Raw genomic sequence first — 144,179 nt, forward strand, 5'->3', positions numbered from 1 at the left:
CACAGTGGTATGGCTTCTCTCCTGTATGAACACGCTGGTGTTTCTTAAAATTTCCTGAGTTAGTGAAGTTCTTCCCACACTGGTCACAGTGGTATGGCTTCTCTCCTGTATGAAAGCGCTGGTGTCTCTTTAAGTCTTGTGATGTAGTGAAGTTCTTTCCACACTGGTCACAGTGGTATGGCTTCTCTCCTGTATGAACACGCTTGTGTCTTTAAACTTCCTGAGACAGTGAAGTTCTTCCAACACTGGTCACAGTGGTATGGCTTTTCTCCTGTATGAAAACGCTGGTGTATCTTTAACTTTCCTGAGTCAGTGAAGTTCTTCCCACACTGGTCACAGTGGTATGGCTTCTCTCCGGTATGAACACGCTGGTGTATCTTTAAGTCTCCTGACGTAGTGAAGTTCTTTCCACACAGGTCACAGTGGTATGGCTTCTCTCCTGTATGAACACGCTGGTGTATCTTTAAATGTTCTGACCTAGTGAAGTTCTTTCCACACTGGTCACAGTGGTATGGCTTCTCTCCTGTGTGAACACGTTGGTGTTTCTTTAAATGTTCTGACGTAGTGAAGTTCTTCCCACACTGTTCACAGTGGTACGGTCTTGGCTTGTCTGTGTCTCTCTGTCTCTGGGCGGGAGCTGGGGTGAGGGGGGTGTTGGAGGTGGTGATAGGGAGTGATTGAGAGGAGGAGGAGGAGAGAATCTCTGGTCTGATCTGTCTGCTCGAGAGACGAGAGAGAGAGACGTAGAGGTTGTCATGGCTCCTCTTGAGGTGCTTGTTGAGGTAGATCTGGGAGGTGTAGGTGATTGGGCACACAGAGCACGAGAACACCTGAGTCTGGGACAAGTCTGACATCACTCCTGGGAGAGTGAAAGAGAAAGAGACAAACATTAAAAAGGATTCTCACACCTGTATTACAAGTGCAAATACTGTATAGAGTGTTTATACGTATGTAACTAGTGGGGGGCGAAACACGACAACAGCACAACTTCAGATTGAGGACAGGAGAGAAAAAGATATGTAAGAGGTTCCTCTGGCTGAGCTCGAGTGAAGGAGAGCGACAGAGGAGAGAGAGGAGTGAGAAAAAGAAAATAGGAGAGAAAACAAGCATGAATACATTGAAGCCCACGGCAATAGCTACCTTAGATAGCTAGAGTAAGCTAGCACTCCTAAAGATAAGTCAGGCTACCATGTTCCATGGCAACTAACAGCATTCCATTATGTTCTGAGCAAGTGTGCCTGCCTAATATTGGCAATTTGCGTGCCTCACAACAGCGATTTGCACAGGCACCATTGCAGTTAATGACATAGTGCCCTCTGTATCGTTGCATCCATGAGTGTCCTGAATTTCACGCTGTATGCCCATGTCTTGCCTGCTGGCTGGCACCATGGGAAAAAGACAGAGGAGAGGAAGGACGGTAGAGGAGAGCTACTTGGACAGCGGTTATTATTATGACCAGCAGACCTCTGGTTCTTTCAGCTTTAAGGAAAGAGGTGGATGAGAGAGAGATGGAGAAGACAGAGGGAAGAAGAGTTGAGGACAGATACCTCTAGCCATGCTCTTTTCTTCCCAGACGTAGTTGAAGGAGATGCTCTTGTATCTGTACTCCTGTCCGTACCAGACCAGCAGCTCCTTCCCGACAGCCAGCAGCCGACAGCAGCGAAACAGGATCCCTCCACGGTACTGAAACGATACCAGGTTCTGCTCTTCCTCAGTACGGGCACAGTTCACATACCTGGGGGAGAGTGGGGGGTGGTTTCATAAAAAAACAAACAGGTGAGGGAGGGAGAGACGGGAGGAAGGAAAGATGAAGGAATAGAGGGAGGGAGAAAACCAAGTGGGTGAGATGTAGGGACTGACTGTATGGAGGGAGGAAGGGAGGAAGGGAAACTTTCAAGACTGGAGAGATGGTTTATTTTGAGTGAGAGCAGCAGAATAGATTCTGGAAATATGAGAAATGAGCATGTGTTCATATTTCTTCACCTGATTGTAATGCCTAATTATTCTACAGTTTACACATGCAAAGATGGGTCCATCCCTGACATGATCTACAGACCGCACCAACATGACCATACCTCTGACACTTATAACAACGCAAGGGAGGGCGCTGGTAGGGCTTGACCAAATAGGACACAAACCCCAGGCTAACCCGCTCCGGTAAAGCCTCCTCCGCAAAGGAGACCAACACGGCCGTGCTAGCCTGCCTTACCCCCCCACGCACAGTCCCAAACCTCCGAACCCCTACAACCTCCGCCCCCTTGAGATACTGCATGATCTCGTCGTCAGTTACCTCCACATCCACCCCATATATCACCCCCTGCAACCCACGGCCAGATACATTACCCGGAACCATGCACTCCACCTGTCTCCCGAGCAGCGTTGACATCACCAATCCTTTCTTCCTCTGGGCCTCCGTTTTACAGAAAACCAACAGATCGCCATCGGACAAAGACCTGGCGTGCAGGATCAAACCGATTTTTTGGGTAAGATCCTTGGACACCTTCAACGGGTTCACGGACCCACCCGATCCATCCTTGAACCTGATAATCAGCCGCCACCCTTCCCCATCCACCGACTCTCGTCTAAGCAGTTTCACCTCGGGCGGACCTCCACTTCCCGGTCCCCTACCCTCCGACGATCTACCCCTCTTCCCCGAACTACCCCCCGCCACCCCGAGAGGACATGCCTCAAGGACACCCAACCTACAAACCCTCCCCCCCAACAATCACTAAACAGGCAAGCAGTTCCAAGCCGTTCAAACAACCAGCGCAACGCAGCTCGACTAGCCGCTCTGACAAGTGGAGTAGGCTTGTCTTGCGCCGCCTTATATTCAAGCAATACACAGGTATGACGCTTCCAGGGATGTGATTGGCTAACCCATTTGTACACGTCATAAGAAATGGCGGACATCATCAACAGTGGTCGAGAATACAGACACTTGACATGAGAAAAGGCGGTAAATCTGTCAGGGACAATGGGACAAAGGATGGTTATTCTGGAGCAGACAACGTCTAGGTGTATCAACCTCTTGGAGAGGTCATCCTGTCATAAATTAGATTAGCACAGCTATGTGAAAGGTTGAGGGAGGTGGTGAGGTGGTGAAACTACAATTTCTATGACACGGTGTGCAGGGATACTGATTGAAGAGTTTCAATCGTGGAACACAGGCCAACCAACTATCTGATCTATCGTGACCACAAGTCCGTATGGTAGAAGCCACAGCGCGTCGCAGAATCAAATAAGGGACCATTCCAAATTTACTAGAGCACTTTAATTCGGGAATAAAAATGCGTGAACCTCCCCCTGACGGAAATATATCCACCAAATCGACAATAATCATTTTAATAAGGTGGAAGAAAATAACGCCTTCCGTTTTCGAGTCAGCACAGGTAGTGACCCCTAGTTTTGCTTATTGATGACGTCATATGGTCATGCTTGTTTGTGTGACAATAACGAGGCTGGAGACAAGAGCATAGTCTACTGTGTGTGGGACATACCATTACAACGTAACTCTAGTGGGGGGTTCTAACACAACAGTCCCATAACAATGCTCCCCATTTAATGTCACCAGAGAATAAAAGAAGTGAACGCACGCAGCAACGACCAGCAACAGAGAAATTCACTGAAAACAGACCGCATGTCGGTATGTTCGCTTCACACGCTTCCCTCTCAACATGGTCATACAAAACAGCTTGCTGAATTCCGAAAAGATGAATAAACTATTCTGTTTTCGATTCAAATGTGTAGCTATATGACCCTCCCCTGGACTCAAATTAAAAAGAACAGTAACCCTCTCCTGGACTCAAATTAAAAAGAACAGTAACCCTCTCCTGGACTCAAATTCAAAAACAGTCGTCTAACCCTCCCTTGGACATTCGAAGTTCACTTCCTAAACCGAAGCCCCAAACGGCTGCGCTCTAATCTTTCAAAAATAAAAAATAACATACAACTTACCGAATTGAGGATTGTCGTAGCCTACAGTGAAAGGCTAGTGAGTAGGTTGTGATGGAAACGTTTGTTTACTCAAAAAGAATAAAGAGCTTGTCTCTTGTTTTCTTCAGATGGATAAAAAAATCCTTGCAATGGGGAATCTTTACAGGCGTGACAAACAATGTTCAACTGTGAAAAGTTTCCAAGGTAGAGAGAGACACAAATTACGAAAACAATTTATATACACTTTTGGTCGTGACTGCTAGTCTTTTCAATGCTCTTAACCAATCGGTGAAAGCCGGGAACAATGACGCGTTTCACTGTTCAGACCTGGTCTAGGGCCCGCCTCCGGAGACCGGAAACTTTCGGTTTTCTGGATATGTAATTGTAATATCTTGTACTATATTACATAATCAAGGTCGGACAGCGGCGTAACCATTTACTGACGTTCACTGATATACTTTGGAGAAGTGCATTACAGGGCATGGCCATCACTGACATACTGACACTGCACTGCTATATCTACCTAGGTGATTAACAAGTAGTAGTGCTTAGGTGAACCTCTGTTGCCACCTACTGGACATTGTTAAGAACACATAACCCAACCATAGCATATAGTACAGTAATGGTAGTGACCAGTTCTGACATTACTATGACATTATTATTCTGACATGCATTATGCGTGACCTCTTCATTTATGTGAGGTCTTATATTGAATGTCCAGTGCTGACCATGTTCCTCCTTGTTTTCCACAGATAAAAAGGTGCAGTCTCTTCTTGTTCTTTAGTCCTGGACCTGGATCAGGGCTACTTCTTTACATTCATTTGAATATAACTCAATCTTATTTGGGTCCCTAAATTGGGCCTCAGTCATCAAAACTTTGATTATAGCTTTAGGAGAGCATAATCAATCTTGCTAGAGATAAAAGCAATTAATTAAAATGGATTTAATAAGGATTTGTGCCTATTATTATTTCTCTCAGACTCAATCCTTGCAGCCCATAGATGAGATGTTCTATAGGGTGTGTTAGGGTACTTTCCAAAGTATGGTACAATGAGGACTTGGGGCAGGTAAAGGGATCCATGATCCGTTTTCATTTGCGTTTATGGCCTTCTAGCATTAGACTAGTCAAGATCCTGCTGTAGTCTATTCATATCTGCCTGGTTAGATTTATATCTGGTGTTGGCTAGTTGGTGTTAACTGGTGGTGTTATTAGCAAGCTGGCTGGATTTGGACCTGATCCAGGGCTCTTGTTCTTGTGCATTCCATTCATTTCAATATGAGAGGTGTGAACGGCCTATTGGTGGTATTTGGCGCAGCTTCACTGCGTCATGAGTTCATTTTCATTGATGAAGCTGGATTCAATCTATCTAAAACCAGGCGTCAGGGCCCAGATGTTACAGGACAAAGAGCTGTTGTGAATGTCCCTGGGCAGCGTGGGGGAAATATCACCTTGTGTTCCTGGAAGAAGAATCAGTGTTTTGTGGTGTGTGGGAGCTGGTCTGTGAGCTTCAAGAATGTTAAGTTGGGGGAGGGGAGAGCCCTTTCCACTAGCCCAGAGAGATAAGGAGGAGGAGGTCTTAAGATGAGGTCATTTTGGCTGAAGTATGAGACTCATTCTTTTTTGACCACACATTTGTACTCTGATATCCCTGCTCTGGAGATCAGACATACCTTGTGAGCTCACAATAAAATCATTTAAACATGCCTCAGTTTACGGAATATAATTACTAGATTTATTATCTTTGTTGTTGGACTTCTGTGCTAGTCACGGTTTGTCCATAACCATGTTCGAACACAAGGATGCCCACAAGTACACCTGGCATCAGAACACCTTAGGCCGAAGGTCGATGATCGATTTCGTTATCGTATCATCTGATCTGAGGCCATGTGCCATGTATGTAGACTATGATTGGTTTGTCAAATAAAGGGAATTATTCGTTTTGTAAATTTTTCTAGCGCTGCCACGACTCAGAGCCGTGTCGGGGGGGGGGGCTGGCGTTTCGGAGGGGAGACAGAGGCGTGTCGAGGGGGGGGGGGGGCGTTTCGGGGGGTAGACAGAGCCATCTCTGGGGGGGGCTCGCAATGCCTATTTCGCACAGGGCCTCTCATATATCCCAGACGGCCCTGCACCCCGATGCACCTTCTCAATTCTTGTCAAATGACTTGATGATAATGAGAGTTTGTCTGTTTATTAAGGTTGAAGGAAGAGATCAATGTCCAACAAAAACAGGGGAGAGAGGCAGAGCGCCTGGAATCATTCAGACTGAGGGAGGAGAGACGGCCTGAAAGAAAGTCTGTTACACACAGAGATCCAGAACAGCAACCTGCAGAGCTCACTTGTCTCCACAGAGAGAGAGATACTTGGATAATGGCAAATGTGGATGCATCTTCTCAATTCTTGTCAAATGATTTGATGGTAATGAGAGTTTCTGTCTGTTTATTAAGGTTGAAGGAAGAGATTAATGCCCATCAAAAACAGGGGAGAGAGGCAGAACGCCTGGACACATTCAGACTGAGGGAGAGAGACGGTCTTAAGAAGAGGCTAATACAGACAGAGCTCAAAAACAGCACCTTGGAGCGCTTACTCACCTCCACAGAGAGAGACATACTTGGGTAGGAGCAAATGCATCTGGATGCACTTTCTCAATTCTTGCCAAATGATGTGATGGTAATGAGAGTTTCTGTGTGTTTATTAAGGTTGAAGGAAGAGATCAATGCTCAAAAACAGCTCATTGGCCACCAAGAACTCACAGGAAAGTGAACAAGAGAAAAACAAGTAGGGGATAACCACAGAGATCTAATGTTCAAATGCATTTAATTTGGGAAGTAAACATTATATTACTTTACATTACACTCACTTAGCTGACACTTTTCTAAAAAACGACTTACAATAATTTCATTTAACGTAGGAAAAGCCAATGTACTACTGAAGGCAAAGTGCAGAATAGCAAACTAAAAATATAATAGGCGCCTAAGAGGGAGGATCGTGGTACTACTGTATCTCTTGAAGAAGTGAGTTTTGAGCCTGCGGCAAAAGATGGGCAGCGACTCTGCTGTCCTGATGTCAGTGGGCAGTTCATTACATCACTGCAGGGCCAGGACAGTTAAGAGCCGTGACCGTGTCGATCGACCGCTGGAGCCTCGGAGTGAGAAGGCAACCACTCACCCCAAGGTAACACAGCATAGTGGTTGGGAGGGAGTGTAGGGTTTGACTATGGCCTGGAGGTAGGAGAGAGCTGTTTAATTCATTGCCCTATAGGATAGTCCCAGAGTCTGGATGCAAGCTGCTACAGGGAGCCAGTGTAGAGAACAGAGAAGGGAAGTTTGTGGGAGAACTTGGGTGGTTGAACACCAGGCGAGCAGCAGCTTTCTGGACAAGTTCCAGGGGTTTAATGGCCGAGGCAGGGCTGCCCCAGCAAGGAGGGAGTTGCACTAGTCCAAACGCGAGATGACAAGGGCCTAGATGAGCACCTCGGTACATGCATTTTCCCTTTACTACTCCTTTAATATAGTGATAGTATACATCTTATAGTTGAAGAATGAGGAAAAAACAAAAAATTGATGAGTGGAAGAAAAACTGTTATTTTGTAGTGTCTCCACTTTTGTAAAGCCTAGTTTTTATTTTTATTTCAGTCAAAAAGTAAAAAAAATAAATCGTTTTAAAACAAAAAAATTGTATATTTGTTACGTATTGTGTCTGTCCTGTGCTTTGTTACTGTTCATGTTTGTCTCCCCCAGGTGTCTGTCCATGCTGTGTGCACCCTCCCTTGTCATTCGTCCTGTCAATCATTGTCTCCTGCCATCCTCCTGGCTGCCACTGCTACCACCTGGCTGCCATCAGCAATCAACTCCCCAATCATCTCCTGCCCAATCAGCAGGCGGCCTTCCCCCTATATATGTGTGTCTGTGTTCCCTGTTTGTTAGAGGGAGACAGAGGGGTATGTTGTATGTGATTGTGATGTTGATTGACCTTAGTTTTCTTATAGCCTACTGTTTGTGTACTTCTGTTTGACAACCTACCTACCTTAGTTCTAGTTGTGTTTGGGTTTACTGTGACCTTGTTATCTCCCTTTGTGTTCTTCCGCTCCTGGGAGAAGGGCTTTAGGTAAGATACCCTGGGGTATACATTTTCACCACGTAGGTAACCCTCTGTTAAAAACACTAGGTAAGAGTGAGCGGCTGCCATGTCTTTTTGTAGCAGGTAGGTAAGGTTCCGGTTTAGGCTTAGATAGATGGCTAGTTAGGGCCTCTAGTTCTGTTTTCAGTTAGATATTGTTAGGGTCTATAGGGTAGAGGTGTAGGGAAGGTAGGGCTGTGCTTCTTAGTGGCACCGTTCACAGTCCTTCTCCCTAGGTCCCTTATCTCCTGCCCTCTGTTAATTCATTTATTTCCCCCTTTGTGGTTTTGTCGTCTTGTGGTGTTTCTGTTCATTGTCATTTGTTTTGGGTGGTAATAAATCATTTTTTAGTGACGAACGTTATATTTGGTTTTCCCTGCCTGGTTCCATACAGCACTCCATCACCTAGTACTGTCTTGTTACATCGGCCCGGTGGGTCTAGACACAGGCTGTTGCGTTCCCCTCTCCCCCCCTAGTTATTACACCTTTACACCTTTATTATTACATCTGAGTAGGGGACGTAACAATATTGTCACACCTAGTTTTCATTTTTTCGTTTTTTGTTAACTATAATAACCTTGATCCAGGCCCTTCTCATCTCCCGCCTGGATTACTGCAACTCCCTCCTTGCTGGGGCCATGGCGTTAGCCATTAAACCTGTGGAATTTGTCCAGAAAGCTGCTCTGTGCCTGGACTTCAACCACCCCAAGTTTTTTCACACAACCTCCCTTCTCTGTTCTCTACACTGACTCCCTGTAGCAGCTTACATCCAGTTTAAAACTCTGGTACTAGCCTGCTGGGCAATGAAAGGAACAGCTCCCTCCTACCTCCAGGCCATGATCAAACCCTACACTCCCGCCTGACCACTACACTCTGCTACCTCGGGAGGACTGGTTGCCCGTCACTGCGAGGCCCCTGTAGTCAAATGACGCGGTCACGGCTCTTCTCTGTCCAGGCCCCACAGTGGTGGAATGAACTACCCACTGACGTCAGAACAGTAGAGTCGCAGCCCATCTTTCGCTGCAGGCTCAAAACAGACCTCTTCAAGAGGTACAGTACTACCAGGAGTAGTACTGTACCAAGCACCTATTCTATTTTTAGTTTGCTATGCATCACTTTGCCTTCAGCACTAGATTATGCTCTTAGTCACTTGTTTTAGAAAGGTGATGCACTTGTGAGTTCTGGCAACTTCTTTAAATGCAGTTATTGTAAGTATCTTTGGATAAGTGTCAGCTAAATGACTGTAATATATTGTAATGTAGCTAGCTAGCTAGGTTTTAAGTGGATTAATTGGAAGGCTACAACATATTGACATGTTCATACAAATCAAAACATTCACTGATTTTGTGTTTTGTGGATGGGTGTATTGCTGTTTTGAAATAAATCATTTTCATCTGGATATGTTTCACTAATAGGATAAAGATGATCACTTAGAATAACTTTGTATTGACTGGTAATGGCTCTACGCTTTCAGTATCCAAGTGGTTTCACACTATGGACGTGTGGGGGAGTATGTGGTGTACACTAAGAGAATGGTATTGACCTGAATGCTTCAGGTGGTTCACATTCATTTGGGGATTTATGGGTTTTGTGTTCATATAAGAGCAGTTAAAACAGATCAGTCAATTTTGGCCTTGAACACTATAAAACGGGGGCTCATTTTAGACCTAGAACCCGGGTAACCCAGGTGAGTTGTGGCTGTGGGTGTGTATGGGGATGTTTTCCATCTGCTGGATGAACATAATATTGTCTTACCCATTCAATTCCTATGTCGGGTCATTTTACCCATTCAATTCCTATGGCGGGTCATTTTAAACCCAGAACAGCACCCTGATCAGCTTGGTCTCACACTACAACAGATTAAACTTCATCAAGGTGATCAATATTTCATCTGCAACATGCATTTTCAAGTTGCCCATATAGAACTGCTAAACTAAAAAAGAACTGTACATGCTGACGAAATGCATCACAGGCAGAGGTCTGTGCTCCCTGAGCGCTATTCTAGTTATTGTCATGTTTCTGTAACACTACAGTATTTAACTGGCCACCCGGAGACCTTCATCAACATGCAATGATAGCAGTCAACCACATAGTGGCGTTGTTGCACAGAGCTCAGCTAGGAGACCTCAAACTGCAAGCAGAGGATGCAGATTATCAGATTATAAACACTATGAAGAGTGAAGATGTTCTTCTGAAACTCACACAGACCTAGGCCTGGTCTCCTACTGGTACACTGGGCTCCTCCAGATACACTGGTCTCTACTGGTACACTGCACTCACAGAAATAAGCCTAACTTTTAAGATTTATGTAATTTTATTGCATGACAAATTTCCATGAATTTGCTTTAGGTAGTTTTAACATAAATGTACCTAATAAACTTTACATGATGCATATTTGTCAGTGTAATAAAACCTATTTATTTGAAATGCATAATCACCAGGTTTATGTATTCAGTATAAATAAAGTTTATTTGCTTTAAATGCATAATAATCAGATTATGTATTCAAAATACATAACACGTATTTGTTTGAAATGCATAATAATCAGGTTATCTATTCAAGATTAATAATATATTTGTTTGAAATACACAATAATGAGGCTCATGCAATAAACCTAGTTAAATCAAAATGCATCACATTTATGTAATGTTTTGATTAACACCCAATGGATTTAACATTCTTTTCCATTCACTTCATATCTAACAATTTTAGTTACATCAGTAGAATTTCCCCCAGTCTCTCACATACGTTTCTGTTATCGTGAGGTGAACCATAACCCTTACTGTACATATTTTGTTGTGTTTTGAATCTGTGACTTCCTGTACACAGCAGCTCAATGTAAATCAGGCTTTATACCATATTTCCATATAGCAAATGTGCTTGTTATGGTCTGTGGGCACAGCTTCAGAACTATGTAGCCAGGTGACCGTTAGGACGGCAGGCCAGTGAAGAACTGGCTACTCAGACAGGGACGCAAACCCCAACAAGATCCCCACTATGATGTCATCGGCCATGGAGAGGAAGCCATGAGGATGGAGGAGCATGTCTGTGAGACAGAGAGAGAGAGAGAGAGAGAGACAGAGAGAGAGACGTTACAGACTTGCTAGGGACATACTAGATGTTTCAATCACACACACAGACACAAACAAACACACACACACACACAAACACACATACACACACATGCACATCATTGATTGATTGATAATTTCCTTAATAAGTCTGTACAGAAGTCTAGTGTTCACCTGTTTGTAGACCTCCTTGCCAACCCCATAACTGAGCATGTACTGAGATAGAAGAGAAATGAGGGGGGTGGGTTTAATCAACGGAAGATAAAAGATGGTGCCCCTTTCTTTGTCACCATAGGGAACTCTCCTTTATACTGTTTATTGAGAGAGAGAAAGAGACAGACAGAGAGAGACAGAGATGATGCTGCCAGCTAAGGTTGCTGCTCCTACAGTATGTGTGTGTGTGAGTGTGTATCAGTCTATGTGTGTGTGTGCATGTGTGTGTGTCTGTCTGTGTGTGTGTGTGTGTGTGTGTGTGTGTGTGTGTGTATTGATAGATGGCTCACTGTGAAGCTCATCCCCTGACAGCGTCCCTGCTGCTTGGCCTTTCCGGGCAGAAGCAGGAGTTTGGGATGATTCCCCCAGTCCTCATAGCTGAACAGGCTGCAGAACTTGAACTGTGGAAGAGAAAACAAGGCACACACACACAGCGGCTTGTCACACAGCCAATCAGAACACACATACCTGCTGATGCATGTTTGTGATAAGAACCCTGTTAGACGACTGGTGTCTGGTGACTAGTGAGCCAGTCTTGTCTTGTTATTGTTCTGTTTGGTGCGCCAGACCTCAGATAATTTGAGGCCCTAATATTAGGTAGACAAATATTTGTCAAAGAATCATGTTATTGACATGTCACACAGCAAAATACATGATTATATCTGATGAAGGGCCAAAAAGCCTTGTATGTACGGCACTACAATATCATATAAATTCAACAAATTAATCAGAGACTATGAATCGTGTCAACATTAATATTCCTGCTACATTGGCGAAGCACTTAATTGTACCCTAACTTACGCCTGATGTAATTTGCACACACAAACATACACAGACTGGACGTTCACACCGATTTGGTGGGGGGGGGACGGGGGGGGAAATTCCATCAGGTGTAAGTGGGGGGCTCTGGGGAAGAAAGGTTGGGAACCCCTGCTCTAATCCATATTGTGACACTGTTCAACAGTGTATAGCAGGCCACCATGGAAATGGAGAAAAGTTAAATCTGGTGTTGTGATCTGAGGTTGTTTGTGGTTGTTTCTGGCACACAATACATTTCACACTACATCTACCATGTCATGAAAATGTCATTTTTTAAATCATGAACATTAGAGATTTATTGAGCAATAATGTGCAGTGAATATGAGGAGAGCATGGCTGGCTTCAGATAGCTCTAAGTAAAAAATGATCAATGTTGCAGCTTATTTACACTGTAGCAATCCTGGATGAACATATTAGTAGGCCTACATACTGTGATGGGAATGAGTTGTGGGACTCTGGACTGAGCATGGATTCACTGATTGACTGAATTGAACACAGGTGGGACTGATTGAGATGTAAGCAGACAACAGGCTGGTCAGATGAAGAGATGTAAACAAAATGAAGAAACAGTAACAGCTACAAATAAATACATAAATACGTTTAAAAAAATAATGTCACAGCACAATGCCTGAGTATGTACTGTACATGTATTAGCATTTTTATTCTGCATCCCCCCTGGGCTTGAACTCTTGTTGAGTTACCTGCCATGTGAGAAGCCATAGATGGTTTCATACTGACTTAAGCAATCACAAGGGCTGCATGTAACTGTCACAGGTGCACTGAGGTTTCAGCAGTTTTCACAAAACCAAAGACTAAACAATAAAACCACGGTATACAGTCGACAAGTGAAGAAGAAAAGACAGAGCGTATAAACTTACAGACTTACAAGATGGCACCGGAAACACCAGGGACTATGCACAGCTACAGCAAATGGAACAGACAAAGAACAAGATGGGAGCTACTGTACATGTAGGCTAGAAATACTGTACACATACTAACGAGGCAGATGGAAACCAATCAAACAATCAGTGGCACAGGTCTCTCAATCAGAGCCAATTTAGCCAGTTGTAGTCCTAGGTCCGCTATAGGGGCGGGGTTGCCAACAACAAGTACTGTACACATGTAAACATGTTGTCCCCCACCCATTATGCATGTTCCCTTGTGGTATCAAGCCCCCTGCTTCTCATTAGGCGTTTTTATACAGAGATCCCACTTTATTGCCCTGTAGAAGACCCCTCAATTTTCCAAGTGTGTATCTCTGCAGGCCCAGAGACTTCCAGGGGGCGGGTCAACTGTCAATCAATTTCTACTTTGGCCAATCAGAGACTGACAATCGTCTTGTCAATCAAAAACTCATTTTGCCTGAAACGGTTGTCAATCACTTTTTAATTTGCCGAATTGCCTTTCTCTTAGGAGAAGGGGCATGGTGGAAATGACGCTAGCTAGTTAGCTAGCTGTCTACATTGACTTTGTTTGCTAGCTTGCTAGTTACGTAGGCCTAATGCAATTTGTTATGGAGTTAGATTGACTGGATTACATGACTGTGTGTGAGAAAGAGATTATATTTTTAATGCAAATCATGTAGCTTGAAAGACGTAATCCATCAATCTCCCTGATAAAAGCCTTACCAAAACTCCCCTTGGTATTCTCTTAGTAGGCCTATGATCAATGTAATGGCTTGTGGGTAGAGGCTAGCAATGGTCTACACTAGCCCAGGGGCAGGGGAGCATCACTAGCCTACTGATCCATAGCCAGGACTGGGATGCCCTCAGTGGAGGTCCCAAGTCAGTCTTCCAGTCATTCAGCCAGCCTGTCAGTAGATGTGCTCTACTTGTATTGATTTGTTCATACAATAGTATTCCAGCACGGGTTATGTTCTTGAATGCTTCTGGTGACTAGCAGTTCTCTTAGCAACCTAATTTAATCCCTATCAATGTTTTCAGATCCACATAGGGGAAACATATGGCTGAGAGAGGAGTGTGGAGGAAAATCAACAGTACCACACACACACACTTGCATAACCAACCAAGCAAGTTCTACATTTCAATACCACAAATATATGTTTGAGAACATTTTTAGAACCGCCTAAGGGGGTTCTAATTTACCGACCTCCCGGCACAGGCTTGACCCTGCTGGCAAGCTGCCTTGGTCCTAGCCAAGGAACAAGCGTTTCAGCCTCTGCTCACCTGTATGCAGCTTATACCATGCTGACTGGCCTGGACTAGTCACCACATCCACAGTCTAGCCAAGTTAGAGATACCCTTGTGCATTTTACAAAACAAGTGTCATACAATTAAGGTCATCATTTGTGCAGCATGTGTGCTGTAAGTGTAAAGACAAGATACAGATCATTTTCTCCAGGTTTTATTGAATAGCTTGTAGACCACACTGAAACACTGGGCTGACAGTTCAGTTGTACAAGGCGGACCTGGGAGACCATTCAGGACACCTTGTTTGGGTCGAGGCTCTGCTTAGTCTGCTGGCCCAGGTGAACTATCAAACTGGATGTACTGACACTGAGAATGGAGACACACACACATGACACAGCTGGCCGACACCTCCTGCACTCTAAGAGGTTAGGGCTAGACTGAATGTAGGTTGGCATAAAATAATACATATTTATTTTTAAATGGATGGAAAGATGCTGCCCATGCCTAGATCTTTATGGCTATTCAGCATGTCTGTTCTCACCCACTGAGGTCCCATCACCAAACGTGAAGCCTCGGATACAATAATAAAACACAGGGCAGACAATGAAAGATAGAGAGAGACAGACAGACAGATAGATATGTAGACAGATAGGTTAAAAATTCGAACAGTTAGTGTTGTGATCAGACGGTACAACCAAAATGTCACCTCAGTGTAGTGATGCAGACAGAATTATGAACACCTGCTCCTTGCTTAGAAGGAGGTTATCATCTGCCCTCTGAAACATTCAGGACCAGGGCCGTACGCAGGATTTTTGTAATACCGAGGTCATTTAGTTGTGGTGCTTCAATCTGGTGCACTTTGAGAGCAGAATTAAGAGGCTAGATCTATAAAGAACAACACATCATATTGGATTAATATCATCTTTAACTGAGAGCAGTGGAGGTCATCCAGAGAGGACACAACTTAAGTGAATGTTGATGAGAACACACCATCTATTAGAAACATGAGACTAGCTCCTCCTGTCACCTCTCTCCCAGCCTGGCCTCCTCCACTCTGATGTCCATGCTGGTCTCCTCCTGTCACCTCTCCTCCTGTCTTTTGTCCATGTTGGTCTCCTCCCGTCACCTCTCCTCCACTGTGGTGTCCATTTTCATCTCCTGTCCACAAATTAACAAAACATAAACATAAGCTATAAACACACACACACCCACCCACCCACCCATCCATCCATCCATCCATCCATCCATCCATCCACATTATTTTTCAAACTTGCCAGGATCTAACTTAATGTAGCGTCTCTTTGGCTAACATCAGGTATCTCACCTCTCATCTCTATGTCCTCTCCTCCTGTCCCCTCTCTTCCACTCTCTTGTACCTCTTGGTTTCCTGTCAACAGATTATATATTTTTAACCGAACATTATCATGCATACTGTGTATATTTATACACACCTACGTACCTGTCTATTTGTTTATCTATATACAGACATACAATTTATCCCCAGAAATAAAGAGAAAAGAGGGGGCTTCATTTCAACATGAATTTCAACCATTTACACGTCATTGACGATTTATCAGTCACAGACATGCAACGTGCCAGCAGTTGACTTGTGTGATTTACACTGGCGCAGCTGCACAGCGTCATGACCTCATTTTCATTGATGAAGCTGGATTCAATCTATCTAAAACCAGGCGTCGGGGCCCAGATGTTACAGGACAAAGAGCTGTTGTGAATGTCCCTGGGCAGCGTGGGGGAAATATCACCTTGTGTTCCTGGAAGAAGAAACAGTGTTTTGTGGTGTGTGGGAGCAGGTCTGTGAGCTTCAAGAATGTTAAGTTGGGGGAGGGGGAGAGCCCTTTCCACTAGCCCAGAGAGATAAGGAGGAGGAGGTCTTAAGATGAGGTCATTTTGGCTGAAGTATGAGACTCATTGTTTTCTGACCACACATTTGTACTCTGATATCCCTGCTCAGACATACCTTGTGAGCTCACGATAAAATCATTTAAACATGCCTTAGTTTACGGAATATAATTACTAGATTGATTATCAACCTGCAAAAACCTAGATATGGCCTTTGAGGGCTGAAAACATTTTCAAGAGGTTCCTACATCTGCAAGGAGTTCTCCATCACCATGCCACCCTAGGTCCATCCAGTACTGCACACATGATCACGTTCTGAGGGGGCAGCAGCAGCTCAGGAGGTAGAGTAGCCATCTGGGAGCCTCCAGTTCAATTCCAGCTATCTCCTCTGCTTCGTTGACGTGTTCTTGAGTAAGACACTAATTTATCCCAAAGAGCAGGCTAACACCAGCTGGCCACCATTGGTGAGTGAATGAGAGAAGATATTGTAAAGCGCTCTATGCTTTAGAAGTGCACTCCACTCACAATGACATATCTGGTGCTCTATATAATGCAGTTGTACAAGAGCAGAGCAGCCCAGGTTTGTTGTCATGTGGGATCATGTTAGTTTCCACCGGGCTGCTCTGGTCTGGGACTGGTTCACCAACCACCATACATAACTTCACAGGTGGATACACCGTTACCCCCTTACTCCCCATTCCTCAGTCCCATTGAGGAATTATTTTCACTTTGGTGTTGGAAGGTGTTTAATATTGGTTGATTTTCAGAGAAATATTTGTTTAATCTGATCCTGTTAGCTGTTCCTAATTATAATGATTGACCTCTGAGTATGGCTGTAGCTGGAGCTTTCTGTAAGAGATGGTGTCCCTCTTCCATAGACTTATGAGATAAAGATGACATTCCATGGCTGGTACACTTGTGCCAAACAGCAATTGTTGTGGTTAGCGCCAAGGCGGCGTAGGTTGACTTGACAAAACAAGGCCACAGAATAGACCAGAAAGACAGTCTTATCGGAGAAGAGACGAGGGGGGGGTGGGGGCACTCAAACCACATAAGAACCGTGCTCGAGCTCAGATGATTTGATTTAAGTCCAGACAGCATACAGACAGGTCAGCTGTACATTAGACTATATGCCATCGTCTTTTGTATGTTAAACCTTCTGTAATAAACAGCTTTTGATGTCGCTCAAATCCTGTGTTGGAGAGATTCATTTGGAATACACCTAAAGAAGGGACACTGGACTGTGTGGTATTGTGTGAGATCTGGGGCCGTCTTTTATTGTAATCAAAACACAACGCAGAGCTTAATAAGGACAATAATAAAAGACAACGAAAGTCAACAAAGGTCTATGAACACCAACCAGACACCTGCATGACTCTCCCTGGGAGCAATGGAAGAGGCATGCAGAGACACTGAGGTGGGGTCAGTCCAGGGTCGGATACTGAGGAGGGGTCAGTCCAGGGTTGGATACTGAGGAGGGGTCAGTCCAGGGTTGGATACTGAGGAGGGGTCAGTCCAGGGTTGGATACTGAGGGGGGGTCAGTCCAGGGTTGGATACTGAGGCAGGGTCAGTCCAGGGTTGGATACTGAGGAGGGGTCAGTCCAGGGTTGGATACTGAGGCAGGAACACAAATGAACACACTCTACAGTACCTCTCTCAGGTTACACAATGTTTATTAAAAAGGCTAATGAAAAAAAAAAAAAAAAACATTCTGAAAAGTTTAAGTTTAAAATACCATCCAACCAACGCCAACAGTCACCAACAAATACATTTCCATCCCAGTTTGTATTCCATGTGTGGAGCGCATCCCCTGCTTTTAAAATAATCTCAAATAAAAAAAGATACTCTACTTATTCCAATCTCTAATTGTAATCTTCACTGCTGTGATAACAATATTATAGCCTACCATTACTACTGTTCATCTGATAATCTATTGATGTATATTGTAAGAGATGAATGGTTGTAAACCATGAACTCAACCAGGTATATTGGAATTAATTTAAACAGTTCCCTATGCAATCACCATTTCATCTACTTCCGTGTTGCAGTACCTTTTGGTTTTATTCTTTCATATTTTTTTAAAGCAATTGACTTTTACCCAGAGGACAAAATTAAATCCATTCATTCACTCAACTTCCTGAACAGCATTCCATAGGCCTATAGGATAAGGCCTGCCGTATTATTCAGTTCACCAAGGATCTTCCTCATGTTCCTCTTTTCATTTTCTCCAGTAATCCAAACTCCATATCCAATTCCTATTTAGATTTTTATCACTGACTACGTTTACATGCACTCAATATTCGGTTTATTGTCCATATTCCGGTTATTGAAACATTAGGAATAAGGAGTTTACATGCGCAAGCAAAAAGGAATATTCCTGTATGGTAATTGTAATCATTCGGTATATTCCGAATTTAAACCAGCGACGCACGGAGAACGTCATCGCAATGAAAGTTTTTCGGCGCGTTTCTTCTTCCCGTTTAGCCCATCTCCCCAGACAGCAAAGAATGGAAACGATAGCAATATGTTTGTGGTGCGCTATAGTGCTTGCTCTCATCCAGCAACACCACTTCACACTCCTCCTCATTCACTTCCTTACTGAAAGGAAAAAACGAGAGGAAATGTTAAACGCCGGTGCTGTGGCTCTCTTTCATATGCCACTCGTTCACACCAGAGCCCCCCGGGCCCTTTGGATGAAGATTCGCAGCTAGGATTGGTGGGAAATACATAAATACAATCACAGAACAGGAGAGAACAGAACAAGCAGAAATACAATCAAAACAGCAGCAACAAATAGAATAGTCAGTACAAAACTAGTTTGTTTAGACATAACAGAATTGATTTTGCTGAATAAAATAAACTGTAGGCCTACCTATGAAATATACTATAGATTTGTGTTGTATTGCATTTTGAGAATGGCTAACGTTAGTTCAGCAATCTAGAACCAAGATTCCTTGCGAATAAAACATGCGCAGAGCACAAATTAATGTTCCTTTTGGTGGGAATAAACCGATAAGCGTATACATGACTCAATATTCGGTTTGGAAAAGGAATAAACCAGGGGACTTATTCTTTTTTTTAATATTCGGAATATGCCAATATTCCGTTTATTCAAACGGTTTATTGATGTTTACATGGCCATTGTCAATATTCCGTTCAAGCAAGGTTTATTGAGTGCATGTAAACGCACTCATTGGTTCACCCGAATAAACCAATTGCTTGTAGAATGATTACAGATCTGACTTCAGAATATTATTCCAGATTAAACTGTACAACATATTTGAGTGATTCTTTTGCAAAAGCAAACATCTGCTTTTAATGGCCTATTAGGTAACCTAAATCATGTTTGCTCATATCTGTGGTGCGTTTTAAAATAGTAGGTTTATTCATCTCTTGATGGTGATGTTTTAGAACGAAACCATGCGGGACAGACAGTTGGCATATTCGTAAAAACATATTACGTCATAATATGGGAGCTATATCGTGAGGGAATGGATGAAGGACTTAAAACAAACTGATTGTACACAATGATTGTGAACAATACATTGGAACATTTGGACTGAATTTGAGTATTGAATAGAGATATTATTGAAAAAGAAAAGGGCAGGAGTGCTCGGAAGTTCAGACAGCTGTGATCAAGTTGCTGTTTGTCGGGAACACAAAAGACTGAGCTAGGGACCCTACCCACACGTGTAGCGGCATATCTCAATATATATCTTATATAGCGATATATAGTATACAGTAAGATACTATGTAGCTCAAACTCGTAAATCATCTGTTTGATTGTTAAAAGGTGAAGTGAATACAGCGTTACAGTGTAGCCCTATTCCTATAGTTTTTTTCCAAAGACCTCCAGATCCGCCTATTACACTAGAATGCATCGCCGGATTTCAAGCACCAAAACGTGGCCCCGGACATATCGATCTGCCTCCGGGTTCGAGCTTCATTTTGGCCTCGGTATTGTAATTGCTAGGCGCAAAGGCAGGCAAAAACTCAGAAAAACGCAGTAGTGTAATCCAGGCCTAAGGCTATGGCTATGACTTCTCTCCTGTATGAACACACTGGTGTGTCTTTAACTCTCCTGACCTAGTGAAGTTCTTTCCACACTGGTCACAGTGGTATGGCTTCTCTCCTGTATGAACACGCTGGTGTGTCTTTAAATTTCCTGACATAGTGAAGTTCTTTCCACACTGGTCACAGTGGTATGGCTTCTCTCCTGTATGAACACGCTGATGTGTCTTTAAATCTCCTGACGTAGTGAAGTTCTTTCTACACTGGACACAGTGGTATGGCTTCTCTCCTGTATGAACACGCTGGTGTGTCTTTAACTCTCCTGACGTAGTGAAGTTCTTCCCACACTGGTCACAGTGGTATGGTTTCTCTCCTGTATGAACACGCTGGTGTGTCTTTAAGTTTGTTGAATGAGTGAAGTTCTTCCCACACTGGTCACAGTGGTATGGCTTCTCTCCTGTATGAACACGCTGGTGTTTCTTTAAATGTTCTGACCTAGTGAAGTTCTTTTCACACTGGTCACAGTGGTATGGCTTTTCTCCTGTATGAACACGCTGGTGTATCTTTAACATTCCTGAGTCAGTGAAGTTCTTCCCACACTGGTCACAGTGGTATGGCTTCTCTCCTGTATGAACACGCTGGTGTTTCTTTAAATTTCCTGACATAGTGAAGTTCTTTTCACACTGGTCACAGTGGTATGGCTTTTCTCCTGTATGAACACGCTGGTGTATCTTTAACTTTCCTGAGTCATTGAAGTTCTTCCCACACTGGTCACAGTGGTATGGCTTCTCTCCTGTATGAACACGCTGGTGTGTCTTTAACTCTCCTGACGTAGTGAAGTTCGCTCCACACTGGTCACAGTGGTATGGCTTCTCTCCTGTATGAACACGCTGGTGTGTCTTTAACTCTCCTGACGTAGTGAAGTTCTTCCCACACTGGTCACAGTGGTATGGCTTCTCTCCTGTATGAACACGCTGGTGTATCTTTAACTTTCCTGAGTCAGTGAAGTTCTTCCCACACTGGTCACAGTGGTATGGCTTCTCTCCTGTATGAACACGCTGGTGTATCTTTAACTTTCCTGAGTCAGTGAAGTTCTTCCCACACTGGTCACAGTGGTATGGCTTCTCTCCTGTATGAACACGCTGGTGTTTCTTTAAATTTCCTGACATAGTGAAGTTCTTCCCACACTGTTCACAGTGGTACGGTCTTGGCTTGTCTGTGTCTCTCTGTCTCTGGGCAGTAGCTGGGGTGAGGGGGGTGTTGGAGGTGGTGATAGGGAGTGATTGAGAGGAGGAGGAGGAGAGAATCTCTGGTCTGATCTGTCTGCTCGAGAGACGAGAGAGAGAGACATAGAGGTTGTCATGGCTCCTCTTGAGGTGCTTGTTGAGGTAGATCTGGGAGGTGTAGGTGAATGGGCACACAGAGCAGGAGAACAACTGAGTCTGGGACAAGTCTGACATCACTCCTGGGAGAGTGAAAGAGAAAGAGACAAACATTAAAAAGGATTCTCACACCTGTATTACAAGTGCAAATTCTGTATAGAGTGTTTATACGTATGTAACTAGTGGGGGGCGAAACACGACGACACCACAACTTCAGATTGAGGACAGGAGAGAGAAAGATATGTAAGAGGTTCCTCTGGCTGAGCTCGAGTGAAGGAGAGCGACAGAGGAGAGAGAGGAGTGAGAAAAAGAAAAGAGGAGAAAGGAGAAAAAACAAGCATGAATACATTGAAGCCCACGGCAATAGCTACCTTAGATAGCTGGAGTAAGCTAGCACTCCTAAAGATAAGTCAAGCTACCATGTTCCATGGCAACTAACAGCATTACAATTTGTTCTGAGCAAGTGTGCCTGCCTAATATTGGCAATTTGCGTGCCTCACAACAGCGATTTGCACAGGCACCATTGCAGTTCATGACATAGTGCCCTCTGTATCGTTGCATCCATGAGTGTCCTGAATTTCTCGCTGTATGCCCATGTCTTGCCTGCTGGCTGGCACCATGGGAAAAGAGAGAGGAGAGGAAGGACGGTAGAGGAGAGCTACTTGGACAGCGGTTATTATTATGACCAGCAGACCTCTTGTTCTTTCAGCTTTAAGGAAAGAGGTGGATGAGAGAGAGATGGAGAAGACAGAGGGAAGAAGAGTTGAGGACAGATACCTCTAGCGGTGCCCTTTTCTTCCCAGACGTAGTTGAAGGAGATGCTCTTGTATCTGTACTCCTGTCCGTACCAGACCAGCAGCTCCTTCCCGACAGCCAGCAGCCGACAGCAGCGAAACAGGATCCCTCCACGGTTCTGAAACGCTACCAGGTTCTGCTCTTCCTCAGTACGGGCACAGTTCACATACCTGGGGGAGAGAGGGGGTGGTTTCATAAAAAACAAACAGGTGAGGGAGGGAGAGACGGGAGGAAGGAAAGATGAAGGAAGAGAGGGAGGGAGAAAACCAAGTGGGTGAGATGTAGGGACTGACTGTATGGAGGGAGGATGGGAGGGAGGGAAACTTTCAAGACTGGAGAGATGGTTTATTTTGAGTGAGAGCAGCAGAATAGATTCTGGAAATCTGAGAAATGAGCATGTGTTCATATTTCTTAACCTGATTGTAATGCCTAATTATTCTACAGTTTACACATGCAAAGATGGGTCCATCCCTGACACGATCTCTGAAAAGCCTGCCTATTGTTGTCCTGTTTAAATGTTCATGAAGTCTTTCCCTTAACATAGCCTTTTTATTTGCATCTCATTGTTTATAGGCCTCTGGATTCATTTCTAGTTGCTTCTCTATGAACTTCCTTCTGTTAGTTCTATCACAGTCCCTTACCATCTCTGGATCCTGCTGTTTCTGTCTCTCTAGTGACATGATGTTCATATGCGCCGTTTGACTTTTTGATCAGGGGGGCAGTCAGTCCCAGCCTACTTCTAACAATATAGATTAGGCCTACTTGTAACAATATAGCCTAGGCCTACTTCTATCAATATAGCGTGAGCGCAGCCAAATAGATTCTGGAAATCTGATAAATGAGCATGTGTTCATATTTCTTCACCTGATTGTAATGCCTAATTATTCTACAGTTTACACGCGCAAAGTGGAGTCCATCTATTTGTAGGCATCTGGCATGACTTGCACATAGTCCTCCATAGGAGCAGTGAAAACAAGTGCCAGGGGAATGCTCAAGTCCAAGCCATGCCAAACATGTACAAATATTGGGATTGCGATACATTTCACATGGATCATATTGAGACTGGTAAGATTACACACTGTGCTTCCCGTCTCAGTAAAGCACATTTTCACTAACACAAATCCCTATCCATCTATCCATCCATCCAAGTATGAATGGATAACTATCTGTATGTCTTCTATATTTTACTTTAATTCAAACGGCTTTATTGGCATGGGAAACATACATTTACAATGCCAAAGCAAACATCCCAAAAGGTCACAGAAATGTTATGGTTGAATTGAATGAATAAGTAAGTGTTATCTTTACAAATTTATTTAAATGGTAACTTTAAAGTTTGTATGTACAGTGTGTATATGTATAGTGATCAGTGCGCTGTGCAGGGATACTGATTGAAGATTTTCAATCGTGGAACCAAGCCAACCAGCTATCTGATCAATCGTGACCACAAGTCCGTATGGTAGAAGCCATAGCGCGCCACAGACTGGAAGAAGAGGAAGAGGAGTATGCCCACATGATTTACAATATCGATGATGAAAAAAGAGTAGAGCCATACAGAGAGCAGATGGCAGTGAATGGATGCAACATTGAGTTTGAAGTAGACACTGGGGCAAGCCTGACTATAGTGAATGAGAAACATACAGGAAGATGGGAGGGGGGAAACTCCACCATACAAGAACAAAGCTGTATATGTACACCAGAGATAGTGTAGGGGTGCTAGGCAAGATGTACACACAAGTCAGTTACAAGGGGCAGACCAGACAGTTGCCATTGATAGTGGTAAGAGGGGAGGGGCCAAATCTCTTGGGGATAAATTGGCTAGAGGCCATTAGGCTAGACTGGAGGGCCATTTTCAGACTACATACAGGTCAGCAGCAGGAGTTGAGTGAGCTACTCTCACAACACGGAGAGGTGTTTAAGGTGAGCTGGGCAGTTTAGTGGGAGCTACAGCAAAGATCTCTGTTGACCCCAGGGCCAAGCCAAGGTATTTCAAAGCCAGGCCTCTGCCATATGCCCTCAAGGACAAAGTTGAGACAGAGTTGGTTAGATTAGAGAAGGAAGGCATCATAGAGCCTGTGAGTTTCCGAGTGGGCAGCTCCCATAGTTCCTATACTTAAACCAGACAAAACAACTAGAATATGTGGGGACTATAAAGTTACCGTGAATCCAGTGTCTACCCAATTCCAAAAACTGAGGACTTGTTGGCAGTACTGGGGGGGGACAGAAATTCACCAAACTAGACATGTCTCAGGCATACTAGCAACTCCCACGGGATGAAGAATGTAAGAAGTTCACAACAATTATCACCCATCGCGGTTTATACCAGTACACCAGGCTACCCTATGGGGTGTCATCAGCCCCAGGCATAGGAGAGAGAAATGTGTCTTCATGGCACCAGAGGTGGTGTACCTGGGATACAGGATCAACGAAAACGGAATTCATTCCGTAGCAGATAAGTGTTGAATCTGGCTGATTTTCAAAGAAATATTGATTTAATCTGATCCTGTTAGCTATTTCTAAATTATTATGATCGACCTCTTGAGTATGGCTGTAGCTGGTGTGTTCTGTAAGAAAACGGTGTCCCTCTTCCATAGACTCATGAGATAAAGATGACATTCTTAGGGCTGGTACATTGTGCTAAACAGCAATTGTTGTGGTTAGCGCCGAGGCGGCGTAGCTTATCTTGACCAAACAAGGCCACAGAAGAGACGAGAAAGACAGTCTTATCGGAGAAGAGACGAGGGGGGGGGACACCCGAACCATAAGAACCTTGCAACGAGACCAATGCTTTAATTTGAGTTCAGACAGCATACAGAGGTCAAGTGTACATTAGACTTTATGCCATCGTCTTTTGTATGTTAACCCTTCTGGAATAAACAGCTTTTGATGTCGCTCAAATCCTGTGTTGGAGAGATTAATTTGGAATACATCAGAACAAGGAGACACTGGACTGTGTGGTATTGTGTGAGATTGGGGGCCGTCTTTTATTGTAATCAAAACACAACGCAGAGCTTAATAAGGACAATGATAAAAGACAACGAAAGTCAACACAAGGTACAGGCCATTGCAAGCGCTCCACAGCCAACTGACCAGACACAGTTGAAGTACTTCTTGGGCTTCATGCTTAACTACAGTAGGACCCCACTAATCCCAACTTCAGAGATCCCAACCTCCCAGTCTACCGGACAGGCTTAAAACTTTTCTTTTTTTAGCCTGCTATCTGGTTACTTGTGGGATTTTCATTACAGTACTGTACTTAAATCTGTCATAGTAAACATGTACTGTATCCTACTGTGAATAAAAACTGAACTGTATGTAGACCTACATGTTGCCTGTAGGCTGTAGCCTATTGTCAGGTTTCATTTCTTTGTTACTCTAAAGCGGGAAAATGTCGAGCACAAAACGCAAACGAGTCGTACAAAGTACTGTATTTGATCAAAGCACGCATTCAAGTGGAAATTCGTGTATTTTATTATAGGCTAGGCTATATGAGTTTAGTTGGCTATTTGATTGCAATTTTGATGCATTTTTACAAGTAATTAAGGGTATTTATCGGTGTATTATGAGTCTATATGAAACAAGTATACCACTTATTGAATTTGGTGCATGTTAACATACGTTTCAGTCATCCGGACATTTCAGAGATACGAACGACCTTCGGTCCCGTTGGGTTCGGATAAGTGGGGTCCTACTGTACTACTTCCTTGTAGTCTAATAAACATGATGAATCACTTGAATGTCTTTCCTACCTTGTAATTTCTTCGGAAAATGATATTTAGCTAATGTTTTGAAAACAAAAAAGATGTGTGAAACGTCACTATTATGTGCTCCACGTATTGACGCAATGACGTAGTACCCGATTTTCGGGGACCACCTCAAATTTGCTCTAGAGCGCATACTAATGGTCAAAAACTACATTGGGTAACTTTAAAGGAGTAGTAAACGGAAAAATCATGTTTAGCCCTGTTTTAAGGTTACTTATGATCATATACAAGAGTTTAACATCTTTTTTGAATGATTTTCCACAGTGCTCACCCACATCCATTATATGACCAAAACGGTGGTAGAGCAATTATCACACTTTCTCAAAAGTGCTAGTTTTGCCAACTTTTTGATCTGAACCATTGTATATTATCATAAGTAACCTTAAAACAGGGCTAAACATGATTTTTCCCTTTACTACTCCTTTAAGAAATTCCACCAGTATCTGTTTGGGAGACACTGCACCATTGTGACAGACCAAAAACCGCTGCTGGACCTCCTGGGAGAGTAAAGGCATCCCACACCTCGCCGCAGCCAGAATGCAAGGATGGGCACTGATTTTGGCAGCTTATGAGTACACCTTGGAGTATAAGGAGGGCTCAAAACACGGGAACGCGGATGCACTGAGCAGGCTCCCCCTGCCGATCACGTCCGCTGCCACACCACGGGAAGAAAAGGTGGTAATGCTCATGGAGCACATGAATGGCACACCATTACAGGTAACGCAGATATGGGAGGGGACCCGGCGAGACCCCATTCTGTCCAGAGTACATCAGGCTCTGCTGCAGGACTCCCGGCCCTCAGAGTACTGCAACAACCCAGAAATGCAGCCATACAAAAGAAAAAAGGAAGTGAGCGTGGAGGAGGGATGCATACTGTGGGGAAGTAGAGTGATAATCCTACCTCAAGGAAGACGAATCATGATTGAGGAGCTTCATGAAGCTCATCCGGGGGTCCGGGGGTCTCACCAATGAAGTCTTTGGCCCGCAGCTACGTATGGTGGACAAACATGGACGCGGATTTAGAGTCCGCTTTGCGGGAATGTCATGCATGTCAGTCCTACCAAGCCACCCCTGCAACAGCACCGCTACACCCGTGGGAGTGGCCAGACCAACCATGGATGAGGCTGCCTCTGGACTTCTGTGGGCCTGTATTGGGGAAGATGCTCCTCATCGTCGTAGATGCCTATTCAAAATGGATCGAGGCTCACCCAATGTCGTTTATTACTTCATCCATGACTATCGAGAGACTGAGAAGCATTTTTGCCACCCCTGCAGTGATTGTCAGTGATAATGGGCCTAGTCTGGTCAGTGCAGAGTTCAAGAACTTCCTACAAAAGAATGGCATACAGCATGTCACAACAGCACCATACCACCCGTCCTCAAATGGCTGTGAAGAGCGGGTGGTGCGGGTGGTCAAGGAGGGACTCAAGAAGATGGGGGAAGGTAGTCTGGAGACAAAGCTATCCAGGTTCCTGTTCAAGTACAGATCAACCCCCCAGACCACCACGGGAGCCACGCCAGCTGAGCTGCTCATGAACCGCAGGATCAGGACTCGGCTAGATCAGGCGTGTCCCTCGCTATTTACAAGTGTCTGATTCAGTCTATGTGAGGGGATACTCAGGCCAGAAGTGGATTCCGGCAACTTATAGAGAGGACCGGTCCAGTCTCTTGGAGAGTGAAAACACTGGATGGGAAACTGGTGAGACGACATCAGGATCAGATACGGCCATGTTATGATCACAACCTGGCTGACCCCTGTCTCTAAGAGGAGAGTGTTCCTGTGGACACAGCAGAGCAAGAACTAGAAAATCAGGCACACGAGGTAGTATGGGCACTGCCACAAGAAGCAGAGGATCCAGGCATACTGGTGCCGCCAGCAGAACTAGAGAATCCAGCACCAGATGCAGTGGCACCGGGGCCTCCAGACATTGGGGTTTTGGGAAATTGTTACCCAGTGAGAGCTAGACAGGCACCCACGTATCTCAAGGACTAAGTGGTAGCAGGGGCAGAATAATCCCCTCGTAGAATCAGACTAGGTTTAAGTGAATTTGTTCAGCACATAAAAGAAGGATTTTTGTAGACTATGGGGGGAGGAATGTTGTAATGTTCTGATTCATGTTGTATGTTATATTCAGTCAGGCAGTCAGGTGATATAAGGAGAGGGGCTTAATGTAGAGGGGGACCGGAAGTAACGTTCAGCAAGGAGATAACCACCAGAATGCGAATGCGTAGTAATGTTGAAGTGCAGAATGCAATAAGAGTAAATAACTTTGAGAGTGTATCATCCTTGACTTTATTACAGTAATTGTATAGCAACATGTAAACCTCAGTTGCTGGCGGTCCATCTGATGCCTGACCAGCCTCAGTGCAAATGTATAACTATGTGTGTTTATTCTATCCAGAATAAATCAGCCTTCAGCAGCAAGAAGTGGTCCAGCTATTTAATACACAATGCAGAAACACATGCGTACAAGACCAGACCGGTCACATCAGCAATTTTTTTTGAGTCAGCACAGGTGGTGGCCTCTAGATTTGCTTATGAATTACGTTATACAGCCATGCTCTCCACTTAATGTCACCAGCGAATAAAAGAAGTGAACGCACGCAGCAATGACCAGCAACAGCGAAATTCACTGAAAACAGACCGCATGTCGGTATGTTCGCTTCACGCGCTTCCCTCTCAACATGGTCATACAAAACAGCTTGCTGAATTCCGAAAAGATGAATAAACTATTCTGTTTTTGATTCAAATGTGTAGCTATATGACCCTCCCCTGGACTCAAATTAAAAAGAACAGTAACCCTCTCCTGGACTCAAATTCAAAAACAGTCGTCTGAAGCCCCCCGCAGACCGCATCCGCCATGATGTCGTACGACGGCGCACGGCGCTGTGTCCAGCTAGCCCCGCACACAGACTGCGACATTCGACGCATTTTCTAGTGCACTTTAAAAAAACAAATCCCAATTGATCAGTAAATGACAAATGGCCAACAACCTCGCAATGGGTAAGTTAATCTTACAATTTCTTCAATAAAATAATGGTGATAGTAGCTAAGCTATAGCCTTACAAGTGATTTAGTATCTTTCAGAAACAATTACTTTGATGCTGTCTGTATCAGTCACATAACCGTTTTTGTGTCTGTTTCAGTAGGCAACATTGTGGCAAAACATTGTAGCTAGCCTATCTGGCACTCGCAACATTGTGCTAACGTTAGCCTAGATAACATAGTTAACAGACCTTATGTATGTATGTTATGTAACATAACGTCGTTAACAGACGTTAGTATAGGCTATGTAGCGTTGTGTTATGCACCAACCGCAGTGTTTGAGTGCGTTTTCAAGCAGGCAACAGTTTATGGCAAAACATTGTATCTGGCACTCATAACGTAGCTAGTGCTACATAGTTAACAGACTTTAGTAGGCTAATATGTAGCCTAACGTTTGGCTATGCATCAACCGCAGCGTTTGAGTGTCTGTTTTCAAGTAGGAAAAACATTGTAGCTAACAAGAACATCTGGTGAACAGATTAGTAATATGCACCAACCGCAGTTGGTGTGTTTGTTTTCAAGTTGGCAACAGTAAGAACATAGTTAACAAATGTTAGTAGGCAAATAAGGCTATGTATAAGATATGCAAGTATCAATGAGTATGCCACATAATGCCATATACCTACAACATTTTAGCAGTGTAGCCTATATGCAGGTAATATTTTTCTTGATTTTATTAAGACACATACAACCTTTCTCCCACACAAGCTAAATATTTACTATATTGTTTTGTCCCTTTTCCTTGAGCAAAACAGATACTTGGGTGTAACAGAGGACCCAGGGATGCCTACATTCTCTGTGACAAGCTGGCTGCATACTTCAGCTCCCCAGAGGGCAGTTTGGCCTGGCAGGCTGGGTGTAGGCAAACCAAGCCCTCCTCTCCAGCCTACACCACCTGGCAGTCCCTCACCAGCCTGGCAGTCCTCCTCACCAGCCTATACCACCTGGCAGTCCTCCTCACCAGCCTATACCACCTGGCAGTCCCTCTCACCAGCCTATACCACCTGGCAGTCCTCCTCACCAGTCTATACCACCTGGCAGTCCTCCTTCAGTATATACCACCTGGCAGTCCTCCTCACCAGCCTATACCACCTGGCAGTCCTCCTTCAGTCTATACCACCTGGCAGTCCTTCTCACCAGCCTATACCACCTGGATGTCCTCCTCACCAGCCTATTCATGGGTTTCAAATGTAGTCCTAGACCTGCCATATTGGGGACCAACGCAGGTGTTTCAATTTATCCGATTGGCTCGACTGCATAGAATCCTATGCAGTAGAACTAATTCATTCATTTGAAACACCCGTGTTGGGTCCCCAACATGGCAGGTCTAGGACTACATTTGAAACCCATTAATACTATCTGGCTCTCCTCACCAGCCTATACCACCAGGCAGTGGAGACACGCATAGCTCGGACTGGATGACGACACATCACCTCAAGCTCAATCTGGACAAGACTGAGCTGCTGTTCCTTCCGGGGAAGGGCTGCCCGCACCGGTACCTGGCCATCACCATTGAAGACACAGTGGTGACCCCGACTCGGACTGCGAGGAATCTGGTTGTGACCCTAGATAACCAACTGTCATCTTCCGCACATGTAGCATCCATCACACGCTCCTGCAGATTCATGCTCTACAACATCAGGAGGATTCGCCCTTTCCTCACTGATGAAACGGTGCAGGTACTCATCCAGGCCCTGGTCATCTCCCGCCTGGACTACTGCAACTGCCTCCTCGCTGGGGCCCCAGCGTCAGCCATTAAACCTCTGGAACTTGTCCAGAAAGCTGCTGCTCGCCTGGTGTTCAACCACCCCAAGTTCTCCCACACAACTTCCCTCCTCCATTCCCTACACTGGCTCCCTGTAGCGGCTCCCATCAGTTTAAAACGCTGGCGCTCCCCTACAGGGCAATGAAAGGAACAGCCCCCTCCTACCTCCAGGCCTGGTCAAACCCTACACCCCCTCCCGACCGCTACGCTCTGCTACCTCGGGGCGACTGGTTTCCCCGTCACTCCGAGGCCCCTGCGGTCGATCAACACGGTCATGGCTCTTCTCTGTCCTGGCCCCGCAGTGGTGGAATGAACTGCCCACTGATGTCAGGACAGCAGAGTCGCTGCCCATCTTTCGTCGCAGGCTCAAAACTCATCTCTTCAAGAAGTACTACAACAATCCTCCCTCCTAAGCACTTATTGTATTTTATTGTATTGCACTGTACTTTAGATTGCTATTCTTGAACTTTGCCTTCAGCACTAGATTATGCTCTTAGTCACTTGTTTTGGAGAGAAGATGCACTTGTGAGTTCTGGCAAGTAGTAGAACATTGGCTTTTCCTACGTTAAATGCAATTATTGTTAGTCGCTTTGGATAAAAGTGTCTGCTAAATGATTGTAATGTAAATGTAATGCAGTCCTCACCAGACTATACCACCTGGCACCTCTGTGACAAGCTGACTGCTTTCTTCAGCTCCCCAGAGGGCAGTCTGTACTGGGGGATGGAAGGGTGTAGCCAAACCAATCCCCCCTCACCCCTCCCTCACCACTACAGACTCTCTCTCTCACACACACACACACACACACACACACACACACACACACACACACACACACACACACACACACACACACACACACACACACACACACACACACACACACACACACACACACACACACACACACACACCAGTAGTAGTAGTAGTAGTATTATTATTAAACAATAAATTCATTATATAAATACATGCACTCATGCCATTTTTTATTCAAAATGAACATGACTACAGTTATGCTACTATGGAAGGAGTATTGATTTAGCAGTTTAGTTTTTTGGTCATAGTTCAACCCCAGGATTATTTATTCTAGCTATGTACATAACACACCCATGTTATTTAATTGCACTGACTATGTCATGGACACAAACAGTCATCGGATGGGATAAGTAGGGAAGGGATGGGGTAAGTAGATGAGGATGATACTGATAGACTGCTAGATTAGTAGCAGATAATAATGTAAATTGTCCGCTTGGGAACCTTTACATCTAGTGGAGTACCTAGGACTGGACTGAGGAACTGGTTTGTACTGACACTAAGGACAAGCGATTACAAGAATTCCAATGTACCTGTAGGCTACTCATACTTATTTTATACATAGCAAATATTATAATAGTTATAACGTTATTTTATTCTGTACAGTAGGCACCACTAGAGGGAAGTCTGGTATAGCCTACCATATAGACACAGCCTGCACCTGGGCCAATCTATAAACCGGTGTGCACCGTTTTGTTACGGTTCCCACTTAACCCAATCAGCAGTGATTCAATCCACCACCTGAGGCCGCGTTTCCCAGATTCGCCGAACTTCTCCGCGCTACGACGCTTCTCAAGGTATACCTTGAGGTGCGCCGAGAGGCAGAGCACCGTGCCTTCCCTCACCCCGGAGGAGGAGAAGGCCCCATCGATCATCGGCCTCACAGCCTCCCAAGGCATCACTGGTGGCCTTGATTTGGAGTCTGGAGAGGGCCCCCCCAACATCCAGCCCTCAGCTGAGTCACCCCAAGCCTCCCAGCCCTCAGCTGAATCACCCCAAGCCTCCCAGCCCTCAGCTGAGTCACCCCAAGCCTCCCAGTCCTCAGCTGAATCACCCCAAGCCTCCCAGCCCTCAGCTGAGTCACCCCAAGCCTCCCAGCCCTCAGCTGAGTCACCCCAAGCCTCCCAGCCCTCAGCTGAATCACCCCAAGCCTCCCAGCCCTCAGCTGAATCACCCCAAGCCTCCCAGCCCTCAGCTGAGTCACCCCAAGCCTCCCAGTCCTCTGAAGAGGAGACCCCAGCAAGGTCAGACCGCTCCACCCCATCGACACGCTCTCCCACCACCCCCCACACACCCCATGACGTCCCCCCCCCGCCCCCCTTGAGAGGCAGCTGAACACCACGGATGCGAGGTGCGACTGCAGCGAGGAGCTCCTGGAGGTGGGGAGGCAGAGGCTGGCTGTGCAGCGTGAGAGGCTGGACCTGCAGAACAGGCAGAAGGCCCTAGCGGAGGCACAGTTTGTTTGGCCCTCCATATCAGTGCCCATCATTCTGCCAACTCCAGGTAGGCTAAGTGTGTATTTTGTATACTCTGTCTATTCCCACACTGCATGCATTCCATTCAATGTCGCTAATTGAATTTTCCTCCCTTGCAGATGATGCAGATGCCAGAGACACACTGCACACACTCACCACACACACTACATACACTTACCACACACTGCACACACTCACCACACACACTACATACACTTACCACACACTGCACACACTCACCACACACACTACATACACTTACCACACACTTACCACACACTTACAACACACTGCACACACTCACCACACACACTACATACACTTACCACACACTGCACACACACCACTGTACACTGCGCGCACACACTACAAACACTCACAACACCACTCATCCTTCCTACGTGTTGCTACCTTGTCGTGATGGGAAGGCTTGTGTGCCTCCATGACCATGAAGGCTATATTGGTGGGGGGTCACCCCCCAGCAGGTTCAACCATGCCGGGCAGGTTCAGGGTAGAGGCCAGACGAAAAGCAACAACTGGCCCTCCAGGTTGGGGGTTGGGCATGGGTCTAACAACCCCACCCCGGAAAAAGACAGCCTGTTACAGGACAAAAGTCTGAAGAACAAACCTGCCCATGTTTTTTCCCAACCAATATTAAACAAGTTCCCTTTATCCTGTATAGTTGTTGTTTCTTGCCACATTACAACAGTAGAGGTTTTGAAGAAGGCACACAATATAACAAACATAATCTGTTAGCAAAGTACACTATACGGATAACAGTATTGGGCCACCTACACATTACACCTACAGGAACCTTCATGACATCCCATTCTAAATGAATAGGCATCATATGGAGTTGGTCCCCCCTGTGCAGCTATAACAGCCTCCACTGTTCTGGGAAGGTTTTCTACAATATTCTGGAGCGTGTGTGAGGATATTTGACTATTCATCTAGATGGCCTCATTGGATTAATCAATTCGCCAGGATATCTGTCTGACAATATATAAAGACAGCCAGAAAAGTCATGTCATCAAATTATCCCTTTACATAAGAAAATGTTGTTGTTGTTCACAAAGTGGATTATATTAGGCTATGGATAGTCCGTATATGTTGCTTGGCTCAATGAAAGTTTTAAAAACAACATTCCCATGATGTGTTGTGTAGGCTCCATGACATTATTTTCATCATTCAAGTTAATTGTATTTTGTGTACACTAATGATGTGATTCGCGCAGGTAGGATAGATAGATGTGCGCTGTATTGCAACTCTCCTTTTTAAAAGTGTAATTTTGCTCTAATCGAGCTAAAACTATAACGGGATGAACGGAGCGCATCACCAAGGGACAGCTTACGATGGGGTCCGACCGCCCTTCATATCGTATCCCTTTGCTGTGGTATACCTTGGCTTAAGAAGGCTCTGGGAAACGCATCGCCACCTAGAGGTGGACCTAACGACGTTCTTAAGAAGCACGTAGCGCTACGATGCCTCTGGGAAACGTATCAGGTGATATAAGGAGAGGGGCTTAATGTAGAGGGGGACCGGAAGTAACGTTCAGCAAGGAGATAACCATCAGAATGTGTAGTAATGGAGTCTGAAGTGCAGAATGCAATAAAGAGTAAATAACTTTGAGAGTGTATCATCCTTGACTTTATTACAGTAATTGTATAGCAACATGTAAACCTCGGTTGTTGGCGGTCCATCTGATGCCTGACCAGCCTCAGTGCAAATGTATAACTATGTGTGTGTTTATTCTATCCAGAATAAATCAGCCTTCAGCAGCAAGAAGTGGTCCAGCTATTTAATACATTGAAGAATATAGGTAAAAGTCCACAGTCTTAAAGTCAATGTAATGCTTGTTTGTGTGTTTTTGTGCTCATGTAAACAGTCTGGAATGTGCAGTGGAAGGGATAGAAGGAGACAGCTGATGCTGCTGTGGCCGTTCAGGGTAGTGGGTGTCAAGAGGTCACACTTAGGCCACAGGGGGGGCCTCTCCTCTGGGGTATTAATAACACATCTCTATGGGACACTATAAACAGACACAACCTAGACTGACAACCAATGGTGATTAAGATATCATGTTAGGGTGACAGGCGACACATCTGTATGGTCACTCCTCCACCAATCTAGCTTCATCTAAACGGGCAGGCTTAGGCGTGGGGGCTGGGCCGAGAGAGCACTATTTAACGTCTCAACCAAACCTTGAGACTTTGATTTGGAAACGGTAGGCAACTCGGCCGGACAGATTCGCTGCTCCCAGCAGGCAGGCCCGCTGATAACACCATGCGGGGAGGGAAGTCTAAGACCTTGACTTCACGCCACAGCCGCAGCCAGCAGAGAAGCAGGGAGAGAGAGACGAGGGAAACATCCCAGAGAAGCAGGGAGAGAGAGAGACGAGGGAAACATCCCAGAGAAGCAGGGAGAGAGAGAGACGAGGGAAACATCCCAGAGAAGAGAGAGAGAGAGACTAGGGAAACATCCCAGTGTTCCATGTGATTGTATCTTTGTACAATAAATCTATCATCTGTCGCCGCTTCCAATCCCGTGTTGGGGTGATTTTATCAATACTATCACAACAAAGAAGGCTATCAACATCGTGGTTCATAATTAGATGGTGCTGCAACTCTTATCAAGGCTTACAAAGAATTACACAACGCAGAGCAACAGAAGAAGAACGCCAAAAGCCAACATACACAATGCAGAAACACATGCGTACAAGACCAAACCGGTCACATCAGCAATTGTTTTTGAGTCAGCACAGGTGGTGGCCTCTAGATTTGCTAATGAATTATATACGGCCATGCTCTCCACTTAATATCACCAGCGAATAAAAGAAGTGAACGCACGCAGCAACGACCAGCAACAGAGAAATTCACTGAAAACAGACCGCATGTCGGTATGTTCGCTTCACGCGCTTCCCTCTCAACATGGTCATACAAAACAGCTTGCTGAATTCCGAAAATATGAATAAACTATTCTGTTTTCGATTCAAATGTGTAGCTATATGACCCTCCCCTGGACTCAAATTAAAAAGAACAGTAACCCTCTCCTGGACTCAAATTCAAAAACAGTCGTCTAACCCTCCCTTGGACATTAGAAGTTCACTTCCTAAACCGAAGCCCCAAACGGCTGCGCTCTAATCTTTCAAAAATAAAAAATAACATACAACTTACCGAATTGAGGATTGTCGTAGCCTACAGTGAAAGGCTAGTGAGTAGGTTGTGATGGAAACGTTTGTTTACTCAAAAAGAATAAAGAGCTTGTCTCTTGTTTTCTACAGATGGATAAAGAAATCTTTGCAATGGGGAATCTTTACAGGCGTGACAAACAATGTTCAACTGTGAAAAGTTTCCACTGCGAAAAGTTTCCAAGGTAGAGAGAGACACAAATTACGAACACAGTTTATATACACTTTTGGTCGTGACTGCTAGTCTTTTCAATGCTCTTAACCAATCGGTGAAAGCCGGGAACAATGACGCGTTTCACTGTTCAGACTCTGCAGGCCTGGAGACTTCGAGGGGGCGGGTCAACTGTCAATCAATTTCTACTTTGGCCAATCAGAGGCTGACAATCGTCTTGTCAATCAAAAACTCATTTCGCCTGAAACGGTTGAATCACTTTTTATTTGGCGAATCTTCTTTCTCTTAGGAGAAGGGGTGTGAGACGCAAAGCTAATTTGTCATTAATAAGTGTCAGCTGCGGACGATCAAGCGAACATATTGGACGTCTTTCGAGGTAAGGGAGATTGACACAAGTAACATAACAATAAGCAGTTATTTTAACGTATTTTCAATTAGTTATAACATTGACAGCGCCTAAAGGCTCACATTTAAGAACGTAGACGAAGATGCTGAGATGCCTGACGTTAGATAAATAGCTAGTTAGTGAATACATCCATGATCCTAGCCGTCACAACGTGGCTAGCTAGGTGTAGGCTATTCTTGACCCAAGTTAACATTAGCAAAGCGGTGTACCTGCGCACATGCACAAACAGAGCAGTGCTTCTACAAAGAAATCTATCATATTTATTTTCTCATGTAAACACTGGGCGTTTGGTGTTGCCAAGCAATTAGGCTCTTTGCACAAGCTCCACTACTTCCTGAAATTCTACAGGCATCCTTATTTCCTGTCCTATACCATTGGATGGAAGTTATTAATCAGGTGTGCCGCTTATATAGATGAACAAATAGACAGGTAGGTGTGTATATATGCATGATTATGTTCTGTTAAAAATATATAATTTGTTGACAGGAAACCAAGAGGTACAAGAGAGGGGACAGGAGGAGAGGACATAGAGATGAGAGGTGAGATACCTGATGTTAGCCAAAGAGACACTACATTAATTAGATCCTGGCAAGTTTTGAAAAATAATGTGGATGGATGGGTGGGTGGGGGGGTGTGTGTTTATAGCTTATGTTTATGTTTTGTTAATTTGTGGACAGGAGATGAAAATGGACACCACAGTGGAGGAGAGGTGACAGGAGGAGACCAACATGGACACCACAGTGGAAGAGAGGTGACAGGAGGAGACCAACATGGACAAGAGTGGAAGAGAGGTGACAGGTGGAGACCAACATGGACATCAGAGTGGAGGAGAGGTGACAGGAGGAGACCAACATGGACACCACAGTGGAGGAGAGGTGACAGGAGGAGACCAGCATGGACAAAAGACAGGAGCAGAGGTGACAGAAGGAGACCAGCATGGACATCAGAGTGGAGGAGGCCAGGCTGGGAGAGAGGTGACAGGAGGAGCTAGTCTCATGTTTCTAATAGATGGTGTGTTCTCATCAACATTCACTTAAGTTGTGTCCTCTCTGGATGACCACTGCTCTCAGTTAAAGATGATATTAATCCAATATGATGTGTGTTCTTTATAGATCTAGCCTCTTAATTCTGCTCTCAAAGTGCACCAGATTGATGCACCACAACTAAATGACCTCGGTATTACAAAAATCCTGCGTACGGCCCTGGTCCTGAATGTTTCAGAGGGCAGATGATAAACTCCTTCTAAGCAAGGAGCAGGTGTTCATAATTCGGTCTGCATCACTACACTGAGGTGACATTTTGGTTGTACCGTCTGATCACAACACTAACTGTTCTAATTTTTAACCTATCTGTCTACATATCTGTCTGTCTGTCTCTCTCTATCTTTCATTGTCTGCCCCTGTTTTATTATTGTATCCGAGGCTTCACGTTTGGTGATGGGACCTCAGTGGGTGAGAACAGACATGCTGAATAGACATAAAGATCTAGGCATGGGCAGCATCTTTCCATCCATTTAAAAATAAATATGTATTATGTTATGCCAACCTACATTCAGTCTAGCCCTAACCCTAACCTCCTAGAGTGCAGGAAGTGTCGGCCAGCTGTGTCATGTGTGTGTGTCTCCATTCTCAGCGTCAGTACATCCAGTTTGATAGCTCACCTGGGCCAGCAGACTAAGCAGAGCCTCGACCCAAACAAGGTGTCCTGAATGGTCTCCCAGGTCCGCCTTGTACAACTGAACTGTCAGCCCAGTGTTTCAGTGTGGTCTACAAGCTATTCAATAAAACCTGGAGAAAATGATCTGTATCTTGTCTTTACACTTACAGCACACATGCTGCACAAATGATGACCTTAATTGTATGACACTTGTTTTGTAAAATGCACAAGGGTATCTCTAACTTGGCTAGACTGTGGATGTGGTGACTAGTCCAGGCCAGTCAGTATGGTATAAGCTGCATACAGGTGAGCAGAAGCTGAAACGCTTGTTCCTTGGCTAGGACCAAGGCAGCTTGCCAGCAGGGTCAGGCCTGTGCCGGGAGGTCAGTACATTAGAACCCCCTTAGGCGGGCTGTATGTATCCTAGGTTCTCAAACTTATATTTGTGGTATAGAAAGGTAGAACTTGCTTGGTTGGTTATGCAAGTGTGTGTGTGGGGTGCTGTTGATTTTCCTCCACACTTCTCTCTCAGCCATATGTTTCCCCTATGTGGATCTGAAGATGGTGATAGGGATTAAATTAGGTTGCCAAGAGAACTGCTAGTCACCAGAAGCATTCAAGAACATAACTCGTGCTGGAATACTAGTGTATGAACAAATCAATACAAGTAGAGCACATCTACTGACAGGCTGGCTGAATGACTAGAAGACTGACTTGGGACCTCCACTGAGGACATCCCAGTCCTGGCTATGGATCAGTAGTGATGCTCCCCTGCCCCTGTAGTCCAGGCACAGCGGAGCTGTGGATATCGTAGTATTTAGTACACACACACACACACGTACACACAGACACACATCAGTCCACATCCGGCTTAGGCCTGGACCTGATGCTCTTAGCCTTTCTTGCTCCGAAAATTTAATTTAATATTATTTATTGTTCTTTAAATGTTCTTAGCCATTAGACAAATATATTCCAGGAGCTTAGCCCAGGTTGCCTGCTTCAATATCTGTGTGGTCTGTATGGCTCTATGTGCTACTAACCCTGCTCTGCGTTCCCTCTGCCTTCCCTCTCCCTAGTGCCTCTCTCTCTCCCTCCTATCTTCTAACCAGGTCCAGTGGATGCCCCACTGTCACCAGCAGACCTCCCGAAGTCCGATAGATACCCCTGTGACTACTGTGGATGATGTAGCATGTCCGTAGAATATTCTCTCTCCTATGATGCTTTTAGCCTCTCTCACTCTGAAATGTAATTTAATGCAATGTATTGCTTCATAAATGTTCTTAGCCGGTAGACAAACATACTCCTGGAGCTTGCTCGATCGCCTTGTTGAGAGGGGTCAGGGAAGAATTTTTACAGCTCACTTATCTGGCCCCCGGGTGATTACTGTTTTTTTGCTTCCCTCTGGAATATGTAGAGAGTGGGTCGTATGCCCACCTCCCTTGTTCTCTGTAAAGCGCATTGTGTTGCCTCTGGGTATGAAATGCGCTATACAAATAAAGCTTTGATTGATTGATTGATTGATTTTATGACATAACCTTGAACAAATTGCAACATAAATTATTTCAACTGTTTTAGTGTCATACATATGTTCTTTATAACATATCAGTTAGTCCCCCAAAATCCCAGTGGTGGAAAGTAATGAAAAATGCAGATGGAAAGTATGTGACAAATATACCAATTTCCAATTTTCGCCTATGTAAAAGAAAAAGGTTTATGCATGTTTATTGTCTGATGTCCACACAACACTGTCCCCAATCAACCAGAAACTATATAGGATGCATCACAGTGCATATACAGAAATATATTTTGAATTCTATTGGCATTTGGTGAAGAGAAAAGGGGTGAATCTCACACATATTGCAACAGAAAATCTGACGTGTATTAATCAAATAGCTCAAGAGTCTACAAGTAGAGCACATCTACTGACAGGCTGGCTGAATGACTAGAAGACTGACTTGGGACCTCCACTGACGACATCCCAGTCCTGGCTATGGATCAGTAGTGATGCTCCCCTGCCCCTGTAGTCCAGGCATTTTATGACATAACCTTGAAAAAATTGCAACAGAAATTATTTCAACTGTTGTAGTGTCATACATATGTTCTTTATAACATATCAGTTAGTCCCCCAAAATCCCAGTGGTGGAAAGTAATGAAAAATGCAGATGGAAGGTATGTGACAAATATACCAATTTCCAATTTTCGCCTATGTAGAAGAAAAAGGTTTATGCATGTTTTCTTGTCTGATGTCCACACAACACTGTCCCCAATCAACCAGAAACTATATAGGATGCATCACAGTGCATATACAGAAATATATTTTGAATTCTATTGGCATTTGGTGAAGAGAAAAGGGGTGAATCTCACACATATTGCAACAGAAAATCTGACATGTGTATTAATCAAATAGCTCAAGAGTCTAGAACCCTGGAGAGGACAGTCTACAACCCTGGAGAACAGTCTACAGCCCTGTAGAGAACAGTAGAACCCTGGAGAACAGTCTACAGCCCTGTAGAGAACAGTAGAACCCTGGAGAGGACAGTCTGAGACGTAGAACCGTCCATAGCAGAGCAGCCAGGTGCTAGAGGGTCCACTTCAGATACCTGTGGGAGAAAATCACACGCGTGTGCGCGCGCACACACACACACACACACACACACACACGATTAGAGGGTCCACTTCAGGAGAGAAGAGAACATGAGCAGGATGATAATAATAATAACTTGCATTCATCATCATCTTCATCATCACATGCCGCCTGATGTGATTTTGCACACCCTGATCCTTTACAGCTGCTACATGCAACAGAACACTCAAGGCCATGTTTCTTGCATGTGCACCTCAGGCTGCTGCAGTCTGTCTTGCAGGTGCATCTGATGATCTTAAGAAGTTCTTGTGGAGCTGGTGGTAAGTCCGTCTGGACAGGGACAAGCCTCCCATCATTCTCTTTCCACCCCCATTATTGTGGCAGGAGTTCATCTACAGGTCCTGTGACACAGGATTTGGGGGGACTAACTGATTAGGTGGTGGTGCAGCTAGTCAGAGCTGTACGTATTTAGCTATAACGTTAGGTCTCGTAAACGTTTGCTGAGGCAGAGATAAGGTTATGTAATGTTGTCATAACAGTTGTCTTTAGCTAGTAATAAATCAGTTTTGGTATAACCAAACCAAAGCTCAGGTTTAACTTTACATGATGACAGGCTGTGAATATGTTACAGTATATGTATTTTGTTCATAAACACATAAAGACCATGAGGTGAAGGCTTGGATCATTTATATCTCATATTTGTGTAGGGTTAGCTAGTTATGGATAATTCTACACCGTGGAAGTGAATGGAAATGAATATTTGAATTTCTATGAATTGCAATGTTTCTAGGTATCGAATTAAACTACTTTATTTGAAATTTTACTTTGGCCTCTTCCTTAAGCATGTATTCAACATAATACTATTATCTGAATGAAAAGTACTGAAACAGATGTATAATGTGACAAAAAAGGCAATTTATTATTTTGGCCTGTAAAAAATATACTTGGCCGGCGGATTTTTTCATCTACCAGTCCCCTTGGCAGGTGAGCCAAAAAGTTAATTTTCATCCCTGACTGTGCTCCTCCCCTTTGCACAACAGATACCCGAGTACTCCAGACACTACATTCTTTAACAAGTTGTTGTCTTCAAGACCCTGCCATGGCCCTATCTCTAAGCACAGCTGATGCCAACTTTTCTGCACTGAAATCGATACATTTCAGTGCGCAACTCCATGAACAATGAAAGACTGACTGATATCGGGGTGCCAAGTGCAGTGTTGCCAGCTCCTCTGTAAGGGAAGTAGCTGTTGGTTCTCCCAAAAGTAGCTAGAAGTAGTAATCAATTAATTTGCATAATATGCCATTCTGAAAGATGCAAAATGGATAGAAAAGGCTGATCAGGCAGTTTACAAACTAACCATTTAGTCCAGGGGCCTATCCAGATTCGGTACCACCTAAAGTGACCAAATAATATCGGTATTTTGTCTTCCTACATGTGTGTAGTTTATATTTTGGTATGATACACGGCCTATCTACTGTAGTAGCTTAATGCTGGACCAAATACATTTTCTCAGCACCCCAGTACCCCACTTACAGTACAATAGGCACTAGCACTAAATGTTAAACATTAACTCCATCCATATGTTAAAAACATACTTTATGGAACACTCAATGTATTTATTTACGAATATCAATGTTTAATCCAGTGGAATTAGGAGAAATGTGAACAGTACAGTAGCCAAAACAAACTAACAGAAGCCCTATGAGGAATGTAACAAACTGGACCCACTGGTCCAAGCAGCAGTGGGAGGAGTTAAGGTTAGATATGATAAGTAATGATCATTAGATAAGCTATAATATAGTGATAAGCAGTTCCTCATACCTAAAATGTCTTCATATCTAAAATATGTCATGAGACATTCCTAAACCCAAAGGAATGAAGCAGAAGTCAATTAAGGTCACAACAGGTGATCATCAGATTAAAAAGGACATGGAGAGGCTGGTGTTTCCATCTTCAGAAGTGTTCGTTTGAAAGTGAACCCACAGATAGATACAGTATCTCCAACATAATAAAGAGAACAGGTGAATAGAGTTAAAATGATTAATCAGGCCTAGGTCTGTGTTTCAGAAGAACATCTCCACTCTTCATAGTGTTTATAATCTGATAATCTGCATCCTCTGCTTGCAGTTTGAGGTCTCCTAGCTGAGCTCTGTGCAACACCGCCACTATGTGGTTGACTGCTATCATTGCATGTTGATGAAGGTCTTCGGGTGGCCAGTTAAATAGTGTTACAGAAACATGACAATAACTAGAATAGCGCTCAGAGAGCACAGACCTCTGCCTGTGATGCATTTCGTCAGCATGTACAGTTCTTTTTTAGTTTAGCAGTTCTATATGGCCAACTTGAAACTGCATGTTGCAGATGAAATATTGATCACCTTGATGAAGCTGAATCTGTTGTAGTGTGAGACCGGGCTGATCAGGGTGCTGTTCTGGGTTTAAAATGACCCGCCATAGGAATTGAATGGGTAAAATGACCCGCTATAGGAAATGAATGGGTAAGACAATATTATGTTCATCCAGCAGATGGAAAACATCCCCATACACACCCACAGCCACAACTCACCTGGGTTACCTGGGTTCTAGGTCTAAAATGAGCCCCCGTTTTATAGTGTTCAAGGCCAAATTTGACTGATCTGTTTTAACTGCTCTTATATGAACACAAAAACCATAAATCCCCAAATGAATGTGAACCACCTGAAGCATTCAGGTCAATACCATTCTCTTAGTGTACACCACATGCTCCCCCACACGTCCATAGTGTGAAACCACTTGGATACTGAAAGTGTAGAGCCATTACCAGTCAATACAAAGTTATTCTAAGTGATCATCTTTATCCTATTAGTGAAACATATCCAGATGAAATAATTTATTTCAAAACAGCAATACACCCATCCACAAAACACAAAATCAGCAAATGTTTTGATTTGTATGAACATGATGTCAATATGTTGTGGCCTTCCAATTAATCCACTTAAAACCTATCTAGCTAGCTATATTACAATATATTACAGTCATTTAGCTGACACTTTTATCCAAAGTAATAATAACAATAATTGCATTTAAAGTAGTTGCCAGAACTCACAAGTGCATCACCTTTCTTAAACAAGTGACTAAGAGCATAATCTAGTGCTGAAGGAAAAGTGAAGAATAGCAAACTAAAAATAGAATAGGTGCTTGGTACAGTAATACTCCTGGTAGTACTGTACCTCTTGAAGAGGTCTGTTTTGAGCCTGCAGCGAAAGATGGGCTGCGACTCTACTGTCCTGACGTCAGTGGGTAGTTCATTCCACCACTGTGGGGCCAGGACAGAGAAGAGCTGTGACCGCGTTATTTGACTACAGGGGCCTCGCAGTGACGGGGCAACCAGTCCTCCCGAGGTAGCAGAGTGTAGTGGTCAGGCGGGAGTGTAGGGTTTGATCATGGCCTGGAGGTAGGAGGGAGCTGTTCCTTTCATTGCCCAGCAGGCTAGTACCAGAGTTTTAAACTGGATGTAAGCTGCTACAAGGAGTCAGTGTAGAGAACGGAGAAGGGAGGTTGTGTGAAAAAACTTGGGGTGGTTGAAGTCCAGGCACAGAGCAGCTTTCTGGACAAGTTCCACGTGTTTAATGGCTAACGCCATGGCCCCAGCAAGGAGGGAGTTGCAGTAATCCAGGCGGGAGATGAGAAGGGCCTGGATCAAGGTTATTATAGTTAACGAAAACTAACGAAAAAATGAAAACTAGGTGTGAGAATATATAAACTTTTTAGTTTTAAAACGATTACTTTTTGACTGAAATAAAAACAAAAACTAGGCTTTACAAAAAAACTTAAGTGGAGACACTACAAAAAAGCATTTAAAAAAATAAATTCTTCCACTCATCAATTTTTTGTTTTTCCTCATTCTTCTACTATTAGATGTATACTATCACTATATTAAAGGAGTAGTAAAGGGAAAATGCATGTACCGAGGTGCTCATCTAGGCCCTTGTCATCTCGCGTTTGGACTAGTGCAACTCCCTCCTTGCTGGGGCAGCCCTGCCTCGGCCATTAAACCACTGGAACTTGTCCAGAAAGCTGCTGCTCGCCTGGTGTTCAACCACCCAAGTTCTCCCACAAACTTCCTTTCTCTGTTCTCTACACTGGCCCCTTGTAGCAGCTTGCATCCAGACTCTGGGACTATCCTATCGGGCAATGAATTAAACAGCTCTCTCCTACCTCCAGGCCATAGTCAAACCCTACACTCCCTCCCAACCACTATGCTGTGTTACCTTGGGGTGAGAGGTTATGCTGTGTTACCTTGGGCTTTTCCTACGTTAAATGTTTTTTTTTTATAAAAGTGTCAGCTAAGTGAGTGTAATGTAATGTAATATAATGTTTACTTCCCAAATTAAATGCATTTGAACATTAGATCTCTGTGGTTATCCCCTACTAGTTTTTCTCTTGTTCACTTTCCTGTGAGTTCTTGGTGGCCAATGAGCTGTTTTTCAGCATTGATCTCTTCCTTCAACCTTAATAAACAGACAGAAACTCTCATTACCATCACATCATTTGGCAAGAATTGAGAAGATGCATCCACATTTGCTCCTACCCAAGTATCTCTCTCTCTGTGGAGACAAGTGAGCTCTGCAGGATGTTGTTCTGGATCTCTGTGTGTAACAGACTTTCTTTCAGGCCGTCTCTCTCCTCCCTCAGTCTGAATGTCTCCAGGCGCTCTGCCTCTCTCCCCTGTTTTTGATGGACATTGATCTCTTCCTTCAACCTTAATAAACAGACAAACTCTCATTATCATCAAGTCATTTGACAAGAATTGAGAAGGTGCATCGAGGTGCAGGGCCGTCTGGGATATATGAGAGGCCCTGTGCGAAATAGGCATTGCGAGCCCCCCCCAGAGATGGCTCTGTCTACCCCCCGAAACGCCCCCCCCCCCCTCGACACGCCTCTGTCTCCCCTCCGAAACGCCAGTCCCCCCCCCCCCCCCCCCCGACACGGCTCTGAGTTGTGGCAGCGCTAGAAAAATGTACAGAACGAATAATTCCCTTTATTTGACAAACCAATCATAGTCTACATACATGGCACATGGCCTCAGATCAGATGATACGATAACGAAATCGATCATCGACCTTCGGCCTAAGGTGTTCTGATGCCAGGTGTACTTGTGGTCATCCTTGTGTTCGAACATGGTGTTTGTTATGGACAAACCGTGACTAGCACAGAAGTCCAACAACAAAGATAATAAATCTAGTAATTATATTCCGTAAACTGAGGCATGTTTAAATGATTTTATTGTGAGCTCACAAGGTATGTCTGATCTCCAGAGCAGGGATATCAGAGTACAAATGTGTGGTCAGAAAAGAATGAGTCTCATACTTCAGCCAAAATGACCTCATCTTAAGACCTCCTCCTTATCTCTCTGGGCTAGTGGAAAGGGCTCCCCCCCTCCCCCAACTTAACATTCTTGAAGCTCACAGACCTGCTCCCACACACCACAAAACACTCATTCTTCTTCCAGGAACACAAGGTGATATTTATATGGAATGCACAAGAACAAGAGCCCTGGATCAGGTCCAAATCCAGCCAGTTTGCTAATAACACCACCAGTTAACATTATCTAGCCAACATCAGATAGAAATCTAACCAGGTAGTTATGAATAGGCTACAGCAGGATCTTGACTATTCTAATGCTAGAAGGCCATAAACGCAAATGAAAACGGATCATGGATCCCTTTACCTGCCCCAAGTCCTCATTTTACCATACTTTGGAAAGTACCCTAACACACCCTATAGAACATCTCATCTATGGGCTGCAAGGATTGAGTCTGAGAGAAATAATAATAGGCACAAATACTTATTAAATCAATTGTAATCCATTGCTTTTATCTATACCAAGATTGATTATGCTCTCCTAAAGCTATAATCAAAGTTTTGATGATTGAGGCCCAATTTAGGGACTCAAATAGGATTGAGTCCACCCAATAATTTTTTTTTACAAAACGAATAATTCCCTTTATTTGACAAACCAATCATAGCCTACATACCAGTGATTATACCAATATGAGGTCATTTTAAGATCAATCAACCATTCAGTTCCGAGTCCGGGTCCAGAACCAGGGCTACAGCCAACAGCAGGAGGAGGCGGACTGGACTGGGAAGGTGTTTGAATAGTCCTTGAACTCTGCTCCCTTCTTTTCTCCTCCAGATCCAGGTACCTAAGAAGACAGTTTCAGTTGCTGGTGATTTAAACCGTTGGCACTTATAGTTAGAATGAGGAGGCCTTCAGCTTTTCAATAGCGCTGAAGATGGAGAGCAGACACATTCACACTTGGTACCATCTAGTCTACGTATTGTCTGGCTGAAGTGGTCGTCAGTAGTCTTGTGTTCACACCTCTCATATTCAAATGAATGGAAAGAAGTAGCCCTGATCCAGGTCCAGGACTAAAGAACAAGAAGAGACTGCACCTTTTCATCTGTGGAAAACAAGGAGGAACATGGTCAGCACTGGACATTCAGAAAGGCCTTAAATAAATGAAGGGGTCACTAAAAATGCATGTCAGAATAATAATGTCATAGTAATGTCAGAACTGGTCACCACCGTTACATATCCAGAAGAGGGCGGCAGGTAGCCTAATGTTGAAGCGACATTTTTCGAGAAGGGTATCTCTGCCAAGCCCCCAGGATCAGCTTGGCGCATTGGCTTTCAGGCCAAGCTCGGTATTGCAAGTCACGTGACGGCATGCGGCCCAAGACCCTTATTTCCCATGATTTGTGGATTATGATAGATAGGGCTAGAAAAGGAAAAAAAAAAAATCTGGGTATCATTCAGCATCAGAGACCAATCTAATCAATATAAACTTTTAATTCAATTGTTTTTGTTTGTTTTTGAAGCCACCAATAGCCTACCTGTATCGAGCCCATTTGAAACATGTGCTGTGAACGAGCCTCGGGGACGCTGGGCGCGCGTTAACTCGGCGGACTCGGCGGAAAACACGTCACCATAGGAAGACCCGCCCTACTCTGCCTCTGATTGGATAGGAAGTCATATGTAATGACGTCGGCTAACATTTGCTATGCTTTTAGCAATGAAGCTGTAACATAGTATGTCTATGATGCAAATGATCATGACATGTGGCTACTTTAGAACAGGGGTGTCAAACTCAAATACACAGTGGGCCAAAATTTAAAACTTGAACAAAGTCGCGGGCCAACATTGAGCAAATGAAAATGTTTATTTGGACCCAAACAAGTTTTGCTTCAACATTGAATATGCACATCACTTTCGCTTTTGGTGCACATCAATGGTGTGCACTAACATATGTGAATACGCCCTCAGACACAAGTGTTGGTGCTCCATCTGCTCAGTAGAGAAGCTTGTAGAACCCTGACTGTCCTACAGCCAGGCAGACAGACAGACAGCCGGCATGCAGACAGACAGCCAGGCAGACAGGCAGGCAGACAGGCCGGCAAGAAGGCAGACAGGATTGAATGAACAGGAACAGAGCAAACACAGCGGCTGGCTAGGTCAACACAGGTGTCTCTATCACAGTGAGACGTTACATAACGTAAAGCTTCTGTTTTCTGCCTTTCTTTTCCCCATTTTAAAGAAGGGGTAACACGGTTACAGTTGTAGTATGAGATTGCTATGACTACTGTCACAGAAGAGAGGGCGTTTCTGGGTCCTGTCTTGATTGACTCTCCAAAACAACAGCAGAGCATTATGGGATTTGTAGTATTAGCGGTGAATGCGCTGTATAATACTGGCGGGCCAGCTCTAGTAGTCATTTGGTATTGCCTCGCGGGCCAAATATAATTACACTGCGGGCCAAATGTGGCCCGCGGGCCAGAGTTTGACACCCCTGTAGAGGGTCTCTAAGGAAGGTGAGAGTATTTAAGGACCGACAAAACCCAGTTTTCGGATGACTATTTATATGAAAGATACCGATTTTCGGCAGAAGGGATCATTTATATCTATCAGCTGCTTGAGCCACATGTAGCTACAGTCAAGTCATGCGCTTACAGTCCCACAGACTGTATGTATTGCTTTGCGGTTTCTTGCTACAGGTAGCTACATGGATGCTGTCGGCGATGCAGAAAACCTGAGTAAGAACACGGTCTGTCGCGCAATACGCAATGTGGTCGTTGCCCTTACCAAGCTGCTTGACGCGTTTGTCACCTTCCCAGGCCACTTGCCCACGCAGTCCATAAAAGAGGGCTTTTATGAAATGGCAGGTAAGAACCTACTTGATATAGCCTACTGTAAACCAATATGACGTTTACTGTTGTAGCCAATGCTGCCCACTCTTTGCATAGGTTTCCCCAGAGTGATTAGTGCTATAGACTGCACACATATCCCAATCTCCGCCGCCCTTGGAGAAAATGAGGGGGATTATGTGAAGCGCAAGTCATTTCATAGCATCAATGTGCAGGTAAAGACACTTCAGTATTTGGCCTACTCATTCCTTGATATGATTGTTGTAGGAGCTGATGAAAGTTAATTCCTTCATGGCACATATGGAAATATTCACATCAATAAATATCACCCCCACCTTCCAAATTCAATTCAATGTCATTATGAGAAAAGCACATGTACAACCAAACGACTTGTGTCAACAGGAGCAGCACAGAACAACTATACATCATCACATATCAAAAAATAAACCATCATCCCCCCCGCACCATCAACAGTCTAGTGCAGTCCCTGTGTTCATTCAATAATAAATAGTCAGCAGACATGTAGCAGTAGTTCAGTCAAATGCACATGCTACATTCACTTTGAATTCTATGGTCTTATGTTGTGAACCACAAATACTTTTGCAGATGACGTGACCACAACGGCATGATCACCAGCCTTGATGCGAAGTGGCCTGGGTCAGTGCATGACTCCCGGATCTTTAGGGAGTCTACACTGTGCCACAAGTTTGAGCAATATGGCAACTGTAGCCTACATAGTGTTTCTCGTGTTATTTCCCACAATGCATGTGTGATACTGACCATGGCAATATTCCTCTTCACCTTCAGGGCTTTTCAATGGAGTGCTGCTTGGGGACAGGGGGTATGCGTGCATGCCCTTCTTGATGACACCCTATCCTAACCCAGAGCCACAAAACACATTCAATGTGGCCCTTACCAAGACGAGGGTCAGGATAGAGATGGCTTTTGGGGTTCTGAAAGCCCGCTTCAGCTGCCTGCGCGGGCTCAGGGTGGCCCCAGAGAGAGCCTGACAAATTGTGTCGGCATGTGTTGTACTCCACAACATAGCTGGCATTAGGAAGGAGAGCCCCACCGGTCACCATGCAACCCCCTGATGTCGTGGACCCCATCACTTTGGATTACCCTACTGGCAGGGCTGTGAGAGGCCATCACCCAGCAATTTTTTGCATGAACATTGAACAGGAGGCATTTTGTGAAGTAACAACTTTCTATTGAAATGTAACTCAGATGTCCTCTCGTTGCTAGAAACAAAGAGAGAGACATGTTGGTTGAATTGTCATCCATGCTGGGAAATAAATTACGTTCTTACTGATATACCTTCTTTTCATACTCCAGTTTCTCCACCTCACACTTCCACAGCTACAGCAAATGGAACAGACAAAGAACAAGATGGGAGCTACTGTACATGTAGGCTAGAAATACTGTACACATACTAACGAGGCAGATGGAAACCAATCAAACAATCTGTGGCACAGGTCTCTCAATCAGAGCCAATTTAGCCAGTTGTAGTCCTAGGTCCGCTATTGGGGCGGGGTTGCCAACAACAACAAGTACTGTAAACATGTAAACATGTTGTCCCCCACCCATTATGCATGTTCCCTTGTGGTATCAAGCCCCCTGCTCTCATTAGGCGTTTTTATACAGAGATCCCACTTTATTGCCCTGTAGAAGACCCCTCAATTTTCTGTCTTTGTTTGTTTATAATGAACCAAAGAAAGACAGCATAATGTGTGATTTTATATAGCATGCCGGCAATCTGGAATCGAGAGGCATGACCCTTGGACGCAACATTCACTAGTTGTTAAACAAATCCATGCACCTGTATGGTCAAAAGTCCTATAATGAATGTTGAAATACAGACATATCTGGTGCTACTAATGTCACATCATTTGTATCAATGATTGACCAAAGTAAGCTCCCTACAAACCATGGTAGAGTGAATAAGAGTACAATAACGTCTCCATCTAGTGGGCAAACAAGTCCATGCTCCTGTATGGTCTAAAGTCATATACTGTAATGAATGTTGAAATACAGACATATCTAGCTCTACTAAACACCTCAAGCTCTACTCTCTGCAGATGTAGAAAGTACATTGTTTTAGTGACTTAGTCCTCTTGACCCCGTTCAGGGGCATAGGACGCCCACCAGAGCTCTCCATCTCCCTCTCTTCTGGGCCTGGGCATGTGCTTCCTGACAGCTCACTCCAATGTTCTTCAGGTCTTGGAGTGTGGAGCGTCTCCAGGTTTCTTGGCCTATCCTGTTTCCTCTTTTCCTGTGGATTGCAGTCCAGGGCCTGTCTCGTGATGTTATTTGAGTCCTTCCTAAGGGTGTGACCTATCTTAATTCCACTTTCTCCTTTTGACGGTGGTAGCTATGTCGTCCTGGTTTGTGATTTCTCTCAGCTAATCATTTGTGGTCTTGATGGGCCACCATAGCTTGAGGATGTAACGCAGGCATTTGTTAACAAGAACCTGGATCTTTCTTGAGAAGCCCTCGGTTGTTTTCAACATATCGGAGCCGTAGAGCAGGACGGTCTTCACGTTGGCCCATGGATCTCAGGGAATTCCTCTTTGGTCTAGCGGTAGATGTTTGGGATGAGGAAGGTCAGCGGTTCAATCCCCACCTCACCCACATGTTACACAAAGAACCCCTGTTATGCAGGCAGGACATCAGCTGAGGGCTTGAGGTACAGATATCTTATGTCAGGAGAAACCCAGATCACCTCATTACTCATTACCCAGGTTTCAATCCACTAACATGAGAGGTTACATACAGCACTATGCAGATTAGCCTACTGACATAACACTATTCAGATTAAATGCAGCCTACTGACATACTTGCACTGTGCTTTCCTAGATTAGATTGTTCAATACTCCAGCCTCCGACATTTAGGAGTGAGTGACAGAACCTTGGGGGCCGCCTCCCTGCTGACTTCAAAGCCCTGGTAGGAACCGAGAGAGAGAGAGAGAGAGGGAGAGAGAGAGAGAGAGAAAGAGAGAGAGAGAAAGAGAGAGAAAGAGAGAGAGAGAGAGAGAGAGAGAGAGAGAGAGAGAAAGAGAGAGAGAGAGAGCAGTATATCCTGGGAAATGGGGGGGGGGGGTTAGCTGACAGCAGGTAGTTACTGTAGTAGGTATTTAGGTAGGTAGGTAGGTAGGTAGGTAGGTAGGTAGGTAGGTGTAGTTAGGTAGGTAGGTAGGTAGGTAGGTATTTAGGTAGGTAGGTGTAGGAAGGTAGGTAGGTATTTAGGTACTGTAGGTAGGTAGGTGTAGATAGGTAGGTAGGTAATGCAAACATATGTTGAGCCTACTGTAAATTGTGCAAAATACAACATATCTAGAAATCAAGCTTCAGGGTCTTGATAGTGTCCTTTTTGTATTCGTTTCTTGGATTTGAATGGAGCATCTCTGCCCTCACACTTTATTTGATAGGTTCAGTCGTAATAAAATTGTTATCTGTGAATCCCTGTCTCTGTGCTTCATTTAGTTGAAGGCTCGTATGTAGGAAACATTATGGCTATAGTTCCTGTGGAAGTCCCTAGGCGGCGCTGTCGCTCCACCACCACTCACTACACTGGCGCTGTCCGCACCCAAAACAACTCGCACAATAGTTTTGTTCTAAAAGTTCAAATACATTATTGAAGATGAGAAATAGGCCTATGCTTAAAGAGCATTTCAACAAAGTTTTGTGTTGGAGTGTTATTGTACATTTTGACACCAAGATTTTCATTTTTACAGCAAATGTAGAAAATTATTATTCTTATTTTCTTCTTCTTCTTCTTCTTATTATTATTACTACTACTACTACTATGAACTATGCTGAGTATTCCATTAACTATGTTGAGTATTCCATTATATTAATCAGCCTAGACTGTGAAAATCCACCCATTGTGATGTAACAAAAGACATCGAGGCTACATTTGCCGATGTAACAAAAGAAATCTATTAGCTTATGAGTGTCAACTTCTACCTGCCCAAGCACATTCGGATAACGCCAGCAGCATGTCTAGATTAGCTTGTGTAGTTGTTTTCACAATATTTCTATTTTCACAACATATTCATTTTAATTCAATCTACGAGACGGTCAGTGATGTTGAGGGAGAGGCTGTGAAGATCTTTGACACGGCGTTTAACTCTCAAACTTCTGAGACAGACGTATGGGATGGGGATGTAAGTAGGCCTATGATAGCTAATGTGCGTGTATGGATAATTCTGAATTTGTATCTGAAATGTTGGTAGCTATCACTTTTACTAAAGTTGAAATTAACTATCCTGCAACCGTGATAGCAGAGTGAACATAGTAGTTAAAGGAGAATGCTCGTTTTTGGCAACCTGGACCTTATTTACGTCATACTATAAGACCTTTGACTCACCGAGATAACTTTGGTGTATTTCGGAGGTCTGTAGAAGAAATTTAAAATCCAGCGCGAGCCAAGTATATCCATGTAATGGCGGTGGACGGGGCACTGAGAATGCAGCTTCTAAAAAATCTATTTTCTGCCGTGAAACGGTTGTTTTCATCAATCTGTCTTTGTGAATCGCTATTTGTGGCTTGTTGTGGTTTTTCACATGCCTCTGTAATATGATCTTTAGAAACGAAATAGCTTCACCACTTGCTCCAGCACGCATGCGCACAGCGCGCAAACTGGCTATTCTCCGTTACGTCTGTAGGATACACTCGCGGCTGTTATAGTAGTAACTACAATGCAATTACATTTGGTCTACATTACAGTACATTACATTACAGTCATTTAGCAGACCCTTTTATCCAAAGCATTTAGCGTAGTCAGTGTAGGCCTACTGTTACTCACCAGGGGTGCGTTTCCCAGAGGCATCGTAGCGCAACGTTCATCGTAAGAATGGTCCCCCTCTAGAGAGGTCCCCCTCTAGGTGGTGATGCGTTTCCCAGAGCCTTCTTAGGTCAAGGTATACCTCGGCTACGAAGGCTCTGGGAAACATGGAAGTGAATGCAGCTGACCGCTCACTATGGCTCATTCACTTCCATGTATTTACAAACGTGAAAACTATGGCAGGGAAAAACAATTGGAGTTTAGTAATGATGAGTTTGTAATTCCATTAGTGTATTCAGCCTGTTATTTTGACTATTTTGGTTCTTGAAGTGGTGTTTTTATAATGAACTTTTAACATTGGAGTCAACGGGCACTTCTGCATTCTCCCACCTGATTAGGCTACGTCAGACTCGACCAATATGGCAGCCACGGGAAATAAGTGTATAGACAGAGACGTGGTCTGTATAGAGACATACAGAGGAGAGACGTGGTGTGTGTGTGTGTAGAGAGAGAGACAGAGGAGAGACATGGTGTGTTTGTAGGGAGACAGAGCAGAGATATGGTTTGTGTAGAGAGAGAGCAGAGACGTGGTGTTTGTGTAGAGACATACAGAGGAGAGACGTGGTGTGTGTGTAGAGACATACAGAGGAGAGACGTGGTGTGTGTGTAGAGACATACAGAGGAGAGATGTGGTGTGTGTGTAGAGACATACAGAGGAGAGACATGGTGTGTGTGTAGAGACATACAGAGGAGAGACATGGTGTGTGTGTAGACATACAGAGGAGAGACGTGATGTGTGTGTGTAGAAAGAGAAAGACAGAGGAGAGACATGGTGTGTTTGTAGAGACAGAGGAGAGACGTGGTGTGTGTGTAGACAGTCAGAGGAGAGACGTGGTGTGTGTAGAGACTCCTCAGAGGATGGGGATTAGCAGAGAGCACACGTCTCTGGAACCAGGAGGCTCTGCTCAGGCATCTCTTCGGTCCAGCTGCTGGTACCAGTGGTCTGGGTCTGCTGGTACAGTACAGACTGGTACCACTGGTGTGGTTCTGCTGGTACAGTTTTGAGCCAGTGGCGAAAGATGGGCAGCATCTCTGCTGTCCTGACATCAGTGGGCAGTTCGTTCCACCACTGCGCGGCCAGGACAGAGAAGAGCCGTGACCGCGTCCATCGACCGCAGTGGCCTCCATTACATTACAGTCATGTCTTTTCAGTGGTTGGTTTTCACTCTACTCCAAAACTAGATCCGGTTCATGCCGCAGTGTTATCGTCCCTCACCAGTCGCTAGGAGTTAGAATGCAGTCGGACTTAAGGGTTAGACTCAGAGTTTTTTGAACGTCCTGGAATACCCCCATGTGTCTGTTGTCTCGCTTGCTGGTGTTTACATTTCCATTAGGTCCTGTAGCTCTAGGCTGTACGTGTTCAGCAATGACGTACAGTATGCAACATTGGTCAATTACACAACAGCATTAGTCCTCCAATATCATTACCGAAATATTGATATTGTAGAAGAAGTTCAGTTCATCTGGCATCATTGTCATTATCATCATGAATCAGTCTCATCACAACATCTGACAACCCCGATGGGAGATGGGAAATGTAGTCTGTAATAACAGTTTTTTTTTCCTATACAGCCAGTGGAGGCCACAGATGATGTCCTTTCGGAGCAGTTCAGGCCAGACACTGTGCAGGATGGATTTTCCACGGTGCCAGCTGTAGAGGAGGAGCCCCCCTCCAACCTGGCAACCCTCAGTTATGAGGTATGAGGCATGTCGTGCCTGATGCATGTAGGATGGAGCTGTTCCTTCCATTGCCCTGTAGGCTAGCACAAAACAGAGGGACAAAAAAGAGACCAAAAGTAATGGTGAAAAAAGGAATACAAATGAATGGGAGTGACAAAAAAACAACCAACATAGAACTGAATATAGTTGCAAGGATCAAAATGATAAATTATATTATTATGTCAGTATTAAATAGTCCCTCAGTTGCTTTCTAAAAGCTGTCTGAGAAGACGATCTCAGTGACAGTGATAGAGTTTTGGACCTCTAAATTTAATGTTGAATTGATGGCATGATGTTCGACAGAAAGGTAGGTGAAGTTGATTATTATGCCTAGTTGGTTATTAATGGACCAATTAATGTCAACTTCAGGAGAAGTGCCACTAAAATGCTTCTTTGATTAATACAGGATGGGAGCCATCACCTCGATTCTGCTCTAGAGCTTCCTGCTGGGGTAGTTGGCGGTATGTGTTCTGTCCAAACATTTTGAAAGTCTTGAGATGTGCAAACCTTAATGTATGTGCACATTGTCGCTAATGAACTCATTCTGTGTGTATAGGGTCTCTGGAGTCACAGGTGGGCAATGCTACATTTCCACTACTGAGTCTCCAGAAGGACCTTGTTAGAGGGACTAATCTAGCAGTTCCTGCTGGAGTATGTAACGGTATGTGTTATGTCCAAACATTTTGAAAGTGTTGAGATATGCTAGCCTTCATTTATGTGCACTTTGTCACTAATTCACTCATTCTGTGTCTATAGGATCTCTGGAGGCACAGGCGTGCACAACACAGGACATGCACAGCTCTGTCATGGCAGTGAAATGGAGGCCAGGGTCCAGGTTAAGAGCGTTGCCTTGGATCATTCTTCGGATCATAGTCATCAAGGTCATGACTACCAAGGTTTTCAAGCTTCCATGGAGCAGCATCCTCCTGAGAATCAGAGAGGTGGTGCATGGAAGGCATCGGGTTCCCTTCTCCCAGCTGTACGTGGCCGGTCTGCTCTACATACTTTTTTGTGAAGGGTATTTGGACTTGCTCCCTTTTGTCGTGCCGGAATGGACCGCTTTCAAGGACATAGTCTTAGAGGTCATCACTAGTATCGTCATTACGTTGTCGTGGAGATGCACCCTGAGAGCAGGACAAAAGGTGAGCCTTGCATTTAGCAAGTTGATCAACAGCCATCTGGAGCGCCACGACCTGCCCCTCAACACAGAGAAGCACCGCCACAACCTGCCCCTCAACACAGAGAAACACCGCCACAACCTGCCCCTCAACACAGAGAAACACCAGCAGGACACCCTGAAGCAGCTCCTCCAAAAACAAGAGAAGGCCCTGAACGTTCAGGTGAGCCAGCTGTATCTTAACCTCACTTTGGGAGATTCTTGTCTTTTCATTTCAATATTTTGAACCTTAAAACACTGAATTTTGGCGTCCGTGGTCCTGCAACAGAGCTGCGTCCGTCGCCTCATGGGCAGGAGGAGGCGGGAGAAGCGCCTCAGGAAGCTGGATGTTGCCAAGAGCAAGAGGATCATGCAGCTGCAGCGCAGGATCAATGAGCAGGTGAGCGCTGTGGCTGTGAATATGGATGTTTATTAGGAGCTAAGTTAACATATTTCTACCTAAGCTGAATCTTGATTTGAGAGGTAGAGAGGTAAAAAAAAACACAAAAACAAAAAAACATAATGAAATGATATTAACCGCCAAGAAATTGTCAAAGTTCAACTGATCCCCCACTTACACAACAGAGCACGATGACAGGAAATATTACAAACCTTTTTTAAGATACACTACAACAGTACAATCCTACCACCAAGTAAAGAAAGCACCACAATCACTAGCCTACTTAAAATAGCCTACTAGGGGCCTACCTAAATGAACTAGCCTACTATTGGTGCATTCAAGACAACTCGGGACTCAGGAACTCCAACTTGTGAAAAACGAATTGAACACTCGTCCAACTCAGGATTACAAATCGGGAACTTGGTATTATTTTGAGCCCTGAGTTGACGTCACAACATGGCGGCATAGTTTCAGTTTATTTTTTTTACAGGGACAATGCACACCAATCAATAATTTTAGGAACATTTTAGTAAATGAGCACTCATAGTAAATGTGCCAGTGTTAGCTGAGTAGCTAGTATATATAACGTTGAATACAAGAATTTAATTATTAAGTGTTTGTTGTTGTTTTTACATGTAATTTGATGTCTGATTGTGCAATATATCCGATGCAATATATCCGATTTGATTGTGCAATATATGTTTGTATTATATATATGTCTCTCTGATTATAGCAATATGTGGACTTTAACAGCTATTTTACTGGTGAAATTAGTTAGCCAGCTGTTTTGCTGGCTAACATAACATAGCTAACGTTTGCTAGCTTACTTTTTTCTGCTTACTTTTTCTCCCGCGTTAAAATCGTCATGAATGCAATGACGTCTGGGGTCGGGATTCCCAACTTGGGAATTCCTGAGTCCTGCATTGTCTTGAACGCACCATATGTCCTGTCACACAGCGCGTCACACGAAGTCTTTTAGCCTGCCTTTACATCCCCTGTGATACTTAGCTTGCAGTAGGCTAGTATGTCCCATTCGTATGCATACTGCATTCAAAGTACATACTTCATAAGGGCAGCTGTAATACGTACTAACAGTAAAAAGAAGAAGTATGCGATTTGGAACAAAGCCAGGGAGTTTTGCTGTGTCACATGGAAAGCTTGTGTGTCTTCCCACAGTATAAGGAGAACAGAGCGCTCAGTGAGAGACCAGGACGTCTGGAGAGAGGGGTGGAGAGACTGGGAGGTCTGGAGAGAGAGGTGGAGAGACTGGGAGGTCTGGAGAGAGAGGTGGAGGGACTGGGAGGTCTGGAGAGAGAGGTGGAGAGACTGGGAGGTCTGGAGGGAGGGGTGGAGAGACTGGGAGGTCTGGAGAGAGGGGTGGAGAGACTGGGAGGTCTGGAGAGAGGGGTGGAGAGACTGGGAGGCCTGGAGAGAGAGGTGGAGAGACTGGGAGGTCTGGAGAGAGGGGTGGAGAGACTGGGAGGTCTGGAGAGAGAGGTGGAGAGACTGGGAGGTCTGGAGAAAGAGGTGGAGAGACTGCGAGGCCTGGAGACGTCCCGGGCTGCTGATCGCCTGGGGAGAGAGGTGGCCCACCGGGAGACACTCAGACTGAGGGAGGAGAGAGACGGTCTAAAGAAAAGTCTGTTCCACACAGAGCTCAAAAACAGCACCTTGGAGCGCTCACTCACCTCCACAGAGAGAGAGATACTTGGGTAGGAGCAAATGCATGTGGATGCACCTTCTCAATTCTTCCCAAATGATGTGATGATAATGAGAGTTTCTGGCTGTTTATTAAGGTTGAAGGAAGAGATCAATGCTCAAAAACAGGGGAGAGAGGCGGATGGCCTGGGAATACTCAGACTGAGGGAGCAGAGAGACGGTCTAAAGAAAAGTCTGATACAGACAAAGATCCAGAACAGCAACCTACAGAGCTCACTTGTCTCCACAGAGAGGGAGATTCTTGGGTAGGAGCAAATGCATCTAAACAGGGCCGCCGCCAGGAGGGGGTGAAAGGTGGCGGTTGCCCCGGGCCTCGCGCTTTAGAGGGCCTCACAGCAGGCAGGAACTTTATTTTCATTCTAGCGCTGCCGCGACTCAGAGCCGTGTCGGGGGGGGGGGGGGCGTTTCGGGGGGGAGACAGAGGCGTGTCGGGGGGGGGTGGCAATGCTTATTTCGCACTGGGCCTCTCATATATCCCAGGCGGCCCTGCACCTGGATGCACCTTCTCAATTCTTGCCAAATGATTTGATGTAAATGAGAGTTTCTGTCTGTTTATTAAGGTTGAAGGAAGAGTTCAATGCCCATCAAAAACAGGGGAGAGAGGTGGCCCACCGGGAGACACTCAGACTGAGGGAGGAGAGAGACGGTCTAAAGAAAAGTCTGATCCACACAGAGCGCAAAAACAGCACATTGGAGCGCTTACTTGTCTCCACAGAGAGGGAGATACTTGGGTAGGAGCAAATGCATCTGAACAGGGCCGCCGCTAGTGGGGGGGCGAAAGGGGCGATCGCCCCTGGGCCTCACGCTTTAGAGGGCCTCACGGCAGGCAGGAACTTTATTTTCATTCTAGCGCTGCCACGACTAAGAGCTGTGTTGGGGGGAGGGGGGGGGGGAGACAGAGGCGTGTCGAGGGGAGGGGCCTCTCAATTCTTGCCAAATGATTTGATGGTAATGACAGTTTCTGTCTGTTTATTAAGGTTGAAGGAAGAGATTAATGCCCATCAAAAAAAGGGGAGAGAGGCAGAGCGCCTGGAAACATTCAGACTGAGGGAGAGAGACAGTCTAAAGAAAAGGCTGATACAGACAGAGCTCAAAAACAGCACCTTGGAGCGCTTACTCACCTCCACAGAGAGGGAGATACTTGGGTAGGAACAAATGCATCTGGATGCACTTTCTCAATTCTTCCCAAATGATGTGATTGTTATGAGAGTTTCTGTCTGTTTATTAAGGTTGAAGGAAGAGATCAATGCTCAAAAACAGCTCATTGGTCACCAAGAACTCACAGGAAAGTGAACAAGAGAAAAACTAGTAGGGGATAACCACAGAGATCTAATGTTCAAATGCATTTAATTTGGGAAGTAAACATTATATTACATTACACTCACTTAGCTGACACTTTTATTTTAAAAAAATCATTTAACGTAGGAAAAGCCAATGTACTACTTGCCAGAACTCACAAGTGCATCTCCTTTCTAAAACAAGTGACTAAGTGCATAGTCTCGTGCTGAAGGCAAAGTGCAAGAATAGCAAACTAAAAATATAATAGGCGCCTAAGAGGGAGGATCGTGGTACTACTGTATCTCTTGAAGAAGTGAGTTTTGAGCCTGCGGCAAAAGATGGGCAGCGACTCTGCTGTCCTGATGTCAGTGGGTAGTTCATTACATCACTGCATCACGACAAGTTCCAGGGGTTTAATGGCCGAGGCAGGGCTGCCCCAGCAAGGAGGGAGTTGCACTAGTCCAAACGCGAGATGACAAGGGCCTAGATGAGCACCTCGGTACATGCATTTTCCCTTTACTACTCCTTTAATATAGTGATAGTATACATCTTATAGTAGAAGAATGAGGAAAAAACTAAAAATTGATGAGTGGAAGAAAAAATGCTATTTTGTAGTGTCTCCACTTAAGTTTTTTCTCTTTAAGTTTATATATTCTCACACCTAGTTTTCATTTTTTCGTTAGTTTTCGTTAACTATAATAACCTTGATCCAGGCCTTTCTCATCTCCCGCCTGGATTACTGCAACTCCCTCCTTGCTGGGGCCATGGCGTTAGCCATTAAACCCGTGGAATTTGTCCAGAAAGCTGCTCTGTGCCTGGACTTCAACCACCCCAAGTTTTTTCACACAACCTCCCTTCTCCGTTCTCTACACTGACTCCCTGTAGCAGCTTACATCCAGTTTAAAACTCTGGTACTAGCCTGCTGGGCAATGAAAGGAACAGCTCCCTCCTACCTCCAGGCCATGATCAAACCCTACACTCCCGCCTGACCACTACACTCTGTTACCTCGAGAGGACTGGTTGCAACGTCACTGCGAGGCCCCTGTAGTCAAATGACGCGGTCACGGCTCTTCTCTGTCCAGGCCCCACAGTGGTGGAATGAACTACCCACTGACGTCAGGACAGTAGAGTCGTAGCCCTTCTTTCGCTGCAGGCTCAAAACACACCTCTTCAAGAGGTACAGTACTACCAGGAGTATTACTGTACCAAGCACCTATTCTATTTTTAGTTTGCTATTCTTCACTTTGCCTTCAGCACTAGATTATGCTCTTAGTCACTTGTTTAAGAAAGGTGATGCACTTGTGAGTTCTGGCAACTACTTTAAATGCAATTATTGTTATTATTACTTTGGATAAAAGTGTCAGCTAAATGACTGTAATATATTGTAATATAGCTAGCTAGATAGGTTTTAAGTGGATTAATTGGAAGGCCACAACATATTGACATCATGTTCATACAAATCAAAACATTTGCTGATTTTGTGTTTTGTGGATGGGTGTATTGCTGTTTTGAAATAAATCATTTTCATCTGGATGTTTCACTAATAGGATAAAGATGATCACTTAGAATAACTTTGTATTGACTGGTAATGGCTCTACACTTTCAGTATCCAAGTGGTTTCACACTATGGACGTGTGGGGGAGCATGTGGTGTACACTAAGAGAATGGTATTGACCTGAATGCTTCAGGTGGTTCACATTCATTTGGGGATTTATGTTTTTTGTGTTCATATAAGAGCAGTTAAAACAGATCAGTCAAATTTGGCCTTGAACACTATAAAACGGGGGCTCATTTTAGACCGTGAACCCGGGTAACCCAGGTGAGTTGTGGCTGTGGGTGTGTATGGGGATGTTTTCCATCTGCTGGATGAACATAATATTGTCTTACCCATTCATTTCCTATAGCGGGTCATTTTACCCATTCAATTCCTATGGTGGGTCATTTTAAACCCAGAACAGCACCCTGATCAGCTTGGTCTCACACTACAACAGATTCAGCTTCATCAAGTTGATCAATATTTCATCTGCAACATGCAGTTTCAAGTTGGCCATATAGAACTGCTAAACTAAAAAAGAACTGTACATGCTGACGAAATGCATCACAGGCAGAGGTCTGTGCTCTCTGAGCGCTATTCTAGTTATTGTCATGTTTCTGTAACACTATTTAACTGGCCACCCGAAGACCTTCATCAACATGCAATGATAGCAGTCAACCACATAGTGGCGGTGTTGCACAGAGCTCAGCTAGGAGACCTCAAACTGCAAGCAGAGGATGCAGATTATCAGATTATAAACACTATGAAGAGTGGAGATGTTCTTCTGAAACACAGACCTAGGCCTGATTAATCATTTTAACTCTATTCACCTGTTCTCTTTATTATGTTGGAGATACTGTATCTATCTGTGGGTTCACTTTCAAACGAACACTTCTGAAGATGGAAACACCAGCCTCTCCATGTCCTTTTTAATCTGATGATCACCTGTTGTGACCTTAATTGACTTCTGCTTCATTCCTTTGGGTTTAGGAATGTCTCATGACATATTTTAGATATGAAGACATTTTAGGTATGAGGAACTGCTTATCACTATATTATAGCTTATCTAATGATCATTACTTATCATATCTAACCTTAACTCCTCCCACTGCTGCTTGGACCAGTGGGTCCAGTTTGTTACATTCCTCATAGGGCTTCTGTCAGTGTGTTTTGGCTACTGTACTGTTCACATTTCTCCTAATTCCACTGGATTAAACATTGATATTCGTAAATAAATACATTGAGTGTTCCATAAAGTACGTTTTTAACATATGGATGGAGTTAATGTTTAACATTTAGTGCTAGTGCCTATTGTACTGTAAGTGGGGTACTGGGGTGCTGAGAAAATGGTCCAGCATTAAGCTACTACAGTAGATAGGCCGTGTATCATACCAAAATATAAACTACACACATGTAGGAAGACAAAATACCGATATTATTTGGTCACTTTAGGTGGTACCGAATCTGGATAGGCCCCTGGACTAAATGGTTAGTTTGTAAACTGCCTGATCAGCCTTTTCTATCCATTTTGCATCTTTCAGAATGGCATATTATGCAAATTAATTGATTACTACTTCTAGCTACTTTTGGGAGAACCAACAGCTACTTCCCTTACAGAGGAGCTGGCAACACTGCACTTAGCACCCCGATATCAGTCAGTCTTTCATTGGTCATGGTGTTGCACACTGAAATGTATCGATTTCAGTGCAGAAAAGTTGGCATCAGCTGTGCTTAGAGATAGGGCCATGGCAGGGTCTTGAAGACAACTTGTTAAAGAACGTAGTGTCTGGAGTACTCGGGTATCTGTTGTGCAAGGGGGAGGAGCGCAGTCAGGGATGAAAATTAACTTTTTGGCTCACCTGCCAAGGGGACTGGTAGATGAAAAAATACGCCGGCCAAGTATATTTTTTACAGGCCAAAATAATAAATTGCCTTTTTTGTCACATTATACATCTGTTTCAGTACTTTTCATTCAGATAATAGTATTATGTTGAATACATGCTTAAGGAAGAGGCCAAAGTACAATTTCAAATAAAGTAGTTTAATTCGATGCCTAGAAACATTGCAATTCATAGAAATTCAAATATTCATTTCCATTCACTTCCACGGTGTAGAATTATCCATAACTAGATAACCCTACACAAATATGATATATAAATGATCCAAGCCTTCACCTCATGGTCTTTATGTGTTTATGAACAAAATACATATACTGTAACATATTCACAGCCTGTCATAATGTAAAGTTAAACCTGAGCTGGATGCAGGGGCATAGGTTTGATTTGAGCTTTGGTAGGGACACAATAGGTTGTTGTTGTTTCACGTAGTCTGGATTGAATCTGGGTGGTGGCCGAATCAGATTAATTTCCGTCGCCACTGATTGGGCAATGTGACAACGAATGACAAGGTTTATCCACAAAACCTACATCTGTTGAGTCAGACTATAATCTCACCTGTAACCCTGATGCATCTCCCGCCTGCCTCTCCAGGTCCTGCCTTTCTGCTGCTTAGACCAAAATAATTCTAATGTCCATTTTTGTCTTATTTTTTCTGGTCATAAAAGGGAAATGATTGACAATATCAAACTACTTGCAGACATGAAACACTCTTTTCCGTGTAGCCTACAGCCTATTCTGTGTAGCATATGAAATATGAACATAATTACGCTGGACTTGGACTGAATTGCACAAACAAACCAGATGTCTCTCGTTTGTTTAGCCTGTTATGCAATTCAGTGGGCGAGTGAACCTAGCTAGTCATTGCTCAAACCTAGGAGATTTGCAACGGTTATACCAAAACTGATTTATTAATAGCTAAAGACAACTGTTATGACAACATTACAGCACCTTATCTCTGCCTCAGCAAACGTTTACGAGACCTAACGTTATAGCTAATACGTACAGCTCTGACTAGCTGCACCACCAGCACTAACATTACAGTTTACAGGCATTTAGTAGGACGCAAACTAAACTATTATCATTGATACAACTCTGTACAGAAAAATAATTGTCGGTCATCATATTGTATTCCCTATTGTTCAATAACTTCAATCTTACTTCTGCTTAATCAAAATCCCCGCTGTTGCCGACAGTCGATGCTCGATGTGCTGTGAGCTGCTGAGCTCGCGAGGCCTCGCTGGGTCACAGAGGGAGGGAGGGAGGGGGGAAGTAGGCTACTGTACACTGTTGATTGGATAGCTTGCTGAACGCAGCTGTCAACCAGGCCTTAATTCCCAACCGTTTTGCTTTCGCAAGTTGTGAATGGTAATTAAAAACTACAGTTTCAGTACTCTGTATTATTTTTGGTAGGGACAATTCGTGTTTCCGTGGCTTTGGTATGGACATGTCCATAGCGTCCATACCTAAAACTACGCCTATGGCTGGATGACCAGTGAAGTCAGTCAAGGAGGAACCAGTACCGTCTTCAGAGTTTATACATGACAAGCGAGCAAAGACATCCCTTCTGAGAAACAGTGGCTTGGTATGCTATGGAAGCCCAGAGACAGGATGGTACACATCTACTGTAGGTGTTGACTGTAGAAGCGCGCGTCCTCTGAGGTAAATGTGAACGATTTTCTGTGCGCGAGCCTCGCGTCACCAGTCTATCCTAGTGCGCGAGGCTCCGCAACAGTCATGTGACTGAAAACTTTATTTGGTGCAGCGGGGGAGCAACACACAACAAACAGAACGCCGGTCTATGGCATGGATGTGGTGACGTCGCACGCATACTTTATTACATGACTCTATTGGTACAAACATTTACCCGCCAGCGTAGCAGATAGCCTCCGAAATTTAGTCGCCAAATGGAAATTTTACCCGCCATTGGCGGGTGTTAATTTTCAACCCTGCCTGCAGCCCATGGATTACATGTTCTATAGGGTGTGTTAGGGTACTTATTTTCCAAAGTATGGTACAATGAGGTCTTGGGGCGGGTAAAAGGATCCATGATACGTTTTCATTTGCGTTTATGGTCTTCTAACGTTAGACTAGTCAAGATCCTGCAGTAGCCTATTCATATCTGCCTGCTTAGATTTCTATCTGATGTTGGCTAGCTGATGTTAGCTGGTGGTGTTATTAGCAAGCTGGCTGGATTTGAACCTGATCCAGGGCTCTTGTTCTTGTGCATTCCATTCATTTCAATATGAGAGGTGTGAACGGCCTACTGGTGGTATTTGGCGCAGCTGCACAGCGTCATGACCTAATTTTCATTGATGAATCTGGATTCAATCTATCTAAAACCAGGCGTCAGGGCCCAGATGTTACAGGACTGTTGTGAATGTCCCTGGGCAGCGTGGGGGAAATATCACCTTGTGTTCCTGGAAGAAGGATCAGTGTTTTGTGGTGTGTGGAAGCAGGTCTGTGAGCTTCAAGAATGTTAAGTTAGGGGAGGGGGGAGCCCTTTCCACTAGCCCAGAGAGATAAGGAGGAGGTCTTAAGATGAGGTCATTTTGGCTGAAGTATGAGACTCATTGTTTTCTGACCACACATTTGTACTCTGATATCCCTTCTCTGGAGATCAGACATACCTTGTGAGCTCACAATAAAATCATTTAAACATGCCTTAGTTTACGGAATATAATTACTAGATTGATTATCACCCTGCAAAAACCTAGATGGCCTTTGAGGGCTGAAAACATTTTCAAGAGGTTCCTACATCTGCAAGGAGTTCTCCATCACCATGCACACATGATCACATTCTGAGGGGGCGGCAGCAGCTCAGGAGGTAGAGTAGCCGTCTGGGAGCCTCCAGTTCAATTCCCGCTATCTCCTCTGCTTCGTTGACGTATTCTTGAGTAAGACACTAATTTATCCCAAAGAGCAGGCTAACACCAGCTGGCCACCATTGGTGAGTGAATGAGAGAAGATATTGTAAAGCGCTCTATGCTTTAGAAGTGCACTCCACTCACAATGACATATCTGGTGCTCTATATAATGCAGTTGTACAGGATGGAGCAGAGCAGCCCAGGTTTGTTGTCATGTGGGATAATGTTAGTTTCCACCGGGCTGCTCTGGTCTGGGACTGCACTGTAAAAAGTGAACATGGGCTGTCATTCATGTAAGGAGTGATTTCAATTTGAACTGACCCAAAATAACTATGTTTCTGTCTTTTCTTTGGTTTAAGTATTGTTATCACTTTCATTCAATTTAAATCAAGGCCTCATTGGTTTAAAGTGCTTAACTGACTTTGAATCAAACAGCAAATTTCCACTCAGGCGCAAACGTTGCATGTCACGTGATTAGTGACGTAGCCAAAGTTCAAGTTCAATTTTTCCGCCATCTTCCTTTCTCGCATGAAGAGGCAAGACACACCACGGGAGAGATGAGCAAAAGAAATCGGTAAAAAAAATATAACATGACTGTTGAATAGCTAATATGTTTACATTACATTTACACGCAGATGGGATTTTGATTTGACTAATAACTGTTAAATGAACTTAACGTCATAATTTATCACACAACGTCGTCGATACTTTCTTAGCTAACGTTGGCTCGCTAACGTGAGACCGTTATTCTAGCGAGCTGATGTCTCTTCGTTGTCCGTGAATGCTACAGTCAGGGATGTTATTCACTTGATGATTATGTTCGCCACTCGTATGGTTCCTCGATGCATTTCTTGTGCCAGGTAACATTTGCTAATTAGTTAGTAATTTTAAGCACACGACGTGTAACGTTAGGCCATTGTAAAAGGATTTAGCTAGTGCTAGCTAACGTTACCATCCGGGACTGTTTGCTATGGCGTCGACATGCTGACAGGTTTGTTAACTTGGGGTTATAATTTTATATCATGTCGTTTTTGATGTATGCTACAGCAATGTTATTTATTATTATTGCCATTATTAAGGCCCCTGACCTCCGCACCACACAATGCATTTCTTGTGATGGCTAACTCATATTAGCTAGCCATTCGGCGTACACGTATAGGCTCGGTCTGGCACGTGCTAGCTAACGCCACCATAAATGTGCTTGAGTTGCATTAAGGCAGGCAGGAAGTCTTGGGGGGGGGGGGGGTAGACGGTGAATGTGTGTGAAAGACGGTGTTAACATGTGTTTCAATGGAAAACACGAGTCTTTCTTTATGTATGTTACTTTGCTATTATTAATAAATGGCTCCCTTTCTTGTAGGCCTGCCTGAGGTGATTGCACGTATGCACTGTCAAAAGCTGCACATTTTAAGGGGTAAGTGGTTTTTCTTGATTTATAGTTGAGTATCAGGTGTAAGGTTATGTTCATAATTATTATAAGAAAAGCTATTCTTGCTTCATCACCTGTGATGGGGAGTTTCATTTTATGCAACTGAATCCAAAGGGGAATTCGAGGTGTCAAAGCAAATGTGTGTGGTAGTAGAATACATGGGACGTCTTATATATCATTCAAAATATGGTAATATTCTGTGTGTTATGAAAGAAAAATATAAATTTCAAATAGTCCTCAATTTGCCAAATTTTGTAAATGTGGTGTCTGGTGGCCTTACTGCGCAGTATTCATTAGCAGACAGCACCGTTTGAAGTGATTGGTGACTCATGCTTGGATTTAAAATCAACTGTTTGGTTCAGAATGAATGAACTACTGCAATCACCGCTTATTGCCAAAAGGTGGCGCCAAAGACAATGAAACTCAAATACTTGATTACCAGTTCAAATAAAACTTGCCTCATATCAATTGCAGAATTGTATCACAATATTATATAATCATGAGGACTCCACAGAAAGATTATATTTTGTAATATATATTTATGAATTGTGTTTTCTATATCACCCCATACCAACAATCCAAATGTAATTTGGGTCTTTTATGCCCCACCCCTCTCCCCCTCTACAGTAATCAACTGAATGTGGAAATGTAAAGACTGTGGTGTCACTAAATTACGAAGATCAGAACTTCTAAAGCATTACAAACTTCAGCATAGGCATTTTGGACGCCGCCATGCTTACCCTTGCACATATTCAACCTGTCCTTGTTCTTTTACTTCTTGGAATGCCCTTAAGAGCCATTTGTCAAGAAGCCACCCTCGACTGAACCCACAAAAAGATCAGCTGACAACTTTGAGATGCCTTTTGTGTGAATACAAGCAAATTTCAACTGTTAAAGACTATGTGCAGCACTTAGGGCAGCATCTGAAAAGCCACGAGACTGTTAACTGTATTTTTCAAAGTTGCTCGTACAAAACTAATGTTTATGGATCATTCAGGACTCATAGGTCCAGAAATCACAGGTCATCCTCTGTAAGCGATTTAAAGCCTGGAATTGCTGTGAGGGTACAACCAATCCAACATTCCTCTGAAGACAGTAATTCCGATGAATCACATGAGGATATTTCAGAGGATGAACTAACTACTTCTGTCCACGGCAAACACGATACTGAATACTTGTCCAATACGATAGAGCGCAAAATTGCTTCAGTGTTATTGAAATTAGAGCATGTTTTCCTGGTCCCTAGTGTGGCTATTGATGACCTTTTGCAGGAGCTGCACTATTTGATCAGCATAGTTTCTGTCCCTGTCACCTATAACACTATAATCCAGTTACTGCAGGAACGTAATTGCCAAGTTGACATAGCAGTTGTCCAGGAGTTGGCCTCTGTGCTTTGTAAGTCAAATCCCATTCAAACTGCAGTTGGAGATAAAGGTCCCCTTTCTACATCTTGGAAACGAAAGGCATACTACAAAAATAATTTCAGTGTTGTAGAACCCTTGGAGTATGTGCTTGACAGAAAGAATAGAAGGTCATTCCAGTATGTTCCAATACTCAAGTCATTGCAGCAGATTCTTAGTTGCCAGCCAATACTAGATAAATCCATACATTTGAAATCTTGTCATAGAGGGGGTGATGGACTGAAATATACATGCTTTTTTGATTCACTCAACTTTCAGCAGAATGTATTGCTCTCTAATGAGACTGCTATTTCAGTGATATTGTATGTGGACGAATTTGAGATTTGTAACCCCCTTGGCACGTCCAGGAAAACACATAAGATCTTGGGTGTTTATTGGATATTAGGTAATTTACCTCTAGGGTCCCACTCATCCCTGTCTGCCATACATTTAGCTGCTTTGATCAACAGCAATGATGTAAAGCATTATGGATATGAAAAAGTTCTGGAACCTCTGGTAGATGATCTTGTCACGTTGGAGCAACATGGAGTTTTCATCTCTAAGCTGGGGAAGATGATAAAGGGCACTGTTCAGTGTGTTGTTGCTGATAATCTTGGTGCACATAGCATTGCAGGATTCGTGGAGAATTTCTCAGGGACATATGTGTGTAGATTCTGTACAGCAGAGAGTCAAGAATTTCAGACTAAAGAAGTTAGATCAGGAGCATTTTGTCTGAGAACCGAGGGAATTCATGCTGCTCATCTGAAGGCTACCAGAGAAAAAGAAGTGCCCCATTTTGGTGTGAAAGGGGGTTGTTTGTTATCACAGAGATTATCATACTTTAATTTGACAACAGGTTTTCCCCCTGACATAATGCACGATCTCTTTGAGGGAATTGTCCCTGTTGAGATAGCAATGTGTTTGGCTGTCTTTGTAAGTAAAAAATATTTTACATTGGGCAACTTAAACAAAGCAATACAAACTTTTCCTTTTAAATGGAGTGACAAAACAAATCGTCCCTATCCTGTACCACTCGCATATTCAACAAAGAAAAGGATCGGTGGGAATGCACACGAAAACTGGAGCCTAGTGAGATTTTTACCTCTTTTGATTGGAGACAAGGTGCCTGCTAATGATCCTGCCTGGCTAGTCCTGAATGATTTGAAAGACATTGTAGACCTTGTTGTCGCACCTTTTCACACCAAAGAATCTATAGCTTATTTGGATAGTAAAATATCTGAACACAGGCTGAGATTGCAAGAGGTTTTCCCTGACCGAAGAATTCTTCCCAAACACCACTATTTGGAGCATTATCCGCAGCTCATTGAGCAGTTTGGTCCCCTGGTTGCACTATGGACGATGCGTTTTGAGGCAAAACACAGCTTCTTTAAAAGGGTTGTGCGTCGCACAAACTGCTTCAAAAATGTGCTCTTATCATTGTCACAGAGGCATCAATTTCACATGGCACATCAGCTGCACCTGTACAGCTTCCCCACACCAACTCTGGAAGTTAAAAATGTTTCCTCCATTCCCATCGATGTTCTGAATGAGGAAATATCACATGCTGTGAGACAGAAGCACCCAAACCTGGATCTTTTGTGTATGGCAAAAGATGTGACTTATGAAGGCTTTAACTACAAGAATGGCATGATCATTTCACATGGGGAGCTTGCAGGTCTTCCAGAGTTTTGTGAGATCATTCAGATGATTGTTCTCCAAGAGAAGCCACTTTTTGTTGTCAGACGTCTTGATGCGTGGTACACTGAACATTACAGAGCCTATATCCTGACATCATCTGCTAGGGGAATTCAACTGCTTGAACACCATAGTCTTACAGACCCATATCCACTGGCTGACTACACGATTCGAGGGAGGCGCCTTGTGGTTCCAAAAAGATATATACACGTCTAAGGTTATGACCAATTTTATTATAACCAGGTTTATGATTAAAAATGTGAGATTATACAGTGGAAATTACTCTGAACTCAATTTATTTGATTACTGGCATTACTGCATACATGATCTTAAATAGGCTTTTCATTACTTAATCTTATTCTCTTTCCCTCTCCTGCAGAATTTCACTCGTAGCTCCAAAACAGCAACTTCAACTGTGACCTTTTATCAGCCTTCTGAAGGTAGTGTCTTGGTATATACAAATATGTTCTGTATATACTGCTACTACAGAAAGCCAGTCTGACTTGAAGTAATCTTATTCTCTCTCCGTTCCTGCCACCCCTCCCTCTCTCTCCCTCCATCCCTCCTTATCCTCCTCCCTTTCCTCCAGAATTTCACTCCAAGCTCAATAAGTTAGCAACTTCCTTCTGTGGCCATAAGTCAGCTTTCTGAAGGTAAATATATATATTGTGTATATACTGCTTCTACAGAAAGCCAGTCTGACATGAAGTAATCTTATTCTCTTTCTCTCTCCTGCAGAATTTCACTCAGCTCCAAGACGGCAACTTCAACTGTGACCTTTTATCAGCATTCTGAAGGTAGGGTCTTGGTATAGAAAAATGTTCTGTATATACTGCTACTACAGAAAGCCAGAAATCTTATTATCTCTCCATTCCTGTCCTCTCTTTCTCTCTCCTCTCTTTTCTCCAGAATTTCACTCCAAGCTCAATAAGTTAGCAACTTCCCTCTGCAACCTTTTATTTTGTCAGCCACTTTCTGAAGGTAGATATACAGTATATAATAATGGTATATATTGGTTATACACAAAGCCAGTCTGACTTGAACTATTCTTATTCTCTCTCCTTCTCTCTCTCTTTCGCTCTCTAACTCACTCAGACTCAAGAGCATGGCTGGAAAGAAGTCTGCAAAGCTGTTGGTTTTTCTGAGTGTAGACGACAAAAGAAAATTGTTGCTGCCAAATGGGATTCCAGAATCAGTGGAGGAGCTTGTTGATGATGTGAGGAGAGCTTGTGGATTGACTGGGAACTTCAGGATCCAGTACCAGGACAAAGATTTTGGTGATACATTTGTAAATTTGACATCTACTGGAGAACTTCAGGATCTTGGCACCATCAAGGTAATCCCTTTGTCTGATGAAGACACAGCTCCTGCACAGACAGCTGTTCATGTCAGCCTCAGTGGTGATGATGCCTTTTCCATTTCTGGTGAAACTGATGACACAGTACTCCTCACCTCAACTTCTTCTAGTCCTTCTTCAAGGACCCAACAGTGGCCTAAAGAGTTTCCCATTCCAAGCTTTTCATATGACACTGAAGTCCAGTTAGATAGAGGAAATGCCGCTTTCAAGGCAAACGGAACAAGGTTGAAAGTCAGTCCTAGGATGAAGTCAGACATTCTGGAAAAGGTGTCTGATGAGATCTACAAGTATAAAGCTTACCCAAAAAGCTTAGACTTCTGTGAGGTTTCAGAGGCACTGATCAAGAAGCACCCCTGCTTGGCAGAGCCGGGGTCTTGGAATGGCTGCTATGGGTGGACACAGAGACTTAAAACCAGGATGGGAAACCTCCGTACCCAACTGAAGGGACTTGGATGCCCTGAGCTTGCTGTCAATGCTCTAAAGACCAAAGCTGCAGATGACGCCCATCCAGCAAAAAATGTCAAGCGACCTAAACGTGGTGAGGCCAACCATTTGCCGTCCTATCCAGCTGGCGAGACGGCAGACAATCTTGAGCTGGAGCGGCAGGTACTTTTGAAGGAGGTGAAGAAACGGAACAACGGGAGGATTATCCAAGAAAAAATGGCCAAGACATTTGCCCTTCGTAGACAAGAAATAGTGGAAAAGCAGGCCAGGGTGGAAGAGCTCCAGGAGCGATGGCCAGCGATGTTTCAAGTAGAAGAGGTATGAGTTGAATCACTGTCATATTTTACTACTATATTTTTGTTAGTATGTTGTGCTCTTGTTTTGCTGTGAAATTACATCCCTGAAAGTCATTTCAGCATTTACAGACAATAGACATTAGACACCAGAACAGGATCACTGGTCACTCTTCAGTAGTCAAAGCTTCAAAGTATTCCTGTGCGAGAATCTGACAGAATCTAGAATCATCTCTCAGCACTATCCAGTCAGGCAAACAACGCTGTATATTTTCCTGCTTTTTTGTTCTATGCCAGTCATATGCATTAACATGTAATGTGTTGTCTGATTTGTATATTTCAGATCAATGCTGAATTCCTACGGATCACAACGGTACCTCTACAAGCAAGATTCTTGTCCAGTTTGGATAAACAGAGCAGTCAGCTTCTCCAGGTCATTAGGAGCAAAGGTGGAGCAGTCGGTGAGAAAACCAGTGACATCCTTAAACCTTTGGATAAGGTATGAAATGCATATGTATTCAATTTCTGATTTCCTTATCAGTTCAGTTCTGTCGGTCAGTGAGTTCAAAGCTGATACATTTATTATCTTTTGATGTGTGTCTCTTGCTACAGTGTGGACTTGAACATCAGAAGAGAGTGCCTCCTGAAGTCCCTTGTGATATACCTGGGTGAAGATGCGAGCCACCTGATCAAAGAATACCAGGTTAGTCAGCAAATCATGGCAATGCACTGAGATCAGGCTCTTTTTTCTGTTAGATGTAACGGTTGGCCCTGGGCGTTTGATCAGACTAATAACTATCCAGGAGAATAGCACTGTGTCTTTACCTTTTCTTGCTGTCTTTCTCCCAATTCAATGTACTTTATTGACATGCCAGTATATAAACAATATTGCCAAAGCATGTAACAAACGAATCAGCAATTAACCAGCATTCCAAAAAGTTATTCTCATGCCCTTCCATATATCGTGCTCATTTGCCTCCACTGTCCACTTGGCTATCAGTGTGTCTGTTTGAGGAAAAATAAACCAGCAAACTTCTCATATTGATATATTCTTAATATTTGTCATACAACTGCCACCCCCGGGGACAATAAACTAAACTAACTTAATGGTCTGATTTCAGGTCGTCCAAAAGGAAGAGGCGGAGACGGAACTTGAACACGCCACCATGGCCATCTTTGTCTTCCGGAATGGTGATACTCTCTCCCCTCCAGAAGACATTGGCATTGTCATCGACGGTGTGGAGGTACTAAATGAGTTGTCCTCAGTTGCATCGGCCTGTGCCATGCTATTTGGCCTGATTTATACACTCAACTTGAGCTATCCAGCCGAACTCAAATATGCCTTTGAGACCTTTCAAAAAATCATAATGGATATTGAAAGTAGGCAAATGTCACGAAGGGTACAGAATCTATGTGTTAAGCTGCAGGAGTGAGTGAATATCGAGCTTCCTTTGTGGGAAAATATGTGAACTATAGCTAAAACTGTCACATTGCTAGTTATCCTGAGCCTTAGTAATCACCCTGCCCATGTGAGAATATAGCTGCGTATCTGTAGGTTAAATGCTCACTTTGAACATATTAGGTTTTTTTATTTTTATTATTGTGGCCATGTTTCTTGGTTTTAAAATGGACCATGCGTTTCTTGGGATTTAAATGGCACTAGTTTTAAAAAGGAGACTAGACTTTTGCCTTGTTAGATGCTGATGTGTTTTATATGGTTATTTCATGCATGTTGGTGGGCATTCACATTGAGTCTGGTGTTCGTTGATCAGTGGAGGGCAGTGCAGCTGTGTGGGGGTGTCAATACTTTGCCCGTTTTACGAGAGAGAGCTCTGATTTTGAATCCACCCAGCACAAGCTGTCCCTCGCTTTAAATGTGTGCACACAGGGATACAGCTGCTGGTCAGGTAGCTAATATCCTGTCAGAGATTTTGTATGTACGGATGTATGAATGTATGTGTCTGTGTGGGCAAATGGTTGTGTGTGTGTCTGGGTAGGTGGTAGTATGTGTGTGTATGTGTAGCTGCTTGTGTGTGTTAGTAGATGCTTGTGTGTGTGTGCATGTATGTGTGTAGGTGGTTGGATGTGTTTGTTAGGTGGTTGTGCGTCTGAGTGAAGGTGGTTGTGCGTCTGATTGAGTGTGTCTGTGTTGGTAGGTGGTTGTGTGTGTGTGAGTAGGTGGTGCATGTCTGTGAGTAGGTGGTTGTGTGTGTGTGAGTAGGTGGTGCATGTCTGTGAGTAGGTGGTTGTGTGTGTGTGAGTAGGTGGTGCATGTCTGTGAGTAGGTGGTTGTGTGTGTGTGTGTGAGTAGGTGGTGCATGTCTGTGAGTAGGTGGTTGTGTGTGTCTGAGTAGGTGGTGCATGTCTGTGAGTAGGTGGTTGTGTGTGTGTGTCTGTGAGTAGGTGGTGCATGTCTGTGAGTAGGTGGTTGTGTGTGTGTGTCTGAGTAGGTGGTGCATGTCTGTGAGTAGGTGGTTGTGTGTGTGTGAGTAGGTGGTGCATGTCTGGGGTAGGTGGTTGTGTGTGTGTGAGTAGGTGGTGCATGTCTGTGAGTAGGTGGTTGTGTGTGTGTGTCTGAGTAGGTGGTGCATGTCTGTGAGTAGGTGGTTGTGTGTGTGAGTAGGTGGTGCATGTCTGGGGTAGGTGGTTGTGTGTGTGTGAGTAGGTGGTGCATGTCTGTGAGTAGGTGGTTGTGTGTGTGTGTCTGAGTAGGTGGTGCATGTCTGTGAGTAGGTGGTTGTGTGTGTGTGTCTGAGTAGGTGGTGCATGTCTGTGAGTAGGTGGTTGTGTGTGTGAGTAGGTGGTGCATGTCTGGGGTAGGTGGTTGTGTGTGTGTGTCTGAGTAGGTGGTGCATGTCTGTGAGTAGGTGGTTGTGTGTGTGAGTAGGTGGTGCATGTCTGGGGTAGGTGGTTGTGTGTCTGTGAGTAGGTGGTGCATGTCTGTGAGTAGGTGGTTGTGTGTGTGTGTCTGAGTAGGTGGTGCATGTCTGTGAGTAGGTGGTTGTGTGTGTGTGTCTGAGTAGGTGGTGCATGTCTGTGAGTAGGTGGTTGTGTGTCTGTGAGTAGGTGGTGCATGTCTGTGAGTAGGTGGTTGTGTGTGTGAGTAGGTGGTGCATGTCTGTGTGAGTAGGTGGTTGTGTGTGTGTGTGAGTAGGTGGTGCATGTCTGTGAGTAGGTGGTTGTGTGTGTGTGTGTGTGGGTGGTGCATGTCTATGTGAGTAGGTGGTTGTGTGTGTGTGTCTGTGAGTGAGTAGGTGGTGCATGTATGTGTGTGAGTTGGTGGTTGTGTGCGTCTGTGAGCAGGGGGTAAATGCATGCAGCCTAAACGCACTACCACCTAATAAATGAAGGGAGCGCTGGACCCAATGTGAATCCAGCCTTACTGCCACCAATTGTCTCAACATCTGTTCTGAGGGATGAGGAACCTTTTGTTGGATCAATGTGTTTTAGGCTTTAAAAAGTATTTAATTTCACATTTAAAAATTATTTAATTTTACATTTACATGTTATTTTTATAAATAAGTCTTTTTTTTTATGCATAGATCTGATTTTATTTAAAGAGTAGCCTAGCTCACCTCAAAACCATTTGTAAAGGTTTGAATTAATGTGATTTTAATTGAATAAAAGAAATGTTATAAATTTAACTTGTGTCTTTTCAGAATTTCAACCAACTGTTGAACCAACCAATTTTCAATTTGGAAGAAAGTAACTTGATTACTTGTAACAGGTTGAAGCAATTTCATTAATTTTTATGAAAGGGAAAAAATACATTAGATTCATACAGCATATTACTTTGTAGTGGTGTAAGATTTTGTCTCAAGCCAGGGTAAAAATATAAGTTTATGCAAAGTGTAAAAAAAATAAGTTGTAAGTAGAAATTATGATTTCATTATATTTGAAAATTTTCATTGGTTTTAATTATTTTTTTGATTTAACATTAGTAAATTATTTCCTTTGTTCAAACTTACTTTTTTAATTTGTGAAAAACTAAAAATTAGCTGTAACAAGTTGAAATTATGATTTCAATATATTTGAAAACTTTCATTGGTTTTAATCATTTTTTTTTTATTTAACATTACTACACATATTTGCTTTGTTCAAACTGATTTTTTTTAACTTGAGAAAAACTAAAAAAATTAGGTGTAACAAGTTGACGCAATTTTTTTAATTTGATCCAAAGTATCACTTTTTACAGTGTGGTTCACCAACCACCATACATAACTTCACAGGTGGATACACCGTTACCCCCTTACTCCCCATTCCTCAGTCCCATTGAGGAATTATTTTCACTTTGGTGTTGGAAGGTATTGAATATTGGTTGATTTTCAGAGAAATATTGGTTTAATCTGATCCTGTTAGCTGTTCCTAATTATAATGATTGACCTCTGAGTATGGCTGTAGCTGGAGCTTTCTGTAAGAAATGGTGACCCTCTTCCAAAGACTTATGAGAGAAAGATGACATTCCATGGCTGGTACACTCTGTGCCAAACAGCAATTGTTGTGGTTAGCGCCAAGGCGGCGTAGGTTGACTTGACAAAACACGGCCACAGAAGAGACCAGAAAGACAGTCTTATCGGAGAAGAGACGAGGGGGGGGTGGGGGCACTCAAACCACATAAGAACCGTGCTCGAGCTCAGATGATTTGATTTGAGTCCAGACAGCATACAGACAGGTCAGCTGTACATTAGACTATATGCCATCGTCTTTTGTATGTATGTTAAACCTTCTGTAATAAACAGCTTTTGATGTCGCTCAAATCCTGTGTTGGAGAGATTCATTTGGAATACACCTAAAGAAGGGACACTGGACTGTGTGGTATTGTGTGAGATCTGGGGCCGTCTTTTATTGTAATCAAAACACAACGCAGAGCTTAATAAGGACAATAATAAAAGACAACGAAAGTCAACAAAGGTCTATGAACACCAACCAGACACCTGCATGACTCTCCCTGGGAGCAATGGAAGAGGCATGCAGAGACACTGAGGTGGGGTCAGTCCAGGGTTGGATACTGAGGAGGGGTCAGTCCAGGGTTGGATACTGAGGAGGGGTCAGTCCAGGGTTGGATACTGAGGGGGGGGGTCAGTCCAGGGTTGGATACTGAGGTGGGGTCAGTCCAGGGTTGAATGCTGAGGTGGGGTCAGTCCAGGGTTGGATATTGACGGGGGGGTCAGTCCAGGGTTGAATGCTGAGGTGGGGTCAGTCCAGGGTTGGATACTGAGGTGGGGTCAGTCCAGGGTTGGATACTGAGGCAGGGTCAGTCCAGGGTTGGATACTGAGATACATAAATACAATCACAGAACCGGAGAGAACATAAGCAGAAATACAATCAAAACAGCAGCAACAAATACAATAGTCAGTACAAAACTAGTTTGTTTAGACATAACATAATTGATTTTGCAGAATAAAATAAACTGTAGGCCTACCTATGAAATATACTATAGATTTGTGTTGTATTGCATTTTGAGAATGGCTAACGTTAGTTCAGCAATCTAGAACCAAGATTCCTTGCGAATAAAACATGCGCAGATCACAAATTCATGTTCCTTTTGGTGGGAATAAACCGATAAGCGTATACATGACTCAATATTCGGTTTGGAAAAGGAATAAACCAGGGGACTTATTCGTTTTTTTAATATTCGGAATATGCCCATATTCCGTTTATTCAAACGGTTTATTGATGTTTACATGGCCATTGTCAATATTCCGTTCAAGCAAGGTTTATTGAGTGCATGTAAACGCACTCAGTGGTTCACCCGAATAAACCAATTGCTTGTAGAATGATTACAGATCTGACTTCAGAATATTATTCCAGATTAAACTGTACAACATATTTGAGGGGTTCTTTTGCAAAAGCAAACATCTGCTTTTACTGGCCTAATAGGTACCCTAAATCATGTTTGCTCATATCTGTGGTGCGGTTTAAAATAGTAGGCTTATTCATCTCTTGATGGTGATGTTTTAGAACGACACCATGCGGGACAGACAGTTGGCATATTCGTAAAAACATATTACGTCATAATATGGGAGCTATATCGTGAGGGAATGGATGAAGGACTTAAAACAAACTGATTGTACACAATGATTGTGAACAATACATTGGAACATTTGGACTGAATTTGAGTATTGAATAGAGATATTATTGAAAAAGAAAATGGCAGGAGTGCTGGGAGGTTCAGACAGGTGTGATCAAGTTGCTGTTTGTCGGGAACACAAAAGACTGAGCAAGGGATCCTACCCACACGTGTAGCGGCATATCTCAATATATATCTTATATAGCGATAGCTCAATAAAAATGTTTAACAAGAAAACTTTTTGCTAGTTACCTTTCTTTTAACAAGATAATTGAGGTGTCTACTCTTGTGTAGGTTATGATTTGAAATGTCTTCTTTTGCAAAAATGACTGCAAACATGGAATACAGTTAAATTCCTCCTACGATATTATCTGCTTGTCTGATTAACTATAGTATACAGTAAGATACTATGTAGCTCAAACTCATGAATCATCTGTTTGATTGTTATAAGGTGAAGTAAACACAGAGTTACAGTGTAGCCCTATTCCTATAGTTTTTTTTCCAAAGGCCTCCAGATCTGCCTATTACACTAGAACGCATCGCCGGATTTCAAGCACCAAAACGTAGCCCCGGATGTATCGATCTGCCTCCGGGTTCGAGCCTCATTTTGGCCTCAGTAGTGCTAGGCGCAGAGGTAGGTGAAAAAGCAGTAGTGTAATCCAGGCCTAAGGCTAGGGCTATGGGTTCTCTCCTGTATGAACACGCTGGTGTTTCCTGAGATGGTCCGTTTTAATAAAGTTCTTTCCACACTGTTCACAGTGGTATGGCTTCTCTCCTGTATGAACACACTGGTGTGTCTTTAAGCTTGTTGACTTAGTGAAGTTCTTCCCACACTGGACACAGTGGTATGGCTTCTCTCCTGTATGAACACGCTGATGTTTCTTTAAATCTCCTGACGTAGTGAAGTTCTTTCCACACTGGTCACAGTGGTATGGCTTCTCTCCTGTATGAACACGCTGATGTGTCTTTAAATCTCCTGACGTAGTGAAGTTCTTTTCACACTGGTCACAGTGGTATGGCTTCTCTCCTGTATGAACACGCTGGTGTTTCTTTAAATCTCCTGACGTAGTGAAGTTCTTTCCACATTGGTCACAGTGGTATGGCTTCTGTCCTGTATGAACACGCTGGTGTATCTTTAAATGTTCTGACATAGTGAAGTTCTTTCCACACTGGTCACAGTGGTATGGCTTCTCTCCTGTATGAACACGCTGGTGTATCTTTAACTCTCCTGACGTAGTGAAGTTCTTTCCACACTGGACACAGTGGTATGGCTTCTCCCCTGTATGAAAACGCTGGTGTATCTTTAAATCTCCTGACGTAGTGAAGTTCTTTTCACACTGGTCACAGTGGTATGGCTTCTCTCCTGTATGAACACGCTGGTGTATCTTTAAATGTTCTGACCTAGTGAAGTTCTTTCCACACTGGTCACAGTGGTATGGCTTCTCTCCTGTATGAACACGCTGGTGTGTCTTTAAATTTCCTGACGTAGAGAAGGTCTTCCCACACTGGTCACAGTGGTATGGCTTCTCTCCTGTATGAACACGCTGGTGTTTCTTTAACTCTTCTGACGTAGTGAAGTTCTTCCCACACTGGTCACAGTGGTATGGCTTCTCTCCTGTATGAACACGCTGGTGTGTCTTTAAATTTCCTGACGTAGAGAAGGTCTTCCCACACTGGTCACAGTGGTATGGCTTCTCTCCTGTATGAACACGCTGGTGTTTCTTTAACTCTTCTGACGTAGTGAAGTTCTTCCCACACTGGTCACAGTGGTATGGCTTCTCTCCTGTATGAACACGCTGGTGTGTCTTTAAATTTCCTGACGTAGTGAAGTTCTTCCCACACTGGTCACAGTGGTATGGCTTCTCTCCTGTATGAAAACGCTGGTGTATCTTTAAGTCTCTTGACGTAGTGAAGTTCTTTCCACACTGGTCACAGTGGTATGGCTTCTCTCCTGTATGAACACGCTGGTGTGTCTTTAAATATCCTGACGTAGTGAAGTTCTTTTCACACTGGTCACAGTGGTATGGCTTTTCTCCTGTATGAACACGCTGGTGTGTCTTTAAATTTTCTGACCTAGTGAAGTTCTTCCCACACTGGTCACAGTGGTATGCCCTCTCTCCTGTATGAACACGCAGGTGTTTCTTTAAATTTCCTGACGTAGGGAAGTTCTTCCCACACTGTTCACAGTGGTACGGTCTTGTCTTGTCTGTGTCTCTCTGTCTCTGGGCGGGAGCTGGGGTGAGGGGGGTGTTGGAGGTGGTGATAGGGAGTGATTGAGAGGAGGAGGAGAAGGAGAGAATCTCTGGTCTGATCTGTCTGCTCGAGAGACGAGAGAGAGAGACGTAGAGGTTGTCATGGCTCCTCTTAAGGTGCTTGTTGAGGTAGATCTTGGAGGTGTAGGTGAATGGGCACACAGAGCAGGAGAACACCTGAGTCTGGGACAAGTCTGACATCACTCCTGGGAGAGTGAAAGAGAAACAGACAAACATTAAAAAGGATTCTCACACCTGTATTACAAGTGCAAATACTGTATAGAGTGTTTATACGTATGTAACTAGTGGGGGGCGAAACACGACGACACCACAACTTCAGATTGAGGATAGGAGAGAGAAAGATATGCAAGAGGTTCCTCTGGCTGAGCTCGAGTGAAGGAGAGCGACAGAGGAGAGAGAGGAGTGAGAAAAAGAAAAGAGGAGAAAGGAGCGAAAACAAGCATGAATACATTGAAGCCCACGGCAATAGCTACCTTAGATAGCTAGAGTAAGCTAGCACTCCTAAAGATAAGTCAAGCTACCATGTTCCATGCCAACTAACAGCATTCCATTTTGTTCTGAGCAAGTGTGCCTGCCTAATATTGGCAATTTGCGTGCCTCACAACAGCGATTTGCACAGGCACCATTGCAGTTCATGACATAGTGCCCTCTGTATCCTGTTCAGTGTCCTGAATTTCACGCTGTATGCCCATGTCTTGCCTGCTGGCTGGCACCATGGGAAAAAGACAGAGGAGAGGAAGGACGGTAGAGGAGAGCTACTTTGACAGTGGTTATTATTATGACCAGCAGACCTCTTGTTCTTTCAGCTTTAAGGAAAGAGGTGGATGAGAGAGAGATGGAGAAGACAGAGGGAAGAAGAGTTGAGGACAGATACCTCTAGCGGTGCTCTTTTCTTCCCAGACGTAGTTGAAGGAGATTCTCTTGTATCTGTACTCCTGTCTGTACCAGACGAGCAGCTCCTCCCCGACAGCCAACAGCAGCGAAACAGGATCCCTCCACGGTACTGAAACGCTACCAGGTTCTGCTCTTCCTCAGTACGGGCACAGTTCACATACCTGGGGGAGAGAGGGGGTGGTTTCATAAAGAACAAACAGGTGAGTGAGGGAGAGACGGGAGGAAGGAAGGATGAAGGAAGAGAGGGAGGGAGAAAAAGTGGGTAAGATGTAGGGACTGACTGTATGGAGGGAGGAAGGGAGGGAGGGAAACTTTCAAGACTGGAGAGATGGTTTATTTTGAGTGAGAGCAGCAGAATAGATTCTGGAAATATGAGAAATGAGCATGTGTTCATATTTCTTAACCTGATTGTAATGCCTAATTATTCTACAGTTTACACATGCAAAGATGGGTCCATCCCTGACACGATCTCTGAAAAGCCTGCCTATTGTTGTCCTGTTTAATTGTTCATGAAGTCTTTCCCTTAACATAGCCTTTTTATTTGCATCTCATTGTTTATAGGCCTCTGGATTCATTTCTAGTTGTTTCTCTATGAACTTCCTTCTGTTAGTTCTATCACAGTCCCTTACCATCTCTGGATCCTGCTGTTTCTGTCTCTCTAGTGACATGATGTTCATATGCGCAGTTTGACTTTTTGATCAGGGGGGCAGTCAGTCCCAGCCTACTTCTAACAATATAGATTAGGCCTACTTCTAACAATATAGATTAAGCCTACTTCTATCAATATAGCCTAGGCCTACTTCTATCAATATAGCCTAGACCTACTTCTAACAATATAGCCTAGGCCTACTTCTAAGTGACATGATGTTCATATGCGCAGTTTGACTTTTTGATCAGGGGGGCAGTCAGTCCCAGCCTACTTCTAACAATATAGATTAGGCCTACTTCTAACAATATAGATTAGGCCTACTTCTAACAATATAGATTAAGCCTACTTCTATCAATATAGCCTAGGCCTACTTCTAACAATATAGCCTAGGCCTACTTCTAACAATATAGCCTAGGCCTACTTCTATCAATATAGCCTAGGCCTACTTCTAACAATATAGCCTAGGCCTACTTCTAACAATATAGCCTAGGCCTACTTCTATCAATATAGCCTAGGCCTACTTCTAACAATATAGCCTAGGCCTACTTCTAACAATATAGCCTAGGCCTACTTCTAACAATATAGCCTAGGTCTACTTCTAACAATATAGATTAGGCCTACTTCTATCAATATAGCCTAGGCCTACTTCTATCAATATAGCCTAGGCCTACTTCTAACAATATAGCCTAGGCCTACTTCTAACAATATAGATTAGGTCTACTTCTATCAATATAGCCTAGGCCTACCATCAATATAGCCTAGGCCTACTTCTAACAATATAGATTATGCCTACTTCTATCAATATAGCCTAGGCCTACCATCAATATAGCCTAGGCCTACTTATAACAATATAGCCTAGGCCTACTTCTAACAATATAGCCTAGGCCTACTTCTATCAATATAGCCTAGGCCTACTTCTAACAATATAGCGTGAGCGCAGCCAAATAGATTCTGGAAATCTGAGAAATGAGCATGTGTTCATATTTCTTCACCTGATTGTAATGCCTAATTATTCTACAGTTTACACACGCAAAGTGGAGTCCATCTATTTGTAGGCATCTGGCATGACTTGCACATAGTCCTCCGTGGGAGCAGTGAAAACAAGTGCCAGGGGAATGCTCAAGTCCAAGCCATGCCAAACATGTACAAATATTGGGATTGCGATACATTTCACAGGAGAGCATATTGAGACTGGTAAGATTACACCCTGTGCTTCCCGTCTCAGTAAAGCACATTTTCACTAACACAAATCCCTATCCATCTATCCATCCATCCATCCAAGTATGAATGGATAACTATCTGTATGGCTTCTATATTTTACTTCAATTCAAAGGGCTTTATTGGCATGGGAAACATACATTTACAATACCAAAGCAAACATCCCAAAAGGTCACAGAAATGTTATGGTTGAATGAATAAGTAAGTGTAATATTTACAAATGTATTTAAATGGTAACTTTAAAGTTTGTGTACAGTGTGTATATGTATAGTGACCAGTGCGGTGTGCAGGGATACTGATTGAAGATTTTCAATCGTGGAACCAAGCCAACCAGCTATCTGATCAATCGTGACCACAAGTCCGTATGGTAGAAGCCATAGCGCGCCACAGACTGGAAGAAGAGGAAGAGGAGTATGCCCACATGATGTACAATATCGATGATGAAAAAAGAGTAGAGTCATACAGAGAGCAGATGGCAGTGAATGGATGCAACATTGAGTTTGAAGTAGACACTGGGGCAAGCCTGACTATAGTGAATGAGAAAACATACAGGAAGATGGGAGGGGGGAAACTAGGGCTGCTCGATTAATCGGATTTTAATCTAGATTACGATCTGGGCTGTCAACGATCATTAAAACAAAATAATCGACATAAAACGATTTTGCACAAATCAAGTGCACCCTACACTGCAGAGCTATACTGTGCTTGACCCCTCCCCCACCCCCCAAAGCCCCAAAACAAACACTTTAGTTCAGAGCGAGTTGTCAAGCGAGGCGCACGCATGCTCCTCTCGAACAAAACACGACAAGAATTATGGCAGCAGAACGAGAGCCGCTGGTGGACGAGAGCTAAAACCACGTCAGTGGTGTGGAAACACTATGGGTTTCTATAAATTATTTTTCCGAGGTAGTCTTCTTCTGTGGTGGTGGCGGGGCTTTTAAGCTTCTTTATTTATCAGTTTTGGCACTTTTATTTATTTATCAAGGTCAAGGTTAACAATTTGTCTCCCATGGGAGAAATGTATCTAATCCAAAGAACATTGTTAAAAAGAAAAGCCAGTTAACATTTAATAAATTAATTGTCATCAAAGTCAATGTATAATTTGATATGTTAAGAAAATGTTAAAACTTTTGATTAAAAAAAAAAAAAAGAATTCAATGAATAATCGTGTTGAATAATCGTGATCTCAATATCAATCAAAATAATCGTGATTATGATTTTTGCCATAATCGAGCAGCCCTAGGGGAAACTCCACCATACAAGAACAAAGCTGTATATGTACACCAGAGATAGTGTAGGGGTGCTAGGCAAGATGTACACACAAGTCAGTTACAAGGGGCAGACCAGACAGTTGCCATTGATAGTGGTAAGAGGGGAGGGGCCAAATCTCTTGGGGATAAATTGGCTAGAGGCCATTAGGCTAGACTGGAGGGCCATTTTCAGACTACATACAGGTCAGCAGCAGGAGTTGAGTGAGCTACTCTCACAACACGGAGAGGTGTTTAAGGTGAGCTGGGCAGTTTAGTGGGAGCTACAGCAAAGATCTCAGTTGACCCCGAGGCCAAGCCAAGGTATTTCAAAGCCAGGCCTCTGCCATATGCCCTCAAGGACAAAGTTGAGACAGAGTTGGTTAGATTAGAGAAGGAAGGCATCATAGAGCCTGTGAGTTTCCGAGTGGGCCGCTCCCATAGTTCCTATACTTAAACCAGACAAAACAACGAGAATATGTGGGGACTATAAAGTTACCATGAATCCAGTGTCTAAGATAGATAACTACCCAATTCCAAAAACTGAGGACTTGTTGGCAGTACTGGGGGGGGACAGAAATTCACCAAACTAGACATGTCTCGGGCATACTAGCAACTCCCACGGGATGAAGAATGTAAGAAGTTCACAACAATTATCACCCACCGCGGTTTATACCAGTACACCAGGCTACCCTATGGGGTGTCATCAGCCCCAGGCATAGGAGAGAGAAATGTGTCTTCATGGCACCAGAGGTGGTGTACCTGGGATACAGGATCAACGAAAAAGGAATTCATTCCGTAGCAGATAAGTGTTGAATCTGGCTGATTTTCAAAGAAATATTGATTTAATCTGATCCTGTTAGCTATTTCTAAATTATTATGATCGACCTCTGAGTATGACTGTAGCTGGTGTGTTCTGTAAGAAAACGGTGTCCCTCTTCCATAGACTTATGAGATAAAGATGACATTCTTAGGGCTGGTACATTCTGTGCTAAACAGCAATTGTTGTGGTTAGCGCCGAGGCGGCGTAGCTTATCTTGACCAAACAAGGCCACAGAAGAGACGAGAAGGACAGTCTTATCGGAGAAGAGACAAGGGGGGGGACACCCGAACCATAAGAACGTTGCAACGAGACCAATGCTTTAATTTGAGTTCAGACAGCATACAGAGAGGTCAAGTGTACATTAGACTTTATGCCATCGTCTTTTGTATGTTAACCCTTCTGGAATAAACAGCTTTTGATGTCGCTCAAATCCTGTGTTGGAGAGATTAATTTGGAATACATCAGGACAAGGAGACACTGGACTGTGTGGTATTGTGTGAGATCGGGGGCCGTCTTTTATTGTAATCAAAACACAACGCAGAGCTTAATAAGGACAATGATAAAAGACAACGAAAGTCAACACAAGGTACAGGCCATTGCAAGCGCTCCACAGCCAACTGACCAGACACAGTTGAAGTACTTCTTGGGCTTCATGCTTAACCCTCTTGGCGCCAGGTTTTTTTTTTTTTTAAACAATATTTTGACATCTAAATTTCAAAAGAGTGTGGCTTTAAAGTGGTTAGAGATAGAGACTCACTGTAAATGAGACAAATGTTGAGAATGATCCAAAGTTTATGTTGGGTCTAAATTTATCCAACTAATTTGCATATTATGATGTCATAGGGTGGCAGCCAACTTGAATTATGCCATTTTTCAAGGAAATATGGGATATTTTGAATCAATTTGAACTTATTTCAACAAATTTCCCCACCTCTGTCCATTTGTTATGTTATCCAAATATCAAATGAACAGGAAAACAGTAAATGATAAACCAACAGTAGTAAACAAACTAATTACTATGCCACATAGTAGCATCACTCACGTAAACAGAAGGCGTCTCTTAGCCGCAGAGGCCTGTGTACCTATCTATCCAGTGTACCTATCTATCCAAGTGACACTGTTTAGTTTTTCAGAGTGTGGTACCTCTCATTGCAAGGCACAGCACACAGAGCCACACACTGGCCCTGCTGTCCCCTCTCAACATAGGCCTACTCATCATTGTTTACAAAATGCAGAAATGACGGGATGATTTCAAATCTGTTCCTATATCACTTTGCCAAATCCAGGTGTAAAAGTTGGTCAAAACTGTGCCCAGTAGTCCTCAATCTCTGATTTCTCTACCAGCCCCATGGACAAATATCATCCAAAACTTGCTCACAATTGAACCTTATGGCAGCCATTTGGAGTTTTTCCAACGCAATAATCTACTCAATTCTGCTGACTCGCTCTCTCAATAACTCTGCTCCGCTCAACCCACAACTGAATGAACAGTCATCGTGTGTATTTATAGTAAACGTGAGAGGACAAAAACATATCTATAAATATACTGTGCTTACTGTAACTGTACAAAATCATTGTTGTGATTGGTCATAAATTGTGCACGCGTGATTCATTTGCAGGCTGCTCTTCCTCCGAGCGGCCACGGTGTCTGAGCTGGAAATATGACGCTATAGTCAGACTGGCCGAGTGTCATGGAGAGGATGAGACTTACCCTCAGCTCTGGTGAAATCGGTTGTAACGTGAACCACGGAATGCGCAGGGCTTTGTCATCTCAATCATTCCCAAATGACCAGGAAAAGTCGCTAGATTTGTCGAGATTATTTTGTTGTACGTGGGATGTCTTTGTACAAACACGACGCAAAATCTCAACTTTAGATGGTAGGCTATCTTGCAATCGAACTCTCCATCCTGGTATTTTCGAGTAGTTGTAGATCCCCATCCACAGGGATAGACAAAGTAGGCTACTGCACCAGGCAAAACAACCTATCCCCATAGTTTACAACTTTGTGGTTGTACGTAAATACGGAAGTCGGCTACACAAATGGATAAACCGAAGCTTGCCAGACAGTGCAATTTGTCTACTTTTACAGGTAAAAAACCGCTTGTCTCTAGGTCACACTATTTCAGAAATATGCCGTCCTAAAGAACATATGGTATTGAGGAGCGCTAGCGCGCCCCGTGTATAAAATAGGGAACTCGTAATGAGATTTTCTCAAATATATTGCATTGGAAGATGGTGTCATAATGAATCGTGAGCAAAGTAATACATGTCTGCCATCTAGTGGTGGCGGGAAAATCGAGGTTTCAGCGTGTAAATATCATAAAATCACTGTTTTACTCAGTAACGCAGCTTGTCGCAGAAATGCGACTTTGGCGCCAAGAGGGTTAACTACAGTAGGACCCCACTAATCCGAACTTCAGAGATCCGAACCTCCCAGTCTACCGGACAGGCTCCAAAAACTTTTTTTTAATTTTTAGCCTGCTATCTGGTTACTGGTGGGATTTTCATTACAGTACTGTACTTAAACCTGTCATAGTAAACATGTACTGTATCCTACTGTGAATAAAAACTGAGCTGTATGTAGACCTACATGTTGCCTGTAGGCTGTAGCCTATTGTCACGTTTAATTTCTTTGTTACTTTAAAGCAGGAAAATGTCGAGCACAAAACGCAAACGAGTCGTACGAAGTACTGTATTTGATCAAAGCACGCACTCAAGTGGAAATTTGTTTATTTTATTATAGGCCAGGCTATATGAGTTTAGTTGGCTATTTGATTGCAATTTTGATGCATTTTCACAAGTAATTAAGGGTATTTATCGGTGTATTATGAGTCTATATGAAACAAGTATACCACTTATTGAATTTGGTGCATTTTAACATACGTTTCAGTCATCCGGACATTTCAGAGATACGAACGACCTTCGGTCCCGTTGGGTTCGGATAAGTGGGGTCCTACTGTACTACTTCCTTGTAGTCTAATAAACATGATGAATCACTTGAATGTAAGCATGTAACGGTATCAAAAACTCACGGTACGGTAATATCACAGTATCAAGGTCCACGGGACGGTATATCATGGTATTAAACGGTTTAAACACAATTTAAATAGGAAGATTTGTACTTTGGAAAAAACACCATAGCATTTATTAAACACATTTCTGATGTGTACAGTTTTTTTCTTTTAATTTAAAGTGCTTCTGCTTTCCTTACAATCACGGATCAACGATGATCCGCTGCACCACTAATCAGTAGTGATAGAGGAGGTCTGTGGGTATAGATGGTGTGTTGAGCAGTGATAGAGGAGCTGTGGGTATAGATGGTGTGTTGAGCAGTGATAGAGGAACTGTGGGTATAGACGGTGTGTTGAGCAGTTATAGAGGAGGTCTGTGGGTATAGATGGTGTGTTGAGAAGTGATAGAAGAGGTCTGTGGGTATAGATGGTGTGTTGAGCAGTGATAGAGGAGGTCTGTGGGTAGGCTATAGATGGTGTGTTGAGCAGTTAGAAGAAGAGGGAAAGAGGCTGAGCAGAGAGCCCAGGTCTGATCTCTGATGCTGCGCTTCTATGGCAGGAGACTGGATGAAAGAAGTTATAGGTCTAAAAAAATAATAATAATAATAATAAATGAAAAAAAACGACAGAAGAGGAAGAGAAAGAAGAGATGAGGAAGGAGAGAATGGAGGGGGGGGGGTGCAGATCTAGGCTAGATGGTTCTGACATCTAGTTACAGAAAATCCCTCTACGGTTCGCACGTGGTCCGCGGATAGGTTTATAAAAAAAAAAAAAAAAAAAAAAAGGATGTAGGCAACGTGGTCACGTAGGGCGCATGTTCAATTCACACTAGTCAGGCGCTGCCAGCGGAAGACATGGCTAGCAGAGGAGCTCAACAACCGCTCATCACCACGGCATTTAAGCAGCACTTAGCTAAAGAATCCGACCAGGCTAAAGCTATTACAAAAGGTATTATTGGGGTGTTTATAGCTGCAGACATGAGGCCATATTCCGTTGTGCAAAACGAGGGGTTTCAACATATGCTGGATGTGTTCAACATATGCTGGATGTGCTTAAGCCACGCTACGAGATCCCGTCGCGCACCCACTTTGCTGAGAAGATCGTGCCAAATCTTTATGAGCATGAAAAGGCAAAAGTTGTCTGAATTATCCCAGGCATCCTCTGTTGCGCTCACAGACGGGTGGACCTCCATGGCAACGGAAAGCTACCTGACTAGTGTGGATTGAACATGCGCACTACGTGACCAGTTGCTGGTTAGCTATGAGAGGCATGATCCTAGCCGACCGTTGCATCCCCCAACCTGCAACGGAGGGTTATCAGCTGGGCTGGGACTCCGCCTCTCATCGCTAACCAGTAACTGAGCCGATTGAGCTAAAGGTGATTAGCTAGCTCGATTGTAAATTACAAACGGAATAAATATGAAACCGATAAGCACACCGATGCCAATAGATAGCTTGATATAACTAAGGCATCTGACCAGTCCAGAACAGTGAGTTTAGCCTACGGTTTTACCGAGCCAGTCCCAAGGTTACCGCGTGACCAAAAAATACTGCGGTTACCGTAATACGCGGTTACCGTTACATGCCTACTTGAATGTCTTTCCTACCTTGTAATTTCTTCAGAAAATGATATTTAGCTAATGTTTTGAAAACAACAAAGATGTGTGAAACGTCACTATTTTGTGCTCCACGTATTGACGCAATGACGTGGTACGCGATTTTCGGGGACCACCTCAAATTTGCTCTAGAGCGCATACTAATGGTCAAAAACTACATTGGGTAACTTTAAAGGAGTAGTAAAGGGAAAAATCATGTTTAGCCCTGTTTTAAGGTTACTTATGATCATATACAAGAGTTTAACATATTTTTTGAATGATTTTCCACAGTGCTCACCCACATCCATTGTATGACCAAAATGGTGGTAGAGCAATTATCACACTTTCTCAAAAGTGCTAGTTTTGTCAACTTTTTGATCTGAACCATTGTATATGATCATAAGTAACCTTAAAACAGGGCTAAACATGATTTTTCCCTTTACTACTCCTTTAAGAAATTCCACCAGTGTCTGTTTGGGAAACACTGCACCATTGTGACAGACCACAAACCGCTGCTGGACCTCCTGGGAGAGTAAAGGCATCCCACACCTCGCCGCAGCCAGAAGGCAAAGATGGGCACTGATTTTGGCAGCTCATGAGTACACCTTGGAGTATAAGGAGGGCTCAAAACACAGGAACGCGGATGCACTGAGCAGGCTCCCCCTGCCGATCACGTCCGCTGCCACACCACGGGAAGAAGAGGTGGTAATGCTCATGGAGCACATGAATGGCACACCACTACAGGTAACGCAGATATGGGAGGGGACCCGGCGAGACCCCATTCTGTCCAGAGTACATCAGGCTCTGCTGCAGGACTCCTGGCCCTCAGAGTACTGCAACAACCCAGAAATGCAGCCATACATAAGAAGGAAAAAGGAAGTGAGCGTGGAGGAGGTGTGCATACTGTGGGGAAGTGGAGTGATAATCCCACCTCAAGGAAGATGAATCATGATTGAGGAGCTTCATGAAGCTCATCCGGGGGTCCGGGGGTCTCACCAATAAAGTCTTTGGCCCGCAGCTACGTATGGTGGACAAACATGGACGCGGATTTAGAGTCCGCTGTGCGGGAATGTCATGCATGTCAGTCCTACCAAGCCACCCCTGCAACAGCACCGCTACACCCGTGGGAGTGGCCAGACCAACCATGGATGAGGCTGCCTCTGGACTTCTGTGGGCCTGTATTGGGGAAGATGCTCCTCATCGTCGTAGATGCCTATTCAAAATGGATCGAGGCTCACCCAATGTCGTCGATTACTTCATCCATGACTATCGAGAGACTGAGAAGCATTTTTGCCACACCTGCAGTGATTGTCAGTGATAATGGGCCTAGTCTGGTCAGTGCAGAGTTCAAGAACTTCCTACAAAAGAATGGCATACAGCATGTCACAACAGCACCATACCACCCGTCCTCAAATGGCTGTGCAGAGCGGCCGGTGCGGGTGGTCAAGGAGGGACTCAAGAAGATGGGGGAAGGTAGTCTGGAGACAAAGCTATCCAGGTTCCTGTTCAAGTACAGATCAACCCCCCAGATCACCACGGGAGCCACGCCAGCTGAGCTGCTCATGAACCGCAGGATCAGGACTCGGCTAGATCCGGTGCGTCCCTCGCTATTTACAAGTGTCTGATTCAGTCTATGTGAGGGGATACTCAGGCCAGAAGTGGATTCCGGCAACTTATAGAGAGGACCGGTCCAGTCTCTTGGAGAGTGAAAACACTGGATGGGAAACTGGTGAGACGACATCAGGATCAGATACGGCCATGTTATGATCACAACCTGGCTGACCCCTGTCTCTAAGAGGAGAGTGTTCCTGTGGACACAGCAGAGCAAGAACTAGAAAATCAGGCACACAAGGTAGTATGGGCACCGCCACAAGAAGCAGAGGATCCAGGCATACTGGTGCCGCCAGCAGAACTAGAGAATCCAGCACCAGATGCAGTGGCACCGGGGCCTCCAGACATTGGGGTTTTGGGAAATTGTTACCCAGTGAGAGTAAGACAGGCACCCACGTATCTCAAGGACTAAGTGGTAGCAGGGGCAGAATAATCCCCTCGTAGAATCAGACTAGGTTTAAGTGAATTTGTTCAGCACATAAAAGAAGGATTTTTGTAGACTATGGGGGGAGGAATGTTGTAATGTTCTGATTCATGTTGTATGTTATATTCAGTCAGGCAGTCAGGTGATATAAGGAGAGGGGCTTAATGTAGAGGGGGACCGGAAGTAACGTTCAGCAAGGAAATAACCACCAGAATGCGTAGTAATGGGGTCTGAAGTGCAGAATGCAATAAAGAGTAAATAACTTTGAGAGTGTATCATCCTTGACTTAAGGGGAGACACGGTAGGTGAAAACATCGTTTTTCAACGCCCTGGTCAAATTTGAGATTTTGTGCTAGTTTGCTTCCATAACATGTCTTCTTTCATACTAGTGGAAATAAAACATCAAAAATACGCATTTAGATGTTTATTTTACTTCATTTAGTCTGTTTGCGTCTGTAGATTCTTCCTAAAATCACCAAAAGTTAGCATCTTTTCGCAACGTCTCGCAGCCTTTCTCTCGTCTGGACCGGGTCATGTCCGGTATCTATGGATTGGTCTCTCTCTCTAACACAATGTTATCGCAACCAAACCTGATAGTTTCATTTGTATCAGCAACCAATCGTGGAAATACAAAGGCGGGTTTGATGCTAACCGTGAAATCTCATTGGCTGTTGTTGATTTCTGAGAACGTGATTGGTTCAGCGCGTCATGTGACACGTTTCCATTTCCTGATATCTAATCCAAATAATGCCGTCTGTAAAGCGTTCTAAACGTAATAAGCAACAATGACAACAGTGTTTGCCCGCAAGGTTGAACAGAAAACAAGAGAAACTAAATGGAAAGGTTTACATTTATGAGATATAAAGTGCCTATTCGCGCAAGTTGTCATTAGCCGGTGCTAGCATGTCCAGTGAGCAGCAGAGAGATGGGGCTAGCGTTAGCATGTCCAGTGAGCAGCAGAGAGATGCGGCGCGTTTGAATGAGCTGATAACTGGGTTGATTTGTCCTAATTGTGCAGAGACTGGTCTTAAAATTAACATAGATCCTCAGAATAGTGGGTTCTGTAGTACTTTGCTCTTAGAGTGCAGTCTTTGTGAGAAATGGCTATCGCAAAAGTGTCTACACATCGACTGGCTTCATGATACAACTAGGAATGATGTTGCATTTGATGTCAATGTGAGGATGGTCCTCTTAGCGCACGAGTTAGGGTTGGGGTATGCAGCTCTCCAAAAGATTAGTAAAGTGTTGGATCCCAGGGCTTCATCTGAAAACGTATCAGAAACATGACAGAGAGGGTGACAGGTAGGCTATTGAAACGTGTTCCCTCTTTCTCTCTCTCTCTCTCTCTCTCGCCAATATCAGAAGCCTATACATATGCACAGTAGTCTCCCTCTCTCTACCTGTGGCATTTCTACATGCATCCATAAACTGACCAAATAAACTGTTTTAATTTCAGCTGCTGAAATAGAGAGAGGTCTGGAGTCCTTGCACAGAAGCAGAGAGCAGATTAGGCAGGCATATGCAGATGTGGAGCCAGAGGTAGGTAAGCTGACTGCCAATAAATGCAAAATGTTACAAAATTATTACAGTTATTGAGAATTATCACAATAATTCTCAATAACCAGCGTTCAGTGGACAACATGAAGGCGGCAATATGGGGTAGTCTGCTTCACTGATGACAACCCCATGCGCACCAGGAACATATTGTGGTTTTAGGACAGTTTTGGGGACTGCAGCTGAGTGGGATCTACAAACTAGCTGCTTAGAATAGTTTTGTAGACTGCAGCTGAGTGGGTTCTACAAACCAGCTGCCTAGAACAGTTTTGTTGATAGCTAGTGTGGTGCCATCTGAGGAGTGACTCTGCAGACCTATGACGGCGTAGCCTGATGTCTCCTATGGTGTTGCTTTTGACGATGGTTATATCACTTGTTTGTTTGGCAATCTATATTTAGCTTCTATTGGTGTTTACCCTGCATTGTTTACCACATCTTGTCCTGTGTATTTATGAATCAGCTTACTCTTCATGTTCATTCATTCATTCATTCATGTTTTCTCCATGTAAAACGCTTAAAAAAACACAAAAAGCTAGATAATCTGTTTTCTCATGCATGTCCTCGTCAAATGTGTCTATCTTTGTCCATGATCTGTTTAACAAAATAATACAAGCTTTCTAAAAGGGAATGTTCTCTTCCCTACTAACATTGTCTCGTCTCTAGTCTCGTCTTACTAACATCCCACTCGTGGGCTGTACCTTGACGTGGTGAGTGGGCTTCCAACAAACAGGTCTTACTTCTCTATACAAAATGTCTACTCCTGGACTATTCTGAATCCACAACATGCTGTGTTATTCAGTTTTCTGTTTCTATGTGTTTTCAGATGTTGTGTAATGTTGTTACTAATGATGTGATTGGATATTGTGTTTGTCAATATTGGTTTACAATGCAAATGTATGGTTTTTTACAATACAAATTTTCAAAGCCCGTTTTCTCAAAATGAGTTATTTCTCATCTTAGGGACATCAAAACCACCACTTGATTAGCACCTACATACACCTAACTTTCCAGTTTTGTTCCAATCCATATTCTGAGAGTTTGTCCAAGGGGGATTTTTTAAATTTCATTCATAGCCTGATTTATATAACAGTTTATCCCTAAAACATGGCGAAAATTGGTCTTTTTATGACTGTTGACAGTATTTTCTGATTTCTGAAGTGAAGAAAAGAGATATCAAAAATCCCCCTTGGACAAAGTTTGAATAGGGATATGTGAACAAAATGAAACAAGAATTTTGAATCTGGCTTGAACCAGTTAAAAAAAATGGATTCCTGAAATTATGCAAATTAGCGCATATTTAGAGCATATAATGCCTAATTTGCATATTTATCCATAAGATTTCAGAAAACTTGTAATACAAAAAAGATGCTCCTTAATGTACCTAACAAACTGGGGGAGTTTGATGGTGATACCTATTAAGGATTTGTTTTTTCCTATTCACCTGGGGTGTCTCCCCTTAATTACAGTAATTGTATAGTGTAGAGATGTGGTTTATATGAATATACTTAGTGTTATGTGTTTTTCCTGTTGTTGATTGGACATGTGTTTTTATGTGCTCCGCCCACGTTAACATGAGTGACAGTCAGCCAACCAGTGAAGTGACTGCCAGAGAAACGCCTGTGTACGTGCAGGAGAGAGAAAAGAGATAAGAAAGGGAGAGGACAACGGTGGTGTGGCGGGAAGAGAAAATGTTCGTCGTTCAGGACGGACTGCGACTGACGACGTTTCCGTGGATCTTGACAAAAAGATCTGCGAGTAGTGGACAGTGAATGATTAAAAGTGCTAAGTTAGGCTCCAGTGGCCTTCGAGAAGAGGACGTTTGAAACCGAGACCGTCGATGTGTAAAGTGAATTAGCTAGCGTGCGCACAGCACTAGGTTAGCCAGTTGCAGTGTTGTGAGCTAGCTTTTTGTGTTGTGACTAGTTTGCGTCGTGTCGGCACACTTTCTGGAGAGGGACGTCCTCAAGGATCCCTGCTACAGCTCTGCATCCCCTCACTACGGCTTGGCTCCGGCTGGGCAACCCCCGGATCAACATCGCAACCTGTCTTCTGGGACGCAGGTGAATTCTGTCCGTTAGCCCACTAGTGGGCACTTCTCCTCTGACTAGCCAGGCAGTGCACATTCTAGACGGAGACCGTTCTTGTGAACGCGGGACCATTCAGCAACGTTCGCATTGGAACTGAACTGTTCGGATCGTTTAGAATTCCAGTGACTTTTTCTGTATGCGTTTGTGTGCATCGCGGGACCATTCAGCAACGTTCGCATTGGAACTGAACTGTTCGGATTGTTTAGAGTTCCAGTGACTTTTTCTGTATGCGTGTGTGTGCATCGCGGGACTATTCAGCCGTGTTCGTACGGAAAGTGTGGGTTATTACTGAATTTCACTGAAGTGCTGTGTGTATGGGTATCTCTCTCATTGACTGTTGATGTCATTTTGAGTTCATGTCAGTGTTCTTTTGTATGGACCGGTCCTGATAGGGTTAAGAGGGTCATTTTCATAAACTTTAACATTTGTATTTTTTTGGTATTCTTGGTATTCTAATAAATAGTATTAATTTTATTACAAGCCAGTAGGGGGGGAATTCTTTCTTTCTTTTTTATATGAGAGTGGGCATTAGAGGCCCGGGTCACTAAGTAATTGGTCTTTAAGGCTCACTGGGTGTGGGGGTGTACTCTTATTATAGCCTGGTGGTTCAGTGTGGAAAGGAACAGTTGGGTCAGACTTAGGGTCAGCTTATGCTGCTCACACACCTCAGGTTAGACTGAGTTTAGCAGAAATTGTAGGGCTCAGCACAAATCATCCACACCCGAAGCGCAGTAGTGAAGAGACATTAAAGGCTGGGGATACAGAGACCTGGATCCTGCGCTCTCCAGTCACCCGGTGAGTCCTGCAGTCACACCCCACTACGCGGGCAAGGCCTGTCCGCTACAATAGCAACATGTAAACCTCAGTTGCTGGCGGTCCATCTGATGCCTGACTAGCCTCAGTGCAAATGTATAACTATGTGTGTGTTTATTCTATCCAGAATAAATCAGCCTTCAGCAGCAAGAAGTGGTCCAGCTGTTTAATACACAATGCAGAAACACAAGCGTACAAGACCAAACCGGTCACATCAGCAATTTTTTTTGAGTAAGCACAGGTGGTGGCCTCTAGATTTGCTTATGAATTACGTTATACGGCCATGCTCTCCACTTAATATCACCAGCGAATAAAAGAAGTGAACGCACGCAGCAACGACCAGCAACAGCGAAATTCACTGAAAACAGACCGCATGTCGGTATGTTCGCTTCACGCGCTTCCCTCTCAACATGGTCATACAAAACAGCTTGCTGAATTCAGAAAAGATGAATAAACTATTCTGTTTTCGATTCAGATGTGTAGCTATATGACCCTCCCCTGGACTCAAATTAAAAAGAACAGTAACCCTCTCCTGGACTCAAATTCAAAAACAGTCGTCTAACCCTCCCTTGTTCATTCGAAGTTCACTTCCTAAACCGAAGCCCCAAACGGCTTCGCTCTAATCTTTCAAAAATAAAAAATAACATACAACTTACCGAATTGAGGATTGTCGTAGCCTACAGTGAAAGGCTAGTGAGTAGGTTGTGATGGAAACGTTTGTTTACTCAAAAAGAATAAAGAGCTTGTCTCTTGTTTTCTTCAGATGGATGAAAAAATCTTTGCAATGGGGAATCTTTACAGGCGTGACAAACAATGTTCAACTGTGAAAAGTTTCCAAGGTAGAGAGAGAGACGAATTACGAACATAATTTATATACACTTTTGGTCGTGACTGCTAGTCTTTTCAATGCTCTTAACCAATCGGTGAAAGCCGGGAACAATGACGCGTTTCACTGTTCAGACTCTGCAGGCCCGGAGACTTCGAGGGGGCGGGTCAACTGTCAATCAATTTCTACTTTGGCCAATCAGAGGCTGACAATCGTCTTGTCAATCAAAAACTCATTTCGCCTGAAACGGTTGAATCACTTTTTATTTGGCGAATCGCCTTTCTCTTAGGAGAAGGGGTGTGAGACGCAAAGCTAATTTGTCATTAATAAGTGTCAGCTGCGGACGATCAAGCGAACATATTGGACGTCTTTCGAGGTAAGGGAGATTGACACAAGTAACATAACAATAAGCAGTTATTTTAACGTATTTTCAATTAGTTATAACATTGACAGTGCCTAAATGCTCACATTTAAGAACGTAGACGAAGATGCTGAGATGCCTGACGTTAGATAAATAGCTAGTTAGTGAATACATCCATGATCCTAGCCGTCACAACGTGGCTAGCTAGGTGTAGGCTATTCTTGACCCAAGTTAACATTAGCAAAGCGGTGTACCTGCGCACATGCACAAACAGAGCAGTGCTTCTACAAAGAAAGCTATCATATTTATTTTCTCATGTAAACACTGGGCGTTTGGTGTTGCCAAGCAATTAGGCTCTTTGCACAAGCTCCACTACTTCCTGAAATTCTACAGGCATCCTTATTTCCTGTCCTATACCATTGGATGGAAGTTATTAATCAGGTGTGCCGCTTATATAGATAAACAAATAGACAGGTACGTGTGTATACATATACACAGTATGCATGATTATGTTCTGTTAAAAATATATAATTTGTTGACAGGAAACCAAGAGGTACAAGAGAGTGGAAGAGAGGGGACAGGAGGAGAGGACATAGAGATGAGAGGTGAGATACCTGATGTTAGCCAAAGAGACGCTACTTTAATTAGATCCTGGCAAGTTTTGAAAAATAATGTGGATGGATGGGTGGGTGGGGGTGTGTGTGTGTTTATAGCTTATGTTTATGTTTTGTTAATTTGTGGACAGGAGATGAAAATGGACACCACAGTGGAGGAGAGGTGACAGGAGGAGACCAGCATGGACAAAAGACAGGAGGAGAGGTGACAGGAGGAGACCAACATGGACACCACAGTGGAAGAGAGGTGACAGGAGGAGACCAACATGGACAAGAGTGGAAGAGAGGTGACAGGAGGAGACCAACATGGACCCCACAGTGGAAAGAGATGACAGGAGGAGACCAACATGGACATCAGAGTGGAGGAGTCCAGGCTGGGAGAGAGGTGACAGGAGGAGCTAGTCTCATGTTTCTAATAGATGGTGTGTTCTCATCAACATTCACTTAAGTTGTGTCCTCTCTGGATGACCTGCACTGCTCTCAGTTAAAGATGATATTAATCCAATATGATGCGTGTTGTTCTTTATAGATCTAGCCTCTTCATTTTGCTCTCAAAGTGCACCAGATTGAAGCACCACAACTAAATGACCTCGGTATTACAAAAATCCTGCGTACAGCCCTGGTCCTGAATGTTTCAGAGGGCAGATGATAACCTCCTTCTAATCAAGGAGCAGGTGTTCATAATTCTGTCCATCACTACACTGAGGTGACATTTTGGTTGTACCATCTGATCACAACACTAAGAGTTCTAATCAAATTGTTTAACCTATCTGTCTACATGTCTGTCTGTCCATCTCTATCTTTCATTGTCTGCCCCTGTTTTATTATTGTATCTGAGGCTTCACGTTTGGTGATGGGACCTCAGTGGGTGAGAACAGACATGCTGAATAGACATAAAGATCTAGGCATGGGCAGCATCTTTCCATCCATTTAAAAATAAATGTATTTTATGCCAACCTACATTCAGTCTAGTCCTAACCCTAACCTCTTAGAGTGCAGGAAGTGTCGGCCAGCTGTGTCATTTGTGTGTCTCCATTCTCAGCGTCAGTACATCCAGTTTGATAGTTCACCTGGGCCAGTAGACTAAGCAGAGCCTCGACCCAAACAAGGTGTCCTGAATGGTCTCCCAGGTCCGCCTTGTACAACTGAACTGTCAGCCCAGTGTTTCAGTCTGGTCTACAAGCTATTCAATAAAACCTGGAGAAAATGATCTGTATCTTGTCTTTACACTTACAGCACACATGCTGCACAAATGATGACCTTAATTGTATGACACTTGTTTTGTAAAATGCACAAGGGTATCTCTGACTTGGCTAGACTGTGGATGTGGTGACTAGTCCAGGCCAGTCAGTATGGTATAAGATGCATACAGGTGAGCAGAAGCTGAAACGCTTGTTCCTTGGCTAGGACCAAGGCAGCTTGCCAGCAGGGTCAGGCCTGTGCCAGGAGGTCAGTACATTAGAACCCCCTTAGGCGGGCTGTATGTATCCTAGGTTCTCAAACTTATATTTGTGGTATAGAAAGGTAGAACTTGCTTGGTTGGTTATGCAAGTGTGTGTGTGTGTGGTACTGTTGATTTTCCTCCACACTCCTCTCTCAGCCATATGTTTCCCCTATGTGGATCTGAAAACAGTGATGGGGATTAAATTAGGTTGCTAAGAGAACTGCTAGTCACCAGAAGCATTCAAGAACATAACCCGTGCTGGAATACTAGTGTATGAACAAATCAATACAAGTAGAGCACATCTACTGACAGGCTGGCTGAATGACTGGAAGACTGACTTGGGACCTCCACTGAGGGCATCCCAGTCCTAGCTATGGATCAGTAGGCTAGTGATGCTCCCTTGCCCCTGGGCTAGTGTAGACCATTGCTAGCCTCTACCCACAAGCCATTACATTGATCATAGGCCTACTAAGAGAATACCAAAGGGAGTCTTGGTAAGGCTTTTATCAGGGAGGTTGATGGATTACGTCTTTCAAGCTACATGATTTGCATAAAAAATATAATCTCTCTCTCACACACAGTCATGTAGTCCAGTCAATCTAACTCCATAACAAATTGCATTAGGCCACGTAACTAGCAAGATAGCAAACAAAGTCAATGTAGAAAGCTAGCTAACTAGCTAGCGTCATTTCCACCATGCCCCTTCTCCTAAGAGAAAGGCGTTTCGCCAAATTAAAAAGTGATTGACAACCGTTTCAGGCTAAATGATTTTTTGATTGACAAGACGGTTGTCAGTCTCTGATTGGCCAAAGAAGAAATTGATTGACAGTTGACCCGCCCCATGGAAGTCTCTGGGTCTGCAGAGATACACACTTGGAAAATTGAGGGGTCTTCTACAGGGCAATAAAGTGGGATCTCTGTATAAAAACGCCTAATGAGAAGCAGGGGGCTTGATACCACAAGGGAACATGCATAATGGGTGGGGGACAACATGTTTACATGTGTACAGTACTTGTTGTTGGCAACCCCGCCCCAATAGCGGACCTAGGACTACAACTGGCTAAATTGGCTCTGATTGAGAGACTTGTGCCACTGATTGTTTGATTGGTTTCCATCTGCCTCGTTAGTATGTGTACAGTATTTCTAGCCTACATGTACAGTAGTACTCCCATCTTGTTCTTTGTCTGTTCCATTTGCTGTAGCTGTGCATAGTCCCTGGTGTTTCCGGTGCCATCTTGTAAGTCTGTAAGTTTATAAGCTCTGTCTTTTCTTCTTCATTTGTCGAGTGTATACCGTGGTTTTATTGTTTAGTCTTTGGTTTTGTGAAAACTGCTGAAACCTCAGTGCACATGTGACAGTTACATGCAGCCCTTGTGATTGCTTAAGTCAGTATGAAACCATCTATGGCTTCTCACATGGCAGGTAACTCAACAAGAGTTCAAGCCCAGGGGGGATGCAGAATAAAAATGCTAATACATTTACAGTACATACTCAGGCATTGTGCTGTGACATGATTTTTTAAAACTTATTTATGTATTTATTTGTAGCTGTTACTGTTTCTTCATTTTGTTTACATCTCTTCATCTGTCCAGCCTGTTGTCTGCTTACATCTCAATCAGTCCCACCTGTGTTCAATTCAGTCAATCAGTGAATCCATGCTCAGTCCAGAGTCCCACAACTCATTCCCATCACAGTATGTAGGCCTACTAATATGTTCATCCAGGATTGCTACAGTGTAAATAAGCTGCGACATTTATCATTTTTTACTGAGCTATCTGAAGGCAGCCATGCTCTCCTCATATTCACTGCACATTCTTGCTCAATAAATCTCCAATGTTCATGATTTAAAAAATGACATTTTCATGACATGGTAGATGTAGTGTGAAATGTATTGTGTGCCAGAAACAACGACAAACAACCTCAGATCACAACACCAGATTTAACTTTTCTCCATTTCCATGGTGGCCTGCTATACACTGTCGAACAGTGTCACAATATGGATTAGAGCAGGGGTTCCCCACCTTTCTTCCCCAGAGCCCCCCACTTACACCTGATGGAATTTCCCCCCCCCCCCCCCCCCCAAATCGGTGTGAACGTCCAGTCTGTGTATGTTTGTGTGTGCAAATTACATCAGGCGTAGGTTAGGGTACAATTAAGTGCTTCGCCAATGTAGCAGGAATATAAATGTTGACACGATTCATAGTCTCTGATTAATTTGTTGAATTTATATGATATTGTAGTGCCGTACATACAAGGCTTTTTGGCCCTTCATCAGATATAATCATGTATTTTGCTTGCAATAACAAGACAAGACTGGCTCACTAGTCACCAGACACCAGTCGTCTAACAGGGTTCTTATCACAAACATGCATCAGCAGGTATGTGTGTTCTGATTGGCTGTGTGACAAGCCGCTGTGTGTGTGTGCCTTGTTTTCTCTTCCACAGTTCAAGTTCTGCAGCCTGTTCAGCTATGAGGACTGGGGGAATCATCCCAAACTCCTGCTTCTGCCCGGAAAGGCCAAGCAGCAGGGACGCTGTCAGGGGATGAGCTTCACAGTGAGCCATCTATCAATACACACACACACACACACACACACACACACACACACACACAAACACTCACATAGACACCAACAGAGACACACACACACACAGGCCAACACACACACACACACACACACACACACACACACACACACACACACTCACATAGACACCAACAGACACACACACACAGGCCAACACACACACACACACACACACAGACAGACACACACACATGCACACACACACATAGACTGATACACACTCACACACATATGGACACACACAAACACACACATACTGTAGGAGCAGCAACCTTAGCTGGCAGCATCATCTCTGTCTCTCTCTCTGTCTGTCTCTTTCTCTCTCTCTCAATAAACAGTATAAAGGAGAGTTCCTTTATGGAACAAAGAAGAGAAGAGATGGTGACAAAGAAAGGGGCACCATCTTTTATCTTCCGTTGATTAAACCCACCCCCCTCATTTCTCTTCTAGCTCAGTACATGCTCAGTTATGGGGTTGGCAAGGAGGTCTACAAACAGGTGAACACTAGCCTTCTGTACAGATTTATTAAGGAAATTATCAATCAATCAATGATGTGCATGTGTGTGTATGTGTGTTTGTTTGTGTGTGTGTGTTTGTTTTTGTCTGTGTGTGTGATTGAAACGTCTAGTATGTCCCTAGCACGTCTGTAACGTCTCTCTCTGTCTCTCTCTCCCTCTCTCTCTCTCTCTCTCCGTCTCACAGACATGCTCCTCCATCCTCATGGCTTCCTCTCCATGGCCGATGACATCATAGTGGGGATCTTGTTGGGGTTTGCGTCCCTGTCTGAGTAGCCAGTTCTTCACTGGCCTGCCGTCCTAACGGTCACCTGGCTACATAGTTCTGAAGCTGTGCCCACAGACCATAACAAGCACATTTGCTGTATGGAAATATGGTATAAAGCCTGATTTACATTGAGCTGCTGTGTACAGGAAGTCACAGATTCAAATCACAACAAAATATGTACAGTAAGGGTTATGGTTCACCTCACGATAACAGAAACGTATGTGAGAGACTGGGGGAAATTCTACTGGTGTAACTGAAATTGTTAGATATGAAGTGAATGGAAAAGAATGTTAAATCCATTGGGTGTTAATCAAAAAATTACATAAATGTGATGCATTTTGATTTAATAAGGTTTATTGCATAAGCCTCATTATTATGTATTTCAAACAAATATATTATTAATCTTGAATAGATAACCTGATTATTATGCATTTCAAAAAAATATACGTTATGTATTTTGAATACATAATCTGATTATTATGCATTTAAAGCAAACAGACTTTATTTATACTGAATACATAAACCTGGTGATTATGCATTTCAAATAAATAGGTTTTATTACACTGACAAATATGCATCATGTAAAGTTTATTAGGTACATTTATGTTAAAACTACCTAAAGCAAATTCATGGAAATTTGTCATGCAATTAAATTACATAAATCTTAAAAGTTAGGCTTCAATATTTCTGTGAGTGCAGTGTACCAGTAGAGACCAGTGTATCTGGAGGAGCCCAGTGTACCAGTAGGAGACCAGGCCTAGGTCTGTGGGAGTTTCAGAAGAACATCTTCACTCTTCATAGTGTTTATAATCTGATAATCTGCATCCTCTGCTTGCAGTTTGAGGTCTCCTAGCTGAGCTCTGTGCAACACCGCCACTATGTGGTTGACTGCTATCATTGCATGTTGATGAAGGTCTTCGGGTGGCCAGTTAAATAGTGTTACAGAAACATGACAATAACTAGAATAGCGCTCAGAGAGCACAGACCTCTGCCTGTGATGCATTTCGTCAGCATGTACAGTTCTTTTTTAGTTAAGCAGTTCTATATGGCCAACTTGAAAATGCATGTTGCAGATATAATATTGATCACCTTGATGAAGCTGATTGTGTTGTTGTAGTGTGAGACCAAGCTGATCAGGGTGCTGTTCTGGGTTTAAAATGACCCGCCATAGGAATTGAATGGGTAAAATGACCCGCTATAGGAAATGAATGGGTAAGACAATATTATGTTCATCCAGCAGATGGAAAACATCTCCATACACACCTATAGCCACAACTCACCTGGGTTACCCGGGTTCTAGGTCTAAAATGAGCCCCCGTTTTATAGTGTTCAAGGCCAAAATTGACTGATCTGTTTTAACTGCTCTTATATGAACACAAAACCCATAAATCCCCAAATGAATGTGAACCACCTGAAGCATTCAGGTCAATACCATTCTCTTAGTGTACACCACATGCTCCCCCACACGTCCATAGTGTGAAACCACTTGGATACTGAAAGTGTAGAGCCATTACCAGTCAATACAAAGTTATTCTAAGTGATCATCTTTATCCTATTAGTGAAACATATCCAGATGAAAATGATTTATTTCAAAACAGCAATACACCCATCCACAAAACACAAAATCAGTGAATGTTTTGATTTGTATGAACATGATGTCAATATGTTGTAGCCTTCCAATTAATCCACTTAAAACCTAGCTAGTGTTGTGTTCGGCTGCTAACACTTAATAATGGAACCGGACAACAGTGTGCATACGGCTATACTTTTATTCACAGCTCCCATTACAGGCGGCCATCACTCTCGCTGGCTCCCGCATCACTGCCTCGATCAACCTTGACTTCCGTGACGTCATCACGTATGACACATCTCTCCTGTCAAGAACTATGTTTACAGTGTCTGGAAACATAAACAATTTCTCTTAAACGCCAAACAGTGTTTCAGCTTTAACCCTCAATTAACAGTTTCAGAGCCTGTAACAATTACAACTGTAGAGAATAAAATAATAACATAACATGACAAACAAAAACAAACTCTTGTTACTGTCCCATCACCTCATATCACCAAGCTCCCATCACCTCATTACTGCCCCATCACATTTCCTCAATGAGTCTCTTTGGTGCTTTGGTCTGTCTACCCAACCTCCTCTCTATGTCTATGTGTTCACCACACTCACGTATGGGCGTGTCACACACCGGTGACCCTGCACTAGCGCCCTCTGCATTTGTGTCTTCAGTACTGTCTTCATTTTTAGGTACCTTGAGTAAGTGTCTGCGATTTCGCCTGTATGTTACCCCCTCGCGCGTGTGATTAGGTAGTCCACTGCTATGGACGGTTCTACGTCTCAGACTGTCCTCTCCAGGGTTCTACTGTTCTCTACAGGGCTGTAGACTGTTCTCCAGGGTTGTAGACTGTCCTCTCCAGGGTTCTAGACCCTTAAGATATTTGATTGTCAGATTTTCTGTTGCAATATGTGAGATTCACCCCTTTTCTCTTCACCAAATGCCAATTGAATTAAAAATATATTTCTGTATATGCACTGTGATGCATCCTATATAGTTTCTGGTTGATTGGGGACAGTGTTGTGTGGACATCAGACAAGAAAACATGCATAAACCTTTTTCTTTTACATAGGCGGAAATTGGTATATTTGTGACATACCTTCCATCTGCATTTTTCATTACTTTCCACCACTGGGATTTTGGGGGACTAACTGATATGTTATAAAGAACATATGTATGACACTAAAACAGTTGATATAATTTCTGTTGCAATTTGTTCAAGGTTATGTCATAAAATGCCTGGACTACAGGGGCAGGGGAGCATCACTACTGATCCATAGCCAGGACTGGGATGTCCTCAGTGGAGGTCCCAAGTCAGTCTTCCAGTCATTCAGCCAGCCTGTCAGTAGATGTGCTCTACTTGTATTGATTTGTTCATACACTAGTATTCCAGCACAGGTTATGTTCTTGAATGCTTCTGGTGACTAGCAGTTCTCTTAGCAACCTAATTTAATCCCTATCACCATTTTCAGATCAACATAGGGGAAACATATGGCTGAGAGATGTGTGGAGGAAAATCAACAGCACCCCACACACACACACTTACATAATCAACCAAGCAAGTTCTACCTTTCTATACCACAAATATAAGTTTGAGAACCTAGGATACATACAGCCCGCCTAAGGGGGTTCTAATGTACTGACCTCCCGGCACAGGCCTGACCCTGCTGGCAAGCTGCCTTGGGCCTAGCCAAGGAACAAGCGTTTCAGCTTCTGCTCACCTGTATGCAGCTTATACCATGCTGACTGGCCTGGACTAGTCACCACATCCACAGTCTAGCCAAGTCAGAGATACCCTTGTGCATTTTACAAAACAAGCATCATACAATTAAGGTTCATTTGTGCAGCATGTGTGCTGTAAGTGTAAAGACAAGATACAGATAATTTTATCCAGGTTTTATTGAATAGCTTGTAGACCACACTGAAACACTGGGCTGAAAGTTCAGTTGTACAAGGCGGACCTGGGAGACCATTCAGGACACCTTGTTTGGGTCAAGGCTCTGCTTAGTCTACTGGCCCAGGTGAACCATCAAACGATGTACTCACGCTGAGAATGGAGACACACACACATGACACAGCTGGCCGACACTTCCTGCACTCTAAGAGGTTAGGGTTAGGGCTAGACTGAATGTAGGTTGGCATAAAATAATACATATTTATTTTTAAATGGATGGAAAGATGCTGCCCATGCCTAGATCTTTATGTCTATTCAGCATGTCTGTTCTCACCCACTGAGGTCCCATCACCAAACGTGAAGCCTCAGATACAATAATAAAACAGGGGCAGACAATTAAAGATAGAGATGGACAGACAGACATGTAGACAGATAGGTTAAAAAATTAGGTTAAAAAATTAGATTAGAACTCTTAGTGTTGTGATCAGACGGTACAACCAAAATGTCACCACAGTGTAGTGATGCAGACAGAGTTATGAACACCTCTTCCTTGATTAGAAGGAGGTTATCATCTGCCCTCTGAAACATTCAGGACCAGGGCCGTACGCAGGATTTTTGTAATACCGAGGTCATTTAGTTGTGGTGCTTCAATCTGGTGCACTTTGAGAGCAGAATTGAGAATAAGAGGCTAGATCTATAAAGAACACACATCATATTGGATTAATATCATCTTTAACTGAGAGCAGTGGAGGTCATCCAGAGAGGACACAACTTAAGTGAATGTTGATGAGAACACACCATCTATTAGAAACATGAGACTAGCTCCTCCTGTCACCTCTCTCCCAGCCTGGACTCCTCCACTCTGATGTCCATGTTGGTCTCCTCCTGTCACCTCTTTTCCACTGTGGTGTCCATGTTGGTCTCCTCCTGTCACCTCTCTTCCACTCTTGTCCATGTTGGTCTCCTCCTGTCACCTCTCTTCCACTGTGGTGTCCATGTTGGTCTCCTCCTGTCACCTCTCTTCCACTGTGGTGTCCATGTTGGTCTCCTCCTGTCACCCCTCCTCCTGTCTTTTGTCCATGCTGGTCTCCTCCTGTCACCTCTCCTCCACTGTGGTGTCCATTTTCATCTCCTGTCCACAAATTAACAAAACATAAACATAAACATAAGCTATAAACACACACACCCCCACCCACCCATCCATCCACATTATTTTTCAAAACTTGCCAGTATCTAATTAATGTAGTGTCTCTTTGGCTAACATCAGGTCTCACCTCTCATCTCTATGTCCTCTCCTCCTGTCCCCTCTTCCACTCTCTTGTACCTCTTGGTTTCCTGTCAAGAAATTATATATTTTTAACAGAACATAATCATGCATACTGTGTATATATATACACACCTACCTGTCTATTTGTTTATCTATATAAGCGACACCCATGATTAATAACTTCCATCCAATGGTATAGGACAGGAAATAAGGATGCCTGTAGAATTTCAGGAAGTAGTGGAGCTTGTGCAAAGAGCCTAATTGCTTGGCAACACCAAACGCCCAGTGTTTACATGAGAAAATAAATATGATAGATTTCTTTGTAGAAGCACTGCTCTGTTTGTGCATGTGCGCAGGTACACCGCTTTGCTAATGTTAACTTGGGTCAAGAATAGCCTACACCTAGCTAGCCACGTTGTGACGGCTAGGATCATGGATGTATTCACTAACTAGCTATTTAGCTAACGTCAGGCATCTCAGCATCTTCGTCTACGTTCTTAAATGTGAGCATTTAGGCGCTGTCAATGTTATAACTAATTGAAAATACGTTAAAATAACTGCTTATTGTTATGTTACTTGTGTCAATCTCCCTTACCTCGAAAGACGTCCAATATGTTCGCTTGATCGTCCGCAGCTGACACTTATTAATGACAAATTAGCTTTGCGTCTCACACCCCTTCTCCTAAGAGAAAGAAGATTCGCCAAATAAAAAGTGATTCAACCGTTTCAGGCGAAATGAGTTTTTGATTGACAAGACGATTGTCAGCCTCTGATTGGCCAAAGTAGAAATTGATTGACAGTTGACCCGCCCCCTCGAAGTCTCCAGGCCTGCAGAGCAAGCCCCCAGGATCAGCTTGGCGCATTGAAGCCACCATGGGCTTTCAGGCCAAGCCCGGTATTGCAAGTCATGTCACGGCATGCGGCCCAAGAACCCTTATTTCCCATGTTAGTGGATGATGATAGATAGGGCTAGAAAAGGAAAACAAAATTTTTCTGGGTATCATTCAGCATCAGAGACCAATCTTATCAATATAAACTTTTAATTCAAAAAGTTTTGGGGTTTTTGAAGCCACCAATACCTGTATCGAGCCATTTAAACATGTGCTGTGCACGAGCCTCGGGGACGCGCTGGTCGCGCGTTCGTGAGTCCTGCGAACTCGGGAAAGCACGTGACCATAGGAAGACCCGCCCTACTCTGCCTCTGATTGGATAGGAAGTCATGTAATGACGTCGCTAACATTTGCTATGCTTTAGCAATGAAGCTTATGATCATGCTAATCAGAACGTATGTCTATGATGCAAATGATCATGACATGTGGTTACTTTAGGACATCGTTGGAAAAGATCTAGAGGGTAAGTGGGTCAATGTTGAATAACTTAGCTAACATTATCTAATGTTACATTTCTTTATATTAACATCAACTATATTGATAGGCTAGGGAGCTATGCTAACGGTAGCTAATGCTAACGGCTTAGGGTTAACGTTAGTGAATGCTAACGTTACGTTCGGAGGTCTCAGATGTATTTCAATTTTAACAATGTTGAGCATGATCAATGTGACATTGTTCATACATTGATTACAGTCTGTAATCTTGTCTGGCATTATTTAGCTATAGTGGGCTGATGCTTGCTGCTGCTACTATAGCATTTGCCACATTATACATCAAATTAATCAAGCATAGTGTTATTACCTGAAGGCATTATTACCATTGCAAGTAAGCATGCCATGTATATGCCATGCCTGGAAATCAAATTAATAGTGTAATTATTCCCCATCATAGCTCATTGTACACTGATATAATCATTCTCCTTGCCTTTGCTAATACTCATCTCTTTTATCAAACTTTGTGCTAGGAAAGAAATCTGGCTGTGATTCGTCACTAGTGCTCATCCAGGCTGTTGTCATCTCCCGCCTGGACTCCTGCAACTCCCTACTTGCTGCCATCCTGCAGCGTTGGCCATCAGACTCCTGGAGAAAGCTGCTGCTAATCCCGTGTTCAACGGCCCCATGCTCTTCCACACAACTTCCCTACTCCTATATGTATAGTCTATATGTTTTTACGTGTTTCTTTACATGTCTTTACATGTGTATTTGTCAGGGTTTGTCTGTTAGTGATTGTCGTGTCCCCACTCTTGGCCTGCACCTTGACGTGGTGAGTGGGCTTTAAACCAAGCCAGGCCTTTTATAGTTGTGTTTTGTGTTTTTCTGTTTGCTTAAGTGTCTAATATTGAAGGTACAAAACCTTTAAAAAAAGAAGCCCCTTCCTTCCCATAAAATTCCTGCGATTGTAACAGGTGTATTGATTCCACCACACTTGCCCACACTGGGTTCAAACCCGGGTCCTCTGACTTAGGAACGCACATGACCACCTTTCTAGAACACTGCCACCAGCTATCCCAATGAAAAGCTAGCGAATCAATTGTGCACATGGGCAGTACTAATACTGAGGACAGAGTTTAAACCAGTTCAACCAGATATTCACTGAGCCTGACGGGCACCTGCCAGCTAAAAAACCTAGTACTGTCACCCTCGACTTCTGCTGCGCCTGTATCCAGCCATAGGGGCTGATTATTTATAATGATGTTGATGAAGTTTAAAACCTTATTTACACATAGTGTTTGCTGTTTTAAAAGATAAATGCAGTGATATGAGGCGCCACCTATTGGTGAGGACAAAATCATTTTTTGACTGACTAGATGAGATAATGAATTCCTGATGTGCATAATGATGTCACTAAATCCCACTGTGATTGCTTTTTCAGTCAGTGAACAGGAAGCAGAGCAACCCCTCTCTGTTCGATCACCTGATAGAAGAACCTCCTAGGTGAGACCACACTACAGTACGTTGCTCCAGTAAACATATGAAGACCCAGCCGTATTTAAGCTGTCTTGTCTAATTTGAGCTGTCTTGTGAAGTCCCTGTTTTTCACATACTCCCCCCAACCCCCCCCCCACCTACAGATGTGTAGTGCTCTGATCTACAGTCCCCCAAGTACAGGCAAGACCCCAGTGGCGCGGGTGCAGACTAACGAGTGTAGGCAGGGAAACACAAAGGTGTCTATAAGGAAAGGAGCTGACTGCCTTAGCAAGTGGGTTGGTGAATCAGAACACATAATCAGCTCTGCCTTCTCTTTGACCAGGTTAGCCAATGGGGCAACTGTGGCGGTGGGGGGAGGGGGGTATAATTATTGGACAGGACACCTGACCATCATCCTCAGTGTTGACTGAGAGCTTGTGATGGCTGTTTGTTGGTCTCTCCCAAGGTCAACCTAATGAGACCCTCCTTCATCTTCTTCCACAAGATAGACCGGCTGGCCCCAGTATGCTCCAGCAGACAGGACCAGATACACAGGTGAGGCCTGTCTGTCACGGAGCCACCGCCTCGCTCCGCCTCTGATGTAACTCGGTTCTTCAGCTTGGCTGCGTACTTGATTGATGTTGCACATGGGCGATTGGAACTAAACTAACCTTGCGTTGCATTTGTCTCTCTCTCTCTGGCTCTATCGTGTCCACTCTGCTGGCGCTGATGGATGGGTTGGACAGTCAAGGGGAGCCAGTGGTCCAGTTCCTGTTCATGCTTGGTTGTTGCCTACTCACCTTCCCATCTCCTGCATCACCTGCCACCTGTCTCCGCTCTGCCCAGCTGCACCTCATCCCTCATTACTCTTAGCATTAATACCAGTCAATTTCCCTTGGTTCTCTGTAAGATCATCCAGTCATCTACCAAGTCTGCTCAGCTCTTCTGTCTGCCATATTTTGGAGTTGTTTATTGAAATTGAGTTAAAGTAGTTTGTATGGGTCAAGCATCCTCCAGTTTGTATGACTCAAGATCTGTTTACTGCCATGTATATGGTTCACACATACTAGAAATTTGACTAGGGTTAAGGCATACACTGGTGACATGTTTTTAATTGTTTTGTGATCACTGTCTTTGTGATATTTTCTGATGACCAAGCCTTTGATCTAAGCAGAGCCTTAGCACATTATGGAGGAACCATGTCCCTTTCTTTTACCGATCCCTGAGAGCAAGACCTGTGAATGTCCTGAACAGTGTGGTGGCCACATTTGTTGGGAATTTGGGTGGAAACAGTGTGGAACATCATTGCATAGTTTGACTGCCATTTCATACCAACATTAAGAGAAAGTGGAGAAGTAGGCTATACCTAGAAAATACTATAGTTGTGCAATTCGTTTGTACAGTCTAGTAGTTACATGGTTAAAAATGGGCAAGCAATAACATTGGAGGGAAATGTATACTGACACTGATGATTGTTTCAGAAATGGTCTGAGACAAAATAATGAAATGTTATACATCAGTATTGTGAAACACTGAACATATTTTAATGACTGACAAGGAGAGAGGAAACAGTCCAAGTTAATCAATAATAACTAGGCTCACTATGAACAGTGTGTATTATTGGCTCTGTTCTGACATCAGTGCACAGTTCATTCCACCACTGTGAGGCCAGGACAGAAAAAAGCCATGGCCGTTACAATCTGCCGTAGGGGGGCTTGGAGCAACTGGGGAACCAATCACCTCAAGGCAGCAGAGCTTGACCACAGCCTGGAGGTCGGAGGGAGCTGTTCATTTGCCCTGTAGGCTTGAACCACAGTCCTAAACTGGATGGGACAGCGCAGGGAGCCAGTGCAGAGAACAGAGTAGGGAAGTTTTGTGGAAGAGCATGGGGCTGTTGAACACCAGGTCAGCAGCAGCTTTCTCCAGGAGTCTGATGGCCAACGCTGCAGGATGGCAGCAAGTAGGGAGTTGCAGGAGTCCAGGCGGGAGATGACAACAGCCTGGATGAGCACTAGCGACGAATCACAGCCAGATTTCTTTCCTAGCACAAAGTTTGATAAAAGAGATGAGTATTAGCAAAGGCAAGGAGAATGATTATATCAGTGTACAATGAGCTATGATGGGGAATAATTACACTATTAATTTGATTTCCAGGCATGGCATATACATGGCATGCTTACTTGCAATGGTAATAATGCCTTCAGGTAATAACACTATGCTTGATTAATTTGATGTATAATGTGGCAAATGCTATAGTAGCAGCAGCAAGCATCAGCCCACTATAGCTAAATAATGCCAGACAAGATTACAGACTGTAATCAATGTATGAACAATGTCACATTGATCATGCTCAACATTGTTAAAATTGAAATACATCTGAGACCTCCGAACGTAACGTTAGCATTCACTAACGTTAACCCTAAGCCGTTAGCATTAGCTACCGTTAGCATAGCTCCCTAGCCTATCAATATAGTTGATGTTAATATAAAGAAATGTAACATTAGATAATGTTAGCTAAGTTATTCAACATTGACCCACTTACCCTCTAGATCTTTTCCAACGATGTCCTAAAGTAACCACATGTCATGATCATTTGCATCATAGACATACGTTCTGATTAGCATGATCATAAGCTTCATTGCTAAAGCATAGCAAATGTTAGCGACGTCATTACATGACTTCCTATCCAATCAGAGGCAGAGTAGGGCGGGTCTTCCTATGGTCACGTGCTTTCCCGAGTTCGCAGGACTCACGAACGCGCGACCAGCGCGTCCCCGAGGCTCGTGCACAGCACATGTTTAAATGGCTCGATACAGGTATTGGTGGCTTCAAAAACCCCAAAACTTTTTGAATTAAAAGTTTATATTGATAAGATTGGTCTCTGATGCTGAATGATACCCAGAAAAATTTTGTTTTCCTTTTCTAGCCCTATCTATCATCATCCACTAACATGGGAAATAAGGGTTCTTGGGCCGCATGCCGTGACATGACTTGCAATACCGGGCTTTGGCCACTACGTCAAATGGCTTCATGCGCCGGTGAGCAACTTTCATTGAAATGAATAGGCAGCCATTTTCAATGCCGTCTCCAGTTATATTATACCTCCATGCTGCAGAGTCTGAACAGTGAAACGCGTCATTGTTCCCGGCTTTCACCGATTGGTTAAGAGCATTGAAAAGACTAGCAGTCACGACCAAAAGTGTATATAAATTGTGGTCGTCATTTGTGTCTCTCTCTACCTTGGAAACTTTTCACAGTTGAACACAAGCCCCCAGGATCAGCTTGGCGCATTGAAGCCACCATGGGCTTTCAGGCCAAGCTCGGTATTGCAAGTCACCTCACGGCATGCGGCCCAAGAACCCTTATTTCCCATGTTAGTGGATGATGATAGATAGGGCTAGAAAAGGAAAACAAAATTTTTCTGGGTATCATTCAGCATCAGAGACCAATCTTATCAATATAAACTTTTAATTCAAGGGGTTTTGGGGTTTTTGAAGCCACCAATACCTGTATCGAGCCATTTAAACATGTGCTGTGCACGAGCCTCGGGGACGCGCTGGTCGCGCGTTCGTGAGTCCTGCGAACTCGGGAAAGCACGTGACCATAGGAAGACCCGCCCTACTCTGCCTCTGATTGGATAGGAAGTCATGTAATGACGTCGCTAACATTTGCTATGCTTTAGCAATGAAGCTTATGATCATGCTAATCAGAACGTATGTCTATGATGCAAATGATCATGACATGTGGTTACTTTAGGACATCGTTGGAAAAGATCTAGAGGGTAAGTGGGTCAATGTTGAATAACTTAGCTAACATTATCTAATGTTACATTTCTTTATATTAACATCAACTATATTGATAGGCTAGGGAGCTATGCTAACGGTAGCTAATGCTAACGGCTTAGGATTAACGTTAGTTAATGCTAACGTTACGTTCGGAGGTCTCAGATGTATTTCAATTTTAACAATGTTGAGCATGATCAATGTGACATTGTTCATACATTGATTACAGTCTGTAATCTTGTCTGGCATTATTTAGCTATAGTGGGCTGATGCTTGCTGCTGCTACTATAGCATTTGCCACATTATACATCAAATTAATCAAGCATAGTTAGTGTTATTACCTGAAGGCATTATTACCATTGCAAGTAAGCATGCCATGTATATGCCATGCCTGGAAATCAAATTAATAGTGTAATTATTCCCCATCATAGCTCATTGTACACTGATATAATCATTCTCCTTGCCTTTGCTAATACTCATCTCTTTTATCAAACTTTGTGCTAGGAAAGAAATCTGGCTGTGATTCGTCACTAGTGCTCATCCAGGCTGTTGTCATCTCCCGCCTGGACTCCTGCAACTCCCTACTTGCTGCCATCCTGCAGCGTTGGCCATCAGACTCCTGGAGAAAGCTGCTGCTGACCTGGTGTTCAACAGCCCCATGCTCTTCCACACAACTTCCCTACTCCTATATGTATAGTCTATATGTTTTTACGTGTTTCTTTACATGTCTTTACATGTGTATTTGTCAGGGTTTGTCTGTTAGTGATTGTCGTGTCCCCACTCTTGGCCTGCACCTTGACGTGGTGAGTGGGCTTTAAACCAAGCCAGGCCTTTTATAGTTGTGTTTTGTGTTTTTCTGTTTGCTTAAGTGTCTAATATTGAAGGTACAAAACCTTTAAAAAAAGAAAGAAAAAAGAAGCCCCTTCCTTCCCATAAAATTCCTGCGATTGTAACAGGTGTATTGATTCCACCACACTTGCCCACACTGGGTTCAAACCCGGGTCCTCTGACTTAGGAACGCACATGACCACCTTTCTAGAACACTGCCACCAGCTATCCCAATGAAAAGCTAGCGAATCAATTGTGCACATGGGCAGTACTAATACTGAGGACAGAGTTTAAACCAGTTCAACCAGATATTCACTGAGCCTGACGGGCACCTGCCAGCTAAAAAACCTAGTACAGTCACCCTCGACTTCTGCTACGCCTGTATCCAGCCATAGGGGCTGATTATTTATAATGATGTTGATGAAGTTTAAAACCTTATTTACACATAGTGTTTGCTGTTTTAAAAGATAAATGCAGTGATATGAGGCGCCACCTATTGGTGAGGACAAAATCATTTTTTGACTGACTAGATGAGATAATGAATTCCTGATGTGCATAATGATGTCACTAAATCCCACTGTGATTGCTTTTTCAGTCAGTGAACAGGAAGCAGAGCAACCCCTCTGTGTTCGATCACCTGATAGAAGAACCTCCTAGGTGAGACCACACTACAGTACGTTGCTCCAGTAAACATATGAAGACCCAGCCGTATTTAAGCTGTCTTGTCTAATTTGAGCTGTCTTGTGAAGTCCCTGTTTTTCACATACTCCCCCCAACCCCCCCCCCCACCTACAGATGTGTAGTGCTCTGATCTACAGTCCCCCAAGTACAGGCAAGACCCCAGTGGCGCGGGTGCAGACTAACGAGTGTAGGCAGGGAAACACAAAGGTGTCTATAAGGAAAGGAGCTGACTGCCTTAGCAAGTGGGTTGGTGAATCAGAACACATAATCAGCTCTGCCTTCTCTTTGACCAGGTTAGCCAATGGGGCAACTGTGGCGGTGGGGGGAGGGGGGTATAATTATTGGACAGGACACCTGACCATCATCCTCAGTGTTGACTGAGAGCTTGTGATGGCTGTTTGTTGGTCTCTCCCAAGGTCAACCTAATGAGACCCTCCTTCATCTTCTTCCACAAGATAGACCGGCTGGCCCCAGTATGCTCCAGCAGACAGGACCAGATACACAGGTGAGGCCTGTCTGTCACGGAGCCACCGCCTCGCTCCGCCTCTGATGTAACTCGGTTCTTCAGCTTGGCTGCGTACTTGATTGATGTTGCACATGGGCGATTGGAACTAAACTAACCTTGCGTTGCATTTGTCTCTCTCTCTCTGGCTCTATCGTGTCCACTCTGCTGGCGCTGATGGATGGGTTGGACAGTCAAGGGGAGCCAGTGGTCCAGTTCCTGTTCATGCTTGGTTGTTGCCTACTCACCTTCCCATCTCCTGCATCACCTGCCACCTGTCTCCACTCTGCCCAGCTGCACCTCATCCCTCATTACTCTTAGCATTAATACCAGTCAATTTCCCTTGGTTCTCTGTAAGATCATCCAGTCATCTACCAAGTCTGCTCAGCTCTTCTGTCTGCCATATTTTGGAGTTGTTTATTGAAATTGAGTTAAAGTAGTTTGTATGGGTCAAGCATCCTCCAGTTTGTATGACTCAAGATCTGTTTACTGCCATGTATATGGTTCACACATACTAGAAATTTGACTAGGGTTAAGGCATACACTGGTGACATGTTTTTAATTGTTTTGTGATCACTGTCTTTGTGATATTTTCTGATGACCAAGCCTTTGATCTAAGCAGAGCCTTAGCACATTATGGAGGAACCATGTCCCTTTCTTTTACCGATCCCTGAGAGCAAGACCTGTGAATGTCCTGAACAGTGTGGTGGCCACATTTGTTGGGAATTTGGGTGGAAACAGTGTGGAACATCATTGCATAGTTTGACTGCCATTTCATACCAACATTAAGAGGAAGTGGAGAAGTAGGCTATACCTAGAAAATACTATAGTTGTGCAATTCGTTTGTACAGTCTAGTAGTTAAATGGTTAAAAATGGGCAAGCAATAACATTGGAGGGAAATGTATACTGACACTGATGATTGTTTCAGAAATGGTCTGAGACAAAATAATGAAATGTTATACATCAGTATTGTGAAACACTGAACATATTTTAATGACTGACAAGGAGAGAGGAAACAGTCCTAGTTAATCAATAATAACTAGGCTCACTATGAACAGTGTGTATTATTGGCTCTGTTCTGACATCAGTGCACAGTTCATTCCACCACTGTGAGGCCAGGACAGAAAAAAGCCATGGCCGTTACAATCTGCCATAGGGGGGCTTGGAGCAACTGGGGAACAAATCACCTCAAGGCAGCAGAGCTTGACCACAGCCTGGAGGTCGGAGGGAGCTGTTCATTTGCCCTGTAGGCTTGAACCACAGTCCTAAACTGGATGGGACAGCGCAGGGAGCCAGTGCAGAGAACGGAGTAGGGAAGTTTTGTGGAAGAGCATGGGGCTGTTGAACACCAGGTCAGCAGCAGCTTTCTCCAGGAGTCTGATGGCCAACGCTGCAGGATGGCAGCAAGTAGGGAGTTGCAGGAGTCCAGGCGGGAGATGACAACAGCCTGGATGAGCACTAGCGACGAATCACAGCCAGATTTCTTTCCTAGCACAAAGTTTGATAAAAGAGATGAGTATTAGCAAAGGCAAGGAGAATGATTATATCAGTGTACAATGAGCTATGATGGGGAATAATTACACTATTAATTTGATTTCCAGGCATGGCATATACATGGCATGCTTACTTGCAATGGTAATAATGCCTTCAGGTAATAACACTATGCTTGATTAATTTGATGTATAATGTGGCAAATGCTATAGTAGCAGCAGCAAGCATCAGCCCACTATAGCTAAATAATGCCAGACAAGATTACAGACTGTAATCAATGTATGAACAATGTCACATTGATCATGCTCAACATTGTTAAAATTGAAATACATCTGAGACCTCCGAACGTAACGTTAGCATTAACTAACGTTAACCCTAAGCCGTTAGCATTAGCTACCGTTAGCATAGCTCCCTAGCCTATCAATATAGTTGATGTTAATATAAAGAAATGTAACATTAGATAATGTTAGCTAAGTTATTCAACATTGACCCACTTACCCTCTAGATCTTTTCCAACGATGTCCTAAAGTAACCACATGTCATGATCATTTGCATCATAGACATACGTTCTGATTAGCATGATCATAAGCTTCATTGCTAAAGCATAGCAAATGTTAGCGACGTCATTACATGACTTCCTATCCAATCAGAGGCAGAGTAGGGCGGGTCTTCCTATGGTCACGTGCTTTCCCGAGTTCGCAGGACTCACGAACGCGCGACCAGCGCGTCCCCGAGGCTCGTGCACAGCACATGTTTAAATGGCTCGATACAGGTATTGGTGGCTTCAAAAACCCCAAAACCCCTTGAATTAAAAGTTTATATTGATAAGATTGGTCTCTGATGCTGAATGATACCCAGAAAAATTTTGTTTTCCTTTTCTAGCCCTATCTATCATCATCCACTAACATGGGAAATAAGGTTCTTGGGCCGCATGCCGTGACATGACTTGCAATACCGGGCTTTGGCCACTACGTCAAATGGCTTCATGCGCCGGTGAGCAACTTTCATTGAAATGAATAGGCAGCCATTTTCAATGCCGTCTCCAGTTATATTATACCTCCATGGTTGAACATTGTTTGTCACGCCTGTAAAGATTCCCTATTGCAAAGATTTTTTCATCCATCTGAAGAAAACAAGAGACAAGCTCTTTATTCTTTTTGAGTAAACAAACGTTTCCATCACCACCTACTCACTAGCCTTTCACTGTAGGCTACGACAATCCTCAATTCGGTAAGTTGTATGTTATTTTTTATCTTTGAAAGATCAGAGCGAAGCCGTTTGGGGCTTCGGTTTAGGAAGTGAACTTCGAATGTCCAAGGGAGGGTTAGACGACTGTTTTTGAATTTGAGTCCAGGGGAGGGTTACTGTTCTTTTTAATTTGAGTCCAGGGGAGGGTCATATAGCTACACATTTGAATCGAAAACAGAATAGTTTATTCATCTTTTCGGAATTCAGCAAGCTGTTTTGTATGACCATGTTGAGAGGGAAGCGCGTGAAGCGAACATACCGACATGCGTTCTGTTTTCAGTGAATTTCTCTGTTGCTGGTCGTTGCTGCGTGCGTTCACTTCTTTTATTCGCTGGTGATATTAAGTGGAGAACATGGCCGCATAACGTAATTCATAAGCAAATCTAGAGGCCACCACCTGTGCTGATTAAAAAAAAATTGCTGATGTGACCGGTTTGGTCTTGTACGCATGTGTTTCTGCATTGTGTATTAAATAGCTGGACCACTTCTTGCGGCTGAAGGCTGATTTATTCTTGATAGAATAAACACAAACATAGTTATACATTTGCACTGAGGCTGGTCAGGCATCAGATGGACCGCCAGCAACAGAGGTTTACATGTTGCTATACAATTACTGTAATAAAGTCAAGGATGATACACTCTCAAAGTTATTTACTCTTTATTGCATTCTGCACTTCAGACCCCATTACTACGCATTCTGGTGGTTATCTCCTTGCTGAACGTTACTTCCGGTCCCCCTCTACATTAAGCCCCTCTCCTTATATCACCTGACTGCCTGACTGAATATAACACAACATGAATCAGAACATTACAACATTCCTCCCCCCATAGTCTACAACATGAATCAGAACATTACAACATTCCTCCCCCCATAGTCTACAAAAATCCTTCTTTTATGTGCTGAACAAATTCACTTAAACCTAGTCTGATTCTACGAGGGGATTATTCTGCCCCTGCTACCACTTAGTAGAGGTCTTCTCGGGTCTAAAATGTGGACCCGAAACCGAGATGGATCCGAGACATTTGTTCCGAGATCCGACTAAATCTGATCATTTTTTAAAATATGTATACCGGACCCGATTTTGTCAGAGAGCAGGAGTAGGACAGAGACCCGAGTCGGATCGGGTATTTTACAGATCCGACAGGCAGTAGTAGCAAGTAGCAGTAGCATTAATCACTTAGGCTGTCACGGCTGTTGGCTTGCATGCTGTTGCATCACAGTTTGATGGAATTGCGATTTCCTCTCAATCTTGACAGGATCAATCGCTGTTTTGTCAGGCTGTGATGTGGGAGCATGGAAATGAAACGGCCGTAAATAAATAAGGCTACACAAAGCTGCCACTAGGTTTGACCTCTTTATATTCATTTTCTTTCAGCTTATTATTCACAAGGTAGGCTACTGGTGGTGGCTGCCGTATCTCCGCTCGCGTCGCGGCCGCGGTCTCACTGAATTCGCGTCATGCGTTTCTCTCGGGTATTACGCATAATGACACAGACCCGAGACCCGAGGTAATAGAATCGGATCCACCCGAACCCAATTGACCATAATAAAAGCGTGGAAATGTGGACCCGGACCCGTACGGGTCTCGGGTCCAGTTCGGGTCCTCTCGGATTTACCCGACCCGTGAAGACCTCTACCACTTAGTCCTTGAGATACGTGGGTGCCTGTCTAACTCTCACTGGGTAACAATTTCCCAAAACCCCAATGTCTGGAGGCCCCGGTGCCACTGCATCTGGTGCTGGATTCTCTAGTTCTGCTGGCGGCACCAGTATGCCTGGATCCTCTGCTTCTTGTGGCGGTGCCCATACTACCTCGTGTGCCTGATTTTCTAGTTCTTGCTCTGCTGTGTCCACAGGAACACTCTCCTCTAAGAGACAGGGGTCAACCAGGTTGTGATCATAACATGGCCGTATCTGATCCTGATGTCGTCTCACCAGTTTCCCATCCAGTGTTTTCACTCTCCAAGAGACTGGACCGGTCCTCTCTATAAGTTGCCGGAATCCACTTCTGGCCTGAGTATCCCCTCACATAGACTGAATCAGACACTTGTAAATAGCGAGGGACGCACCTGATCTAGCCGAGTCCTGATCCTGCGGTTCATGAGCAGCTCAGCTGGCGTGGCTCCCGTGGTGGTCTGGGGGGTTGATCTGTACTTGAACAGGAACCTGGATAGCTTTGTCTCCAGACTACCTTCCCCCATCTTCTTGAGTGCCTCCTTGACCACCCGCACCGCCCGCTCTGCACAGCCATTTGAGGACGGGTGGTATGGTGCTGTTGTGACATGCTGTATGCCATTCTTTTGTAGGAAGTTCTTGAACTCTGCACTGACCAGACTAGGCCCATTATCACTGACAATCACTGCAGGGGTGGCAAAAATGCTTCTCAGTCTCTCGATAGTCATGGATGAAGTAATAGACGACATTGGGTGAGCCTCGATCCATTTTGAATAGGCATCTACGACGATGAGGAGCATCTTCCCCAATACAGGCCCACAGAAGTCCAGAGGCAGCCTCATCCATGGTTGGTCTGGCCACTCCCACGGGTGTAGCGGTGCTGTTGCAGGGGTGGCTTGGTAGGACTGACATGCATGACATTCCCGCACAGCGGACTCTAAATCCGCGTCCATGTTTGTCCACCATACGTAGCTGCGGGCCAAAAACTTCATTGGTGAGATCCCCGGACCCCCGGATGAGCTTCATGAAGCTTCTCAATCATGATTCGTCTTCCTTGAGGTGGGATTATCACTCTACTTCCCCACAGTATGCACCCCTCCTCCACGCTCACTTCCTTTTTTCTTCTTATGTATGGCTGCATTTCTGGGTTGTTGCAGTACTCTGAGGGCCAGGAGTCCTGCAGCAGCGCCTGATGTACTCTGGACAGAATGGGGTCTCGCCGGGTCCCCTCCCATATCTGAGTTACCTGTAGTGGTGTGCCATTCATGTGCTCCATGAGCATTACCACCTCTTCTTCCCGTGGTGTGGCAGCGGACGTGATCGGCAGGGGGAGCCTGCTCAGTGCATCCGCGTTCCTGTGTTTTGAGCCCTCCTTATACTCCAAGGTGTACTCATAAGCTGCCAAAATCAGTGCCCATCTTTGCCTTCTGGCTGCGGCGAGGTGTGGGATGCCTTTACTCTCCCAGGAGGTCCAGCAGCGGTTTGTGGTCTGTCACAATGGTGCAGTGTTTCCCAAACAGATACTGGTGGAATTTCTTAAAGGAGTAGTAAAGGGAAAAATCATGTTTAGCCCTGTTTTAAGGTTACTTATGATCATATACAATGGTTCAGATCAAAAAGTTGACAAAACTAGCACTTTTGAGAAAGTGTGATAATTGCTCTACCACCGTTTTGGTCATACAATGGATGTGGGTGAGCACTGGAAAATCATTCAAAAAATATGTTAAACTCTTGTATATGATCATTAGTAACCTTAAAACAGGGCTAAACATGATTTTTCCCTTTTACTACTCCTTTAAAGTTACCCAATGTAGTTTTTGACCATTAGTATGCGCTCTAGAGCAAATTTGAGGTGGTCCCCGAAAATCGCATCCTTCGTCATTGCGTCAATACGTGGAGCACATAATAGTGACGTTTCACACATCTTTGTTGTTTTCAAAACATTAGCTAAATATCATTTTCTGAAGAAATTACAAGGTAGGAAAGACATTCAAGTGATTCATCATGTTTATTAGACTACAAGGAAGTAGTACAGTAGGACCCCACTTATCCGAACCCAACGGGACCAAAGGTCGTTCGTATCTCTGAAATGTCCGGATGACTGAAACTTATGTTAAAATGCACCAAATTCAATAAGTGGTATACTTGTTTCATATAGACTCATAATACACCGATAAATACCCTTAATTACTTGTGAAAATGCATCCAAATTGCAATCAAATAGCCAACTAAACTCATATAGCCTAGCCTATAATAAAATAAACAAATTTCCACTTGAGTGCGTGCTTTGATCAAATACAGTACTTCGTACGACTCGTTTGCGTTTTGTGCTCGACATTTTCCCGCTTTAGAGAAACAAAGAAATTAAATCTGACAATAGGCTACAGCCTACAGGCAACATGTAGGTACATACAGTTCAGTTTTTATTCACAGTAGGATACAGTACATGTTTACTATGACAGATTTAAGTACAGTACTGTAATGAAAATCCCACCAGCAACCAGATAGCAGGCTAAAACAACAAAAAAAGTTTTTTAAGCCTGTCCGGTAGACAGGGAGGTTGGGATCTCTGAAGTTGGGATTAGTGGGGTCCTACTGTAGTTAAGCATGAAGCCCAAGAAGTACTTCAACTGTGTCTGGTCAGTTGGCTGTGGAGCGCTTGCAATGGCCTGTACCTTGTGTTGACTTTCATTGTCTTTTATCATTGTCCTTATTAAGCTCTGCGTTGTGTTTTGATTACAATAAAAGACGGCCCCCAATCTCACACAATACCACACAGTCCAGTGTCTCCTTGTTCTGATGTATTCCAAAGTAATCTCTCCAACACAGGATTTGAGCGACATCAAAAGCTGTTTATTCCAGAAGGTTTAACATACAAAAGACGATGGCATAAAGTCTAATGTACACTTCACCTCTCTGTATGCTGTCTGAACTCAAATTAAAGCATTGGTCTCGTTGCAACGTTCTTATGGTTCGGGTGTCCCCCCCCCCTCGTCTCTTCTCCGATAAGACTGTCTTTCTCGTCTCTTCTGTGGCCTTGTTTGGTCAAGATAAGCTACGCCGCATCGGCGCTAACCACAACAATTGCTGTTTAGCACAGAATGTACCAGCCCTAAGAATGTCATGTTTATCTCATAAGTCTATGGAAGAGGGACACCGTTTTCTTACAGAACACACCAGCTACAGTCATACTCAGAGGTCGATCATAATAATTTAGAAATAGCTAACAGGATCAGATTAAATCAAATTTCTTTGAAAATCAGCCAGATTCAACACTTATCTGCTACGGAATGAATTCCTTTTTCGTTGATCCTGTATCCCAGGTACACCACCTCTGGTGCCATGAAGACACATTTCTCTCTCCTATGCCTGGGGCTGATGACACCCCATAGGGTAGCCTGGTGTACTGGTATAAACCGCGGTGGGTGATAATTGTTGTGAACTTCTTACATTCTTCATCCCGTGGGAGTTGCTGGTATGCCTGAGACATGTCTAGTTTGGTGAATTTCTGTCCCCCCACAGTACTGCCAACAAGTCCTCAGTTTTTGGAATTGGGTAGTTATCTATCTTAGACACTGGATTCATGGTAACTTTATAGTCCCCACATATTCTCGTTGTTTTGTCTGGTTTAAGTATAGGAACTATGGGAGCGGCCCACTCGGAAACTCACAGGCTCTATGATGCCTTCCTTCTCTAATCTAACCAACGCTGTCTCAACTTTGTCCTTGAGGGCATATGGCAGAGGCCTGGCTTTGAAATACCTTGGCTTGGCCTCGGGGTCAACAGAGATCTTTGCTGTAGCTCCCACTAAACTGCCCAGCTCACCTTAAACACCTCTCCGTGTTGTGAGAGTAGCTCTCTCAACTCCTGCTGCTGACCTGTATGTAGTCTGAAAATGGCCCTCCAGTCTAGCCTAATGGCCTCTAGCCAATTTATCCCCAAGAGATTTGGCCCCTCCCCTCTTACCACTATCAATGGCAACTGTCTGGTCTGCCCCTTGTAACTGTCTTGTGTGTACATCTTGCCTAGCACCGCGAAGTCCGCGAGGGCTTAGGGGTGTCCCAATGTCAAATCGGCAAGTGCGTGAGGGCTCTCCGGCAGCCATTTTGAGCCCTTTATGGCCCCTTCCCGTAAGTCTGCATTTCTGCAGACTTAGCCCAAGGGAATTACCCACAGTTCATAGCGTCGTGACGTGAAACACGGGGTTACCTGAAGAACAGCCAATAAACAAGCACGGACAGATCAACCAACCGTAACGTTCACGTTACAGAACAAAATATGTTTTCATGTTTTCAGCTGGACTTGCTTATCTGCACAAGTAGCCTTATAATTATTTTGGTTTCATTATTTTTAATGTACAATTTAAAAATTGATTTACAAAAAAGCCCCACGCCCACAATAGTAAGAAATATGTTTTCACGTCAACGTAATGTGATGTCACAAGTGCTGTCCCATTCCTTTTTATACCAATTCGAGCCCTTGCAGCCTCTCGCACTCAACCACTTTGCCAGGTGACGTCAATAAGTCTGTTAGGGCTCAGGGCTTGAGGGTTTAGGGGGGACATTGGGACTGGGCCTATCTCTGGTGTACATATACAGCTTTGTTCTTGTATGGTGGCGTTTCCCCCCTCCCATCTTCCTGTATGTTTTCTCATTCACTATAGTCAGGCTTGCCCCAGTGTCTACTTCAAACTCAATGTTGCATCCATTCACTGCCATCTGCTCTCTGTATGGCTCTACTCTTTTTTCATCATCGATATTGTACATCATGTGGGCATTCTCCTCTTCCTCTTCTTCCAGTCTGTGGCGCGCTATGGCTTCTACCATACGGACTTGTGGTCACGATTGATCAGATAGCTGGTTGGTTTGGTTCCACGATTGAAAATCTTCAATCAGTATCCCTGCACACCGCACTGATCACTATACATATACACACTGTACATACAAACTTTAAAGTTACCATTTAAATACATTTGTAAATATTACACTTACTTATTCATTCAATTCAACCATAACATTTCTGTGACCCTTTGGGATGTTTGCTTTGGCATTGTAAATGTATGTTTCCCATGCCAATAAAGCCCTTTGAATTGAAGTAAAATATAGAAGACAGATAGTTATCCATTCATACTTGGATGGATGGATGGATGGATAGATGGACAGGGATTTGTGTTAGTGAAAATGTGCTTTACTGAGACGGGAAGCACAGGGTGTAATCTTACCAGTCTCAATATGCTTTCCTTTGAAATGTATCGCAATCCCAATATTTGTACATGTTTGGCATGGCTTGGACTTGAGCATTCCCCTGGCACTTGTTTTCACTGCTCCCACGGAGGACTATGTGCAAGTCATGCCAGAGGCCTACAAATAGATGGACTCTGCGTGTGTAAACTGTAGAATAATTAGGCATTACAATAAGGTGAAGAAATATGAACACATGCTTATTTCTCAGATTTCCAGAATCTATTTGGCTGCGCTCACGCTATATTGTTAGAAGTAGGCCTAAGCTATATTGTTAGAAGTAGGCCTAGGCTATATTGAAAGAAGTAGGTCTATACTATATTGATAGAAGTAGGCCTAGGCTATATTGTTAGAAGTAGGCCTAGGCTATATTGAAAGAAGTAGGTCTATACTATATTGATAGAAGTAGGCCTAATCTATATTGTTAGAAGTAGGCCTAGGCTATATTGATAGAAGTAGGCCTAATCTATATTGTTAGAAGTAGGCCTAATCTATATTGTTAGAAGTAGGCCTCGGCTATATTGTTAGAAGTAAGCCTAGGCTATATTGATAGAAGTAGGCCTAGGCTATATTGATAGAAGTAGGCCTAATCTATATTGATAGAAGTAGGCCTAGGCTTTATTGATAGAAGTAGGCCTAATATATATTTTTAGAAGTAGGCCTTATCTATATTGTTAGAAGTAGTCCTAATCTAAATTGTTAGAAGTAGGCTGGGACTGACTGCCCCCCTCAACAAAAAGTCAAACGGCGCATATGAACATCATGTCACTAGAGAGACAGAAACAGCAGGATCCAGAGATGGTAAGGGACTGTGATAGAACTAACAGAAGGAAGTTCATAGAGAAGCAACTAGAAATGAATCCAGAGGCCTATAAACAATTAGATGCAAATAAAAAGGCTATGTTAAGGGAAAGACTTCATGAACAATTAAACAGGACAACAATAGGCAGGCTTTTCAGAGATTGTGTCAGGGATGGACCCATCTTTGCATGTTTAAACTGTAGAATAATGAGGCATTACAATCAGGTGAAGAAATATGAACACATGCTCATTTCTCATATTTCCAGAATCTATTCTGCTGCTCTCACTCAAAATAAACCATCTCTCCAGTCTTGAAAGTTTCCCTCCCTCCCTTCCTCCCTCCATACAGTCAGTCCCTACATCTCACCCACTTGGTTTTCTCCCTCCCTCTCTTCCTTCATCTTTCCTTCCTCCCGTCTCTCCCTCCCTCACCTGTTTGTTCTTATGAAACCACCCCCTCTCTCCCCCAGGTATGTGAACTGTGCCCGTACTGAGGAAGAGCAGAACCTGGTAACGTTTCAGTACCGTGGAGGGATCCTGTTTCGCTGCTGTCGGCTGCTGGCTGTCGGGGAGGAGCTGCTGGTCTGGTACGGACAGGAGTACAGATACAAGAGCATCTACTTCAACTACGTCTGGGAAGAAAAGAGCACCGCTAGAGGTATCTGTCCTCAACTCTTCTTCCCTCTGTCTTCTCCATCTCTCTCTCATCCACCTCTTTCCTTAAAGCTGAAAGAACAAGAGGTCTGCTGGTCATAATAATAACCACTGTCAAAGTAGCTCTCCTCTACCGTCCTTCCTCTCCTCTGTCTTTTTCCCATGGTGCCAGCCAGCAGGCAAGACATGGGCATACAGCGTGAAATTCAGGACACTCATGGATGCAACGATACAGAGGGCACTATGTAATGAACTGCAATGGTGCCTGTGCAAATCGCTGTTGTGAGGCACGCAAATTGCCAATATTAGGCAGGCACACTTGCTCAGAACAAAATGGAATGCTGTTAGTTGCCATGGAACATGGTAGCTTGACTTATCTTTAGGAGTGCTAGCTTACTCTAGCTATCTAAGGTAGCTATTGCCGTGGGCTTCAATGTATTCATGCTTGTTTTCTCTCCTTTCTCCTCTTTTCTTTTTCTCACTCCTCTCTCTCCTCTGTCGCTCTCCTTCACTCGAGCTCAGCCAGAGGAACCTCTTGCATATCTTTCTCTCTCCTGTCCTCAATCTGAAATTGTGGTGTCGTCGTGTTTCGCCCCCCACTAGTTACATACGTATAAACACTCTATACAGTATTTGCACTTGTAATACAGGTGTGAGAATCCTTTTTAATGTTTGTCTCTTTCTCTTTCACTCTCCCAGGAGTGATGTCAGACTTGTCCCAGACTCGGGTGTTCTCCTGCTCTGTGTGCCCATTCACCTGCACCTCCCAGATCTACCTCAACAAGCACCTCAAGAGGAGCCATGACAACCTCTACGTCTCTCTCTCTCGTCTCTCGAGCAGACAGATCAGACCAGAGATTCTCTCCTCCTCCTCCTCCTCTCAATCTATCCCTATCACTTTCTCCAACACCCCCCTCACCCCAGCTACTGCCCAGAGACAGAGAGACACAGACAAGCCAAGACCGTACCACTGTGACCAGTGTGGGAAGAACTTCACTACGTCAGAACAGTTAAAGATACACCAGCGTGTTCATACAGGAGAGAAGCCTTACCACTGTGACCAGTGGGGAAAGAACTTCACTACGTCAGGAGAGTTAAAGACACATCAGCGTGTTCATACAGGAGAGAAGCCATACCACTGTGACCAGTGTGGGAAGAACTTCACTAAGTCAGAACATTTAAAGATACACCAGCGTGTTCATACAGGAGAGAAGCCATACCACTGTGACCAGTGTGGGAAGAACTTCACTAAGTCAGAACATTTAAAGATACACCAGCGTGTTCATACAGGAGAAAAGCCATACCACTGTGACCAGTGTGAAAACAACTTCACTACGTCAGGAAATTTAAAGAAACACCAGCGTGTTCATACAGGAGAGAAGTTATACCACTGTAACCAGTGTGGAAAGAACTTCACTAGGTCAGAACATTTAAAGACACACCAGCGTGTTCATACAGGAGAGAAGCCATACCACTGTGACCAGTGTGGAAAGAACTTCACTACGTCAGGAGAGTTAAAGACACACCAGCGTGTTCATACAGGAGAGAAACCATACCACTGTGACCAGTGTGGAAAGAACTTCACTACGTCAAGATATTTAAAGACACACCAGCGTGTTCATACAGGAGAGAAGCCATACCACTGTGACCAGTGTGGAAAGAACTTCACTACGTCACGAGAGTTAAAGAAACATCAGCGTGTTCATACAGGAGAGAAGCCATACCACTGTGTCCAGTGTGGAAAGAACTTCACTACGTCACGAGAGTTAAAGACACAGCAGCGTGTTCATACAGGAGAGAAGCCATACCACTGTGTCCAGTGTGGAAAGAACTTCACTACGTCAGGAGAGTTAAAGATACACCAGCGTGTTCATACAGGAGAGAAGCCATACCATTGTGACCAGTGTGGAAAGAACTTTACTGCGTCAGGAAATTTAATGACACACCAGCGTGTTCATACAGGAGAGAAGCCATACCACTGTGACCAGTGTGGGAAGAACTTCCCTACGTCAGGAAATTTAAAGAAACACCTGCGTGTGCATACAGGAGAGAAGCCATACCACTGTGACCAATGTGGAAAGAACTTCACTACGTCAGGAGTGTTAAAGACACACCAGCGTGTTCATACAGGAGAGAAGCCATACCACTGTGACCAGTGTGGAAAGAACTTCACTACATCAGAAAATTTAAAGACACACCAGCGTTTTCATAGAGGAGAGAAGCCATACCACTGTGACCAGTGTGGGAAGAACTTCACTATGTCAGGAAATTTAAAGACACACCAGCGTGTTCATACAGGAGAGAAGCCATACCACTGTGACGAGTGTGGGAAGAACTTCACTAGGTCAAGAGAGTTAAAGAAACACCAGCGTGTTCATACAGGAGAGAAGCTATAGCCATAGCCTTAGGCCTGGATTACACTACTGCGTTTTTCAGAGTTTTCGCCTGCTATTGCGCCTAGCAATTACAATACCGAGGCCAAAATGAGGCTCGAACCCGGAGGCAGATCGATATGTCCGGGGCTACGTTTTGGTGCTTGAAATCCGGCGATGCATTCTAGTGTAATAGGCGGATCTGGAGGTCTTTGGAAAAAAACTATAGGAATAGGGCTACACTGTAACGCTGTATTCACTTCACCTTATAACAATCAAACAGATGATTCATGAGTTTGTGCTACATAGTATCTTACTGTATACTATAGTTAATCAGACAAGCAGATAATATCGTAGGAGGAATTTAACTGTATTCCATGTTTGCAGGTTCCACCCAAAAAGAAGACATTTCAAATCATAACCTACACAAGAGTAGACACCTCAATTATCTTGTTAAAAGAAAAGAAACTAGCAAGAAGTTTTCTTGTTAAACCTTTTTATTGAGCTATCGCTATATAAGATGTATATTGAGATATGCAGCTACACGTGTGGGTAGGATCCCTAGCTCAGTCTTTTGTGTTCCCGACAAACAGCAACTTGATCACACCTGTCTGAACTTCCCAGCACTCCTGCCCTTTTCTTTTTCAATAATATCTCTATTCAATACTCAAATTCAGCTCAAATGTTCCAATGTATTGTTCACAATCATTGTGTACAATCAGTTTGTTTTAAATTCTTCATCCATTCCCTCACGATATAGCTCCCATATTATGACGTAATATGTTTTTACGAATATGCCAACTATCTGTCCCGCATGGTGTCGTTCTAAAACATCACCATCGAGATGAATAAGCCTACTATTTTAAACCGCACCACAGATATGAGCAAACATGATTTAGGATACCTAATAGGCCAGTAAAAGCAGATGTTTGCTTTTGCAAAAGAACCCCTCAAATATGTTGTACAGTTTAATCTGGAATAATATTCTGAAGTCAGATCTGTAATCATTCTACAAGCAATTGGTTTATTCGGGTGAACCAATGAGTGCGTTATCATGCACTCAATAAACCTTGCTTAAACGGAATATCAACAATGGCCATGTAAACATCAATAAACCGTTTGGATAAACGGAATATGGGCATATTCCGAATATTAAAAAAACGAATAAGTCCCCTGGTTTATTCCTTTTCCAAACCTAATATTGGGTCATGTATACGCTAATCTGTTTATTCCCACCAAAAGGAACATGAATTTGTGCTCTGCGCATGTTTTATTCGCAAGGAATCTTGGTTCTAGATTGCTGAACTAACGTTAGCCATTCTCAAAATGCAATACAACACAAATCTATAGTATATTTCATAGGTAGGCCTACAGTTTTTTATTCTGCAAAATCAATTCTGTTATGTCTAAACAAACTAGTTTTGTACTGACTTCTATTTGTTGCTGCTGTTTTGATTGTATTTCTGCTTGTTATGTTCTCTCCTGTTCTGTGATTGTATTTATGTATTTCCCACCAATCCTAGCTGCGAATCTTCATCCAAAGGGCCCGGGGGGCGCTGGTGTGAACGAGTGGCATATGAAAGAGAGCCACAGCACCGGCGTTTAACATTTCCTCTCATTTTTTCCTTTCAGTAAGGAAGTGAATGAGGAGGAGTGTGAAGTGGTGTTGCTGGATGAGAGCAAGCACTATAGCGCACCACAAACATATTGCTATCGTTTCCATTCTTTGCTGTCTGGGGAGATGGGCTAAACAGGAAGAAGAAACGCGCGGAAAAACTTTCATTGCGATGACGTTCTCCGTGCGTCGCTGGTTTAAATTCGGAATATACCGAATGATTACAATTACCATACAGGAATATTCCTTTTTGCTTGCGCATGTAAACTCCTTATTCCTAATGTTTCAATAACCGGAATATGGACATTAAACCGAATATTGAGTGCATGTAAACATAGTCAGTGATAAAAAAAATCTGAATTGGATATGGAGTTTGGATTACTGGAGAAAATGAAAAGAGGAACATGAGGAAGATCCTTGGTGAACTGAATAATACGGCAGGCCTTATCCTATAGGCCTATGGAATACTGTTCAGGAAGTTGGGTGAATGAATGGATTTAATTTTGTCCTCTTGGTAAAAGTCAATTGCTTTAAAAACATGAAAGAATAAAACCAAAAAGTACTGCAACACGAAGTAGATGAAATGGTGATTGCATAGGGAACTGTTTAAATTCATTCCAATATACCTGGTTGAGTTCATGGTTTACAACCATTCATCTCTTACAATATACATGAATAAATTATCAGATGAACAGTAGTAATGGTAGGCTATAATATTATCATAGCAGTGCAGATTGCAATTAGAGATTGGAATAAATAGAGTATTTTTTTGGATATGAGATTATTTTAAAAGTAGGGGATGCGCTCCACACATGGAATACAAACTGGGATGGAAATGTATTTATTGGTGACTGTTGGCGTTGGTTGGATGGTATTTTAAACTAACTTTTCCGAATGTTTTTTTTTTTTCATTAGCCTTTTTAATAAACATTGTATAACCTGAGAGAGGTACTGTAGAGTGTGTTCATTTGTGTTCCTGCCTCAGTATCCAACCCTGGACTGACCCCCCTCAGTATCTAACCCTGGACTGACCCCCCCTCAGTATCTAACCCTGGACTGACCCCCCCTCAGTATCTAACCCTGGACTGACCCCCCCTCAGTATCCAACCCTGGACTGACCCCTCCTCAGTATCCAACCCTGGACTGACCCCACCTCAGTATCCAACCCTTGACTGACCCCACCTCAGTGTCTCTGCATGCCTCTTCCATTGCTCCCAGGGAGAGTCATGCAGGTGTCTGGTTGGTGTTCATAGACCTTTGTTGACTTTCGTTGTGTTTTATTATTGTCATTATTAAGCTCTGCGTTGTTTTGATTACAATAAAAGACGGCCCCAGATCTCACACAATACCACACAGTCCAGTGTCCCTTCTTTAGGTGTATTCCAAATGAATCTCTCCAACACAGGATTTGAGCGACATCAAAAGCTGTTTATTACAGAAGGTTTAACATGCAAAAGACGATGGCATATAGTCTAATGTACAGCTGACCTGTCTGTATGCTGTCTGGACTCGAATCAAATCATCTGAGCTCGAGCACGGTTCTTATGTGGTTTGAGTGCCCCCACCCCCCCCTCGTCTCTTCTCCGATAAGACTGTCTTTCTGGTCTCTTCTGTGGCCTTGTTTTGTCAAGTCAACCTACGCCGCCTTGGCGCTAACCACAACAATTGCTGTTTGGCACAGAGTGTACCAGCCATGGAATGTCATCTTTATCTCATAAGTCTATGGAAGAGGGTCACCATTTCTTACAGAAAGCTCCAGCTACAGCCATACTCAGAGGTCAATCATTATAATTAGGAACAGCTAACAGGATCAGATTAAACCAATATTTCTCTGAAAATCAACCAATATTCAATACCTTCCAACACCAAAGTGAAAATAATTCCTCAATGGGACTGAGGAATGGGGAGTAAGGGGGTAACGGTGTATCCACCTGTGAAGTTATGTATGGTGGTTGGTGAACCAGTCCCAGACCAGAGCAGCCCGGTGGAAACTAACATGATCCCACATGACAACAAACCTGGGCTGCTCTGCTCCATCCTGTACAACTGCATTATATAGAGCACCAGATATGTCATTGTGAGTGGAGTGCACTTCTAAAGCATAGAGCACTTTACAATATCTTCTCTCATTCACTCACCAATGGTGGCCAGCTGGTGTTAGCCTGCTCTTTGGGATAAATTAGTGTCTTACTCAAGAATACGTCAACGAAGCAGAGGAGATAGCTGGAATTGAACTGGAGGCTCCCAGACGGCTACTCTACCTCCTGAGCTGCTGCCGCCCCCTCAGAACATGATCATGTGTGCAGTACTGGATGGACCTAGGGTGGCATGGTGATGGAGAACTCCTTGCAGATGTAGGAACCTCTTGAAAATGTTTTCAGCCCTCAAAGGCCATCTAGGTTTTTGCAGGGTGATAATCAATCTAGTAATTATATTCCGTAAACTAAGGCATGTTTAAATTATTTTATTGTGAGCTCACAAGGTATGTCTGATCTCCAGAGAAGGGATATCAGAGTACAAATGTGTGGTCAGAAAACAATGAGTCATACTTCAGCCAAAATGACCTCATCTTAAGACCTCCTCCTTATCTCTCTGGGCTAGTGGCAAGGGCTCTCCCCCTCCCCCAACTTAACATTCTTGAAGCTCACAGACCTGCTCCCACACACCACAAAACACTGATCCTTCTTCCAGGAACACAAGGTGATATTTCCCCCATGCTGCCCAGGGACATTCACAACAGTCCTGTAACATCTGGGCCCCGACGCCTGGTTTTAGATAGATTGAATCCAGATTCATCAATGAAAATGAGGTCATGACGCTGTGCAGCTGCGCCAAATACCACCAATAGGCCGTTCACACCTCTCATATTGAAATGAATGGAATGAACAAGAACAAGAGCCCTCGATCAGGTCCAAATCCAGCCAGCTTGCTAATAACACCACCAGCTAACATTAACTAGCCAACTTCAGATAGAAATCTAACCAGGCAGATATGAATAGGCTACTGCAGGATCTTGACTAGTCTAACGTTAGAAGACCATATAAAACCCATATAAACGCAAATGAAAACGTATCATGGATCCTTTTACCCGCCCCAAGACCTCATTGTACCATACTTTGGAAAATAAGTACCCTAACACACCCTATAGAACATGTAATCCATGGGCTGCAGGCAGGGTTGAAAATTAACACCCGCCACCCGCCAATGGCGGGTAAAATTTCCATTTGGCGACTAAATTTCGGAGGCTATCCGCCACGCTGGCGGGTAAATGTTTGTACCAATAGAGTCATGTAATAAAGTATGCGTGCGATGTCGCCACATCCATGCCATAGACCGGCGTTCTGTTTGTTGTGTGTTGCTCCCCCGCTGCACCAAATAAAGTTTTCAGTCACATGACTGTTGCGGAGCCTCGCGCACTAGGAGAGACTAGTGACGCGAGGCTACTCGCGCACAGAAAATCGTTCACATTTACCTCAGAGGACGCGCGCTTCTACAGTCAACACCTACAGTAGATGTGTACCATCCTGTCTCTGGGCTTCCATAGCATACCAAGCCACTGTTTCTCAGAAGGGATGTCTTTGATCGCTTGTCATGTAGCTTATAAACTCTGAAGACGGTACTGGTTCCTCCTTGACTGACTTCACTGGTCATCCAGCCATAGGCCTAGTTTTAGGTATGGACGCTATGGACATCATACCAAAGCCACGGAAACACGAATTGTCCCTACCAAAAATAATACAGAGTGAAAACTGTAGTTTTTTAATTACCATTCACAACTTGCAAAAGCAAAACGGTTGGGAATTAAGGCCTGGTTGACAGCTGCGTTCAGCAAGCTATCCAATCAACAATGTACAGTAGCCTACTTCCCCCCCTCCCTCCCTCAACAATGTTCAGTAGCCTACTTCCCCCCCTCCCTCCCTCAACAATGTACAGTAGCCTACTTCCCCCCCCCTCCCTCCCTCAACAATGTACAGTAGCCTACTTCCCCCCCTCCCTCCCTCAACAATGTACAGTAGCCTACTTCCCCCCCCCTCCCTCCCTCAACAATGTACAGTAGCCTACTTCCCCCCCCTCCCTCCCTCAACAATGTACAGTAGCCTACTTCCCCCCCTCCCTCCCTCAACAATGTACAGTAGCCTACTTCCCCCCCCCTCCCTCCCTCAACAATGTACAGTAGCCTACTTCCCCCCCTCCCTCCCTCCCTCCCTCAACAATGTACAGTAGCCTACTTCCCCCCCCTCCCTCCCTCAACAATGTACAGTAGCCTACTTCCCCCCTCCCTCAACAATGTACAGTAGCCTACTTCCCCCCCTCCCTCCCTCAACAATGTACAGTAGCCTACTTCCCCCCCTCCCTCCCTCAACAATGTACAGTAGCCTACTTCCCCCCTCCCTCCCTCAACAATGTACAGTAGCCTACTTCCCCCCCTCCCTCCCTCAACAATGTACAGTAGCCTACTTCCCCCCCTCCCTCCCTCAACAATGTACAGTAGCCTACTTCCCCCCCTCCCTCCCTCAACAATGTACAGTAGCCTACTTCCCCCCCCTCCCTCCCTCAACAATGTACAGTAGCCTACTTCCCCCCCTCCCTCCCTCCCTCAACAATGTACAGTAGCCTACTTCCCCCCCCTCCCTCCCTCAACAATGTACAGTAGCCTACTTCCCCCCTCCCTCCCTCAACAATGTACAGTAGCCTACTTCCCCCCCTCCCTCCCTCAACAATGTACAGTAGCCTACTTCCCCCCCCTCCCTCCCTCAACAATGTACAGTAGCCTACTTCCCCCCTCCCTCCCTCAACAATGTACAGTAGCCTACTTCCCCCCCTCCCTCCCTCAACAATGTACAGTAGCCTACTTCCCCCCCCTCCCTCCCTCAACAATGTACAGTAGCCTACTTCCCCCCCTCCCTCCCTCAACAATGTACAGTAGCCTACTTCCCCCCCCTCCCTCCCTCAACAATGTACAGTAGCCTACTTCCCCCCTCCCTCCCTCAACAATGTACAGTAGCCTACTTCCCCCCCTCCCTCCCTCAACAATGTACAGTAGCCTACTTCCCCCCCCTCCCTCCCTCAACAATGTACAGTAGCCTACTTCCCCCCCCTCCCTCCCTCAACAATGTACAGTAGCCTACTTCCCCCCCTCCCTCCCTCAACAATGTACAGTAGCCTACTTCCCCCCCCTCCCTCCCTCAACAATGTACAGTAGCCTACTTCCCCCCCCTCCCTCCCTCAACAATGTACAGTAGCCTACTTCCCCCCTCCCTCCCTCAACAATGTACAGTAGCCTACTTCCCCCCCCTCCCTCCCTCAACAATGTACAGTAGCCTACTTCCCCCTCCCTCCCTCAACAATGTACAGTAGCCTACTTCCCCCCTCCCTCCCCCCACAATGTACAGTAGCCTACTTCCCCCCTCCCTCCCTCAACAATGTACAGTAGCCTACTTCCCCCCTCCCTCCCTCAACAATGTACAGTAGCCTACTTCCCCCCTCCCTCCCTCAACAATGTACAGTAGCCTACTTCCCCCCTCCCTCCCTCAACAATGTACAGTAGCCTACTTCCCCCCTCCCTCCCTCAACCCTGTTCAGTAGCCTACTTCCCCCCTCCCTCCCTCAACAATGTACAGTAGCCTACTTCCCCCCTCCCTCCCTCAACAATGTACAGTAGCCTACTTCCCCCCTCCCTCCCTCAACCCTGTTCAGTAGCCTACTTCCCCCCTCCCTCCCTCAACAATGTACAGTAGCCTACTTCCCCCCTCCCTCCCTCAACAATGTACAGTAGCCTACTTCCCCCCTCCCTCCCTCAACCCTGTTCAGTAGCCTACTTCCCCCCTCCCTCCCTCAACAATGTACAGTAGCCTACTTCCCCCCCTCCCTCCCTCAACAATGTACAGTAGCCTACTTCCCCCCCTCCCTCCCTCAACAATGTACAGTAGCCTACTTCCCCCCTCCCTCCCTCAACAATGTACAGTAGCCTACTTCCCCCCTCCCTCCCTCAACAATGTACAGTAGCCTACTTCCCCCCCTCCCTCCCTCCCTCTGTGACCCAGCGAGGGCCTCGCGAGCTCAGCAGCTCACAGCACATCGAGCATCGACTGTCGGCAACAGCGGGGATTTTGATTAAGCAGAAGTAAGATTGAAGTTATTGAACAATAGGGAATACAATATGTTGACAATTATTTTTCTGTACAGAGTTGTATCAATGATAATAGTTTAGTTTGCGTCCTACTAAATGCCTGTAAACTGTAATGTTAGTGCTGGTGGTGCAGCTAGTCAGAGCTGTACGTATTTAGCTATAACGTTAGGTCTCGTAAACGTTTGCTGAGGCAGAGATAAGGTGCTGTAATGTTGTCATAACAGTTGTCTTTAGCTAGTAATAAATCAGTTTTGGTATAACCGTTGCAAACTCCTAGGTTTGAGCAATGACTAGCTAGGTTCACTCGCCCACTGAATTGCATAACAGGCTAAACAAACGAGACGAGACGTCTGGTTTGTTTATGCAATTCAGTCCAAGTCCAGCGTAATTATGTTCATATTTCATATGCTACACAGAATAGGCTGTAGGCTACACGGAAAAGAGTGTTTCATGTCTGCAAGTAGTTTGATATTGTCAATCATTTCCCTTTTATGACCAGAAAAAATAAGACAAAAATGGACATTAGAATTGTTTTGGTCAAAGCAGCAGAAAGGCAGGACCTGGAGAGGCAGGCGGGAGATGCATCAGGGTTACAGGTGAGATTATAGTCTGACTCAACAGATGTAGGTTTTGTGGATAAACCTTGTCATTCGTTGTCACATTGCCCAATCAGTGGCGACGGAAATTAATCTGATTCGGCCACCACCCAGATTCAATCCAGACTACATGAAACAACAACAACCTATTGTGTCCCTACCAAAGCTCAAATCAAACCTACGCCCCTGCATCCAGCTCAGGTTTAACTTTACATGATGACAGGCTGTGAATATGTTACAGTATATGTATTTTGTTCATAAACACATAAAGACCATGAGGTGAAGGCTTGGATAATTTATATCTCATATTTGGGTATGGTGGTATTGTAGGGTTAGCTAGTTATGGATAATTCTACACCGTGGAAGTGAATGGAAATGAATATTTGAATTTCTATGAATTGCAATGTTTCTAGGCATCGAACTAAACTACTTTATTTAAAATTGTACTTTGGCCTCTTCCTTAAGCATGTATTCAACATAATACTATTATCTGAATGAAAAGTACTGAAACAGATGTATAATGTGACAAAAATTTATTTTTATTTATTATTTTGGCCTGTAAAAAATATACTTGGCCGGCGGATTTTTTCATCTACCAGTCCCCTTGGCAGGTGAGCCAAAAAGTTAATTTTCATCCCTGACTGTGCTCCTCCCCCTTGCACAACAGATACCCGAGTACTCCAGACACTACGTTCTTTAACAAGTTGTTGTCTTCAAGACCCTGCCATGGCCCTATCTCTAAGCACAGCTGATGCCAACTTTTCTGCACTGAAATCGATACATTTCAGTGTGCAACACCATGAACAATGAAAGACTGACTGATATCGGGGTGCCAAGTGCAGTGTTGCCAGCTCCTCTGTAAGGGAAGTAGCTGTTGGTTCTCCCCAAAGTAGCTAGAAGTAGTAATTAATTAATTTGCATAATATGCCATTCTGAAAGATGCAAAATGGATAGAAAAGGCTGATCAGGCAGTTTACAAACTAACCATTTAGTCCAGGGGCCTATCCAGATTCGGTACCACCTAAAGTGACCAAATAATATCGGTATTTAGTCTTCCTACATGTGTGTAGTTTATATTTTGCTATGATACACGGCTTATCTACTGTAGTAGCTTAATGCTGGACCAAATACATTTTCTCTATCAATGTTTAATCCAGTGGAATCAGGAGAAATGTGAACAGTACAGTAGCCAAAACACACTAACAGAAGCCCTATGATGAATGTATCAAACTGGACCCACTGGTCCAAGCAGCAGTGGGAGGAGTTAAGGTTAGATATGATAAGTAATGATCATTAGATAAGCTATAATGTAGAGATAAGCAGTTCCTCATACCTAAAATGTCTTCATATCTAAAATATGTCATGAGACATTCCTAAACCCAAAGGAATGAAGCAGAAGTCAATTAAGGTCACAACAGGTGATCATCAGATTAAAAAGGACATGGAGAGGCAGGTGTTTCCATCTTCAGAAGTGTTCGTTTGAAAGTGAACCCACAGATAGATACAGTATCTCCAACATAATAAAGAGAACAGGTGAATAGAGTTAAAATGATTAATCAGGCCTAGGTCTGTGTTTCAGAAGAACATCTTCACTCTTCATAGTGTTTATAATCTGATAATCTGCATCCTCTGCTTGCAGTTTGAGGTCTCCTAGCTGAGCTCTGTGCAACACCGCCACTATGTGGTTGACTGCTATCATTGCATGTTGATGAAGGTCTTCGGGTGGCCAGTTAAATAGTGTTACAGAAACATGACAATAACTAGAATAGCGCTCAGAGAGCACAGACCTCTGCCTGTGATGCATTTCGTCAGCATGTACAGTTCTTTTTTAGTTTAGCAGTTCTATATGGCCAACTTGAAACTGCATGTTGCAGATGAAATATTGATCACCTTGATGAAGCTGAATCTGTTGTAGTGTGAGACCAAGCTGATCAGGGTGTTATGACTGGGTTGGATTTGGACCCAAACGTACGACACCGGAGGCAGAGAAAAAATGCAAAGCCCAAAGGGCGGTTTAATAATAAATTAATAAGTCCAGCAGGCAAGGTCAAAAACGATAAACAGGCAGGGGTCAGGCGATCAACAAACAATGTCCAATATCCGTAATCCGTAATCAAAGTCCATATCCAGAAGGGGGGTCAGGGAATCCGTGTTTCAGTCCAGGGGTGGTGATAGCAGGCAAGCCGAGCACTGCACACTGGGTCTGGAGGGAAAATAAAACGGAACGAGAAAAAATGGATAAGCAAAACTGAAAACAGAGATACGGACAGCAATCAACAAGGTAGGCTAAGCTGGCTAGGGTACTTGCCACAGGTATTCTATGGGAAGTTCTGGCGATGAGCATGGAGAAAACCAGGGTTCTTGTAGGCAGGCGATGATGATGATTGGGACCCGGTGCGCAGCACTCAGCCGTAAGCGCGTTCACTAATCACCACGATTGCCTTCACCTGTGGCGTTGGAGCGCGCGCCGTGCGCGTGCTGAGGTGCTGGGCGTCTCAGGATTACTCTCAGGAGGCGGGAATTCGGGAGACCCCGAACGCCGCGGGGTAGAGCCGGACCGACGCACGTTGCGTCGGGCCACCGGCAAGCTCGGAGGAGCGGAGGGGAATGCGCGCGGAGGTGCCGCCGTAACAGGACCCCCCCCCAAGCGGGAGCCACCTGGCGACCGACCGGGGGCATCAGGATGGGCCCGGTAGAAGTCGCGGAGGAGAACAGGGGTCATGATCTGGGACCGAGGAACCCAGCTCCGTTCCTCCGGGCCATACCCCACCCAGTCGACCAGGTATTGGAACCCGCGGCCCTGGCGGCGGACCTTCAGCAGCCGCCTCACCGCCCACTGAGGGTGGCCATCCACCAGCTGCGGAGGGGGCGGCGCGGGAGCCGGTGGCACGAGGGTGCTGGTGACGACGGGCTTGACCCGAGACACATGGAAAACCGGATGGACCCGGCGAAGGGAGGCGGGGAGAATCAACCGGACAGCGGCGGGGTTGACGACCCGGTCGATGAGGTAGGGCCCGATGAACCTCGACGCCAGCTTCCTGGAGGAGACGTGGAGGGGCAGGTCAGCAGTGGAGAGGTAAACCCGTTGACCGACCTGGTACACCGGGGCCGGGACACGCCGCCGGTTGGCACCGCGGGAGGCGCGCGCTGTAGCGCGGAGCAGGGCGGACCGCACTGCGGACCAGACCCTCTGGCACCGGCGGAGATGAGCCTGGACTGACGGCACCGACGCCTCGGCCTCCTGGAGCAGGAACAGGGGAGGCTGGTACCCCAGGGAGCACTCGAAGGGTGACATGCCGGTGGAATTGCTGACCATGGCGTTCAGTGAGTACTCGGCCCAGGGCAGGTCCTGACTCCAGGAGGATGTGTGAAGGGAGGACATGCACCGGAGGGCTGACTCCAGGCTCTGGTTGGCTCTCTCCGCCTGGCCGTTGGTCTGTGGATGGTAACCAGAAGAGAGACTGACCGTGGCCCCAATCCCCGCACAGAATGCCCTCCATACCTGAGACGTGAACTGGGGTCCACGGTCAGACACCACATCCTGGGGCAGACCGTAGAGCCGAAAGACGTGCTCAGTCAGCAGCTCCGCCGTCTCCATCGAGGTGGGGAGCTTGGGTAGGGCCACGAGGCGCACAGACTTCGAAAACCGGTCCACAATGGTCAGGATGGTGGTGTTTCCCCGGGAGGGAGGGAGACCGGTCACGAAGTCCAGAGCGATGTGTGACCACGGACGACTGGGCACAGGAAGGGGTCGCAACAGGCCAGCCGGCGGCTGGTGGGATGCCTTGCTGCGGACGCAGGTGGTGCAGGTGGAGACGAACTCTCTGACGTCCGCTGCCATGGTGGGCCACCAGAACCGCCGGCGTAGGAAAGACAGCGTACGGTGGGAACCCGGGTGGCAGGCAAACCGGCTCGCATGTCCCCACTGGAGGACACGGGTCCGGACGGCAGCCGGGACGAACAGCCGGTTGGGCGGGCCAGTCCGGGGGTCGGGTTGGGTGCGCTGGGCCCTCCTGACCACTGCCTCGACGTTCATGGTGACCACCCCGATCACCCGGGAGGCGGGAAGAATAGTGTCCGGAGTGGTAAGATCCTCCCCTGCCGCATAAAGCCGAGACAGTGCGTCAGCCTTGGTGTTCTTGGACCCCGGACGGTAAGTGATGTGGAAATTAAACCGTCCGAGGTACAGGGCCCAGCGCGCCTGACGGGAGGTCAGCCGCCTGGCCGACCTGAGGTAGGTCAGGTTCTTGTGGTCCGACCAGACGGTGACGGGGTGCTCCGCGCCCTCTAGCCAGTGCCGCCACTCCTGGAAGGCCTCCACAACAGCCAGCAGCTCCCTGTTGCCGATGTCGTAGTTCTCCTCTGCAGGTGTGAAGCGGCGGGAGAAGAAGGCGCAGGGATGCATCTTCTGGTCGGCCGCTGACTGTTGTGATAGAACCCCGCCGAGACCCGTGTCTGAAGCGTCCACCTCCACGGTGAAGGGCCTCGAGGGGTCGGGATGAAGCAGGACCGGCGCGGAGGTGAACCGCCTCTTGAGGTCGGTGAAGGCGGCACTGGCTGCAGGTGTCCAGGTAAAAGGACGCAGAGAGGAGGTGAGGGCAGTGAGGGGAGCGGCCACCCGGCTGTAGTCCCGTATGAATCGCCGGTAGAAGTTGGCGAAGCCAAGGAAGGACTGCAGCTGCTTACGGGTGGTGGGTTGGCTCCACTCGACGACAGCCTGGAT

This window comes from Borostomias antarcticus (genome assembly GCF_949987555.1).
Source record: "Borostomias antarcticus genome assembly, chromosome: 1".
Classification (NCBI taxonomy): domain Eukaryota; kingdom Metazoa; phylum Chordata; class Actinopteri; order Stomiiformes; family Stomiidae; genus Borostomias; species Borostomias antarcticus.